The following is a 143163-nucleotide window of genomic DNA, read 5'->3' on the forward strand; positions in this document are numbered from 1 at the left end:
CACAGCTTTTGAACGCTCCTCAATTTTGACCAGCAGCCAGCGAACACCTGAAAAAGATAGGAAAACTAGGATCTCATCGCATCTTAAGCTTAACAGATTCCTATAAACTTTTCTTTGGCTCTAGGATGTCTAGTTCTAGACTTGGCTCCTTGGGGCTTGCCCGTTGTAGCTTCTTTGGTTCTCTGTTCTTTCATTTAAACCCTAAGAGTTCTCTTATGCCGACTCGTGTATGACTAGTGCCCTACAAGTAGCTACATCTACATGGCTCTTATGAGACTACCTGGTTTCTTAACCTAAGAAGTGAGCTGCAATCCTGTAAGTCCATTATAGTTCGCCTCATCAGGAGGGCAACCTCCCCTTAACCCACCAAGCTAAATGGTTTATACGACGTGGGCTCACGTTTCACATACTAAAACGATTAGGAGCAATCGAGTCCTGATCAGGAACCCCCTAGTCCCCCACGAAGCCATGACACCAATCACACAACCTACAGCCTAAGGGTATTCTTGAGGTGGTTCGTATGTCGTGTTGATCTGTTAGGAAAGAACAACATAGGGAAAGACATTTATGCTAAGAAGGCAAATATCTAGATATTTGTGTATAATAAAATATCAAACATGATATATATGGTAAACTATAATTTAGTACTAAATATCCTTAACACCCCTCAGCAAGCTGAGCGTCGGACTTGAACGAACGTGAAGCTTAGATCTAAAAAATTTAAAGAGATGTCGAAGAACACTTTTTGTGAAGATGTCAACAACCTGGTCTGGAGAAGGCATAGAGAAACACTTTCTTGTCCACCAAAAACTGTAGAGGGATCGCCGCTCAGTGGTGATGTTGCCTTGGCTTTGGTGAGAATGTCTAACCCACGAAGAGGGGTCGTTGCTCAGCAACGATGTTGCCTTGGCTCTGGTGAGAATATGTCTAACAAAAGAAGTAAAAGGGAAAACCTAGAGCAAGGGACAAAGACAATGTTGAAACGAGAAAAGTCGCCACAGTAGGCGAAGAAGCCAATTTTGGTGAGAAGGGAGGCGGCGACTTGGTTGGCGAAGAGGCCAGTGCGGCACCTAAATTTCAAAGGTAAATCTCTGCAAAAGGTCGATAGGTTTAGGTTAGGGTTTCTGTGAAGGATGAAGAGAAGATTGGATAGAAAATGAAACGACTATGTTGGTTGAGGAAAAAGCGATTGTGTTGGAAAAGGTGAGGTTGTATGTACATAGTATGGCGAAAGGTGATTTGGAGGTCAAAAGGGTGGAGCCAAAGAGTAATCAATCGGCTCCGTATGTGGTAGCCATGGAGATTGCTCCTGCGGCGTCAAAGCCAGCAGGAGTGGTGGAGAAGAAAATGTATAGGGGATTCAAAAGCCATTGAAAATAAGGGATCGAGGTTGCTAAACCGAAAGGGCTCTGATACTATGAGAATGTTTGCATAATCCATCACTTTGGTGTGAAAGTTATCTTATTCATAATCAAATAAATTACAAAGATATGGAAAGAGTAATAAATGGAAAGAACAACACAGGGAAAGACATCTATGCTAAGAAGGCAAATATGTAGATATTTGCTATAATATATATGGTAAACTATAATTTAGTACTAAATATCCTTAACAGTCCCCCTCATTAGGAGGGCAACCTCCCCTTAACCCACCAAACTAAATGGTTTGTACGACGTGGGCTTACGTTTCGCATACTAAAACGATTAGGAGCAATAGAGTCCTAATCAGGAACCCCCTGGTCCCCCACGAAGCCATGACACCAATCACACAACCTACATCCTAAGGGTATTCTTGAGGTGGTTCGTATGTCTTCTTGATATGTTAGGCTCCTAGGGGAAATGTTAGGTCCATACTGACTAACTTGTCACTCTAACCACAAATCCCTAGACTTATCATGAATGTAGGTCATGGAAATTAACTATGCAACTATTATCTAGCATCATCATACATAATTCATGCAAAGTAAATACACATCGTGCCCTAGTGCTGCCACGTGGCGCGGTCGGGATGGTCGGCTGCTGAAGAGTGCATGAGTTTGAGTCTGAATTTTGTTGCATTGATGCGTGGCATAGGATCGGGTCGGAGCATCTTCGAGTTTTTGGATCTGATGGTGTTAATAGTTCGGGTGGATCGCGGGTTGGTTGCAGTTCCTAACTAGGCCTTGGTATGGACCTTAACGTTCTTGGAAGAACTCTCGGATGCTTGGTTCCTTTTCTTTAGAATTTACCAATTTATTGGCACGACTAAATTTAGGGCATGACTCTGATACCATATTAGCCAAACACGACTCCCCAAAAGACCTCATACCAATGGAGAGAGTATTCTTTGTTTATAAACCCATGATCATTCCCTAAATTAGCCGATGTAGGACTTCCATCATCTAACACTAAGAACCTTACCTCGCGGGTTTTCTCAATTGACGGAAAATGAAGTTTCAATCACTCAAATCTCCTTCCTTCTTAGATGAAATTTTTGTAACCAATACTTGACTGGAAGCGACTTTCGTTGGTGGTCCGGTGAGTTTCTGGACGATCCTTTCTTTCTTCTCTCTTCAAATTCTCTCATCACACTCTCTCTCATCTTTTCTCTTTTGCAGGTCTTTCCCTAGGGCTCCCTTTGGGCCCATAATGACATGAGGGCTAAATGAACATCAAACTTCTCTGTTTATTTTGACTATGTGTATATATATTTTTCTTTTTATTTTTTTTCCTTGGGTGCTACACGTCGCTCTGTGTCTAGCACATTGGTCTTGTTTTGGTTGAATAAACATTAAAAGTTAATTTTTGGAGTGGGTTTTAAATTCAAAAGCTAGGCAAGAGTGAAAGGATAAGAGTCTCCTAGATGAAAGGCCAATAGTTGTTACAGAGATAATGACATTATTATGGTTATAATTAGTTTTTATTTCAATTTTAGAAGAGTGTGAATGCTTATAAATAGATTATTTTTTCTATTGTGAAAGAATAGAGAATAAGTCATAATAAATAGAAGTAATAGAAAAAGTTTTTTTTTTCTTTTGTAGAAAAAAAATATAATGTTTTGTCTCTCCACTCAAGTAAAAATAGTGTGACGGAGATTTTTTTGTTTTTTACAATTTGGTATCAAAGCCAATGGCGAATGTGATGGGTCAAATGCCGCTACCGCGACTAACGAAAACAAACTACGAGAATTGGAGCATTCAAATGAAAGCTCTTCTCGATTCTCATGATGCATGGGAGGTGGTCGAAGAAGGTTTCGAAGAACCAAAAGACATCACGGGTTATAGCCGAAGAAAATTTCTTGTCAAAGGAGTGTTTAAGGATTCCTTCCTATCTATGTCGAATGCGTCGGTTTCCACTATTAAACTAGCATTTGGGTTTATCAAAGATAAACGCGGAATTTAGTTGACAAGAGATTTGATTTTTTGGACTATATATATATATTTTTATTTTTTATTACCGTTTTTGGATTTTTTTTAGTCTTTCAAAGAGTGGTTCCCAAATGGTTTTGATATTTTGGAGGAATTTGGAATTTGGATCAGTAATAAACTACAAGGTTTTGGAATGGATTAGATATCCCATTTCAAATAAATCGGATTAGATGCAAAGAATTTCAAATTCAAAAATATTTTCAAAATTTGATATAAAGTCAGTATTTTTTGAAAATCGAGATTTCAGACAAATACAAATACAAATACAAAACAACTTTCAACCTCCCTTTTGGTCAATAAGAATGTAATGTTATGTCATTTGGACTAAAAAACGCTCCGTTTGAATTTCAAAAAATTATGAAGGACATTTTTAATCTGTTTCAAGATTTTTCAATAGTCTATATTGACAATGTTCTAATTTTTTCTCAAAACATCGACCAACATTTTAAACATCCTCAAAGATTTTTGTACAACAAAATAGTTTAGTTGTGTCTAAACCAAAAGTTAAACTTTTCAAACAAAAAACAGTTTTCTTTGATTTGAAATTTGTGTCTAATTAAACTCGATTCAGTTTGCCTCAAATTTTTCAGATCAAATCACGGATAAAACCCAACTCCAAAGATTTTTTGATGTCTCAATTATGAGACCCATTTGCAAACCACTTCTTGAAAGGATAAAAAAGAATCCTATGGAAGAACACACCAAAACCGTCCAAAAATCAAATCTCTTGTCAAATCAGAATACTGTGTTTATGTTTGATAAATCCAAAGGCTACTTTGATAGTGGAAACTAACCTAATATAGGATACAGAGAAATCTTGAAACAGTCATTTGACCAAAAGAATCTAGTGTCGGTTTTAATTCAGGAATATGGAATTCTACTCAGAAGAATTATTGAATAGTAAACAAAGAAATACTTTGAATAGTACTTTGTGTACAGAAATTTCAAGGCGATTTAATTAACAAAAGTTTTATTATAAAAACGAAGTCTAAAGCATTCAAATTTGTTTTAAAAGAGGATGTGAGGAATCTTGTACCTAAACAAAATTTTTGCTAGATGTTAGTTAATTTTATCTCTCAAGAGAGTTCCTACTCTAAAAAAACACTCTCTCGATCCACTCTTCTTCATCTCTCGATGACGAGAAGAAAGAACATTGAAAAAGGTAAGAAACCTACTACTTCTTCAAACTCTCCTACTTTAATGACTACAGATAGTTATGCTATGGACTCTGGTTTCACATTGGTGACCAGATCCCGAGCAAAAGCTGCTACTAAAAAAAACGGGAGGTTATTACTCCCAGAGGCCTTCTGCCTCTTCAACACGGCTATCTGCCGCCATTCCTTTGAGACCTACTGTCTCTCTCCCACTTCAAAGGGACCTTCTGTCCCCTCAACTTACTTGGACGCGGTTGACTCATTGATCTTTGGTATAGAGTTGCTTGCGCTTTCTTGCTGGGTATTAGATTTCTTCAAGATTTTTCCCTCGATACTCTCGAGCTGCGTAGCAATCGTGGATAAAATCTTATTTGAGTAATTGTCTTGATGCTGGATATTTTTTATATCCTTTAGAGTCGGATTACCGTTTTCTAGTCCTTCCAAAATATTTTTTGAAGGAACTGATTTTGACCTTTTCTCCATAGTAATTGTCAAATTCAACTTCTTCTAACCGAGGATGTTTGGAATATACCTTGCCTCTCCTGGTGGTCTTCAAGTTCTTCTGAGTCAAGGTGCATATTTGCAAAATATTTTCTTTAAACCATTTAAAGGAAGGTATGTTTTCTTCTATGACTTTCATATGAGAATACCACTAAGCTCTCAATTTATTTCGCTTAGCTTCTTTATAGGTTTGAAAAAAGGCGTTCCTTTTTGAAGAATTGACCGTTGACATGAATTCTGCTCTTAACACTTCTTTGTCTATTTGGAACTTAGCTCTAATAACATTTAGCTGACTTTCGTAGATAGATTGAGTATCCATATCAGTATGGATTGGAGATCTTGAGCCATCTTTGTAGTGGATTGATACTGTTCTTTGATCATAACTGACATCCTTTACCTTTAAGGGGTCATATATTAAGCTTGAACCTCCTGAAGTACTCGGTCTGGAACTCAAGAGTTCTTTTACTTTTGAATCTGACGAAGGTTCTTCGCTGAATTTTATTTCAACGCTTCCGTCATCATGTTCGATGATTTGGACCGAGTTTTGAGATTCTTTTCTTTTGGGAAGACTAGCATCTTCTATTTTCCAGAGAGAATTTCTCGTTATTTGGTCCCAAGAGAGAGTTTTTGGAACAGTCACGAAAGACTTTCCCAAATTTGCTTCTATGAGCATAGTTGATCCTTTTCGTGAGGATATTAATGCTCTTGGAGAAAATTGGTAGATAGTTTTAGGATCTACATTTGGAATAGTCCTTTGAAGGTGATCTTCAATTTTGGCAATTTGGTATTCTTGATTGACAATATTTGTGATGGTAAGATTTCCTGCTCATTTGAATTTTCCTCTTAGAGGATTTGAGACGGTTTGATTTTTTGAGCTTTTTCAGAAATTCGTTCATGAGATGAAGATATGGGAGATGGGTGGAGTAGAATAGTTTTCCTTTCTTAATATTCAATTGATTTTCGAGAGAGCTATCGGCTGATGCCCTCTTTACATTGATGAAGTCATTTTATAGAGTTCAGATTTGAAAGTAGATTTAAAAATCGTGAACTAAGAAATCATTAAATCTAGCCTGACAGGATCTTGCCAGATCTGCTTTTCTAACAAGTATTAAAGTAAGCAAACTAATTGAAACACCCAAAAATTAAGGAAAGCCACCTATGCAAGACCGAAAGGATCCAAGGAAGGAAATAAAGAGGATTATGGAAGGAAAATGGTCTTAGTAAGTCATTTCTATACCGTAAGAAGTAATCCTAAGGACTCAAGACTTTGGAGAAGGATTGGGAATGAAATCTTAAGCGAAAAGGACGAAAGGGTGACTTATCTAGAAGGAATCTACAACGGATGAAGATTTTTTAGGAAAATTATCGATTTTCTGCACAAAATTACCAAAATACCCCTAAAGTTAAGGATAATTACGGAGTTGCCATTCTGCTAAAAAATCAGAACCTTCACAGTACCTTCTGCACAAAATCCTTCGAATCTCGACTCTCAGCCATTGGATCTTCTCCAAACTTTGATATATTCTAGAACACGCACGAATCATCACATCCAATGGCTAGGATTCAAAACCAAAGTCGGTGAGGCTCTGATCGGATATTTCTGACAAATTTTCTAGAAAATTCAACCGCCAATTCACGACGATTCTGGAGCTCTCAATGTCGATTTAAGTTTTCCCTATAAATTCTGAAGTTGGTGAAATCGTTTGGAACAAGAATCGAGCAAGGTCGAGCTCCAGCCGATGGCAATAAGTGTTTAGATTTTGGGTCTCCTACTCTCGGTTTTCTTCCAAATCCAAGAGCAATTCTCCACCATTTCCTTTCAAACTTGTTCCTATAGCTTCTAAACAAGATTATCCACAAGTTTTATTATGAAGGAATAGAGTGCTGAAAGTGCTCAGAAACCATTCCCCCAATCTAATCCGCCATTAAAGAGCTTCAAGGAAAACTCGAAAGTTCAATCCTAGGATACACGAGAATTCGTCAAGCAGGGACGACCCCACGGTTTCTGTACCTCCAAGGAATGTTTTACATAGAAAACCACGAAGAGAAATAACCTCAGGAACGTTCCCAATTGAAGAAAATCTGTTTCGGGCTCAAATTGGGGGTAAGTGTCGAATTTCCTATCTACAGCCTCTTTTACTTTAAATTAAAGATTCCTTTAGCTTTAGAGGAAGAATTTGAGTAACTTTGCTGAAGGAATCGAGAGCTGAAACGTCGTAAAACAAGATACCCAAGAGATCGAAAATCGGAGGTGTCGTGCAACTTGCAGACTAAAAGTGATTTCTCAAAATTAAGGTCTCACACTCAAAGTCGTTCTTCCAAACTAATCCCGTGAGCTTGAGGGAAGAATAAGGAAGAATTTCCATGAAAAAATCGAGCCTTGAAAACCCCTAGAATCGGCTACCCAATAAGAAATCCTCTATTTTTACTCCGGCGAGAAATCATATTTTGGACGAACTTTGGAAGCAAATATCTTAGGCTACGATCCACGAAAAGGTATGAAATTAATCTCTAGATCTTTCTTGTAACATCCTCTTTAAGTTTTATGAAGCAATTGAGGGGAAAATAAGAAGTCTGTGAAAGGAAATTTGAGGTAATTCGAGTACCGGAACTCAAGAACGAAGGTCCTGAACGTTGACAACAAGGTAAGTAGCCACCTTTTACTTTTTATTAAGAAATACTTGTAGGAATCACTTGGATTTCCATATAAACCCTAAACAAAGTATGAACTAAGGATACATGAAAGAAAAACCCTAGGAACCGTGAGTAGGCCTTGAACCGAACAAATTGCTCAGGATTTAGGTAACATTAAAATAACCCACTAGATGAACTCCACTGCCTATAGAATTTTAATACTAATTATATTATAGAATGTTAAGGTTATAGATTAAATTTGGTGGTCATTGGATAAGGATAAGTAGGTAAACCAAGAAACGGTGCAAAATGACCATAATGCCCCTAAGGATATCTACCTACGGTTCATGACCTAGATGACCTCCAAATAATATGAAACTTCGAATTAGATCTTATTTTATGATGTTTGATGTATGGTGAAGTTTGAAAGTCATTGGAATACGTTAAGTAGCAAAACCAAGAATTAGGGGTACCCCTAGGACTACTTATGGAAATTCAAGGTCTATACGTGCTCCAAATGATTTGCTATTTATTATAAGGTCTATTATGAAGGACATGAAGTTATGTTTGAGGTTTCAAATTGATTGGAGCAAGTTTGGAACCTAAACCAATTTAGGACCCAAGAAACACCTAAAGAAAACACCACAATAATCTAGACTCTTCTAGAACCCTCTAAAGAACTCCTAGGAATCTATGACCTTCTAGAACAACTCACGCTAGGATGGGTTCATATGGTTACAAATGCAAGTTACAACTTATGCCTCAAGAAATTACAAACCTTAAAAACTTACAAGATTGAGAACAAAGAACAACACTACATAAGCTTTACAACTACCCAAGTAAGAAGAATGCTAGGTACTACTCAAGGATGAGAGACCAAGGTCCCCAAACACAAAAAACTCAAGAATGCTAGGTAATGCTCTAATCATGTCCAAAGTACCCATGACCTCCCACCAAGCGAGGCTTTCTGAGGCCCAAGAATTCCTCCTGTAGGTGGGATGCCTTGCACCATGTTTCCCTTGTAGGATGTCAAGTTTGGCCTCAAGTTTTCCTCACCTAAAAGAGATGCTCTGTACCAAGTTATGGGTACCCAAAAGATTTGCAGGATGCCATGTTTAAGTATGCACTGAGCAAGAAGAGAGTAAATTAACTTAGCCAAGAATCAAGAACCTCCTAAGACCTCCCACGGTACAACATGCTCATGACTTAGACTACGCTACTTGGAACTCATGAATCCTTGAGCGTAGGTTAAGCAGACTATAATGCAGTATTAGATTACATCGCTTGGAACGTAAGAAGCCTTGGATGTAGGTTTTCTGATTATGCCGCTTGGAATGCATGAAGCCTTGGACGTAGGTTAAGGCTGTGTCGCTTGGAACACATGAAGCCTTGGACATAGGATTGTCAGGTGCATGTCTAGTGTCATAAATCCGAGGGGGAGTGTCTTGGAGAAGGAATCTAGAACAAAACAAGAACCAAGAAAGTACCAAGAACAAGAGAACGATCAAGGACTAGAACATGGATCAAGATCCTAGTTCTAAGGACAAGAACCAGGAACAAAGAACCAAGAACCAAGAACCAAAAACCAAAAACCATAGTACTAAGGCCCTTAAAGGAAAACCAAGATTTTAGAATTCAAGGACCAAGGTCCTCAAGAAATATCAAGATAAGAACCCCAAGTCAAGAACAAGAATTAGAGGGCCTAAGTACTTACAACAAGAACATGAACAAGAACAAGACAAGAACAAGGAATGTGGTACCCTAGCATATCAAGCACACGATTAAGAGCCTACAAGTAGGCTACTTACTAAGGCTTGTACTCATTCCTTATTTTCCATTTTTTCCAGGTGATAAGGAGTTGGCCGAGGTCGGGAGAGGACTCTGGAGCAGGTGGTACAAGATAAGAAGTGGACAACTGCCATGAATGAGGAGATTAAAGCGATTGATCGCAACAATACATGGGAGTTGACAGAATTACCAGAAGGATGTCGACCCATTGGTGTGAAGTGGGTGTTCAAGAAAAAGATGAATGCTCCAGGCAAGATAGAGCGGTACAAGGTGCGACTTATTACAAAGGGATACAAGCAAAAGGCGGGAATCGACTATGATGAAGTGTTCGCTCCCATTGCAAGAATTGAGACAATCCGATTGCTCATTTCTCAAGTGGCTCAATTCAAATGGCAGATTTTTCAAATCAATATCAAGTCGGCATTCTTGAATGGTTTGCTTGAAGAAGAAGTCTACATCAAACAACCACCCGGGTACATGAAATTTGGAGAAGAGAAGAAGGTACTAAAATTGAAGAAGGCGCTTTACAGGTCGAAGCAAGCACCGCAAGCATGGAATACTCGTATCGATACATATTTCAAGGAGAACGGGTACAAGCAATATCCCTATGAGCATGCACTTTACACAGAGAAGAGTGAAGGTAATGCGATATTTGTTGCTCTTTATGTTGATGACTTCATTTTTTTGGGTAACAATGATGAGATGATAGAAGAGTTGAAGGGCACAATAATACGAGAATTTGAGATGACAGATTTAGGTTTGTTGAAGTTTTTCCTTGGTTTGGAGGTTAAACAAGGAGAGATGGGTATTTTTATGACACAGGAGACATATGAAAAAGAGATTTTGAAGAAGTACAAGATGAAAAATTGCAACCCGATATCAATACCAATGGAACCAGGTGCAAAACTCTCAAAGTACGATGAAGGAGAACGAGTAGGTGCAAATAGGTACCGGAGTTTGGTAGGAAGTCTTCGCTATCTTACATACACAAGGCTAGATCTTTCATTAAGTGTCGGCATTATAAGTTGGTTCATGGAGGAGCCGATTTATTCACATTGGAAGGCGTTGAAGCGAGTCCTACAGTACATCCAAGGAACGGTGTCACTTGGATTGTTCTATTCGAAAGCAGAAGATTACAAGTTGGTTGGTTACTCTGACAACGATTGGTGCGGAGACACAAACGATCGGAAATGTACATCGAGTTATGTATTCTTTATGGGCAACACATCATTTACTTGGCTTTCAAAGAAACAGTCGATCATGACGCTCTCGACATGTGAAGCTGAATATGTGGCAGCATCTTGGTGTGTATGTCACCCGATATGGCTTAGAAATTTGTTGAGCAATATGGAGCTAAAGCAACGAGGTGCAACCGTGATTCAAATTGACAACAAATATGCAATTGAGTTGGTAAAGAACCCAGTGAACCATGAAAGAAGCAAACACATTGACATTTGTTTTCACTTTATCCAAGATCATGTGAAGGAAGGAAGTGTGGAATTGCTACACATGGCAAGTCAGGATCAAGTTGTAGATATTTTTACAAAACCGCTATCGAAAGTACTTTTCGACAAATACAAGAAGATGATTGGCATGACGGATGGTAGAAGCATTTAAGTTTATGGGGGGAGTTTTGTTGAATATTATTTTCTTTAGTCGATTTTAAATTCAGAAGCTAGTGGAAAAGTTATTAGGTTATGGAGCCTGCTGCTTATTTATAGCTGAGTCAACGGTTATACATAGTAAAGCTATATTTGGTAAATCATATATAAAGTAAATTGTCATAAATAGTAAATAGCTATGTATAGTAAAAAATTATATCGGGTAAAGCTATATCTGGTAAATAGTTATATATAGTAGATAGTTATATCTGGTAAAGCTAAATATAGTAAGCTAAACCATATATATATCCCCTCGGGCAGAGCTTTGAAAAGATACTTTCTATATTCTCTGTATTCTCTCTTACTGTACATACTTGAAGTCATCAATATAAATTCTTTAGCCAGAGTTCTTGCATTTTCTCTATCCTGTTCTTTGTGTTCATCTAGATCGAGTGTGTGCATTGTTGTGTGATCCCAACAACTGGTATCAGAGCTAGCCAGAAGTCACCACGATATGTGAAGATGGAAAGTTCAAAGATTGGAATTGAGAAGTTCGATGGATCTCAACCTTAATTTCAACTTTCTCGCTTTCTTCAAGACTTGCTTCCTTTCACCAACTAGATCAATATTTAATCAATCTCTTCATTATATTGCCTTCTTAGTTAAAAAAAAAAAAAAAAAAAAAAAAAAAAAAAAAAAAATCCATACATTTATACCCTAAAAGGAGTTTTCGTCCTCGAATGTGTAAATCTTGCATCTTAAATCGGATTACTTTTCTCTTATATCTTCTCGTTCGCATGTGACTTTCTTTTGTATGCTGGTTTCATCTTAGTATTTTGGCGAAGACAATCTCTATCTTTTGAAGGCTTTCAACTTGCAGATTATTCTTAGGCTTTCCTTCGTAACTTAAGTTATCGTCATTTGACAGGGTTAATAGTCCATTTACGTGAATGAGGTCAGGTAGTACTAGTCTATATGCCACTGGAAATGTTGTTTCAAGTCTTGGTACATCTTAGTACCTCCTGGGTGCAAGGAAAATGACGAGTTGTGAACTTCCGTCAATATCTCTTTCCTAAACTCCTCTATTGTTGGGACACATAGGTGTCCCTGACACAATAATCCTTCATCTGAGGATTTTGAGAATCCGTCTACTGGACTCTCAGCTAGCTGGCTTAGGATTTTCTATAGGTTAGGGTCCTTTCATTGGGAGTCAATAATTCTCCACCTAAGTGTGGGTTGTATTGTGAGTCGAGCCAATTGTGCTATGACTTTTTCAATCACTACAACTATGTTGGCTCGCTCAAAGTTTTGTTATACCCTTACTTATCTCGTAATGAGTCCCAACGAGTGGGTCGGCTTTCTGCTTATGGCATCTGCGACCAATTTGCTTTTCCAAAGTGGTATTGGATATCTACGTCGTAATCCTTCACCAATTCTAACCACTTTCATGTTCAACTCTTTTTGAGTGAAGAAATATTTCAGACTCTTATGATCGGTGTAGATTTGGGTTTTCTCTCCATACAGGTAGTGTCACCAATTTTTTTTTTAGTGCGAACACTATGGCGGCCAACTATAGGTCATGGGTAGGGTAGTTCTCTGCAAATTCTTTTAGCTGATAGGATGCATATGCAACGACCTTGTCGTGTTGTATCAACACGCTTCCCAGTCTTTTCTTAGATGCATCATTATAGATCACATACTTTTTTGAGCTCTGGGGTACTGTGAGTACTGGGGTAGTTTCCAACCTCTGTTTTAGCTTATGGAAGCTTGTCTCACAAGTATCACTCCATGTACATATTACCCCCTTTCTCATTAAATGTGTTAAAGGTGAGGCTATCCTAGCGAAGTCTTGCACGAACCTTTGAAAGTGAAAGCCAAGCCTAGGAAACTTCGTACTTCTGTTCCCGTAGTCGGGCGTTCCACTTTGTAACGGCCTCAATGTTGGTGGGATCTATTGTTATTCCATCCTATGACACCACGTCTCTTAAGAACGAGACTTATAGCAACCAAAATTCACATTTGGAAAACTTGGTGTACAACTTGTTTTCTCTCAAAGCGGTAAGGACTTTTCAGAGGAGTTCCTCGTGTTCTAGGTATGTTTTTTAGTACGCTATGATGTCATCAATGAACGCGATCACAAAAATGTCTAGACAGTCCTTCAATACTCCGTTCATTAATTCCATAAAAACAGCTGAGGCATTGGTGAGGCCAAATGACATCACTACAAACTCATAGTGACCGCACCTTGTCCTAACCGCTATCTTTGGTACATTTTTTTCTTTAATCTTGATTTGGTGGTAACTGAACCGAAGGTCTATCTTAGAAAATACCATTGCCTCTCTAAGTTGATCAAATAGGTCTTCTATTCGAGGCAGAGGGTATTTATTCATTATGGTTCTCTTATTTAACTCTCTGTAATTGATGCATAGACGCATTGATCCGTCTTTCTTTTTTAACAAACAACACCGACGCACCTCAAGGGGATACGCTAGGTCGAATGAAACTTTTGTCTAGTAGGTCTTGTAATTGTGCCTTGAGTTCTTACAACTCTGCTGGCATCATACGGTAAGGTGTTTTGGAAATAGGCCCAGTTCTCGGTTCGAGTTTGATAGCAAAGTCGATCGCTCTAGAAGGGGGTACTCCTGGTAAGTCTTCTAGAAATACGTTTAGGAACTCATTTACTATTGGTACGTTGTCTAAGGTCTTTTCTTTTCCTCTTACATCTATGACACATGCTAATATAAACCAACTGCCTTGTTGAATTGGTTTCTTTGCTTTCATCATCGAGACTGTTGGAATAGCCCACGATGGAAATATGTCAAAACAAATAACTATAACAAAAATTTGATCTCTTGGTAATCTCAGAAGTAGTGAACTGTGGCACTATCTTCCGTGAGGCCGAGTTCATGGCAGCAATTGCGGCGTCGTGACAAGCATTGTGGCTGAGAAATTTGTTGAACGAAGTCTTAACATGTGTTGTACAACCGAAGACTCTTAGGTACTCGAAGTGAAGATGTAACCAAGGCACACAGGTTGTATGATCCGCAACATGAGAAAATTCATGTAAGTAGAGATGTCGTATTCGAAGAAGAGAAGAAGTGAGATTGGTGTAGCGTTGGCGATAACAAGCATACTGTTACAGAGTTCACTACTCTGGAAGAAGAGGGAGACGCAACAGACCTAGAAAGTTCCCCTACAACAACACCAACACCAACAAATCCACACATGTCATTACCGTGACACCGAAATGTGTGATGGATTCTCTAGAACAAGAGAGCTCAGGCGAAAGCACAGCAAGATCCACAATAGAGGATGGACTAAAGAAGTTTCGTTCTCTTGCTGAAATTTATTCGAATACACTTGAAGAACTGGATCCCGATGAGTTAGTGTTGCTTGCGGCCGAGGAGCCGACAACCTACCGTGAAGTAGCAACTGAGATGATGTGGCATTAGGCCATGTAAAAGGAACTTGAAGCCATTAAGAAGAACAAGATGTGGGAACTAACTAACTTACCGTCCGGACACAAGCCCATCAATTTGAAGTGGATATTAAAGTTGAAGAAGAATAGTGAAAGAAATGTCATCAAGCATAAAGCAAGACTCGTGGCAAAGGGATACATGCAATGACAAGGAGTTGATTTTGAGGAGGTTTTCGCGCCTGTGGCTAGACTAGACAGTGTAAGGTTGATTCTTTCCCTCGCAGCTCAACACGGTTGGGAGGTCCATCACTTGGACGTCAAATCAACATTTCTAAATGATGACCTCCAAGAAGAAGTGTTTGTTGCCCAACCTAAAGGGTTCATCATCAAAGCCCAAGAGCACAAAGTGCACAAGTTGTCAAAGGCCCTCTATGGTTTACGGCAAGCACTGAGGGTGTGGAACATACGTTTGGACAAGAGCTTAAAAAGTCTAAACTTCACGAAATGCTCACAAGAACAAGCAGTGTATACAAGAAACGATGGGGTTGAAACACTCATCGTTGGCATATATGTTGATGACCTGATCGTCATTGATACAAATGTGGAAGGCGTCAAAGAGTTCAAGCAGCAAATGATGAAAGAATTTGAGATGACTGATCTCGGGTTACTCACGTACTAAAAAGTTGTTGCAGCAATTTAAGATGGGAGAGTGCAACCTGACCTATCCCATGTAAGCAAAGTTACAACTCGAGAAAGATGCTGAAGAAAGCTTGGTAACTTCTGTTGGAAATAAATTTAAATGAGAGAGAGAGAGAAAAAAAAAAGGGAAAGTAGCGGTTATTAATTTTGGTTTTTAAATTGAGTCAAAAAGACGAATGTATTTTAGGAAAGGAGTGGGTGGAAAGGAGTGGGTTAAGGGGAGAGAAAACGTGAGAAGAAAACTGGGATAGTTATGGTGATTTTTAGCGTTAGGAAAACTTATAAATAGACCTTATTTCTATGGTAATAGCATAGTAGGAAGGACAAGTAGAATAGAGTCACAGAGCAAAAGAAGCAGAGTAGAAAATGTAATAGAAAAAGACTTTTGAGAATTCTTTGTCTCCTTGTCTCTCCCTTTCGACACCCCTTCAAAGTTTCGTGAGAGTTTCTTAGGCCTTATTTCTATGATAATAGCATAGTAAGAAGGACAAGTAGAACAGAGTCACGGAGCAAAAGAAGCAGAGAGTTACTTAGGCCTTATTTCTATGGTAATAGCATAGTAAGAAGGACAAGTAGAACAGAGTCACGGAGCAAAAGAAGCAGAGAGTTACTTAGGCCTTATTTCTATGGTAATAGCATAGTAAGAAGGACAAGTAGAACAGAGTCACGGAGCAAAAGAAGCAGAGCAGAAAGTGTAATAGAAAAAGACTTTTGAGAATTCTTTGTCTCCTTGTCTCTCCCCTTTCGACACCGCTTCAAAGTTTCGTGAGAGTTACTTAAACGAGTTAGTTTCAGAGCGAGCGTCTATTTTCTACAAGTTGGTATCGGAGGGGCTTTTAATTCAACAAATTGGTATCAGAGCAAATTTATTTTCTACAAATTGGTATCAGAGCGATTTTATTTCGACAACTTCTACTGAGTATAGGCGTGTCATCGGAAATCTAAGGTACTTGACTCATACTCATCCTTACCTTTCATATGTTGTTGGAATAATGAGTAGGTACATGGAAAAGCCCATTATGATGCATCATCAAGCGGTTAAGCACATTCTCTACTATGTGAAGGGAACCACAAGCTATATATTGAAGTATCAAAGAAGGCGAGGTCCTGAAGAACTAGTCAATTTTATCGATAGTGATTTAGCTGGAGACATTGATGATAGAAAAAGCACCACAGGAATGACATTTTATCTCAACGAAAACTTGATCTTGTGGCAATCTCAGAAGCAGCAAACTGTGGCGCTATTTCCTGTGAGGTCGAGTTCATGGCAGCAACTACGACATCGTGTCAAGTATTGTGGCTGAGAAATTTGTTGAGCAAAGTGACTAGAAGTGAACTAACGCTGGTAACTTTTGACGTCGACGACAAATCCACGATTGCATTGATGAAGAATCTAATATTTTACGAACACAGCAAACATGTTGACACTCGCTTCCACTTCATCCGTGAGTGTGTTGAGAAGAGACAAATCGGTGTGGAGTTTGTATGCACTAGAGAGCAACATGCGGATATTCTAACCAAGGCCCTAGCAAGGGTTAAGTTTGTATTGATGGGGAATTTCTGGGAGTGAAAAATCTCAAACAAAGTCAAGCGTACTGAGGAGAATGTGAGAATGTGAGTTATAAGCTTGACTTAGCAAAATAAGTTATTAACCTAGAGTAATTTTAGGATAATTGTTTAGAAGCTATTGGCTTGAATAGGTTTAGGGAAATTGTTAGTCTTTAATCATACGTAAGAATTGTTAGTAGTTGCTTAACTTGAGAAAGTTTAGGAGATCAGTTGCCCTCTCTCCACTATAAATACTCATGAGATGTATTTTATTTTCACAACAACAAAGAGAATTGAAAAGCATGAGTGCTTAAAGTTCCTCTCTTTAAAAGCTTCCTCTCCTCAAGTTGTTCTTCCACTTCAGTTATTTGTTTCGACATATCTCAATCATGGGCCATTTCCAATAGAGACTACCTTTGGAGTAGTCCCGATACTTGTCCCTTTAAACTTAAAGTTAGGTCCTGCCAGTGGTGAGAATATACTTCCTTTTTGCGATAGTCTATACTAGCACAATATTTAGCTAACCACTCCATGCCTAGTATTACATCAAAGTCGGTCATGTTCACTACTATCAGGTTTGCGCTTACGGTTTGGTTTGCTACGATTACATGACTATTCTTTACTCTATCTTTAGTTACTAGGTCTACCCTCACAGGGACGCTTACCGACAATACGTGCAGTAAAGGTTCTAATTTGAACCCTGTCTTTGACCTTGAGGGGGGCTCTCTTCAGCCTCAACTCGTCTTACTCTTCCACGTGATCTGGGCAACATGGTTCTAGAAACCAAGATTACATCTTTTAAGTCTAAGGCTCATTAAAATGCATATATATTATAAAATACATATACTGAAATCACATCATAGTGCAAAGAAATACACTCATCATGCAACAAACCACATCATACTCTATAATAAATACATGAAAAATCACAACAATTTTAGTTATATCAATAGAAAAATGCATGCGAATTCGAAAACGTTTCTCTTTTCTTATCTTTTGTAAGGCATAGACGGGCCATCGACGTTGGGACCATGGAATGTGTCAAGCGTACATCGTAGGCTAGTCTACAAAATCTAAAACCTAGAGCTTTGATACCAATTGTAACGACCCTAAATTTCTACTTACTTAGAGTTGTTACTAATGTCTCATGCTCTACTAAAACGTAGAATATAACTCTTAAAAGAAAATCTCATCTCTAGTATAAATGTCGAAAGCATTTAAAACATCTTCTATCTCTTGAAAACACAGTCATGGTCTTATGTGTTTAAATACAAAATACTAAAATTTAGAGAAAATAAAAACAAGTACAAAATGATATGCAAAATAACTTATTCTAACCCAAGACTAGGAATTTAAATATGAGGCTACACTATGCACGTGCCACAGTCTTTGCTCGTGATGCCGCCATCATCCGTACATGGACGCCTTGCCTTTACTTGAAAAATGATGTGGCACACGACCTAAGTATTTCGAAGAATACTCAGTAAGTGACCCTACTATAGGGGACATGCTAAATGCAATCACATGCAAATATGATCTAGGGGACTATCTTCTCAACTCATTCTAGGGGTGGCCTCCAGTCCGAAATACTATGGATGTGTAGTACTTCCCTACACACAACCCACACGTGTGAGTGTGGATCCCCAAGCAGCTTACACACCCCGTAGACCCTCTCTAGTCAAGCTAGTTGTCTGTAGTGACGTCTGGAAGTCAATGGAGCCCGTGGTGTCATGCTCCCAATGAACACCTTTATCATCATATTGTGTGCGTCCGCACTCATCATCTCTAGGAGAAGTATCCCTATGCTTATGTAAACACAACATGCATGAGGTCCCTCTAGTTCTCATCTTAACATCTCTTATGACACAACCCTAGTCTCATCTCTTTGTTCCGTTTAGTAACACATGCTCGTTAGATATTTATATTAATATCATTTTCATACTTTTAAGGTTGTGTCCTTGGTCGATCTACCGACCTGATGCAATATGACATTCATCATCATACAACATGCTTAATATGGAAAACATCATCATACTAAGGTAAATGTAAAGTCATCAAATGAATCGAGTACATCAAGTGTATCATACATCATCCTATTAGCATATACGTTATCGTACATCATCATAGCTCATACATCATCATATAACTAGCATACGACATCACACGAAACAACTCATACATCATAAATATCGCATGCATCATCCTACATCATCTCAAACAATCATAAATTGTAAGTCAAACAATTTCTAGCCTATCATATAGTAAAAATCTAGCTCCAAATTTCTAATTCAAACAATCATAAATTGGCCTTAGCCAAAGTTATATCTAGCCCCAAATTTGCTTGCTTTCGTCCTTTAAGCATTTATGTCAAAAGACAAATGGGTTATATCATTTTATGGTGGATCTGCGAATTATTAGGCCTAGCTGGATTTGAACTAGCATAGATATATTGCCAACAAATTTACGTCCCCAACTTACTTTCTGTAATTTAACTATATTAAAAAATTCTCTTGTTTTTTCTCTCCATCCTCTGATTTTTAATTATGTTAACAGATATGGGGATTTTTCAATTTTTTTAATTGATTTTTAGTCCCAAGTCTTCCTTTCTTTTTTAACCGTATTTCTTAATTTTTCCTGGAGATAATAGAATAAAAGGAAGGAAAGATATATATATGTTAACAAACTGATATGTTGCCTAAATTTGCTTCTCTTTCTTTTTTTGTCTTCTTCTTCTCCAATTCTGACTTTGTTGACTGGACTGGATTGCTCAGTCTATTAAAATCAAATTTCTTATACATGACAAATGAATTCAGTGAAAAAACCCCTTTCATATGCTAATTTAATCAAAATTTTAGAGTTAAACTACCAAGTCATTCCTATTTTTCCATTTTCATACCTGCGTGAGTCCTAATTGAATAATGATTCACATTAGATCGGAGAACATTCATACAATTATTCGTCTGAAACGCTCCTGGAATGCATCTAAAATGCACCAACTTAACGTTTAAGTTTTACCTGGAAACTCGGTATCTATGGCCACAATCGGAAACTTACTGCTTCATAATTTCTATCTCATCCAGTAAATTGTGAGACCAAACATCTCGCTTCGATTGACCTCCAACCATCACCCCTTCTCCAATCGTTTTCACCCTTTCTTCGAGCAACTGCTCGTTCTCAATTATTGATTGTTTGTCGAAAAATTTTTTAACTTCAAAATCAAAATATTGAATTGAGCATGTAAGAGGTAAGGATGAGAGTGAAACTATATATATTATAAAAAATAAAAATATTAAATTTAAAATTAAATAAGATTATCTAGAATGAAATTAGAAATACATTACATATTTTTAAATTTGGAAAGGAATGGGTAATACAATTTTTTAAAATTAATAATAAAATAACAACAAAAACTAAATCTTCCATGAAAATGAAGGATAAAAGTGTAATAAAAATTAAACTTTTAATTTTGTTTAACAAATCTCGTTATTTTTTAAAATGAAAAAGGTTTAAATTAAATAATTTTTTATAATTATTTTAAATTAAATAACTTTTAATTAAAAATAATATATATATTAGATAATACAAAAGTAAGGCTTAAATTGAAAAAAGAAAAAATTAATCGTTAAATAAATATAAATTTATAAACATTATATACCTATACATATTAATATTATGAGCTACAAGAGATCTATAGGTGCACCTAGACATTTAGCACGTATTTATCACCCTCATCATCTACCTTCTACACGAAAAAAAAATTACAAAAAAAGCAACACATTTTTAAATCTAATTTGTTGAGCGACGATTGTGGATTAATGTGGATGGATCTACCATTGCAACCGGTCGTCGAAAACTTTGAATTGGATAAGGCAATCCATACAAAAAGCCTTCATCTATTGGTTGAACATTGACAATAACTTTCATTGTGGCATAAACAGATGCCGTACAAACTATCTGGTGGCATAAATGGATGCCGTAAGTAAACTATCAGACCCAAGTGGGCAGTCAGTGCCCATGTGTTTGAGGTTGGTGACTGTGCCTAATCATCAATAGGCAAAAATTGGACTAAGTTGGTCAGTCTATTAAAATCAAATTCTTAGTCTCTAGAAAAGAATTAAGTGAAAAACACCTCCCATATGCTAATTTGATCAAAATCTATAGAGTTAAACTCACACGTCATTCATATTTTTCCATTTTCATCGCTGGGTGTGAGTCTTAAAACAAAACTCCAAAAATCACTAAATGACTTCTCCACCAACGTTTAACTTTTACCTGAAAACTCGGTATCCATGCTAACAATTGGGAACTCTGATAGATAAGTTCTATCTCATCCAGTTGTGAGACCAAATATCTCGCTTCCATTGACCTCCAATCATCGCCCCCTTCTTCTCCAATAATTTTTACCATTTTTTTTAGCAACTACTTGTTCTGATTATTGATGGTTTGTCGGAAAATTTCTTAACTTCACAATCAAAATATTGAATTGAGTATGAGAGTGAGAAGGGGTGAGACTAACCAAAAGTAAATAAGATTATTCAATACATTATATAAATATGTTTTCAAATTTAAAAAGAAAATCTATTACCAATCGACAGTACCGAGCCATGTATTTGAGGTTGGTGACTATGACTAATCATCAGATACGCGATATCATAAAATCCCTGGAATGTTATCTATCTTTGTATTCGACCACTTAGGATGGGGCTAAACTGACTGATCAGTCTGATAAAATCAAATCCTTTATTATTGACAAATGAATTCAGTGAAAAGACTTTAATAGACTAATTTTATCCAAATTTCTAAATTAAACTCACCAGTATTCTTATTTTTCCATTTTGATAGCTGAAGTTCTGATGGGTGGATACTTAGTCGATTCGCATTAAATCGAATGCATTCATAGAATTATTCATCTGAAACGCCTTTTGAGTGTATCTTACAAATCCTACCAAAAAAACATAGGCGAGTAAAACAAAACTAAAAAATCACTCAATGCTTATATCACCAACCTATAAATGGCTTATAACACCAACTCAACTTTTAAGTTTTACCTAGAACGTATCGATGGCCACAATCACAAACTCTAATAGATACCTTCTTCGTAACTTCTATCTGATCTAGTAAATTGTTCAAGGACGTTATTAGATATAAAGATTCTCAATCTCCATCCACGAACATACTTAAGTAATTTTAAAACATTTTTAAGAAGTTTTGATGATATCTTCGAGTGGTTTAGATAAAGTTATTGTTCAAGGACGTTATTAGATATGAATAGAATACTTATATACAACAAAGAATAATGATAAATATTTGTGATAGGAATCGGTAGATGCACCCGAATATCTCAACTAGGTTGACATATCCTTATAGCACCCTCATCATTTGTCCCATCCCAATACTTGGTTATTACAAACTAGAAACCATAGTTTATCTACCTTATCATAACCGTTACTACAAACTAAACAAAAAGCAATACTCTGTCATTTGAACCGGAACCTAAATCCTCTTGTTGGTGGTCATCTCGAGAACACAAGGCATGCCACTAGTACTTTGGTCGATGGTTGTCTGGGGCGCACAAAACATAGGATTTGAGCCTTCTTTTGTGGTCATATCCGACATAAAAAACTTAAAATTAAGCCCAAGCAAGTAAGGCACATTAGTGATACCCTTGTTGAGAATTATTGGAAGTGAGTCCCACTTTCCCTAATTTAGAGAATGATCATAGGTTTATAAATAAAGAAATACATCTCGATTGGTATGAGACCTTTTGGGGAAGTCCAAAGCAAAATCATGAGAGCCTATACTGAAAGTGGACAATATCATACCATTGTAGAGATCCATAATTTCTAACTTGTTCATGATCCATAATTTCTAACTTGTTCATCTCATGCATGGAAACAACATCACTACTGACTTGGTTAGTGGTTAGATCTGGTTCACCTGATGCATGCAAAGCACATTACTAGTGTCTTGGTTGCTGGTCATCTCAGGCTCACAAGGTGTCGATGGTGCTATGACCCTTTGCTCTTTAGTTGTGATTTGTGTAAGAGGCTGACAATGCTTCAATCTACTGCATGCCGTAGTACGCACATATCTTACACTTCTACTCATCTGCCAATCCGGACCCTCCATTTTTCGTCGGTCACTCCCAATCAGACGTCTCACGTTTCAGCACTCATATACAACGCCATAATAAATTGGTGATTGCTTATGGAGATAAAATATCATAATAATATTTCATTTGATTATTTAATTTTTGACCTCATAATTATTAAATTAAAAATAAATAAATAATTACATCTTTTAAAAATTTGTCAATCGAACAAAACACCTAACAGGGGAGAAAAATTGCAACTTAATTTCAATATATTTTGAAAATTACATTTAAAATAGTTAAAAAAAAGTACATACAAATTTTCATTTGTTTGTAAATTATACTAAATATATATAGATATATATATATATAGATATATATATATATATAGATACATATATATATATATATATATAACAAAAGCCACACAAAAACAGGGGAGTAAGAAAAGGAAGATTAAAAATGGAGGTGAATATAGGGGGAAAATTTCTCTTCAAAACTAGATAGGGTGTGACTTTTTACTTTCTCTTACCCAATATCTTTCACTCAAAAGTGTGAATAGATATAAAAATATTATTACTCAACTAAGAATACAGATTGTTAAGAAATATAATTGGGATCGAATGTTCAATCTTCATTGATATTCAGAACGTTTAAATAGGATATACCAACTAATATCTACAAATAAGGAAAATGTAAACTAACTAAATCTTGAAAATAAAATAAAATATACTACTATTCAAATTTAAATATCTAAGATATACTTTTTAACTAATATATTCTTCAAATATTAAATGATTACGAATATCATATATTCCATAACTAATTCAAATTCGAAATAAGTTGCACTAAATTCTGACAGCCTCCTTTAGTGCAAGCTTATTTCTCAATAACTCCGAGAGCTTTTACGAAAAACTTCAAACTTCACTTTGGCAAGTGCCTTAGTAAATATGTCTGCAACTTGCTCATTAGTATGTATTTCCTGCAATTCAACATCCTGCGTTAACACGTTCTCTCAAACAAAATAATCTACGAAGAATTTCTTCCAGCTAGGCTTGCGTATGGAATTCTCAGGCACGCCACCACCTGAATAAGACACTGACACATCATGTTCATTGATTTCCTTCTTAATAAGTTCCACATCACAGCGATTCAATCTGATAATCTTCTGAAAAGATCTAATTTTAAGAGCATTTGACACTTCCGGTCTCAAAACAGTCTTCTCTCCAATGGTCTTAAACTTTGAGGCTTCCACAACTATAAAAGCCCCTTCACCATTTGAGTCCATGTAAAGTCCACCCAAAATATACAAAGCATCTACATGGCCAAGCTTCAAGTCGATTTCCTTCTGAAACACCTCAATTGCTCTCTCATCTTCCCCCATTGCATGCAAAGCGGAGGCCAAATCACAGTGAGCATCAGCATAATCTGGTTTCATGAATATGGTCTCTTCTAAGGCCTTAACGGTAGGATCCAAATTACTGATATGACCCTCCAATGATTGAATCTGAGCCTTTGATTGCTCCAATTCTAATGACAAAGAGTAATAATTCATCTCAACGTGTGCAGACTCAGCATACTCCATGCACTGGTGAATTACATCTCTGGCAGACTGCAAAAGCTCTTGATCTTCTGATCCTTTTTTACCACTCAATATATGGTCAAGGTCCAAGTCATCCTTACTATGATCTAAGGGCATGCTTGAGCTTCTGAGCAAGGGACTCCTCTTCTTCAGTTACCCGACCATCATGCTCATCACAAGCACTGTCACCATTGTCACTAGATGCATAGTCCTGACTTAATAGGGTGTCAAATCGATCAACCAAAAGTCGTCAAGTTTGTGGCTTATCAACATCATCTTCCACATGGTCAACGTCTGCATCCTCAAAAATGTCGTCGCCAAAAGATTTGTTATTATCAATATTCTGGCTTCCTGTCGTCCTCTCAGAATCTTTAGCCACACTAAACTTATTATCCGTTGAACCATCCTCCCCTTCTTCACATAAATTTGCCTGAACCTCAACATCAAAACCAAATTGTGATAGATCAGCATCATCAAGCAGTGCCGCTATTTCTGGGTCAAGCTGGGGCGGAGCATCAGTAGCCGAATCCTGCGAATTGGTAGTTTGATCCAAATTCTCCAAGATGAGGAAATCGTCAGCCTCAGAGGGGAGGTAAAGACCGTCAAATCGTCAAAGGTTAGCTCGAAAACTTCATTTTCGTCGAATCCCAAATCCAAGGCCGTGGAAAAAATAGAAGGGTCATCAGGGGCGACAGAATTGGCATCGGAGAAAAAGAGAGAGTCCAGAGGCGAAATTTGGAGATAATCAAATTCAGAAGCTCAAGCAGTGGAATTAGAATTTTGATCACCTGTATTGATATCATCTTGATATACGGTTGAAGTCATGTTTGTTGGCTGATCAAGAACCTCAGTGGTTAAGCAGTATTCCCAAATTGGATATGAATAATTTTTACTTTCATGTACAACATTTGCTTCTGATTCCTGGATTTTGACTCGACAATTTGGCTTAATATGGCCTGGCTTTCCGCAACGATCACACACCACTTTCGCCTGACAATCTCGTTTAAAGTGGCCTGGTTTTCCATACCTATAACAAGCTTTAAATAGCTTCTTTGATGACTCCTCACTTCTGAATTGATTCTCATTGCTAGATGAAGGCTTTGAATGAAAATTCTGTCTCCTTTGATCTTTGACATACAACACATCTTCTGACTATCAGGAAAACTCGTTGCTGCTAGTCATTTGCTTAATCAAGGCTTCCTGATTGGAATGAAGATTCTCTAGTTCAATTAGAGTAGGCTGATTTGCCCACCCTTGTATTGAGGAAACAAATGGCATAAACTCTTTTCATAATCCACGAATAAGATAACGCCGTAATCGAGCCCCCTCACTGGCTCCTCAGCATCGAATTCTGAAATTTCAGAACACAGATTTTTCACTTTCAAAAAATATTCTTCAACAGAAAAATTACCTTGAGTTACCATAGCTAGTTCATTCTCTAGAAATTGCAGTTGAGCGGTATTTTTCTTAGTGAACAACTTTTGAAGTGTATCCCATACTTGCTTTGGTGACTTTAAATCACGAACATGATCAATATACTCCTTGCTAATCAAAGTTCGCAAGGTAAATAAGGCTTTTCCGCATTTGATCCTCCACTGTCGGCGTAATTCAGCATTCTTTGGAGTATCTGCTGGAATTTATGTGTCATCACCTTCAATTAAATCCCACAAATCTTGCCCTTGTAGATAAGCTTCCATGCATAACTTCCAATAACTATAGTTATTGCCAACAAGCTTTTCCATAGCTATACCCATAAAAGCAATTCCACCATTCATCTCGTTGAGTAATAATATCAAACTGTACCAACTTGGCTCTGATACCAACTAACGCAATATCTACCACTTAAAAGTGTGAATAGATATGAAAATATTATTACTCAACGAAGAATACAGATTTAAGAATGAGAAATATAATTGGGATCAAATGTTCAATCTTCATTAATATTCAGAATGTTTAAATAGGATACAGGATACCAACTATATTCTTCAAATATTAGATGATTACTAATATCATATATTCCATAACTAATTCAAATTCGAAATAAGTTGCACTAAATTCTGACATCCTCTACTTGAAGGATCCACTCTATTACATAATTGGATTCCTTCATTTTTGTTCTCTGCCCGGGCTCCTTCTAGAAATGCACGAGATATTTCAATATCCTTACGAATACTTGTGTACTCACCACGTCCTATATACTAAGAGAATTGATATTCTTAGAATGTCAATCTACTAGCTACAAAAGTTCAACAATTTCATTGGTACACTACTCTAGATTTTGAGTCAATAGATAGTTGGGAACAACACGAGAAAACATTGCTAAGTCACTTCTACTCCGCTCACTCAAATGACAAAAATCTGAACATATTGTGTCAAAATTTAGTGCGCAACTTATTGCTAGTTTAAATTAGTCAAGATATTCGTAGTTAATATTTAGAAAATATATTAGTTATAGAATATATTTTAAATATTAGTAATAGGTTAATATTAGTAATAGGTTAATATTTTTCTGTTTTTTATCTAAAATTGACCAAATATCATTGTCGATATGTCCGAGTGGTTGGGTCAAACCTGCGCAGGTTTGAACCCTACTATCGACGTTTTAATTCTTATTATTAGAAACAATCAAAGTAGAATTGAGTCCATATCTGTTTGGATTCACTTGCGCGTTCAATTGATTCGTTATTTTCAACTCGAGTTACTTTTATCTAAAATTGATCAAATATCATTGTTGATATGTTTGAGTGGTTAAGGAGACAAACTTGAAATTTATTAGGTTTCACCCGTTCAGGTTCAAACCTTGTTGTCGACGTTGTAATTTACTCTTATTATAAACTATCAAAGTAGAATTGAGTCGTTAATTTTCAACTCGAGTAACTTTTATCTAAAATTTTCCAAATATCATTATCGATATGTTCGAGTGGTTAAGGAGACAGACTTAAAATCTGTCTGGTTTCACTCACGCAAGTTCGAACCCTGTTGGCGACGTTTTAATTCTTATTATTCGTTATTTTCAACTTGAGTTACTTTTATCTAAAATTAATTAAATATCATTTTTGATATGTTCGAGTTGTTAAGGAGACAAACTTGATATTTGTTGGGTTTCACCTGTGCAGGTTCAAACCCTCTTGTCGACGCATTAATTTACTTTTATTAGAAACTATCAAAGCCGAATTGAGTCGTTAATTTTCAACTCGAGTAACTTTTATCTAAAATTGACCAAATATCATTGTCGATATAGGTTCTAACCATGTTGTTGACGTTTTTATTTATTGAGTCGTTATTTTTCAACTCGAGTAAGTTTTACGTAAAATTGACCAAATAATATTGTCGATATGTCAGAGTGGTTAAGGAGACAGATTCGAAATCTGTTGGGTTTCACTTGCGCATGTTCAATTGATTCGTTATTTTCTACTTGAGTTACTTTTATCTAAAATTGATCAAATATCATTCTTGATATGTTTGAGTGGTTAAGGAAACAAACTTAAAATTTGTTTGGGTTTTACCCGTTCAGGTTCAAACCATGCTATCGACATTTTAATTTACTCTTATTATAAACTATCAAAGTAGAATTGAGTCGTTAATTTTCAACTCGAGTAACTTTTATCTAAAATTGACCAAATATCATTGTCGATATGTCCGAGTGGTTAAGGAGACAGACTTGAAATCTGTTGGGTTCCACCCGCGCATGTTCAACCCAGATGTCAACGTTTTAATTCTTATTATTAGAAACTATCAAAGCAGCATTGAGTCGTTAATTTTCAACTCGAGTAACTTTTATCTAAAAATTGAGTCGTTAATTTTGACCTCGAGTAACTTTTACCTTCGTTATTTTCTACTTGAGTTACTTTTATCTAAAATTAATTAAATATTATTGTTGATATGTTTGAGTGGTTAAGGAAACAAACTTAAAATTTGTATAGGTTTAACCCGTTCAGGTTCAAACCTTGCCATCGACGTTTTAATGTACTCTTATTATAAACTATCAAAGTAGAATTGTGTCGTTAATTTTCAACTCGAGTAACTTTTATCTAAAATTGACAAAGCATCATTGTCGATATGTCCGAGTGGTTTAGGAGACAGAAATGAAATCTTTTGGGTTTCAGTCGCGCAGGTTCGAACCTTGCTATCGACGTTTTAATTCTTATTATTAGAAACTATCAAAGCAGAATTAAGTCGTTAATTTTCAACTCGAGTAACTTTTATCTAAAATTGACCAAATATCATTGTCAATATGTCCGAGTGGTTAAGGAGACAGACTTGAAATCTATTGGGTTTCACCCGCGCAGGTTCAACCCTTCTGTCGATGTTTTAATTCATATTATTAGAAACTATCAAAGAAGAATTGAGTCGTTAATTTTTAACTCGAGTAACTTTTATCTAAAATTGACCAAATATCATTGTCGATATGTCCGAGTGGTTAAGGAGACAGACTTGAAATCTGTTGGGTTTTACCCGCGAAGGTTTGAACCCTGCTATCGACGTTTTAATTCTTATTATTAGAAACTATCAAAGTAGAATTGAGTCGTTAATTTTCAACTCGAGTAACTTTTACCTAAAATTGACCAAATATCATTGTGTTCTAACCATGTTGTTGACGTTTTAATTTATTGAGTCGTTATTTTTCAACTGGAGTAACTCCAAATGTCATTGCCGATATGTCCGAGTTGTTAAGGAGACAGATTCGAAATCTGTTGGGATTCACTTGCGCGTTCAATTGATTCGTTATTTTCAACTCGAGTTACTTTTATATAAAATTGATCCAATATCATTGTTGATATGTTTGAGTGGTTTAGGAGACAAACTTGTAATTTATTGGGTTTCACCCGTTTAGGTTCAAACCTTGTTGTCGACGTTTTAATTTACTCTTATTATAAACTATAAAGTAGAATTGAGTCGTTAATTTTCAACTCGAGTAACTTTTATCTAAAATTGACCTAATATCATTGTCGATATGTCCGAGTGATTAAGGAGACAGACATGAAATCTGTTGGGTTCCACCCGCGCAGGTTCAACCCTACTGTCGACGTTTTAATTCTTACTATTAGAAACTATCAAAGCAGCATTGAGTCGTTAATTTTCAACTCGAGTAACTTTTATCTAAAGTTGACCAAATATGATTGTCGATATGTCCGAGTGGTTAATGAGACAGACTTGAAATCTGTTGGGTTTCACCCGTGCAGGTTCGAACCCTGCTGTCGACGGCGTTCAATTTTCTTTCGTTATTTTCAACTCGAGTTACTTTTATCTAAAATTGAACAAATATCATTGTTGATATGTTTGAGTGGTTGAGGAGACAAACTTGAAATTTATTGGGTTTCACTCAGTTCAGGTTCAAACCTTGTTGTCGATGTTTTAATTTACTCTTATTATAAACTATCAAAGTAGAATTGAGTCGTTAATTTTCAACTCGAGTAACTTTTACCTAAAATTGACCAAATATCATTGTCGATACAGGTTCTAACCATGTTGTTGACATTTTTATTTATTGAGTCGTTATTTTTCAACTGGAGTAACTCCAAATGTCATTGCCGATATGTCCGAGTTGTTAAGGAGACAGATTCGAAATCTGTTGGGATTCACTTGCGCGTTCAATTGATTCGTTATTTTCAACTCGAGTTACTTTTATCTAAAATTGATCCAATATCATTGTTGATATGTTTGAGTGGTTTAGGAGATAAAGTTGAAATTTATTGGGTTAACCTTTTTGTCGACGTTTTAATTCACTCTTATTATAAACTAAAAAAGTAGAATTGAATCGTTAGTTTTCAACTCGAGTAACTTTTATCTAAAATTGAAGAATATCATTGTCGATATGTCTGAGTGGTTAAGGAGACAGACTTGAAATCTGTTGGGTTCCACCTGCGCAGGTTCAACCCTACTGTCGACGTTTTAATTCTTACTATTAGAAACTATCAAAGCAGCATTGAGTCGTTAATTTTCAACTCGAGTAACTTTTATCTAAAGTTGACCAAATATCATTGTCGATATGTCCGAGTGGTTAATGAGACAAACTTGAAATCTGTTGGGTTTCACCCGCGCAGGTTCGAACCCTGCTGTCGACGGCGTTCAATTTTCTTTCGTTATTTTCAACTCGAGTTACTTTTATCTAAAATTGAACAAATATCATTGTTGATATGTTTGAGTGGTTGAGGAGACAAACTTGAAATTTATTGGGTTTCACTCGTTCAGGTTCAAAGCTTGTTGTCGAAGTTTTAATTTACTCTTATTATAAACTATCAAAGTAGAATTGAGTCGTTAATTTTCAACTCGAGTAACCTAAAGTTGACCAAATATCATTGTCGATATGTCCGAGTTGTTAATGAGACAGACTTGAAATCTGTTGGGTTTCACCCGCGCAGGTTCGAACCCGGCTGTTGACGGCGTTCAATTGATTCGTTATTTTCAACTCGAGTTACTTTTATCTAAAATTGAACAAATATCATTGTTGATATGTTTGAGTGGTTAAGGAGACAAACTTGAAATTTATTGGGTTTCACTCGTTCAGGTTCAAACCTTGTTGTCGAAGTTTAATTTACTCTTATTATAAACTATCAAAGTAGAATTGAGTTGTTAATTTTCAACTCGAGTAACTTTTATCTAAAAGTGACCAAATATCATTGTCGATATGTCCGAGTGGTTAAGGAGACAGACTTGAAATCTGTTGGGTTTCACCCGCGTAGGTTCGAACCCTACTGTCGACGTTTTAATTCTTATTATTAGAAACTATCTAAAGCAGAATTGAGTCGTTATTTTTCAACTCGAGTAACTTTTACCCAAATTTGACTAAATGTCATTGTCGATATTTCCGAGTGGTTCAAGAGACAGATTTGAAATCTGTTGGGTTTCACTTGCGCAGGTTCAATTGATTCTTTATTTTCTACTTGAGTTTCTTTTATCTAAAATTGATCAAATATCATTGTTGATATGTTAGAGTAGTTAAGGAGACAAACTTGAAGTTTGTTGGTTTTCACCCCTTCAAGTTCAAACCTTTTTGTCGGCGTTTTAATTTACCCTTATTATAAACTATCAAAGTAGAATTGAGTCGTTAGTTTTCAACTCGAGTAACTTTTATCTAAAATTGACCAAATATCATTGTCGATATGTTCGAGTGGTTAAGGAGACAGACTTGAAATCTGTTGGGTTCCACCCGCGTAGGTTCAACCCTGCTGTCGTCGTTTTAATTCTTATTATTAGAAACGATCAAAGCAGCATTGAGTCGTTAATTTTCAACTCGAGTAACTTTTATCTAAAATTGACCAAATATCATTGTCGATATGTGTGAGTGGTTAAGGAGACAGACTTGAAATCTGCTGGGTTTCACCCGCGCAGGTTTGAACCCTGCTGTCGACGTTTTAATTCTTATTGAGTCGTTAATTTTCAACTCTTGATTCGTTATTTTCAACTCGAGTTACTTTTATCAAAAATTGATTAAATATCATTGTTGATATGTTTGAGTGGTTAAGAAGACAAACTTGAAATTTATTGGGTTTTACTCGTTCAGGTTCAAACCTTGTTGTCGACGTTTTAATTTACTCTTATTATAAACTATCAAAGTAGAATTGAGTCGTGAATTTTCAACTCAATTCACTTTTATCTAAAATTTTCCAAGTGGTTAAGGAGAAAGACTTGAAATTTCACCCGCGCAGGTTCGAACCCTACTGTCGACGTTTTAAGTCGTTCATTTTCAACTCGAGTAACTTTTATCTAAAATTGACCAAATATCATTGTCGATACAGGTTCTAACCATGTTGTTGACGTTTTCATTTATTGAGTCGTTATTTTTCAATTGGAGTAACTTTTACCTAAAATTGACCAAATGTCATTGCCGATATGTCCGAGTGGTTAAGGAGACAAATTCGAAATCTGTTGGGATTCACTTGCGCGCTCAATTGATTCGTTATTTTCAACTCAAGTTACTTTTATCTAAAATTGATGAAATATCATTGTTGATATGTTTGAGTGGTTAAGGAGACAAACTTGAAATTTATTGGGTTTCACCTGTGCAGGTTCAAACCTTGTTGTCGATGTTTTAATTTACTCTTATTATAAACTATCAAAGTAGAATTGAGTCGTTAATTTTCAACTCGAGTAACTTTTATCTAAAATTTTCCAAATATCATTATCGATATGTTCGAGTGGTTAAGGAGACAGACTTTAAATCTGTCTGGTTTCACTCACGCAGGTTCGAACCCTGCTGTCGATGTTTTAATTCTTATTATTCGTTAATTTCAACTTGAGTTACTTTTATCTAAAATTAATTAAATATCATTTTTGATATGTTCGAGTGGTTAAGGAGACAAACTTGATATTTGTTGGGTTTCACCCGTGCAGGTTCAAACCTTGTTTCGATGCATTAATTTACTTTTATTAGAAACTATCAAAGCCGAATTGGGTCGTTAATTTTCAACTCGAGTAACTTTTATCTAAAATTGACCAAATATCATTGTCGATATAGGTTCTAACCATGTTGTTGACGTTTTCATTTATTGAGTCGTTATTTTTCAACTCGAGTAACTTTTACGTAAAATTGACCAAATGTTATTGTCGATATGTCAGAGTGGTTAAGGAGACAGATTCGAAATCTGTTGGGTTTCACTTGCACATGTTCAATTGATTCGTTATTTTCTCCTTGAGTTACTTTTATCTAAAATTGATCAAATATCATTGTTGATATGTTTGAGTGGTTAAGGAAATAACCTTAAAATTTCTTTGCGTTTTACCCATTCAGGTTCAAACCTTGCTATCGACATTTTAAGTTACTCTTATTATAAACTATCAAAGTAGAATTGAGTCGGTAATTTTCAACTCGAGTAACTTTTATCTAAAATTGACCAAGTATTATTGTCGATATGTCCACTCCAAGTATTATTGTCGATATGTCCGAGTGGTTAAGGAGACAGACTTGAAATCTGTTGGGTTCCACCCGCGCAGGTTCAAACCCTGCTGTCGACGTTTTAATTCTTATTATTAGAAACTATCAAAGCAGAATTGAGTCGTTAATTTTAACCTCGAGTAACTTTTACCTAAAATTGACCAAATGTAAATCTCAATTGATTCGTTATTTTCTACTTGAGTTACTTTTATCTAAAATTGATTAAATATCATTGTTGATATGTTTGAGTGGTTAAGGAAACAAACTTAAAATTTGTTTTGGTTTAACTCGTTCAGGTTCAAACATTGCCATCAACGTTTTAATGTACTCTTATTATAAACTATCAAAGTAGAATTGAGTCGTTAATTTTCAACTCGAGTAACTTTTATCTAAAATTGACAAAACATCATTGTCGATATGTCTGAGTGGTTTAGGAGACAGACTTAAAATCTTTTGGGTTTCAGTCGCGCAGGTTCGAACCTTGCTGTTGACGTTTTAATTCTTATTATTAGAAACTATCAAAGCAGAATTAAGTCGTTAATTTTCAACTCGAGTAACTTTTATCTAAAATTGACCAAATGTCATTGTCGATATGTCCGAGTGGTTAAGGAGACAGACTTGAAATCTGTTGGGTTTTTCACCCGCGCAGGTTCGAACCCTGCTGTCGACGTTTTAATTCTTATTGAGTCGTTAATTTTCAACTCGAGTAACTTTTATTCGAAATCTGCTGGGATTCACTTGCGCGTTCAATTGATTCGTAATTTTCAACTCGAGTTACTTTTATCTAAAATTGATCAAATATCATTGTTGATATGTTTGAGTGGTTAAGGAGACAAACTTGAAATTTATTGGTTTCACCCGTTCAGGTCCAAACCTTGTTGTCAACGCTTTAATTTACTCTTATTATAAACAATCAAAGTAGAATTGAGTCGTTAATTTTCAACTCGAGTAACTTTTATCTAAAATTGACCAAATATCATTATCGATATGTTCGAGTGGTTAAGGAGATAGACTTAAAATTTGTCTGGTTTCACTCACGCAGGTTCGAACCCTGCTGTCGATGTTTTAATTCTTATTATTCGTTAATTTCAACTTGAGTTACTTTTATCTAAAATTAATTAAATATCATTTTTGATATGTTCGAGTGGTTAAGGAGACAAACTTGATATTTGTTGGGTTTCACCCGTGTAGGTTCAAATCTTGTTTTGACGCATTAATTTACTTTTATTAGAAACTATCAAAGCCGAATTGGGTCGTTAATTTTCAACTCGAGTAACTTTTATCTAAAATTGACCAAATATCATTGTCGATATAGGTTCTAACCATGTTGTTGACGTTTTCATTTATTGAGTCGTTATTTTTCAACTCGAGTAACTTTTACGTAAAATTGACCAAATGTTATTGTCGATATGTCCGAGTGGTTAAGGAGATAGATTCGAAATCTGTTGGGTTTCACTTGCGCATGTTCAATTGATTCGTTATTTTCTACTTGAGTTACTTTTATCTAAAATTAATAGAATATCATTGTTGATATGTTTGAGTGGTTAAGGAAACAAACTTAAAATTTGTTGATATGTTCAAGTTCAAAACTTTTTGTCGACGTTTTAATTTACCCTTCTTATAAACTATCAAAGTAGAATTGAGTCGTTAGTTTTCAACTCGAGTAACTTTTATCTAAAATTGACCAAATATCATTGTCGATATGTTCGAGTGGTTAAGGAGACAGACTTGAAATCTGTTGGGTTCCACCCGCGCAGGTTCATCCCTGCTGTCGTCGTTTTAATTCTTATTATTAGAAACTATCAAAGCAGCATTGAGTCGTTAATTTTCAACTCGAGTAACTTTTATCTAAAATTGACCAAATATCATTGTCGATATGTTCGAGTGGTTAAGGAGAAAGACTTGAAATCTGTTGGGTTTCACTTGCGCAGGTTCAATTGATTCGTTATTTCCTACTTGAGTTACTTTTATCTAACATTGATTAAATATCATTGTTGATATGTTCGAGTGTTTAAGGAAACAACCTTAAAATTTGTTTGGGTTTAACCCGTTCAGGTTCAAACCTTGCCATCGACGTTTTAATGTACTCTTATTATAAACTATCAAAGTAGAATTGAGTCGTTAATTTTCAACTCGAGTAACTTTTATCTAAAATTGACCAAATATCATTGTCGATATGTCCGAGTGGTTAAGGAGACAGACTTGAAATCTGTTGGGTTCCACCCTCGCAGGTTCAACCCTGCTGTCGTCGTTTTAATTCTTATTATTAGAAACTATCAAAGCAGCATTGAGTCGTTAATTTTCTACTCGAGTAACTTTTATCTAAAATTGACCAAATATCATTGTCGATATGTCCGAGTGGTTAAGGAGATACACTCGAAAACCGTTGGGATTCACCCGCGCAGGTTGGAGCCCTACTTTCGATGTTTTAATTCTAATTATTAGAAACTATAAGAAAAGAAGAATTGAGTCGTTAATTTTCAACTCGAGTAACTTTTACCTAAAATTGACCATATGTCGAGTGGTTAAGGAGACAGATTCGAAGTTATTTTCAACTCGAGTTACTTTTATCTAAAATTGAACAAATATCATTGTTGATATGTTTGAGTGGTTAAGGAGATAAACTTGAAACTCATTGGGTTTCACTCGTTCAGGTTCAAACCTTGTTGTCGAAGTTTTAATTTACTCTTATTATAAACAATCAAAGTAGAATTGAGTCGTTAATTTTCAACGCGAGTAACTTTTATCTGTCCGAGTGGTTAAGGAGACAGACTTGAAATCTGTTGGGTTTCACCCGCGCAGGTTCGAACCCTACTGTCGACGTTTTAATTCTTATTATTAGAAACTATCTAAAGCAGAATTAAGTCGTTAATTTTCAACTCGAATAACTTTTATCTAAAATTGACCAAATATCATTGACGTTTTCATTTATTGAGTCGTTATTTTTCAACTTATTTTCTACTTGAGTTTCTTTTATCTAAAATTGATCAAATATCATTGCTGATATGTTCGAGTAGTTAAGGAGACAAACTTGAAGTTTGTTGGTTTTCACCCCTTCAAGTTCAAACCTTTTTGTCGACATTTTAATTTACCCTTCTTATAAACTATCAAAGTAGAATTGAGTCGTTAGTTTTCAACTCGAGTAACGTTTATCTAAAATTGACAAAATATCATTGTCGATATGTTCGAGTGGTTAAGGAGACAGAATTGAAATCTGTTGGGTTCCACCCGCGCAGGTTCAACCCTGCTGTCGTCGTTTTAATTCTTATTATTAGAAACTATCAAAGCAGCATTGAGTCGTTAATTTTCAACTCGAGTAACTTTTATCTAAAATTGACCAAATATCATTGTCGATATGTCCGAGTGGTTAAGGAGACAGACTTGAAATCTGTTGGGTTTCACCCGCGCAGGTTTGAACCCTGCTCTCGACGTTTTAATTCTTATTATTAGAAACTATCAAAGTAGAATTAAGTCGTTAATTTTCAACGCGAGTAACTTTTATCTAAAATTGACCAAATGTCATTGTCGATATGTCCGAGTGGTTAAAGAGACAGAATTTTCAACTCGAGTAACTTTTATCTAAAATTGACCAAATGTCATTGCCGATATGTCCGAGTGGTTAAGGAGACAGATTTGAAATCGGTTGGGATTCACTTGCGCGTTCAATTGATTCGTTATTTTCAACTCGAGTTACTTTTATCTAAAATTGAACAAATATCATTGTTGATATGTTTGATTGGTTAAGGAGACAAACTTGAAATTTATTGGGTTTCACTCGTTCAGGTTCAGACCTTGTTGTCGAAGTTTTAATTTACTCTTATTATAAACTATCAAAGTAGAATTGAGTCGTTAATTTTCAACTCGAGTAACTTTTATCTAAAATTTTCCAAATATCATTGTTGATATGTCCGGGTGGTTAAGGAGACAGACTTGAAATTTGTTGGGTTTCACCCGCGCAGGTTCGAACCCTGCTGTCGACGTTTTAATTCTTATTATTTGAAACTATCAAAGCAGAATTGAGTCGTTAATTTTCAAGATTTTCAACTCGAGTTACTTTTATCTAAAATTGAACAAATATCATTGTTGATATGTTTGAGTGGTTAAGGAGACAAACTTGAAACTCATTAGGTTTCACTCGTTCAGGTTCAAACCTTGTTGTCGAAGTTTTAATTTACTCTTATTATAAACAATCAAAGTAGAATTGAGTCGTTAATTTTCAACTCGAGTAACTTTTATCTAAAATTGAACAAATATCATTGTTGATATGTCCAAGTGGTTAAGGAAACAGACTTAAAATCTGTTGAGTTTCACCCGCGCAGGTTCGAACTCTGTTGTCGACGTTTTAATTCTTATTATTAGAAACTATCAAAGCAGAATTAAGTCGTTAATTTTCAACTCGAGTAACTTTTATCTAAAATGGACCAAATATCATTGTCGATACAGGTTCTAACCATGTTGTTGACGTTTTCATTTATTGAGTCGTTATTTTTCAACTCGAGTAACTTTTTCACAAAATTGACTAAATGTCATTGTCGATATGTCCCAGTGGTTAAAGAGACAGATTCGAAATCTGTTCGGTTTCACTTGCGCAGGTTCAATTGATTCGTTATTTTCTACTTGAGTTACTTTTATCTAAAATTGATCAAATATCATTGTTGATATGTTCGAGTAGTTAAGGAGACAAACTTGAAGTTTGTTGGTTTTCAGCCCTTCAAGTTCAAACCTTTTTGTCGACGTTTTAATTTACCCTTATTATAAACTATCAAATTAGAATTGAGTTGTTAGTTTTCAACTCGAGTAACTTTTATCTAAAATTGACCAAATATCATTGTCGATATGTTCGAGTGGTTAAGGAGAAAGACTTGAAATCTATTGGGTTCCACCCGCGCAGGGTTAACCCTGCTGTCGTCGTTTAATTCTTATTATTAGAAACTATCAAAGCAGCATTGAGTCGTTAATTTTCAACTCGAGTAACTTTTATCTAAAATTGACCAAATATCATTGTCGATATGTCTGAGTGGTTAAGGAGACAGACTTGAAATCTGTTGGGTTTCACCCGTTCAGGTTCAAACCTTGCCATCGACGTTTTAATGTACTCTTATTATAAACTATCAAAGTAGAATTGAGTCGTTAATTTTCAACTCGAGTAACTTTTATCTAAAATTGACCAAATATCATTGTCGATATTTCTGAGTGGTTAAGGAGACCAGATTCGAAATCTGTTGGGTTTCACTTGCGTAGGTTCAATTGATTCGTTATTTTCTACTTGAGTTACTTTTATCTAAAATTGATCAAATATCATTGTTGATATGTTCGAGTAGTTAAGGAGACAAACTTGAAATTTGTTGCTTTTCACCCCTTCAAGTTCAAACCTTTTTGTCGACGTTTTAATTTACTCTTATTATAAACTATCAAAGTAGAATTGAGTCGTTAGTTTTCAACTCGAGTAACTTTTATCTAAAATTGATCAAAGATCATTATCGATATGTCCGAGTGGTTAAGGAGATACACTTGAAAATTGTTAGGTTTCACCCGTGCAGGTTCTCGAGCCCTACTATCGACGTTTTAATTCTTATTATTAGAAACTATAATAAAAGTAGAATTGAGTCGTTCATTTTCAACTCGAGTAACTTTTATCTAAAATTGACCAAATATCATTGTCGATACAGGTTCTAACCATGTTGTTGACGTTTTCATTTATTGAGTCGTTATTTTTCAATTGGAGTAACTTTTACCTAAAATTGACCAAATGTCATTGCCGATATGTCCGAGTGGTTAAGAAGACAAATTCGAAATCTGTTGGGATTCACTTGCGCGTTCAATTGATTCGTTATTTTCAACTCAAGTTACTTTTATCTAAAATTGATCAAATATCATTGTTGATATGTTTGAGTGGTTGAGGAGACAAACTTGAAATTTATTGGGTTTCACCTGTTCAGGTTCAAACCTTGTTGTCGATGTTTTAATTTACTCTTATTATAAACTATCAAAGTAGAATTGAGTCGTTAATTTTCAACTCGAGTAACTTTTATCTAAAATTTTCCAAATATGATTATCGATATGTTCGAGTGGTTAAGGAGACAGACTTAAAATCTATCTGATTTCACTCACGCAGGTTCGAACCCTGCTGTCGACGTTTTAATTCTTATTATTCGTTATTTTCAACTTGAGTTACTTTTATCTAAAATTAATTAAATATCATTTTTGATATGTTCGACTTGTTAAGGAGACAAACTTGATATTTGTTGGGCTTCACCCGTGCAGGTTCAAACCCTATTGTCGATATGTCAGATTGGTTAAGGAGACAGATTCGAAATCTGTTGGGTTTCACTTGCGCATGTTCAATTGATTCGTTATTTTCTCCTTGAGTTACTTTTATCTAAAATTGATCAAATATCATTGTTGATATGTTTGAGTGGTTAAGGAAATAAACTTAAAATTTGTTTGGGTTTTACCCGTTCAGGTTCAAACCTTGCTATCGACATTTTAACTTACTCTTATTATAAACTATCAAAGTAGAATTGAGTCGTTAATTTTCAACTCGAGTAACTTTTATCTAAAATTGACCAAGTATTATTGTCGATATGTCCGAGTGGTTAAGGAGACAGACTTGAAATCTGTTGGGTTCCACCCGCGCAGGTTCGAACCCTGCTGTCGACGTTTTAAATCTTATTATTAGAAACTATCAAAGCAGAATTGAGTCGTTAATTTTGACCTCGAGTAACTTTTACCTAAAATTGACCAAATGTCAGAATCGAAATCTCAATTGATTCGTTATTTTCTACTTGAGTTACTTTTATCTAAAATTGATTAAATATCATTATTGATATGTTTGAGTGGTTAAGGAAACAAACTTAAAATTTGTTTTGGTTTATTTCTACTTGAGTTACTTTTATCTAAAATTGATTAAATATCATTATTGATATGTTTGAGTGGTTAAGGAAACAAACTTAAAATTTGTTTGGGTTTAACTCGTTCAGGTTCAAACCTTGCCATCAACGTTTTAATGTACTCTTATTATAAACTATCAAAGTAGAATTGAGTCGTTAATTTTCAACTCGAGTAACTTTTATCTAAAATTGACAAAACATCATTGTCGATATGTCCGAGTGGTTTAGGAGACAGACTTAAAATCTTTTGGGTTTCAGTCGCGCAGGTTCGAACCTTGCTGTCGACGTTTTAATTCTTATTATTAGAAACTATCAAAGCAGAATTAAGTCGTTAATTTTCAACTCGAGTAACTTTTATCTAAAATTGATCAAATGTCATTGTCGATATGTCCGAGTGGTTAAGGAGACAGACTTGAAATCTGTTGGGTTTCACCCGCGCAGGTTCGAACCCTGCTGTCGACGTTTTAATTCTTATTGAGTCGTTAATTTTCAACTCGAGTAACTTTTATTCGAAATCTGCTGGGATTCACTTGCGCGTTCAATTGATTCGTTATTTTCAACTCGAGTTACTTTTATCTAAAATTGATCAAATATCATTGTTGATATGTTTGAGTGGTTAAGGAGACAAACTTGAAATTTATTGGTTTCACTCGTTCAGGTTCAAACCTTGTTGTCGACGTTTTAATTTACTCTTATTATAAACTATCAAAGTAGAATTGAGTCGTTAATTTTCAACTCGAGTAACTTTTATCTAAAATTTTTCAAATATCATTATCGATATGTTCGAGTGGTTAAGGAGACAGACTTAAAATCTGTCTGGTTTCACTCACGCAAGTTCGAACCCTGCTGTCGACATTTTAATTCTTATTATTCATTATTTTCAACTTGAGTTACTTTTATCTAAAATTAATTAAATATCATTTTTGATATGTTCGAGTTGTTAAGGAGACAAACTTGATATTTGTTGGGTTTCACCTGTGCAGGTTCAAACCCTATTGTCGACGCATTAATTTACTTTTATTAGAAACTATCAAAGCCGAATTGAGTCGTTAATTTTCAACTCGAGTAACTTTTATCTAAAATTGACCAAATATCATTGTCAATATAGGTTCTAACCATGTTGTTCACGTTTTCATTTATGGAGTTGTTATTTTTCAACTCGAGTAAGTTTTACGTAAAATTGACCAAATAATATTGTCGATATGTCCGAGTGGTTAAGGAGACAGATTCGAAATCTGTTGGGTTTCACTTGCGCATGTTCAATTGATTCGTTATTTTCTACTTGAGTTACTTTTATCTAAAATTGATTAAATATCATTCTTGATATGTTTTAGTGGTTAAGGAAACAAACTTAAATTTTGTTTGGGTTTTACCCGTTCAGGTTCAAACCATGCTATCGACATTTTAAGTTACTCTTATTATAAACTATCAAAGTAGAATTGAGTCGTTAATTTTCAACTCGAGTAACTTTTATCTAAAATTGACCAAATATCATTGTCGATATGTCCGAGTGGTTAAGGAGAAAGACTTGAAATCTGTTGGGTTCCACCCGCGCATGTTCAACCCAGATGTCAACGTTCATGAAATTTATTGGTTTCACTCGTTCAGGTTCAAACCTTGTTGTCGACGTGTTAATTTACTCTTATTATAAACTATCAAAGTAGAATTGAGTCGTTAATTTTCAACTCGATTAACTTTTATCTAAAATTTTCCAAATATCATTGTTGATATGTCCGAGTGGTTAAGGAGACAGACTTGAAATCTGTTGGATTTCACCCGCGCAGGTTCGAACCTTGCTGTCGACGTTTTCAACTCAAGTTACTTTTATCTAAAATTGATCAAATATCATTGTTGATATGTTTAAGTGGTTAAGGAGACAAACTTGAAATTTATTGGGTTTCACTCGTTCAGGTTCAAACCTTGTTGTCGAAGTTTTAATTTACTCTTATTATAAACTATCAAAGTAGAATTGAGTCGTTAATTTTCAACTTGAAATCTGTTGGGTTCCACCCGCAGGTTCTAATGCTGTCCACATTTTAATTCTTATTATTAGATACTATCAAAGCAGCATTAAGTCGTTAATTTCCAAGTCGAGTAACTTTTATCTAAAATTGACCAAATATCATTGTCGATATGTCCGAGTGGTTAAAGAGACAGACTTGAAATCTGTTGGGTATCACCCGCGCAGGTTCGAACCCTGCTGTTGACGTTTTAATTCTTATTATTAGAAACTATCAAAGCAGAATTGAGTCATTAATTTTCACCTCGAGTAACTTTTACCTAAAATTGACTAAATGTCATTGTCGATATGTCCGAGTGGTTAAAGAGACAGATTCGAAATCTGTTGGGTTTCACTTGCGCAAGTTCAATTGATTCGTTATTTTCTACTTGAGTTACTTTTATCTAAAATTGATTAAATATCATTGTTGATATGTTTGAGTGGTTAAGGACACAAACTTGAAATTTATTGGGTTTCACTCGTTCAGATTCAAACCTTGTTGTCGACGTTTTAATTTACTCTTATTAATAACTATCAAAGTAGAATTGAGTCGTTATTTTTCAACTCGAGTAACTTTTACCTAAAATTGACCAAATGTCATTATGTCCGAGTGGTTAAGGAGATAGACTTGAAATCTGTTGGGTTTCACCCGCGCAGGTTTGAACCCTGGTGTCGACGGTTTAATTCTTATTGAGTCGTTAACTTTCAACTCGAGTAACTTTTATCCAAAATTGACCAAATGTCATTGTTGATATGTCCGAGTGGTTAAGGAGACAGACTTGAAATTTGTTGGGTTTCACCCGTGCAGGTTCGAACCCTGCTGTCGACGTTTTAATTCTTATTGAGTCGTTAATTTTCAACTCGAGTAACTTTTATCCAAAATTGACCAAATGTCATTGCCGATATGTCCGAGTGGTTAAGGAGAAAGATTCGAAATCTGTTGGGATTCACTTGCGCGTTCAATTGATTCGTTATTTTCAACTCGAGTTACTTTTATCTAAAATTGATCAAATATCATTGCTGATATGTTCGAGTAGTTAAGGAGACAAACTTGAAGTTTGTTGGTTTTCACCCCTTCAAGTTCAAACCTTTTTGTCGACATTTTAATTTACCCTTCTTATAAACTATCAAAGTAGAATTGAGTCGTTAGTTTTCAACTCGAGTAACGTTTATCTAAAATTGACCAAATATCATTGTCGATATGTTCGAGTGGTTAAGGAGATAGAATTGAAATCTGTTGGGTTCCACCCGCGCAGGTTCAACCCTGCTGTCGTCGTTTTAATTCTTATTATTAGAAACTATCAAAGCAGCATTGAGTCGTTAATTTTCAACTCGAGTAACTTTTATCTAAAATTGACCAAATATCATTGTCGATATGTCCGAGTGGTTAAGGAGACAGACTTGAAATCTGTTGGGTTTCACCCGCGCAGGTTCGAACCCTGCTGTCGACGGCGTTCAATTTTCTTTCGTTATTTTCAACTCGAGTTACTTTTATCTAAAATTGAACAAATATCATTGTTGATATGTTTGAGTGGTTGAGGAGACAAACTTGAAATTTATTGGGTTTCACTCGTTCAGGTTCAAAGCTTGTTGTCGAAGTTTTAATTTACTCTTATTATAAACTATCAAAGTAGAATTGAGTCGTTAATTTTCAACTCGAGTAACCTAAAGTTGACCAAATATCATTGTCGATATGTCCGAGTTGTTAATGAGACAGACTTGAAATCTGTTGGGTTTCACCCGCGCAGGTTCGAACCCTGCTGTCGACGGCGTTCAATTGATTCGTTATTTTCAACTCGAGTTACTTTTATCTAAAATTGAACAAATATAATTGTTGATATGTTTGAGTGGTTAAGGAGACAAACTTGAAATTTATTGGGTTTCACTCGTTCAGGTTCAAACCTTGTTGTCGAAGTTTAATTTACTCTTATTATAAACTATCAAAGTAGAATTGAGTTGTTAATTTTCAACTCGAGTAACTTTTATCTAAAATTGACCAAATATCATTGTCGATATGTCCGAGTGGTTAAGGAGATAGACTTGAAATCTGTTGGGCTTCACCCGCGTAGGTTCATCCGAGTGGTTAAGGAGATAGACTTGAAATCTGTTGGGCTTCACCCGCGTAGGTTTGAACCCTGCTGTCGACGTTTTAATTCTTATTATTAGAAACTATCTAAAGCACAATTGAGTCGTTATTTTTCAACTCGAGTAACTTTTACCCAAATTTGACTAAATGTCATTGTCGATATTTCCGAGTGGTTCAAGAGACAGATTCGAAATCTGTTGGGTTTCACTTGCGCAGGTTCAATTGATTCTTTATTTTCTACTTGAGTTTCTTTTATCTAAAATTGATCAAATATCATTGTTGATATGTTAGAGTAGTTAAGGAGACAAACTTGAAGTTTGTTGGTTTTCACCCCTTCAAGTTCAAACCTTTTTGTCGGCGTTTTAATTTACCCTTATTATAAACTATCAAAGTAGAATTGAGTCGTTAGTTTTAAACTCGAGTAACTTTTATCTAAAATTGACCAAATATCATTGTCGATATGTTCGAGTGGTTAAGGAGACAGACTTGAAATCTGTTGGGTTCCACCCGCGTAGGTTCAACCCTGCTGTCGTCGTTTTAATTCTTATTATTAGAAACGATCAAAGCAGCATTGAGTCGTTAATTTTCAACTCGAGTAACTTTCATCTAAAATTGACCAAATATCATTGTCGATATGTGTGAGTGGTTAAGGAGACAGACTTGAAATCTGTTGGGTTTCACCCGTGCAGGTTTGAACCCTGCTGTCGACGTTTTAATTCTTATTGAGTCGTTAATTTTCAACTCTTGATTCGTTATTTTCAACTCGAGTTACTTTTATCAAAAATTGATTAAATATCATTGTTGATATGTTTGAGTGGTTAAGGAGACAAACTTGAAATTTATTGGGTTTCACTCGTTCAGGTTCAAACCTTGTTGTCGACGTTTTAATTTACTCTTATTATAAACTATCAAAGTAGAATTGAGTCGTGAATTTTCAACTCAATTCACTTTTATCTAAAATTTTCCAAGTGGTTAAGGAGAAAGACTTGAAATTTCACCCGCGCAGGTTCGAACCCTACTGTCGACGTTTTAAGTCGTTCATTTTCAACTCGAGTAACTTTTATCTAAAATTGACCAAATATCATTGTCGATACAGGTTCTAACCATGTTGTTGACGTTTTCATTTATTGAGTCGTTATTTTTCAATTGGAGTAACTTTTACCTAAAATTGACCAAATGTCATTGCCGATATGTCCGAGTGGTTAAGGAGACAAATTCGAAATCTGTTGGGATTCACTTGCGCGCTCAATTGATTCGTTATTTTCAACTCAAGTTACTTTTATCTAAAATTGATCAAATATCATTGTTGATATGTTTGAGTGGTTAAGGAGACAAACTTGAAATTTATTGGGTTTCACCTGTTCAGGTTCAAACCTTGTTGTCGATGTTTTAATTTACTCTTATTATAAACTATCAAAGTAGAATTGAGTCGTTAATTTTCAACTCGAGTAACTTTTATCTAAAATTTTCCAAATATCATTATCGATATGTTCGAGTGGTTAAGGAGATAGACTTAAAATCTGTCTGTTTTCACTCACGCAGGTTCGAACCCTGCTGTCGACGTTTTAATTCTTATTATTCGTTATTTTCAACTTGAGTTACTTTTATCTAAAATTAATTAAATATCATTTTTGATATGTTCGAGTTGTTAAGGAGACAAACTTGATATTTGTTGGGCTTCACCCGTGCAGGTTCAAACCCTATTGTCGATATAGGTTCTAACCATGTTGCTGACGTTTTCATTTATTGAGTCGTTAGTTTTCAACTCGAGTAAATTTTACGTAAAATTGACCAAATGTTATTGTCGATATGTCAGAGTGGTTAAGGAGATAGATTCGAAATCGGTTGGGTTTCACTTGCACATGTTCAATTGATTCGTTATTTTCTCCTTGAGTTACTTTTATCTAAAATTGATCAAATATCATTGTTGATATGTTTGAGTGGTTAAGGAAATAACCTTAAAATTTGTTTGGGTTTTACTCATTCAGGTTCAAACCTTGCTATCGACATTTTAAGTTACTCTTATTATAAACTATCAAAGTAGAATTGAGTCGGTAATTTTCAACTCGAGTAACTTTTATCTAAAATTGACCAAGTATTATTGTCGATATGTCCGAGTGGTTAAGGAGACAGACTTGAAATCTGTTGGGTTCCACCCGCGCAGGTTCGAACCCTGCTGTCGACGTTTTAATTCTTATTATTAGAAACTATCAAAGCAGAATTGAGTCGTTAATTTTGACCTCGAGTAACTTTTATCTAAAATTGATTAAATATTATTGTTGATATGTTTGAGTGGTTAAGGAAACAAACTTAAAATTTGTATAGGTTTAACCCGTTCAGGTTCAAACCTTGCCATCGACGTTTTAATGTACTCTTATTATAAACTATCAAAGTAGAATTGTGTCGTTAATTTTCAACTCGAGTAACTTTTATCTAAAATTGACAAAGCATCATTGTCGAATATGTCCGAGTGGTTTAGGAGACAGAAATGAAATCTTTTGGGTTTCAGTCGCGCAGGTTCGAACCTTGCTGTCGACGTTTTAATTCTTATTATTAGAAACTATCAAAGCAGAATTAAGTCGTTAATTTTCAACTCGAGTAACTTTTATCTAAAATTGACCAAATGTCATTGTCGATATGTCCGAGTGGTTAAGGAGACAGACTTGAAATCTGTTGGGTTTCTCACCTGCGCAGGTTCGAACCCTGCTATCGACGTTTTAATTCTTATTGAGTCGTTAATTTTCAACTCGAGTAACTTTTATTCGAAATCTGCTGGGATTCACTTGCGCGTTCAATTGATTCGTTATTTTCAACTCGAGTTACTTTTATCTAAAATTGATCAAATATCATTGTTGATATGTTTGAGTGGTTAAGGAGACAAACTTGAAATTTATTGGTTTCACCCGTTCAGGTTCAAACCTTGTTGTCGACGTTTTAATTTACTCTTATTATAAACAATCAAAGTAGAATTGAGTCGTTAATTTTCAACTCGAGTAACTTTTATCTAAAATTGACCAAATATCATTATCGATATGTTCGAGTGGTTAAGGAGATAGACTTAAAATCTGTCTGGTTTCACTCACGCAGGTTCGAACCTTGCTGTCGATGTTTTAATTCTTATTATTCGTTAATTTCAACTTGAGTTACTTTTATCTAAAATTAATTAAAAATCATTTTTGATATGTTCGAGTGGTTAAGGAGACAAACTTGATATTTATTGGGTTTCACCCGTGCAGGTTCAAACCTTGTTTCGACGCATTAATTTACTTTTATTAGAAACTATCAAAGCCGAATTGGGTCGTTAATTTTCAACTCGAGTAACTTTTATCTAAAATTGACCAAATATCATTGTCGATATAGGTTCTAACCATGTTGTTGACGTTTTCATTTATTGAGTCGTTATTTTTCAACTCGAGTAACTTTTACGTAAAATTGACCAAATGTTATTGTCGATATGTCCGAGTGGTTAAGGAGATAGATTCGAAATTTGTTGGGTTTCACTTGCGCATGTTCAATTGATTCGTTATTTTCTACTTGAGTTACTTTTATCTAAAATTAATAGAATATCATTGTTGATATGTTTGAGTGGTTAAAGAAACAAACTTAAAATTTGTTTGGGTTTTACCCGTTTAGGTTCAAACCTTGCTATCGACATTTTAATTTACTCTTATTATAAACTATCAAAGCAGCATTGAGTCGTTAATTTTCAACTCGAGTAACTTTTATCTAAAATTGACCAAATATCATTGTCGATATCTCCGAGTGGTTAAGGAGACAGACTTGAAATCTGTTGGGTTTCACCCGCGCAGGTTCGAACCCAGCTGTCGACGTTTTAATTCTTATTATTAGAAACTAACGTTTTAATTCTTATTATTAGAAACTATCAAAGCAGAATTCGTTATTTTCTACTTGAGTTACTTTTATCTAAAATTGATTAAATATCATTGTTGATATGTTCGAGTAGTTAAGGAAACAAACATAAAATTTGTTTGGGTTCAACCCGTTCAGGTTCAAACCTTGCCATCGACGTTTTAATGTACTCTTATTATAAGCTATCAAAGTAGAATTGAGTCGTTATTTTTATACTCGAGTAACTTTTACCTAAAATTGACCAAATGTCATTGTCGATATGTCCGAGTGGTTAAGGAGACAAACTTGAAATCTGTTGTGTTTCACCCGCGCAGGTTCGAATTTGTTTGGGTTCAACCCGTTCAGGTTCAAACCTTGCCATCGACGTTTTAATGTACTCTTATTATAAGCTATCAAAGTAGAATTGAGTCGTTATTTTTATACTCGAGTAACTTTTACCTAAAATTGACCAAATGTCATTGTCGATATGTCCGAGTGGTTAAGGAGACAAACTTGAAATCTGTTGTGTTTCACCCGCGCAGGTTCGAACCCTTTTAATTCTTATTGAGTCGTTAATTTTCAACTCGAGTAACTTTTAGTTACTTTTATCTAAAATTAATCAAATATCATTGTTGATATGTTTGAGTGGTTAAGGAGACAAACTTGAAATTTATTGGGTTTCACTCGTTCTGGTTCAAACCTTGTTGTCGACGTTTTAATTTACTCTTATTATAAACTATCAAAGTAGAATTGAGTCGTTAATTTTCAACTCGAGTAACTTTTATCTAAAATTTTCCGAATATCATTGTTGATATGTCCGGGTGGTTAAGGAGACAGACTTGATATCTGTTGGGTTTCAACCGCGCGTTCAATTGATTCGTTATTTTTAACTCGAGTTACTTTTATCTAAAATTGATCAAATATCATTGTTGATACGTTCGAGTGGTTAAGGACACAGACTTGAAATCTGTTGGGTTTTACCCGTGCAGGTTCGAACCCTGGTGTCGACTTTTTAAGTCGTTAATTTTCAACTCGAGTAACTTTTATCTAAAATTGACCAAATATCATTGTCGATACAGGTTCTAACCATGTTGTTGACGTTTTCATTTATTGAGTCGTTATTTTTCAACTCGAGTAACTTTTACCCAAAATTGACTAAATGTCATTGTCGATATGTCCGAGTGGTTAAAGAGACAGATTCGAAATCTGTTGGGTTTCACTTGCGCAGGTTCAATTGATTCGTTATTTTTAACTCGAGTTACTTTTATCTAAAATTGATCAAATATCATTGTTGATACGTTCGAGTGGTTAAGGACACAGACTTGAAATCTGTTGGGTTTTACCCGTGCAGGTTCGAACCCTGCTGTCGACTTTTTAAGTCGTTAATTTTCAACTCGAGTAACTTTTATCTAAAATTGATCAAATATCATTGTTGATACGTTCGAGTGGTTAAGGACACAGACTTGAAATCTGTTGGGTTTTACCCGTGCAGGTTCGAACCCTGGTGTCGACTTTTTAAGTCGTTAATTTTCAACTCGAGTAACTTTTATCTAAAATTGACCAAATATCATTGTCGATACAGGTTCTAACCATGTTGTTGACGTTTTCATTTATTGAGTCGTTATTTTTCAACTCGAGTAACTTTTACCCAAAATTGACTAAATGTCATTGTCGATATGTCCGAGTGGTTAAAGAGACAGATTCGAAATCTGTTGGGTTTCACTTGCGCAGGTTCAATTGATTCGTTATTTTCTACTTGAGTTACTTTTATCTAAAATTGATCAAATATCATTGTTGATATGTTCGAGTAGTTAAGGAGACAAACTTGAAGTTTGTTGGTTTTCACCCCTTCAAATTCAAACCTTTTTGTCGTAGTTTTAATTTACCCTTATTATAAACTATTAAAGTAGAATTGAGTCGTTAATTTTCAACTCGAGTAACTTTTATCTAAAATTGACCAAATATCATTGTTGATATGTTCGAGTGGTTAAGGAGACAGACTTGAAATCTGTTGGGTTCCACCCGCGCAGGTTCAACCCTGCTGTCGTCGTTTTAATTCTTATTATTAGAAACTATCAAAGCAGCATTGAGTCGTTAATTTTCAACTCGAGTAACTTTTATCTAAAATTGACCAAATATCATTGTCGATATGTCCGAGTGGTTAAGGAGATACACTCGAAAACCGTTGGATTTCACCCGCGCAGTTTCGAGCCCTACTGTCGACGTTTTAATTCTTATTATAAGAAACTATAAGAAAAGCAGAATTGAGTCGTTAATTTTACACTCGAGTAACATTTACCTAAAATTAACCATATGTCGAGTGGTTAAGGAGACAGATTCGAAATCTGTTAGGATTCACTTGCGCGTTCAATTGATTCGTTATTTTCAACTCGAGTTACTTTTATCTAAAATTGAACAAATATTATTGTTGATATGTTTGAGTGGTTAAGGAGACAAATTTGAAACTCAATGGGTTTCACTCGTTCAGGTTCAAACCTTGTTGTCGAAGTTTTAATTTACTCTTATTATAAACAATCAAAGTAGAATTGAGTCGTTAATTTTCAACTCGAGTAACTTTTATCTAAAATTGACCAAATATCATTGTCGATATGTCCGAGTTGTTAAGGAGACAGACTTGAAATCTGTTTGGTTTCTTCCGCGCAGGTTCGAACCCTGCTGTCGACGTTTTAATTCTTATTATTAGAAACTATCTAAAGCAGAATTAAGTCGTTAATTTTCAACTCGAGTAATTTTTATCTAAAATTGACCAAATATCATTGTCGATACAGGTTCTAACCATGTTGTTGACGTTTTCATTTATTGAGTCGTTATTTTTCAACTCGAGTAACTTTTACCCAAATTTGACTAAATGTCATTGTCGATATTTCCGAGTGGTTAAAGAGACAGATTCGAAATCTGTTGGGTTTCACTTGCGCAGGTTCAATTGATTCGTTATTTTCTACTTGAGTTTCTTTTATCTAAAATTGATCAAATATCATTGCTGATATGTTCGAGTAGTTAAGGAGACAAACTTGAAGTTTGTTGGTTTTCACCCCTTCAAATTCAAACCTTTTTGTCGTAGTTTTAATTTACCCTTATTATAAACTATTAAAGTAGAATTGAGTCGTTAGTTTTCAACTCGAGTAACTTTTATCTAAAATTGACCAAATATCATTGTTGATATGTTCGAGTGGTTGAGGAGACAGACTTGAAATCTGTTGGGTTCCACCCGCGCAGGTTCAACCCTGCTGTCGTCGTTTTAATTCTTATTATTAGAAACTATCAAAGCAGCATTGAGTCGTTAATTTTCAACTCGAGTAACTTTTATCTAAAATTGACCAAATATCATTGTCGATATGTCCGAGTGGTTAAGGAGATACACTCGAAAACCGTTGGATTTCACCCGCGCAGTTTCTAGCCCTACTGTCGACGTTTTAATTCTTATTATAAGAAACTATAAGAAAATCTGTTAGGATTCACTTGCGCGTTCAATTGATTCGTTATTTTCAACTCGAGTTACTTTTATCTAAAATTGAACAAATATTATTGTTGATATGTTTGAGTGGTTAAGGAGACAAATTTGAAACTCATTGGGTTTCACTCGTTCAGGTTCAAACCTTGTTGTCGAAGTTTTAATTGACTCTTATTATAAACAATCAAAGTAGAATTGAGTCGTTAATTTTCAACTCGAGTAACTTTTATCTAAAATTGACCAAATATCATTGTCGATATGTCCGAGTTGTTAAGGAGGCAGACTTGAAATCTGTTTGGTTTCTTCCGCGCAGGTTCGAACCCTGCTGTCGACGTTTTAATTCTTATTATTTGAAACTATCAAAGCAGAATTGAGTCGTTAACTTTCAAGATGTTCAACTCGAGTAACTTTTATCTAAAATTGACCAAATATCATTGTCGATATGTCCGAGTGGTTAAGGAGACAGACTTGAAATCTGTTGGGTTTCACCCGCGCAGGTTCGAACCCTGCTGTCGACGTTTTAATTCTTATTATTAGAAACTATCAAAGTAGAATTAAGTCGTTAATTTTCAACTCGAGTAACTTTTATCTAAAATTGACCAAACATCATTGTCGATACAGGTTCTAACCATGCTGTTGACGTTTTCATTTATTGAGTCGTTATTTTTCAACTCGAGTAACTTTTACCCAAAATTGACTAAATGTCATTGTCGATATGTCCGAGTGGTTAAAGAGACAGATTCGAAATCTGTTGGGTTTCACTTGCGCAGGTTCAATTGATTCGTTATTTTCTACTTGAGTTACTTTTATCTAAAATTGATCAAATATCATTGTTGATATGTTCGAGTAGTTAAGGAGACAAACTTGAAGTTTGTTGGTTTTCAGCCCTTCAAGTTCAAACCTTTTTGTCGACGTTTTATTTTACCCTTATTATAAACTATCAAATTAGAATTGAGTTGTTAGTTTTCAACTCGAGTAACTTTTATCTAAAATTGACCAAATATCATTGTCGATATGTCTGAGTGGTTAAGGAGATAAACTTGAAACTCATTGGGTTTCACTCGTTCAGGTTCAAACCTTGTTGTCGAAGTTTTAATTTACTCTTATTATAAACAATCAAAGTAGAATTGAGTCGTTAATTTTCAACTCGAGTAACTTTTATCTATAATTGACCAAATGTCATTGTCGATATGTCCGAGTGGTTAAGGAGACAGACTTGAAATCTGTTAGGTTTCACCCGCGCAGGTTCGAACCCTGCTGTCGACGTTTTAATTCTTATTATTAGAAACTATCTAAAGCAGAATTAAGTCGTTAATTTTCAACTCGAGTAACTTTTATCTAAAATTGACCAAATATCATTGTCGATACAGGTTCTAACCATGTTGTTGACGTTTTCATTTATTGAGTCGTTATTTTTCAACTCGAGTAACTTTTACCCAAATTTGACTAAATGTCATTGTCGATATTTCCGAGTGGTTAAAGAGACAGATTCGAAATCTGTTGGGTTTCACTTGCGCAGGTTCAATTGATTCGTTATTTTCTACTTGAGTTTCTTTTATCTAAAATTGATCAAATATCATTGCTGATATGTTCGAGTAGTTAAGGAGACAAACTTGAAGTTTGTTGGTTTTCACCCCTCGAAGTTCAAACCTTTTTGTCGACCTTTTAATTTACCCTTCTTATAAACTATCAAAGTAGAATTGAGTCGTTAGTTTTCAACTCGAGTAACTTTTATCTAAAATTGACCAAATATCATTGTCGATATGTTCGAGTGGTTAAGGAGACAGAATTGAAATCTGTTGGGTTCCACCCGCGCAGGTTCAACCCTGCTGTCGTCGTTTTAATTCTTATTATTAGAAACTATCAAAGCAGCATTGAGTCGTTAATTTTCAACTCGAGTAACTTTTATCTAAAATTGACCAAATATCATTGTCGATATATCCGAGTGGTTAAGGAGATACACTCGAAAACCGTTGGATTTCACCCGCGCAGTTTCGAGCCCTACTGTCGACGTTTTAATTCTTATTATAAGAAACTATAAGAAAAGCAGAATTGAGTCGTCGTTAATTTTACACTCGAGTAACATTTACCTAAAATTGACCATATGTCGAGTGGTTAAGGAGACAGATTCGAAATCTGTTAGGATTCACTTGCGCGTTCAATTGATTCGTTATTTTCAACTCGAGTTACTTTTATCTAAAATTGAACAAATATTATTGTTGATATGTTTGAGTGGTTAAGGAGACAAATTTGAAACTCATTGGGTTTCACTCGTTCAGGTTCAAACCTTGTTGTCGAAGTTTTAATTTGCTCTTATTATAAACAATCAAAGTAGAATTGAGTCGTTAATTTTCAACTCGAGTAACTTTTATCTAAAATTGACCAAATATCATTGTCGATATGTCCGAGTTGTTAAGGAGACAGACTTGAAATCTGTTTGGTTTCTTCCGCGCAGGTTCGAACCCTGCTGTCGACGTTTTAATTCTTATTATTTGAAACTATCAAAGCAGAATTGAGTCGTTAACTTTCAAGATTTTCAACTCGAGTAACTTTTATCTAAAATTGACTAAATATCATTGTCGATATGTCCGAGTGGTTAAGGAGACAGACTTGAAATCTGTTGGGTTTCACCCGCACAGGTTCGAACCCTGCTGTCGACGTTTTAATTCTTATTATTAGAAACTATCAAAGCAGAATTAAGTCGTTAATTTTCAACTCGAGTAACTTTTATCTAAAATTGACCAAACATCATTGTCGATACAGGTTCTAACCATGTTGTTGACGTTTTCATTTATTGAGTCGTTATTTTTCAACTCGAGTAACTTTTACCCAAAATTGACTAAATGTCATTGTCGATATGTCCGAGTGGTTAAAGAGACAGATTCGAAATCTGTTGGGTTTCACTTGCGCAGGTTCAATTGATTCGTTATTTTCTACTTGAGTTACTTTTATCTAAAATTGATCAAATATCATTGTTGATATGTTCGAGTAGTTAAGGAGACAAACTTGAAGTTTGTTGGTTTTCAGCCCTTCAAGTTCAAACCTTTTTGTCGACGTTTTATTTTACCCTTATTATAAACTATCAAATTAGAATTGAGTTGTTAGTTTTCAACTCGAGTAACTTTTATCTAAAATTGACCAAATATCATTGTCGATATGTCTGAGTGGTTAAGGAGATAAACTTGAAACTCATTGGGTTTCACTCGTTCAGGTTCAAACCTTGTTGTCGAAGTTTTAATTTACTCTTATTATAAACAATCAAAGTAGAATTGAGTCGTTAATTTTCAACTCGAGTAACTTTTATCTATAATTGACCAAATGTCATTGTCGATATGTCCGAGTGGTTAAGGAGACAGACTTGAAATCTGTTGGGTTTCACCCGCGCAGGTTCGAACCCTGCTGTCGACGTTTTAATTCTTATTATTAGAAACTATCTAAAGCAGAATTAAGTCGTTAATTTTCAACTCGAGTAACTTTTATCTAAAATTGACCAAATATCATTGTCGATACAGGTTCTAACCATGTTGTTGACGTTTTCATTTATTGAGTCGTTATTTTTCAACTCGAGTAACTTTTACCCAAATTTGACTAAATGTCATTGTCGATATTTCCGAGTGGTTAAAGAGACAGATTCGAAATCTGTTGGGTTTCACTTGCGCAGGTTCAATTGATTCGTTATTTTCTACTTGAGTTTCTTTTATCTAAAATTGATCAAATATCATTGCTGATATGTTCGAGTAGTTAAGGAGACAAACTTGAAGTTTGTTGGTTTTCACCCCTCGAAGTTCAAACCTTTTTGTCGACCTTTTAATTTACCCTTCTTATAAACTATCAAAGTAGAATTGAGTCGTTAGTTTTCAACTCGAGTAACTTTTATCTAAAATTGACCAAATATCATTGTCGATATGTTCGAGTGGTTAAGGAGACAGAATTGAAATCTGTTGGGTTCCACCCGCGCAGGTTCAACCCTGCTGTCGTCGTTTTAATTCTTATTATTAGAAACTATCAAAGCAGCATTGAGTCGTTAATTTTCAACTCGAGTAACTTTTATCTAAAATTGACCAAATATCATTGTCGATATATCCGAGTGGTTAAGGAGATACACTCGAAAACCGTTGGATTTCACCCGCGCAGTTTCGAGCCCTACTGTCGACGTTTTAATTCTTATTATAAGAAACTATAAGAAAAGCAGAATTAAGTCGTTAATTTTCAACTCGAGTAACTTTTATCTAAAATTGACCAAACATCATTGTCGATACAGGTTCTAACCATGTTGTTGACGTTTTCATTTATTGAGTCGTTATTTTTCAACTCGAGTAACTTTTACCCAAAATTGACTAAATGTCATTGTCGATATGTCCGAGTGGTTAAAGAGACAGATTCGAAATCTGTTGGGTTTCACTTGCGCAGGTTCAATTGATTCGTTATTTTCTACTTGAGTTACTTTTATCTAAAATTGATCAAATATCATTGTTGATATGTTCGAGTAGTTAAGGAGACAAACTTGAAGTTTGTTGGTTTTCAGCCCTTCAAGTTCAAACCTTTTTGTCGACGTTTTATTTTACCCTTATTATAAACTATCAAATTAGAATTGAGTTGTTAGTTTTCAACTCGAGTAACTTTTATCTAAAATTGACCAAATATCATTGTCGATATGTCTGAGTGGTTAAGGAGATAAACTTGAAACTCATTGGGTTTCACTCGTTCAGGTTCAAACCTTGTTGTCGAAGTTTTAATTTACTCTTATTATAAACAATCAAAGTAGAATTGAGTCGTTAATTTTCAACTCGAGTAACTTTTATCTATAATTGACCAAATGTCATTGTCGATATGTCCGAGTGGTTAAGGAGACAGACTTGAAATCTGTTGGGTTTCACCCGCGCAGGTTCGAACCCTGCTGTCGACGTTTTAATTCTTATTATTAGAAACTATCTAAAGCAGAATTAAGTCGTTAATTTTCAACTCGAGTAACTTTTATCTAAAATTGACCAAATATCATTGTCGATACAGGTTCTAACCATGTTGTTGACGTTTTCATTTATTGAGTCGTTATTTTTCAACTCGAGTAACTTTTACCCAAATTTGACTAAATGTCATTGTCGATATTTCCGAGTGGTTAAAGAGACAGATTCGAAATCTGTTGGGTTTCACTTGCGCAGGTTCAATTGATTCGTTATTTTCTACTTGAGTTTCTTTTATCTAAAATTGATCAAATATCATTGCTGATATGTTCGAGTAGTTAAGGAGACAAACTTGAAGTTTGTTGGTTTTCACCCCTCGAAGTTCAAACCTTTTTGTCGACCTTTTAATTTACCCTTCTTATAAACTATCAAAGTAGAATTGAGTCGTTAGTTTTCAACTCGAGTAACTTTTATCTAAAATTGACCAAATATCATTGTCGATATGTTCGAGTGGTTAAGGAGACAGAATTGAAATCTGTTGGGTTCCACCCGCGCAGGTTCAACCCTGCTGTCGTCGTTTTAATTCTTATTATTAGAAACTATCAAAGCAGCATTGAGTCGTTAATTTTCAACTCGAGTAACTTTTATCTAAAATTGACCAAATATCATTGTCGATATATCCGAGTGGTTAAGGAGATACACTCGAAAACCGTTGGATTTCACCCGCGCAGTTTCGAGCCCTACTGTCGACGTTTTAATTCTTATTATAAGAAACTATAAGAAAAGCAGAATTGAGTCGTTAATTTTACACTCGAGTAACATTTACCTAAAATTGACCATATGTCGAGTGGTTAAGGAGACAGATTCGAAATCTGTTAGGATTCACTTGCGCGTTCAATTGATTCGTTATTTTCAACTCGAGTTACTTTTATCTAAAATTGAACAAATATTATTGTTGATATGTTTGAGTGGTTAAGGAGACAAATTTGAAACTCATTGGGTTTCACTCGTTCAGGTTCAAACCTTGTTGTCGAAGTTTTAATTTGCTCTTATTATAAACAATCAAAGTAGAATTGAGTCGTTAATTTTCAACTCGAGTAACTTTTATCTAAAATTGACCAAATATCATTGTCGATATGTCCGAGTTGTTAAGGAGACAGACTTGAAATCTGTTTGGTTTCTTCCGCGCAGGTTCGAACCCTGCTGTCGACGTTTTAATTCTTATTATTTGAAACTATCAAAGCAGAATTGAGTCGTTAACTTTCAAGATTTTCAACTCGAGTAACTTTTATCTAAAATTGACCAAATATCATTGTCGATATGTCCGAGTGGTTAAGGAGACAGACTTGAAATCTGTTGGGTTTCACCCGCGCAGGTTCGAACCCTGCTGTCGACGTTTTAATTCTTATTATTAGAAACTATCAAAGCAGAATTAAGTCGTTAATTTTCAACTCGAGTAACTTTTATCTAAAATTGACCAAACATCATTGTCGATACAGGTTCTAACCATGTTGTTGACGTTTTCATTTATTGAGTCGTTATTTTTCAACTCGAGTAACTTTTACCCAAAATTGACTAAATGTCATTGTCGATATGTCCGAGTGGTTAAAGAGACAGATTCGAAATCTGTTGGGTTTCACTTGCGCAGGTTCAATTGATTCGTTATTTTCTACTTGAGTTACTTTTATCTAAAATTGATCAAATATCATTGTTGATATGTTCGAGTAGTTAAGGAGACAAACTTGAAGTTTGTTGGTTTTCAGCCCTTCAAGTTCAAACCTTTTTGTCGACGTTTTATTTTACCCTTATTATAAACTATCAAATTAGAATTGAGTTGTTAGTTTTCAACTCGAGTAACTTTTATCTAAAATTGACCAAATATCATTGTCGATATGTCTGAGTGGTTAAGGAGATAAACTTGAAACTCATTGGGTTTCACTCGTTCAGGTTCAAACCTTGTTGTCGAAGTTTTAATTTACTCTTATTATAAACAATCAAAGTAGAATTGAGTCGTTAATTTTCAACTCGAGTAACTTTTATCTATAATTGACCAAATGTCATTGTCGATATGTCCGAGTGGTTAAGGAGACAGACTTGAAATCTGTTGGGTTTCACCCGCGCAGGTTCGAACCCTGCTGTCGACGTTTTAATTCTTATTATTAGAAACTATCTAAAGCAGAATTAAGTCGTTAATTTTCAACTCGAGTAACTTTTATCTAAAATTGACCAAATATCATTGTCGATACAGGTTCTAACCATGTTGTTGACGTTTTCATTTATTGAGTCGTTATTTTTCAACTCGAGTAACTTTTACCCAAATTTGACTAAATGTCATTGTCGATATTTCCGAGTGGTTAAAGAGACAGATTCGAAATCTGTTGGGTTTCACTTGCGCAGGTTCAATTGATTCGTTATTTTCTACTTGAGTTTCTTTTATCTAAAATTGATCAAATATCATTGCTGATATGTTCGAGTAGTTAAGGAGACAAACTTGAAGTTTGTTGGTTTTCACCCCTCGAAGTTCAAACCTTTTTGTCGACGTTTTAATTTACCCTTCTTATAAACTATCAAAGTAGAATTGAGTCGTTAGTTTTCAACTCGAGTAACTTTTATCTAAAATTGACCAAATATCATTGTCGATATGTTCGAGTGGTTAAGGAGACAGAATTGAAATCTGTTGGGTTCCACCCGCGCAGGTTCAACCCTGCTGTCGTCGTTTTAATTCTTATTATTAGAAACTATCAAAGCAGCATTGAGTCGTTAATTTTCAACGCGAGTAACTTTTATCTAAAATTGACCAAATATCATTGTCGATATGTCCGAGTGGTTAAGGAGACAGACTTGAAATCTGTTGGGTTTCACCCGCGCAGGTTCGAACCCTGCTCTCGACGTTTTAATTCTTATTATTAGAAACTATCAAAGTAGAATTAAGTCGTTAATTTTCAACTCGAGTAACTTTTATCTAAAATTGACCAAATGTCATTGTCGATATGTCTGAGTGGTTAAAGAGACAGAATTTTCAACTCGAGTAACTTTTATCTAAAATTGACCAAATGTCATTGTCGATATGTCTGAGTGGTTAAAGAGACAGAATTTTCAACTCGAGTAACTTTTATCTAAAATTGACCAAATGTCATTGTCGATATGTCCGAGTGGTTAAAGAGACAGATTCGAAATCTGTTGGGTTTCACTTGTGCAGGTTCAATTGATTCGTTATTTTCTACTTGAGTTACTTTTATCTAACATTAATTAAATATCATTGTTGATATGTTCGAGTGTTTAAGGAAACAACCTTAAAATTTGTTTGGGTTTAACCCGTTCAGGTTCAAACCTTGCCATCGACGTTTTAATGTACTCTTATTATAAACTATCAAAGTAGAATTGAGTCGTTAATTTTCAACTCGAGTAACTTTTACCTAAAATTGACCAAATGTCATTGCCGATATGTCCGAGTGGTTAAGGAGACATATTCGAAATCGGTTGGGATTCACTTGCGCGTTCAATTGATTCGTTATTTTCAACTCGAGTTACTTTTATCTAAAATTGAACAAATATCATTGTTGATATGTTTGATTGGTTAAGGAGACAAACTTGAAATTTATTGGGTTTCAATCGTTCAGGTTCAGACCTTGTTGTCGAAGTTTTAATTTACTCTTATTATAAACAATCAAAGTAGAATTGAGTCGTTAATTTTCAACTCGAGTAACTTTTATCTAAAATTGACCAAATATCATTGTCGATATTTCCGAGTGGTTAAGGAGACCAGATTCGAAATCTGTTGGGTTTCACTTGCGTAGGTTCAATTGATTCGTTATTTTCTACTTGAGTTACTTTTATCTAAAATTGATCAAATATCATTGTTGATATGTTCGAGTAGTTAAGGAGACAAACTTGAAATTTGTTGGTTTTCACCCCTTCAAGTTCAAACCTTTTTGTCGACGTTTTAATTTACTCTTATTATAAACTATCAAAGTAGAATTGAGTCGTTAGTTTTCAACTCGAGTAACTTTTATCTAAAATTGATCAAAGATCATTATCGATATGTCCGAGTGGTTAAGGAGATACACTTGAAAATTGTTAGGTTTCACCCGTGCAGGTTCTCGAGCCCTACTATCGACGTTTTAATTCTTATTATTAGAAACTATAATAAAAGCAGAATTGAGTCGTTAATTTTCAACTCGAATAACTTTTACCTAAAATTGGATATGTCGAGTGGTTAAGGAGACAGATTCGAAATCGGTTGGGATTCACTTGCGCGTTCAATTGATTCGTTATTTTCAACTCGAGTTACTTTTATCTAAAATTTAACAAATATCATTGTTGATATGTTTGAGTGGTTAAGGAGACAAACTTGAAATTTATTTGGTTTCACCCGTTCAAGTTCAAACCTTGTTATCGACGTTTTAATTTACTCTTATTATAAACTATACAAGTAGAATTCAGTCGTTAATTTTCAACTTGAGGTACTTTTATCTAAAATTAATTAAATATCATTGTTGATATGTTCGAGTGGTTAAGGAGACAAACTTTAAATTTGTTGGGTTTCACCCGCACAGGTATAAACCCTGTTGTCGACTCTTTAATTTACTTTTATTTGAAACTATCAAAGCCGAATTGAGTCGTTAATTTTCAACTAGAGTAACTTTTACCTAGAATTGACCAAATGTCATTGTCGATATGTCCGATTGGTTAAGGAGACAGATTCGAAATCTGTTGGGTTTCACTTGCGCAGGTTCAATTGATTCGTTATTTTCTACTTGAGTTACTTTTATCTAAAATTGATCAAATGTCATTGTTGATATGTTTGAGTGGTTAAGGAAACAAACTTAAAATTTGTTTGGGTTCCACCCGTTCAGGTTCAAACCTTGCTATTGACGTTTTAATTTACTCTTATTATAAACTATCAAGTAGAATTGAGTCGTTAATTTTCAACTCGAGTAACTTTTATCTAAAATTGACCAAATATCATTGTCGATATGTCCGAGTGGTTAAGGAGACAGACTTGAAATCTGTTAGGTTTCAACCGCGCAGGTTCGAACCCTACTGTCGAAGTTCTAATTCTTATTATTAAAAACTATCAAAGCAGAATTGAGTCGTTAATTTTCAACTCGACTAACTTTCACCTAAAATTGACTAAATGTCATTGTCGATATGTCCAATTTAATTGATTCGTTATTTTCAACTTGAGTTACTTTTATCTAAAATTGATCAAATATCATTGTTGATATGTTTGAGTGGTTAAGGAGACAAATTTGAAATTTATTGGGTTTCACCCGTTCAGGTTCAAACCTTGTTATCGACGTTTTAATTTATTCTTATTATAAACTATCAAAGAAGAATTGAGACGTTAATTTTCAACTTGAGGTACTTTTATCTAAAATTAATTAAATATCATTGTTGATATGTTCAAGTGGTTAAGGAGACGAACTTTAAATTTGTTGGGTTTCACCCGCACAGGTATAAACCCTATTGTCGACTCTTTAATTTACTTTTATTTGAAACTATCAAAGCCGAATTGAGTCGTTAATTTTCAACTCGAGTAACTTTTACCTAGAATTGACCAAATTTCATTGTCGATATGTACGAGTGGTTAAGGAGACAGATTCGAAATCTGTTGGGTTTCACTTGCGCAGGTTCAATTGATTCGTTATTTTCTACTTGAGTTACTTTTATCTAAAATTGATCAAATATCATTGTTGATATGTTTGAGTGGTTAATGAAACAAACTTAAAATGTGTTTGGGTTTCACCCGTTCAGGTTCAAACCTTGCTATTGACAGAGTTTTAATTTACTCTTATTATAAACTATCAAAGTAGAATTGAGTCGTTAATTTTCAACTCGAGTAACTTTTATCTAAAATTGACCAAATATCATTGTCGATATGTCCGAATGGTTAAGGAGACAGACTTGAAATCTGTTGGGTTTCACCCGCGCAGGTTCTCGAACCCTACTGGCGAAGTTTTAATTCTTATTATTAGAAACTATCAAAGTAGAATTGAGTCGTTAATTTTCAACTCGAGTAACTTTTATCTAAAATTGACCAAATATCATTGTCGATACACGTTCTAACCATGTTGTTGACGTTTTAATTTATTGAGTCGTTATTTTTAAACTCGACTAACTTTCACCTAAAATTGACTAAATGTCATTGTCGATATGTCCAATTTAATTGATTTGTTATTTTCAACTTGAGTTACTTTTATCTAAAATTGATCAAATATCATTTTTGATATGTTCGAGTGGTTAAGGAGACAAACTTGAAATTTGTTGGTTTTCACCCCTTCAAGTTCAAACCTTGTTGTCGACGTTTTAATTTACTCTTATTATAAACTATCAAAGTAGAATTGAGTCGTTAATTTTCAACTCGAGTAACTTTTATCTAAAATTGACCAAATATCATTGTCGATATGTCCGAGTGGTTAAGGAGACAGACTTGAAATCTGTTGGGTTCCACCCGTGCAAGTTCAACCCTGCTGTCGACGTTTTAATTCTTATTATTAGAAACTATCAAAGCAGAATTGAGTCGTTAATTTTCAACTCGAGTAACTTTTACCTAAAATTGACCAAATGTCATTGTCGATATGTCCAAGTGGTTAGAGAGACAGATTCGAAATCTGTTGGGTTTCACTTGCGCAGGTTCAATTGATTCGTTATTTTCTACTTGAGTTACTTTTATCTAAAATTGATCAAATATCATTGTTGATATGTTCGAGTAGTTAAGGAGACAAACTTGAAATTTGTTGGTTTTCACCCCTTCAAGTTCAAACCTTTTTGTCGACGTTTTAATTTACTCTTATTATAAACTATCAAAGTAGAATTGAGTCGTTAGTTTTCAACTCGAGTAACTTTTATCTAAAATTGATCAAATATCATTGTTGATATGTTCGAGTGGTTAAGGAGACAAACTTGAAATTTGTTGGTTTTCACCCCTTCAAGTTCAAACCTTGTTGTCGACGTTTTAATTTACTCTTATTAAAAACTATCAAAGTAGAATTGAGTCGTTAATTTTCAACTCGAGTAACTTTTATCTAAAATTGTAATACCCGAAGAAAGAAGAAAAAGAAAAAAAAAATATAGGAAAATTTGAGAGGGGCAAATAGGTAAATTTGCCCCTCCAACCACCTAAGGGGTCCAAACGAAACCCCATCCATAATCCTGCAAAAGAGAGATAGTGAGAGAAAGGGGTAGAGAGAACCTAGAGAGAGGAGAAAGGATGAACCGCCGGAAGACTCACCGACTCACCGAAAACTACCGTCGGAGTCTATTCCGGTGAAGATCATGATGCAAGGAGGTGAAGATCATGCAAAGAGACTTTCTTGGAAGGGAAAAGAGAATGTGGGTGGCCGGAGTCCCATTTTTCATCAAGAAGTCGGAAAACCCGCAAGGTAAGGATCTTGAACGTTTTCTCAGATCTACGGTTTTCCTTTGTGAATCAAGATCTGAAATCTTGATATATTCATCTAGGAACAACTCTACGCATGATCTGTGAAGAAGTTTGGCCGAGACCTCAACCCGAAGGCGGAGATCCGAGAGTCGTCCGAGAACGGTGAGCGAAATTTCGACCTTCTTAACTCGTCCGGTAGTTAATCGAAAATTACGAAAAAAAATACGAGGACGTAGCCAGTAACACGATCTAAAACTTTATTGAAGGAATCATGTCGATCCGATCTACGGATCGAAAGATATGAAAATCGGAAAAGAAGGTTGTGTTTCGGTTTTCAGAGGGCAGAGAAGAAAGAAGAAAAAAAAAAGAAAAAAAAAAAAAGAAGGGAGTCGGCCGGCGAGCGGCGGACGGTGGCGACAGGCGCCGGACACGCGTCGACCATCGGCTGGAGCAACGCAGCTCCAGCGAGGCGTCGACACGTGTCGCCTGCAAGCCGGGCCGAACCGCGACGCGAGCCAAGCCGACTGGACCGGCCGACCCGCGACTACGCGGAGGCAGGCGCGCGTGGCAGGTGCGCGTGCAGCCTACGAATGGCGCCTTCCCGCGCGTGGCCACACACTCCCAGCGTGCTGCTGGCGCGTGAGCGCGCGTGGAATGGCCAATTTGGCCCGGTTGTTTTCTGTTTTCCTGATTTTTGTCCCCGTTCCAGTTCTAATACTGTTTTTACGTGAATAGGGACTTAATTTAGAGAAATCAGTATTTTTGGACACCTCACGGGCAAAGAAACGCTAGCGAAAGGGCACGCATCAACCAGGTAAGTCACCACCCGGTATTTAGGAAGAAATACTTGTAGGGTTCGCTTGGATTGTATGTATGCATGTTAGTAATTTTGCCTTAAATTAGCTCTCCATGAATGAGATTAATTAAATGGATTGTTATGATGTGGTGGGTGAATTATCTGAGTGTTGCTTGTATGCCTTAAGATTCCGTTGTACGTATGCATGCGTTTAATTTATGTTAGAATTGTGTATGTCGGGTTTCGGGTGCTTGATGGACGAATTCGCCCCATTGAGCGCGAACTTCGTGCTCTGGGTTGCTTGATGGAGGTCATCGCCCCGTTGAGCCGGTATGCCTAGTTTGCATGAATTACATACTATGATGTTAGAAGAAGATTGCATGCACCCTCTGTTAATTGCTAGGGCCCATTTCTATGATAGGATTAGGGAATTTCTGTTAGGAGCGATATGCCGCTCTAGACAGACTTAATTTTCCCCTAGAAACTTAGCGGTTTACCACGGCAAGAAAGTACCTAGGAGGGTTCATAGATTGCTAGCGTGAGAACGGTATCTATAGCTTCGTGGGAGGACCAAGGGTCCCTGATCTGTCCTTACTGCTCTTAGCCATTTCGCATGGGAAATGTGTCCCCACATCGTACAGCCCATTAGCTGCATGGGAACGGGTTGGGTCGCGCCCCCCATAGGAGGACTATATGGGCGTAGGGGTATTCAGCACACCCCTAGGCTAGATACCATGTAGTCCTAGATAGCCATGTAGAGGTAGCGCCTCATAGAGAGATACCGACCATATCAGCTTGGCATAAGGAACCTCTAGGTGACTAATGAAAGGACGATGAACCGGTGAAACCCAAGGGGCAAGCCCCAAGAGACTAAGGTTAGAACCTGATGTTCTAGAACCGAATTAGGAAACCACGGGAGTTCTGTTAAATTAAGATGCGAAGAGAGCCTACAAGTAGGTGGCTTACTGAGTATAATTTTTATACTCATCCCGTTCTCCTTCATTTTTCTCAGGTGTTCACTGGCTGCTGGTCGAGGTAGAGGAACGTTTGAGAGCTGTACAGTCACAGAGGGGGTCGTTCCGGAGCGTCAGTCCCTTTTCGGTCTTTTAGAGTCTTTTGTATTTCATTTTATATTTGCAATTTCTTTTGTAATAATTAACAAACAAAATTTCTCTCTTTTGTTTTAATTCAAAGTATTTTTTTTTTATCTTTTTACTTTGGTTTTCTTTTCTTTTATTTTCCTTTTGTTTGTTTTCGATTTCGTCTTTTTGGTCACGATTTGAATTTTCGAAGCCTCGAAAATCGGGTCGTGACAAAAATTGACCTAATATCATTGTCGATATGTCCGAGTGGTTAAGGAGACAGACTTGAAATCTGTTGGGTTCCACCCACGCAAGTTCAACCCTGCTGTCGACGTTTAAATTCTTATTATTAGAAACTATCAAAGCAGAATTGAGTCGTTAATTTTGAACTCGAGTAACTTTTATCTAAAATTGACCAAATATCATTGTCGATATGTCCGAGTGGTTGAGGAGACAGACTTGAAATCTGTTGGGTTTCACCCGTGCAGGTTCGAACCCTGCTGTCAATGTTTTAATTCTTATTATTAGAAACTATCAAAGCAGAATTGAGTCGTTAATTTTCAACTCGAGTAACTTTTACCTAAAATTGACCAAATGTCATTGTCGATATGTCCGAGTGGTTAAGGAGACAGATTCGAAATCTGTTGGGTTTCACTTGCGCATGTTCAATTGATTTGTTATTTTCTACTTGATTTACTTTTATCTAAAATTGATCAAATATCATTGTTGATATGTTTGAGTGGTTAAGGAAACAAACTTAAAATTTGTTTGGGTTTCACCCGTTCAGGTTCAAACCTTGCTATCGACGTTTTAATTTATTCTTATTATAAACTATCAAAGTAGAATTGAGTCGTTAATTTTCAACTCGAGTAACTTTTATCTAAAATTGACCAAATATCATTGTCAATATGTCCGAGTGGTTAAGGAGACAGACTTGAAATCTGTTGGGTTTCACCCGCGCAGGTTCAACCCTTCTGTCGACGTTTTAATTCATATTATTAGAAACTATCAAAGAAGAATTGAGTCGTTAATTTTTAACTCGAGTAACTTTTATCTAAAATTGACCAAATATCATTGTTGATATGTCCGAGTGGTTAAGGAGACAAACTTGAAATCTGTTGGGTTTTACCCGCGAAGGTTCGAACCCTGCTGTCGACGTTTTAATTCTTATTATTAGAAACTATCAAAGTAGAATTGAGACGTTAATTTTCAACTCGAGTAACTTTTACCTAAAATTGACCAAATATCATTGTGTTCTAACCATGTTGTTGACGTTTTAATTTATTGAGTCGTTATTTTTCAACTGGAGTAACTCCAAATGTCATTGCCGATATGTCCGAGTTGTTAAGGAGACAGATTCGAAATCTGTTGGGATTCACTTGCGCGTTCAATTGATTCGTTATTTTCAACTCGAGTTACTTTTATATAAAATTGATCCAATATCATTGTTGATATGTTTGAGTTGTTTAGGAGACAAACTTGTAATTTATTGGGTTTCACCCGTTTAGGTTCAAACCTTGTTGTCGACGTTTTAATTTACTCTTATTATAAACTATAAAGTAGAATTGAGTCGTTAATTTTCAACTCGAGTAACTTTTATCTAAAATTGACCTAATATCATTGTCGATATGTCCGAGTGATTAAGGAGACAGACATGAAATCTGTTGGGTTCCACCCGCGCAAGTTCAACCCTGTCGACGTTTTAATTCTTATTATTAGAAACTATCAAATCTGAATTGAGTCGTTAATTTTAAACTCGAGTAACTTTTATCTAAAATTGACCAAATATCATTGTCGATATGTCCGAGTGGTTAAGGAGACAGACTTGAAATCTGTTGGGTTCCACCCGCGCAAGTTCAACCCTGTCGACGTTTTAAGACTTGAAATCTGATGGAATAGGGGTATCCCCTAAATTCATGAGCACACATAATGCATGAGGTCTCAAACATTTCTATTTTTATCATTACTGAATATAACCCGCTATCATCTTTCATGCTTAACATGTCATTTCTCATTTTTCAATTTACGTATCATACATAATCCTAACGGGGTTACATTTCATTTTCATTTATCATGATATCATGTCATTCATAACATGACGTATACATACAATTTAGAAAACATAACATAACGCTCCATGCTTTTAACATGTCGTTTCATAACGTGCAATTCATACAACAATTATCTCAATGATCACACGAAACAATCGAAAAATAACATATCACATCACAATATATCGTATCATAAACATGTCATATCGTTCCCTAACTTATCATAGCTTTAACTTTCTTATACCTATCACATTCATATTGTTACGTGAACGTACCTTAGTCATATAATCACAGGAACGTATCCTAATGCTATTGTTCTATCAAGCTATCACAAACCTATCCCTTTCTACCCCTATCCTAACCATATTCTTTCATCAATCTCCCCTATCCATAACACTCCAATATGTAACCTAACCTTAACGTTTCATGAACGTATCTTACTCCTATCGTTACATTTTGTTTTGTGCATCCTTCTCGTATCCTATCTCAAACATATCCTTGAACACATCGTGTCATAATTATTATCATACATTCAACATATTATAACATAACATAAACATAATATAAGTATACCGATTCACAAATAATTCACATATATCAGTATATATGACACGTACAGAACCACAGACACGTGTCAACATCAAATATAACCATACCGATAGTAAGACCACTGACCTGGCTAGCTTAAGTCGTTGTCACAAATATATCTTTAATGAAAGTTCGATTCCGTCCTTTGAAATCCGAGTCAACCTATGTGAGCCCATGACATCAATTTCAAGTTTGAACTCTATAACATTATCTCTAATCTACCTCGGTCTATTGTTAAAAGTCTTGAAATATATATATATAATACTATTTTCACTAAATATCTTGTTTTCTATTATTACTGGACAATTTAATGGAGTTTCTTGTCCTCCAATATTTACGATTTTATTTTTAAATTCTATTCACCAAATCTTTCCTCAATCTTCCCTCCTCACTTCTAAACAGACATTTCTCCCACTCAGTATTTATTTTTCTAAACAAATATTATTGGCCAATTTAATCAATTGTTTGCCTAATCTTACATATTTATATTTATAGAACTGTCAACAAAAATCTAATTAATTGGATACATGAAAATGAGATTTGATTATTACATGATCTCATAAAATATTGGATAAATGAAATAATTCCGATCTTAAATTAATTTCTTATAACCATAACTATAAAGGAAAAAGAGATTTGAGATAGGATTTTACTGTAATAACAGACCAAAATCTCTAACCTCCGTTGAAAGCATTTTACTTTTTTCTCAAATCTCACCTTTTTTTCTGCTTATTTTTGCAGTAATCATTACTTTGTGGCGTAAGGATGGGTTGAGGAGAGATAATTGTGGGAAAGGATGTTAGTGGAGAGAGGTAGCGAAAGGTTGTTTTTGTTTGTTTATTTATTTATTTATTATTATTATTTTAATTTTTTTTATAATTATTTTTATTTGTTTATTTATTTCATTATTTATGATTTTATTTATTTATTTATTATTATTATTATTATTATTATTTGACTATTACATATGCAATATATGATATAAAAAATTATTGAAATGCCCCTACTATGAAGATTTAAAATATATGTTGTTTTCAATACTTCTCGCAGTGGTAGAAAGGACGACAAGATTTTATGTTCTGTGCTCCGTATGATTGATGAATATTATCTCTCCATTAAACTTGCATGAATCTTTAGTTAATGTATTATATGCTTTACATTATTGATATTGTTTTCTCCTCAACAAAACATGCATGAACATATCAAGTTAAAATTAGGGTGCTAGAGCTAAACGGTATCACTATGACCTAGGCTAATACATTTGCATTAGAGTGATCACCCTAGAATCATGAGCGGTTGAGACCATAGTGCTCCCACAAAATAAATTAGCTTTGATGTGAGTTCGAGATTTAAATTGTCTAGATGCCCTAAGAGTCTAGTAAACCTCCGTAACACCCAAAGGAACATAAGAAAACTTAGAAGGTCTCTAGCATCGTGAATAATATCATAAGAACTTGACCACCTCCAACTTACTAGTGTTGCCTTCATTTCCCTTCTCAGCCTTACTAGTGTTGCCTACATATCAATTTTAAATCAAATTTCCAGATTTTATGGCAGTTTTTATGTTTTTCGATTTTCTTTTTATTTTCATATTTTTTTACAATGTAACTCGACTTAACTGGATTCCTCTACAAATGTTTAAGAGTTTTAATTCAGCTTTCTAACAAAATTAATTTCATTAAGTTCATTAACTACCGGGAGAAATAAATGCGTTCAAAGCTAGCCAAAAAACTTTTAACGTATTATTATTGAGGCTTTGTCGGGCCATCTTTCGGTGAGTTTTGCCTCCAAAATTCTTAATGAAATTTGAGTAAAAAATACTTTTGATTTTGATTCAGGATCGAAATATATCAAAACAAATAAATGAAGCAGAAAGAACAACTTCAGCTGACATTTTTTTAGGAAGAAGAATCTTAAGCACTATACTTTTAAATTCTTTTTATTGTTGTAAATAAAGCATACATCTATACTATTTATACTATTTATACAGTTGAAAACACTAATACATTTTGTATACTTTCTACCAAAGTTAACAACTACTAACAATTTACCTAAACAAAACACTAACCCTTTTCCTCAAATTGTTTAAGTTAATAAATACTAACAATTATCCTAAATTTTCTCCTATGTTACTAACTTCTTTCAGTAAGTCAAGGTTATTGACTTACATTTTCCATGGTAAGCTTAATTTTGCTCTCTATTTTCACTTTAAGCGGCTTCCACATATATGCAAATTTAATTTGGTAGGGTCTCTTAGAATGTTTGTACGTTGCTCTCTAGTGTTAACTTTGCTTTGTGCCGGTCAACTATATCATCTTTGGAAGAAATTCAAATTCTAGAGCATGCAATTTCTTCCACTCTTCTCTCTTGTGGAGAAAAATTATCATTAGGCTTAAGGTAAAACTTCTTGTAGTGTACTCTTTTGCAACCTTCTTTTTACGTCTACCTCTACGCTTCTTTGGTTGTAATAGTAAATGTGATGTCCTATTTCTCTTACATCCAGATGGTCTTCCTCTAGGCCTCCTTGGTTGAGATGATGAGTCTGATGAAACACACCGACTTATAGTTTGCTCTATGCTGATTGAAGTAGCTTATGATTTCTTCTTGGCTCTGTTCTTCATTTCCTTTTTTTCCCAACCCTTTGGTTTGTTCTTCACTTTTTTGTCGCCAATGCTAATGGATACTTTCAGAAGAAGTTGGTGGTCTTTCGTTAGTATCTCATACAAGTTGCTTTGTGACCGTTTTACCTTCATCAACAGTGCTCTGTTTTTATCGAATATCTTGAGGAACGAGTCGATTAACTCCTTTCTACTTTCTTCTTCTGTCATTGACCATGACAAATGATATTGATCTTCAAACTCAAGATATAATATATCTTGGTCAATAGATGTTGATCACCGTTCTTACACTGGAACAAGATGGATCCTTCGCCTTGGATTGGTACAATTGATCTCTTGCAAAACTTCACATTTCTAATGAACTTTTCAAGAAGCTCCTTGAAATTTGCTAGATCTTCGATCATGTGGTTGCTCGCTTTGTTGTCTAGGTACCACATGTTGGTCTCCATTTGGTCTTCTCCATTTGCGAGGAGGTTCGCCATAACCTTCTCTTCATAGAGCATCAACAATTTTCACAACCAACATCAATATAGGCTCTTCGTCATCGTGGATGTGAGGTTTACTTCCTCCATCACACTCTTTGTTGCGACACTCAACCGCATAATGCCGTATTATCTACAAACATAAAACTTCACTGTAAAACTATTTTGAAAACGGGTGAGATACCGTATTTTCTACAACATAATGCTTGTATGAGTTTACATAATGCCCGTAGTGCCTACATAATGTGAGGTTTACTTCCTCATCACACTCTTTGTCTCATCATGAGTTACGACCTGACCAAGGTCAATATAAATAAAATAAAAGTAAATTAAAATAAACTATGAAAATGTGGAAAAAAAATTAAACCAAATGAAAGATAAACAACACCAATATTAAATATAAATAAAATTCAATTTCAAGACAACTCTATTTAAATTTACTACAAATGGGAAATGAGTTTAGGATACCATTACAGGAGAATCAAAATACAAAGCCAGATTGATGGTCTAGAATGACTCCCTTTATGACTGTGTAGCTCTCGAACGCTCCTCCCTCTCGACTGAAAACCTGCGAACAATAGAAAAAATAGAACGAAAAAGTTGCTTGTAGGCTCTCATCCTTTCCTTAACCCAAAAGGTATCTGCAACTTTTCTTTAGGCTCAAGGAAGTTTGGGCTCAATCTTGACTGTTATATGAGTAACTAGGGTGCCTTGAAGTTCCAAGGAGGCCTATGATCTAAATCTTACCCCGAGAGGTCTGTAAAGGTTTTTCAAACTTTTTGTTCTTGAATGAGTACAAAAACTTAGTAAGTAGTCAACTTGTAGGCTTTTAATTGTGTAGTTGCTATGCTAGAGTACGACACTCTTTCATAACTTGTTCTGGTTCTCGTTATCAGTACTTACTCCCTTAGGTTCTATTCTTGAGTTATGAGTTTTTGTCGTGATCTAGCCCGAGGGCCTTGAACCTTGGAGGTCTCAGCCTTGGTTCTGATCTAAGGGCCTTAGTATTAAGGTTTTGGTTGTAACGACCCGAAAAAAAAAAAAAAAGAAAAAAAGAGATAATAAGAAGAATAAGTAAATAATAATTATATATAAAAAGAAAAGTAAATTATCTCTCTCTCCACCTTCCCCAAATATCTCCCCGACACCTCCTACAACTGCAAAATCATCTTAAAAAACAGAAACAGAAAATGGCAGATTTTGAGAAGGGAAAAATCAGAGAAAGAAACAGAGGAAAGATCACAGATTTTAGGAGAGAAGAATTGGAGATGACCTTCACTTCAAGCAGATTTAATAGGAATGGAAAAATTTTAGGAGAGAAGAATTGGAGATGACCTTCACTTCAAGCAGATTTAATAGGAATGGAAAAAGATGGAAAAGTAATGGGTAAGTTAGATCTCATTTTCTTTTAGAGATAGAAAAGTTATCTTAGATCTCCTCTTCAATTATTTAGATTTTTTAATATGAAAATCAAAATGGATTGAAAATGGCTTTGTGAATTAAATCTAAATTCAATCATCATTTCTAGGAAAGAGAAGAAAATCATAATTGATGGATGCATAGGCATTTTTACGGATGAAAATTAAAATAGATTGAAAATGATTCTCCAATTGGATAGTCATTGGGAGAGAGGAGAAAACAGAATAGATTGAAAAAGGAAAGAAAAGAAAATAGAATAGTAAATGGCTTCGGTTAATGAGAGTAGTTTTTAGGAAAGAGAAGAAAAAAAAAGATTGAAAATGTCTTCTATTAATTGGAGAGAAGAAAACAGAAAATATTATTTTATAATTACATAGTCATTCACATGAAAGAAAAAGAAGACAGAGAGGGGAGAAACAAAAAGAAGTCATTCATATGAATGAAGCGAACTCTAGCAACCTTTGGAGCAGCTCTCGAGGAACGGGAGCTTACATTAATTAAATTAGGGAATACTTCGGCTAAGGCCAACCAGGTAAATGGCCTTACTATAGGATAGGCTAAAAATTGTATGAGTTACGATGATGTATGAACTATGTCGTACAATGCGGTATATGAGTTATGATGATGTATGATGTATGACTTTGATGATGTATGAGTTATGATAATGTGTGAGTTATGATACCTGATGATGTGCTCAGTATATATATATTTTGATGAATGTCGTACTTGATATGTTTGATGCACTCTGTGGCAATACGATGAGTATGATGATTGTGTGACGTTTACCTTATTATGATGATGTTTTCCATATTGAGCATGCTATATGATGATGAGTGCCTTATTGCATCATGTCGTTAGATCGACATAGGACACAACCCTAAGAGCGTGAAAATGATATTAATATAAATGTCCACGAGTATGTGTTACCTAGAGTAACAAAGAGATGAGACTAGAGGGTTGTGTCAGAAGAGACATTATGATGGATTTAGAGAGACCTCATGCATATTGTATGTTCATAAGCATAGGGCTACTTCCCTTAGAGATGATGAGTGCGGACGCGCACCGTGCGATGAGCGCGAATGCGCACAGGTGCAAAAGCACACAAATGAGGGTGTTCATGAGGTGCATGACACTATGGGGTTCCGCTGACCTCCGGACGTCGCAACAAATTAGCTTGACCAAAGGGTCCAGGGTGTGTGCGAGTGCCCTGGGATTCACACTCGCACGTGTGAGTCGTGTGTAGGGAAGTACTACACATCCAATTTGTCCGAGACTGGAGGCCACCCCTAAGATGATTAGAGATAGGTCCCTAAATCATGATTGCATGTGTTTGCATTTGCATGGCCCCTATAGTGGGGCCACTTACTGAGTATTCTTTGAAATACTTAGGCCGTGTGCCACATCATTTTTCAGGTAAACGCAAGGCGCACTTGTACGGGGGACGGTGGCATCGCGAGCAGAGACTGTGGCACGTGCATAGGGTAGACTCATATTTAAATTTCTAGTCTTAAGTTAGAATAGGTTGTTTTGCATTTCATTGTTTTAAATTATTTTGTATTTATTTTTGTTTTCTCTAAATTTCAGTATTTCATATTTAAACACATAAGACCATGTCTGTGTTTTCCAGAGAAGAAGTTGTTTTAAACGTTTTTTTGAAGTTTACGTTATCAATTATGTTCATGTAAGAGTTATATTTCCGCATTATAGATGAGCATGAGATGTTAGTAGCCTCCGAGTATGTGGAAATTTAGGGTCGTTACATGGGTTCTCGTCTTCAGAACTTGTATTTTGATCTATGTTCTAGTTCTTATTCCTATTCTTACTTTGGTTATGTTTTATGTTATCATTTTTTCTCCAATACACTCTCCCTAGGATTTACGGTACAATTCAAAAACTTGACACCCTATGTCTGAGGTTTCATACGTTCCAAGCTGTTGGGTTTTATGTCCTAAAACTCATAGTTTGTAAACAAAGATATATTCTATTTTCAATAAAGTTATTATTGATGTTCATTCAGTAAAAATTGTTATCGAATAAAGTGAACTTTACGATCATTAATCTAAATCCAATAAACTAAGAACACTCTGGCTATAGTATGATTACTTGAACTATATGTAGAGACATAAGAGTGGATCAAGTTCAAGTATATAGTCAAAATGATCTATAGTATAAGGATAAGGCTGAGTACCTTATTCTAGGGACACTATGGATGCGGCCCACTTTTGTATATGATATAAACAATGTGATCACTAAATTGTGCATGTGGAGACATGTGAGTGGGGGCGTCCTATGCAATGAGTATTGCATAAGATCGGACCATGAAGAAACCCACTCTCACTTTATAAAGTTGTTTACTGTTGAGACTGATTTTCTTTTCATTCGATGACCTAGGTAACTCGGTTTTAATCCTGAGCTAACCATGAACTCCTGTTTATTCGAAATTATCCTTAGATTTGCATGGGTGAGAGTGGCTCTAGTTCGCTGACTCAACAGGCCTCCCATTTCAGGGGTAAGACTGGGTGAATGGCTGGGGGCATGGGGTGCAAGACGGAATTCACTCCTACCCACTTTTAGGGAAAGAAGAAAGGTAGTTCCCTTAAGCACTGACTCCAGGTCTTGAACAAGGGGCCCCACCCTCTCATTGGCCTGAGAGGGATTCGGTTTACTGGTTGGACCACAAACCAATTGTTCATTAGAGGATCAGTGAGACATAAGGAACAAGAAGTAACTTCAGGGGTAAAACGGTAAATTGATCCAGCTCTAGTTACGAACAACATGTGAAGGATCGACTTACTAATCATGGTTATATCAAATGGACAGAAATATATCTATAGTGAGGGGAGTGCAACTACTAGGCTATAGTGGAGTGTCCTAGTAGTTAACGAATGTTGGTTAACCAGGTTAATGAGTTTAATCGGTTAATCTTGGATCGTTGGAGCCCATGATCTATAGGTCCATTAGGTCCCTCTGCTAGCTCATATCGGACTAAACCATAGAACAGCGTGACGAGTGAGTTCGAAGTGTTCGAATTCAAATTAGGGAATATGCGTTACATATATACGATATATTTAACCCCAATTTTGTTTTATTTACGAATTAAACGAAAAGAGAGAATCTGAGATATTTAAATAAGATTTAAATATCTTAATCAATTATGTGTCGAAATTGATTGGGATTGGCATTTGAATTAATATTAAATATTAATTAAATAGTTTAATTAATCATTTAATGTTACTTTAATTTGAAATTCATTATTCAAATTAATTGTTAAATTAAAATGAAAAAAGTCAAAATGTTGACTTTCATCTAATGGAAAAATCCATGTTAGTGGAATTTTGAGGTGTCAAAATTTGGTTTAACTAAACTTGCATGTTTGCCAAATAAACCCCACAAGTTTGAGTGGAATTTTGAGTGTCAAAATTTGGTTAACTCAAACATGCATGCTTGCCACATAATCCCAAACATTTGAGTGGAATTTTAAGTGTCAAAATTTGGTGATCTCAAGTTTGCATGAACATGAAAACTTGACTCTTTAAGTAGAGTGATCATGATACTTGGAAGGGATTCTTCTTCTTGATGAAAAACCTTGAGAAAAACCTCTCACAAACACTCTCTTTCACATATACAAAATCCCTCCCAAGTTTAGTCACTCACCGGATTCCACAATCCCGTTCTAAGGCCGGAGGATAGTGGAGAAGACACTAGTGGTGGTTCGAAACCGGTTCGTGAGGCAAAAGGAGTTTGAACTACAAAAAGTTAGTATTTAAACTCATTAAGTTTTAATACTTATGAACATGCTAGTTATTTACAATAATTGATGTTCTAAAAGTGCCTAAGATCCAAATTGCTTCCGCATGTGTTATATTAACACCATCACAAGCAACATAATCTTAACCTACATCTAAGGCTTCATGCGTTCCAAGCGACGTAGTTTGAACCCGCATCTATGGCTTCATGCGCTCCCTTGTGGTATGGTCTGAAAAACCTATGCTCAAGGCTTCATACATTCTAAGCGACATAGTCTAAATACCTACACTCAAGTCTTCTTATGTTCCAAGCACAATAGTCTAAAAACCTACATCCAAGGCTTCATGTGTTTCGAATGTCGTAACCTAAACCCACATTTAGGCTTCATACGGTATGACCTATGTTCAAGGCTTCATACGTTCCAAGCGGCATAGTCTAAATACCTATGTTAAAGGCTTCGTATGTTCCAAGTTGCGTAGTCTAAAAACCTACATCCAAGTCTTCTTACATTCCAAGCAATGTAGTTTGAGCCAGCAGCATGTTGTACCATGGGAGGTCTAGGAGTTTCTTGAGTTTTTTAGTCTAAAAACCTTGCTCCATTATCCTTGAATGGTACCTAACATTCTTCTTATCTCAATAGATGTAGGGCTTCTGTTGGTATTTCTGTTTGAGAATATTTGTTGAAACTACCAGACCTAAATGGTAGTGAAGTTCTCTGTTTATAATCATTTATAAAATAAAATAAATTACAAAGAAAATGAAAAGACTAATAAATGGATACAAGATATTTGTCTAAGTTAACTTACTCACTTCTTGTTCCATCTTGCCAGATAGACCATAAAGGTCACGTGATCAGTGCATACATGAACATAGCATCGTGCAAATCTTTGGGTACCCATTGTTGTTTTTTCGACAATCCGCAAGGATAATCGGCAAGTGAAATCCTTCTCGGTGAGAGGAAATCGTTTGACCGAAAGTTGTTAGAAGAAAATAAAAATGCGAAAAATAACAGAGAGAGATTTGCTTAAGACTTTTTTTGCTTAAACTGAGGTGCTGATTTATTTCTGAACAATGGCCATCTAAATGTTGGTAATTCATTTGACGTGTTTGTCAAATGGTCAAATAAAAATATTCAATCAACTAATGCAAACGTGTAAAGCTAAATAAGAAACCTCAGGTTTTATCTAACAATCTCCTCCTAAAACCTGTGTATATCCTCCATACTCCACCTCTTCTTCGGCCACCTCTTCTTCGAGCTGGCGCGCCGCCAGTCCAGGTGGTTCACCTCTTTCTAATAGGTCTTCCATCCTCCGGTACCTGGCCGAGAGGCTGACTGGTTGCTCTATCTCCAACTCTAGGATGTAAAGGCGGTTTGCCGTGCACCAAACTTGCGTGAGCAACCGTCATCGATCATCGCGGATCCTAACTAGCCCGCGCTTGATGGAAATGTGGCAGCCGACCTCATCGAGTTGACCCAGGCTCACAATATTAGCCTTGAGCCTCGGGATGAAGTAGATGCCGGTCAGCTTGTGGTGCTTGTCTCCCTTGCCGACGAACAGGATGGTGCCGCGCCCTTCGATCTCGACGACGGAGCCGTCGCCGAATTTCACCGTCTCGCGAATCCTCGAGTCAAGCTTAGAGAACACAGACTTGGCCCCATAATGGAAGATATAAATTTTAATATCTCCCCGAATTTGATTAACAAAGAATCAAATTACATATGTAACATATTATGTATTTCTTTTCACCTCATTTTTTCGGATTTTGTGTTTGTCTTTAATGGATAATTGTAAATCCAAGTAACAATTGAGACGAGGTTATTTATATATCTCTTTTACTTTATTTTAGGGAAAGATTATTGAATTGAGTCTCTTAACTTAAATAAACTAGACAGAAAATGGTGAGATGTATGTCTTGTTATTATGTATTTTTATCGTTTTATTTATTTTTTTTGTGATTTTTTTTTTTGTGATTTTTTTTTTTTTTTTGATCTATCTATTTGTTTCAAATTATGGATGGGTTAATCCCAATATACATTTATTTATGATAATAAAATGTAATAAATCCTTTTTTTTTTTTTTTTTTACAACAAAACCTTGTTCAAATAATAATATTGCAAATTTTCAATCAATTAAATCTTTTTAAGGATTTCTTATGAGTCTTTGGTACTCGAAGAAGTATGAAACTCGTGAATCCATTCTATGAAGAAATTGAAAAATGGAGATTCTTAATTATTCATAATTAATGATTTCTTAATTGATTTTATAGAAATTCAAAAATCTCTCTCTCTCTCTCGATCTCGATATAGATATTATATAGAGTAATATTTATATATAGAGAAATAAATATTGCACTCATAGAAAAAAAAATGTTATATGATCCAATATATACAATAAAATATGGGTTTAAATAAATAGAAGTATTCCCAAGACTTTTTCAAAAACTATCCATGTCATAAGAGTATAGATTACTATGGACCAACTAAAACAATGACTATACATGATTCCATAAATGAATCAATTACATACCAGTTGCACGAAATTAGAGGTTATGGTAAAACTTCGTTTAAAACGATGTGGTAGAAAGCAACGTGCGACTTGAAGGACATGATCTACTGTGGATTCTTATACCCACCATTTTATATTATATAGGAATGAAGATGCTCTTGACTCGACATCGTTTGTTCTGTTCCACTAGAGCTCTAATTTTTTGAGGGTTTTGATGTAAATAGTACATGATGGAGCTCGAGTAGAAAGTATTGATTCATTTATCAAGGGCAGAGATCTAGGGTTAGTGTCAATCAATAAGTTAAAACTACTTCGTAAGTATATGTTCGGTATAGAAATCGAAAGGATCCAATTCGACCAAGTTTCAAATTCAAACGTCAAATTTGATCAAAAGTGTATCACATGAGAATCCATTATTTATATATTTATATGATTCTTTGATAAAAAATCAATAAGAAAAATGGTATGTTGCTGCCATTTTGAAACGATTAAAGATCACCGAAGTAATGTCTAAACCCAATGATTAAAGGCAAGGATAAAGGATCCCCTCAACAAGTAAAAATCTTTTTCAATTATCTCAATAACTAAACTAGATCAGAATGAAGAATTGAAATAGATTCTAACCACTTGAGCTATTCAACTTGACTGTTGATAAGGTTGGCTCCTCCGCAATGATATACCACCGATTGCTTCAACCAAGCTCTGATACCACTTGTTGTTTTTCGACAATCGGCAAGTGAAATTCTTCTCAGTGAGAGGAAATCGTTTGACAGGAAGTTGTTGGAAGAAAATAAAAATGCGAAAAATAACATAGAGAGAGATTTGCTGAAGACTTTTTGCTTAAAATGAGGTGCTGATTTATTTTTGAACAGATTCACGGTTTAAATATTTAACTTATCCTAAAAATGGCACGATAGTGGCCAACTAAATCTGTGTCACTTCCTACAAAATGGCCATCTAAAAAGTTGGTAATCCATTCGACGTGTTTGTCAAATGGTCAAAGAAAGATATTCAATCAACTAATACAAACGTGTAAAGCTAAATAAGGAAACCTCAGGTTTTATCTAACACCCATAACATGGTGCAGGGCATCTCATCTAGGTGAGGAAAACGTGAGGCCCAAACATGACATCCTGCAAAGAAAACATGGTGCAGGGCATCCCACCTAGAAGAGGAAAACTTGGGTCTCAGAAACCACCGCGTGGTGGGAGGTCATGGGTCACTTTGAACATGATTAGAGTATTACCTAGCATTGTTGAGTTTCTGTGTCTAAGGACCTTTATCCCTTATTCTTGAGTGGTACCTAGCATTCTTCTTACTTGGTAATTGTAGAGCTTGTGTGGTATTGTTATTAATTCTCAATCTGGTAAGTTTCTAAGATTTTAGATTACTTGAGACATAACTTGTAACATGCGTTCGTAATCATGTGAATCCATCATAGTAACTAGCATGAGTTACTCTAGAAATTCATAGATTCATAATGGATTCTTGAGAGAGTTCTGGAAGGGTCTTGAATCTTGAGGTGTTTCCTTTAGGCATTTCTTAGGTTTTATCTTGGTTTTGGTTCTAAACATGCCCTAATCAATTTGAAATCTCAAATATATCTTCATTTCCTTGAGAATAGACCTTATAAGAAGTTGCAAATCATTTGGAGCACATATAGGTCTTGAATTATCATAAGTAGTCTTAGGGGCATTTTGGTCATTTTACCCCTAATTCTTGGTTTTACTATTTAAGAGTTCAAATGGCTTTCAAACTTTACCCATCATTAAACATCATAAACTAAAATCTACTAAAGATTTTCATAGCATTTGGAGGTCAACTAGGTCATGAACCATAGATAAATATCCTTAGGGGCATTATGGTCATTTTGTACCATTTCTTGGTTTCCCTACTTATCCTTATCCAATGACCACTATAATATGCTCATCATTAAAATTTCATAGGGAGCAACATTCACTTAGTGGGTTATTTAATGTTACTTAAATATCGAGGAATTTGATTAGTTTAAAGCCTTAACTCATGGTTGTTTGGGTAGTTCTTCCATATATCCTTAATTCATACTTTTTTTAGGGTTCAAGTGATTCCTACAAGTATTTCTTAAGAAAAAATCAAGGTGACTACTTACCTCGTCGTCGACATTCGGGACCTCCATTCTTGAGCGTCCAATATCCAAATTATCTCAAATTTCCTTTATTAGATTCTTCTTTGAGTCTAGTTTCAGAAACCATAAAGAAATTCATGAGAACCGATCTAGATGGGGTCCAAATTAATCGAAAAATGTAGAAAGGTCAAGATATGACTACCTTTTACTTTAGACTTCATCTTCTTCCTTAGTTGCTGGAAAAATCACTATTTTTCCTTATCATATATCTCTAGTTTGGGTTCCATTCTTCTAATTAGGTTTGAGTTTTATTTATTTATTTATTTATTTTGTTGTTGTAGGCCGTTGTGCATCCTTCTCTCACTAAAAGCTTTAGTCCTTTCTTGCAATGCTACTTCAGACCATGCTATCATATGGATCGAGAGAGAGCCTTAGAAGGTTGTTGATGTAAGTCATCTTTTGCCTCTTGCTTCAGCAGTAAAGTTTCATGAGATTGCCCATCTCTTTCAATAAGTTAATAAAACAAAATTCTATTTACTACATTTTTATGATATATTCGTGATCATGAAATTCACTTACGTATCGGTTAATATTTTTGAGTCGTTAGTGCCAAAGTAATCTATGAATAATTACTTGTCCGTCCACGGCTGAACGTCTGCATGTGTCTGATTTGACATCACATGAACGAGCTACATGTTGCACAACTTTGTCCATCCTTTTTGCACACAAATATTTCTGATGCTAAGGAAACCTTTAGATGAAGTACAGTTCTAATATAGACCTCTAATCGACTCGATTTCTTCACGAAATCTTTAGATGAAGTTTCAAGGAAAAAGTAGAGACTAAGTTCATACCTTTTCGTGGTCTGTACTGTTGTGCGCCGAAAGCGGAACAAATGTACTCACAACACCAATGAACGGAATTACACAAAGAGACACCAAGATATTTACGTGGTTCGGAGAGAAGAAGTTCCCCTACATCCGCGGGTAGCAACCAATCACTAATAAACAAAGTGTTAGAAGTGAATACCTCATTATCACACTACAAAGACTCTCACCAATATGCCACTCAATCTCAAGTGCACTTTTATTAATTCTAAGCATGGCATTATATAGCCTTTACCACCATGGTTGAACCTAAATATATCGGGAGAAAGAAACTTAAAGTCCCAAAGAATAGGACTAATCAGTCCTACAAAATAGAACCTTATGACAATTTACAACAATCTCCACCTTGTCATAAGATCTTCAAGTTGATAACCTATTTGGTTGTTAACACGTCAACACACTACTCCTTTCTTCCGATGTTGATGAAATCCAAACAATGCCAGAACTTTTCACGACCGATCACCTTTGTCAACATATTAGCAGGGTTATAGTAGTTCCAATTTTTAATAAACGAATGTCTCCTTCACAAATAATTTCTCGAATAAAGTGAAAACGAACATCAATATGTTTAGTACGAGCATGATGGACTTGATTTTTTGACAAACAAATAGCACTCTGGCTATCACAAAACACATCTATATGTTCCTGCAAAATACCCAAGTCATTGATCAAACCATGCATCCAAATAGCTTCTTTAAAAGCTTCCGTTACTGCCATATACTCTGCTTCGGTGGTAGACAATGCAACAGTAGACTACAATGTTGAACGCCAACAAACAGGTCCACCAGCCATAGTCAATAAATAACCTGTAGTAGATCGTCGCTTATCCAAATAACCAACTACAAGGTTGTCAAGATTAAACATTTCTTGTTTTTGAAACTTAATACCAACATCAATAGTACCAAGAATGGACCTAAGAATCCATTTGACAGCCTGCCAATGCTCTTTACCAGGATTATGCATATAACGACTCACCATGCTTACTGCGTGTGAAAGATCAGGTCGAGTACATACCATAGCATACATCAGAGCACCAACCGCATTTGTATAAGGAATATTCTCCATATACCTTTTGTCATCGTTAGAACTTGGACACATGGAAACACTAAGTTTGAAATGAGGAGCAAGTGGAGTACCAATGGGTTTGGTAGAATTATTCAAAATAAATCTTGTCAATACCTTGCGTAGATATTGAGACTGAGTCAACCAGACTGTACCTTTTTTTCAATCTCGTTCTATCTCCATTCCAAGTATTTTCTTTGCATTGCTTAAGTCTTTCATTTCAAATGTTTTAGAAAACTGATCTTTGAGCCTATCAATCTCCACCTGTCTCTTTGAAGCAATTAACATATCATCAACATATACGAGCAAATAGATAAACGATCCATCATCAAGACACCGATATTACACACAATGATCAAATTGACTATGAGTATACATATGCTCTACCATGAAATGATCAAACTTTTTATACCATTGGCGAGGAGATTGCTTCAGCCCATACAAAGATTTCTTCAATTTGCATACCAAATGTTGCTGTCCAACTACTCGAAAACCAACCGGTTGTGCCATATATATTTCTTCTTCCAAATCTCCATGCAAAAAAGCAGTTTTTACATCACAAGTCGAGCCTTATAACGTATACCAGAAGAATCTTCTTTTGTTTTGCAAAAACCCATTTACAACCAATTTCCTTCTTACCTTTTTGAAGTTGTACCAAATCCCATGTTTGATTTATCTCCAATGATGCTATCTCCTGATTCACAGCCTCTTGCCAGTGCAATCTATCCGGGCTCTGGATAGCATCTTTGTAGTTGTTGGGAACTCAATCAATCAAAGGGAAAGCATATGCTATCGTATCATCAAACCTTGCAGGTTTTCGAATTTTCCTTCATGGTCTATTCCTGGCGATGGACTCAGGTTCCTCCACTCTTTCATTTACAAGGCTTTGCTCCTCTTGTTCTAAGACATCAGAGTTATTATCTACCTGATCAATAGGTTCTTCAGTAGGAGCAACCATATCAGGAGAGAACACCACCTTCTCCACCTACTTCAATGCCTCGTCATTATTTTCAATTTTCTGCAAAAACATTCCAGACTCATCGAATGTCACATCTCGACTATTAACAATCTTACTTGTTTCTGGACACCATAACCTATAGCCCTTTACGCCTTTGCTAAATCCCATAAACTTGGCTTTTTCTGCTCTAGGATCCAGCTTTGAGTCTTTCACAGGATAATAAGCAGGACACCCAAACACATGCAATTTATGATAATCACTAATAGGAGTACCCGACCATACCTCAAGCGGAGTTTTCCTACCATTTCCAGAAACAGGTAAACGATTCACCAAGTGAACTGCATAACTGAGAGCCTCAGCCCAAAATGCCTTACTCAATTCTGCTTGAGACAATATGCATTGAACCTTCTCTATTAATGTCTGGTTCATTCTCTCAGTAACTCCATTTTGTTGTGGCTTACCAGGAACAGTGAAGTGTCGAACGATCTCTTCATCTCGGCATACTTTAAGGAATAGATCATAAGTATATTCTCCACCATTGTCTGATCTCAGCCTTTTGATTTTCCTGTCCATCTGATTCTCTACCATTTTCTTCCACTCTAGGAAGATTTGGAGAACCTCGTTTTTGTTTCTCATGGGATACATCCAAACTCTCCTCGAGTAGTCATCAATAAAGGTGACAAACCACCTCTTTCCTCCCAATGAGACATTCTTCATGGGACCCCATACATCAATGTGAACATAATCCAAAATGCCCTTTGTTTGGTGTCTAGCTGTATCAAACTTCACATTTTTTTGTTTACCAAATATACAATGTTCATAGAAATCAATTTTACCAGTTGTGGCACCTTTAAGGACTCCTTGGTTCACCAATGTCTGAAGCGCCTTCTCACTAGCATGCCCAAATCTCATGTGCCATAATTTTGATATGTCTTGTTCTTTCGAACTTGCCACAGCAGCATGCCCAATTATTGTGGTTTCGTTGAGGTAGTATATGCTACCTCTTCTAGTTCCTTTAATTGCCACCAAAGCTCCACGAGCTACTTTCAAATTTCCTCCTTCCAAAATGATGCGATAACCACTCGCATCCAAAACGCCAAGGGAAATCAAATTCTTCTTCAAGTCAGGGACATACCTCACGTCATTGAGTTTTCGTATAACCCCATCAAACATCTTGATTTGTACTGAGTCGATTCCCATCATCTTGCAAGTACTATCATTGCCCATATAGACAACTCCACCATTGAACTCTTTGAAATCCAAAAACATCTCTCTGTTGGGACACATATGATAAGAGCACCCAGATTCAAGAATCCATTCACTGGTTTGGCTGACTGATAAAGAGATCGTCAAGGCATTATTTGTATCAGTGTCGTCATCTCTAACCACATTGGACTTCGACCCCTTCTCTTTTAAGATCGGGCAATCTTTCTTCCAATGGCCTTTCTGTCGAAAATATGCACACTCATTTTTATCAAGTTTTCTTCAATTATCATATCTACCTCTCGACTTTGATCGGGACTTTCCACGTTCGCTCTTTTTTCAAGTAGAAGTCCTTCCACGAGCAATGAGAACATTTGTGCTAGAGTCTTGATCTGCCTCCTTTTCCTTCTTTCGCACCTCATTATTCATTAAGGCATTTGAAACATCTTCAAAAACAAGATCAGTGAGTCCATGTAGTGGGGTGGTTACTAAAAACTCGTAGGATTCCAGCAAAGAATTTAACAGCAACATCTAGATTGAGCAAATCAGTGGTGATTGTGTTAAAATCATCCAAATGCTCAGCCATTGAGCTACCTTTCTTGTAGTCAAAACGGAAGAGTTTCTTCCTCAAATAGAGTTTATTTTCCACACTCTTCTTCATATATTTCACCTCAAGCTTGTCCCATAGTTCTTTCGCTATCGTAACCTTCATAAATGGATATTTCTGATCCTTGCCAAGACAGGATCGAATAATTCCACAAGCTTGTCGATTTAATTTCGTCCATTCGGGCATCTCCTCTTGAAAAGAAGCATCAAGATCTTGCATGACCAGCAAATCGCTAACTTCGCCTCGCCAAACACCAAAATTATTGGTTCCATCAAATTTCTCTACTTCAAGATTGGAACTCAACAATCTCAATCCGCGCCGTGATTTAGTTCCAGATGATTCTGCCATTTGCAATAATTAATCTGGATATAACTAAAAAAACACAATTCTTGAAAATTGAAAATAAGCACGATTGTAAGCACGTCTAGTGTTCGATGAGATCAAAACTAATTATAAGCATGAAATTATATAGCCTTTACAATCATGGTGGAACCTAGAATGAAACTTAAAGTCCCAAAGAATAGGACTAATCAGTTCTAAAGTGTAACGACCCTAAATTTCCACATATCTAGAGTCGCCACTAACTTCTCATGCTCATCTCTAATGGAGAATAAAAATCTAAGCATGCTCATCTTTATTAGCGGAAAAATTTAAAATTTCAGAATACATTAAAACATTGGAAAACACTGCCGGACTTATGTGTTTCAAACATCGTGCTGGAGTTCAAAAAGATAAATAAAACGATTACAAATTAATTAATATAAATGAATGAAATGCAAACGCCCTATCCTAACCAAGACTAGGAATTAAATATGCAACTATCCTATGCACGCGCCACAGTCTCTGATCACGATGCCACCGTCAACCGTACATGGGAGCCTTGCCTTTACTTGAAAAACAATATGGCACACGGCCTGAGTATTTCAAAGAAATACTCAGTAAGTGACCCCATTATAGGGGCCATGCTAATGCAAACACATGCAATCATGAATAGGGACCTATCTCTAATCATCTTAGGGATGACCTCCAATCTCGGACAAATTGGATGTGTAGTACTTCCCTACACACGACTCACACGTGCGAGTGTGAGTCCCCAGGGCGCTCGCACACCCCCTAGACCCTCTGGTCAAGCTAATCTGTAGCGACGTCCGGAGGTCAGCGGAACCCCATAGTGTCATGCGCCTCATGAACACCCTCATCTGTGTGCTTTCGCACCTGTGCGAATTCGCGCTCATCATAAGGTGCGCGTCCGCACTCATCATCTCTAGGGGAAGTAGCCCTATGCTTATGAACATACAAAATGCATGAGGTCCCTCTAAATCCATCGTAATGTCTCTTCTGACACAACCCTCTAGTCTCATCTCTTTGTTACTCTAGGTAACGCATACTCGTGAATATTTATATTAATATCATTTTCATGCTCTTAGGGTTGTGTCCTACGTCGATCTAACGACATGATGCAATATGGCACTCATCATCATCTAGTATGCTCAATATGGAAAACATCATCATATTAAGGTAAAAATCATGCAATCATCATGCTCATCATAATGCCACAACGTGCGTCAAACATATTAAGCGTCACTCAACAAAATATGTATATACTGGCACATATCATCAAGCATCATACAATTTATTTAGCCTATCCTATAGTAAGGCCACTTACTTGGTTGGCCTTGGCCGAAGTACTCCCTAAATAGCTAAACGTAAGCTCCCGTTCCGTGAGAGCTGCTTCCTACGTCGCCGGGGTTTGTTTCCTATCACACCGTTCACCACTTTCCGTTAGTATTTCACAATTAATTTACCTATAATTTAATAAATTTGAAATACGGCTCTAAAACGGCCTCGGATACCTTAATCGGAGCTGAAAATAGATCCGAGAGGGTCGAAACAGTGGAAACCGGGCTGAAAATAGGTGAGCCGAGCCGAACAGCCGCTGGAGCCGCCGGAGGAGTCGCCAGAGTGTCACCGGAGGGAGCCCGAGCCGTTTGCGTCGAGCGGAGCCGAGGGACTGCCTGCGCTGCTGTGTGACACGTGGCAGCAGCAGAGAAAGCCACGTCGGGCGGTAGTGTCGGGTCAAAGCGCGGGTCGTAGTCCGGTTCGGGTCGTGGTTCGGGCCGCGGGCTGTGGAAGGCTACTGGGCCAAGACTAATCGTTGGGCCTCGGCTTACTGGGCTGGGCCGCAAGTGTTTGGTTTGCAGGCCGGCTCAATTGGACCGTGGGTCTAGTCTGGGTTGGTTCAACTGAACCGTAGCTTCTGGGACGGTTTGAGGTTTGGGCCGCTGTAGTTGGGCTGGGCCGAAGGCAGAGGCCAAGGGAGGAACGGGCTAGCTCTCCCGGGTTCTGGGTTCGGGTTGACCCGAATCCGTGGATCTCGTCTTCCTTACCCGACTTCGGCCGATTTTCCAGCGAGCTTTCTCTCTCCTTCCCGCAGCGTTTCCGTTGCCGATTTCGGTCCTCTTCCTTCCCTTTTCCTCTTTGTTCGTCGTCCTTCTTTCCTTTTTGGGAGTTTTGCGGCCTAAAAGCTCCTAAAAGCCACAGATCTAAGAATCGATTAAGAAACCTAATTTTCTGACCTCGGTTACCGACGACGACGCTTACGAAATAACACAAAACGCACCCTAAGTTATTGTGCTTTCGTTAGGGATCCCTCTTATGGTGGTAACAGGTCGTTTGGTGTCGGTTTGAGGGTGGTTTGAGGGCTCGTCGGAGAAACTGGACACTCGCCGACGTTTGTCCGAAATCTCTCTCTCTCTCTCGAAATTTCTCTCTTTTCTCCCTTTGCAGATGTTCTGAAGATGCTGGGCTGAGGGTGGGCGTGCTGTGGCCGTCGTTTTGCGTGGGTTCCGCGAAACTCGGCGGTCGCCGGAAAACTCGAGTTTTCCGGCGACAGTTTTTTTTTTTTTTTTTCTCGTTTTCCTTTATTTATTTATTAATTATATATATATATTTTTCTTTCTTTCCCGGGTTGTTACATAAAGAATAGGACCTTATGACAATTTACAACATGTACTTCATGTTATAACCTTCCAAAGTTCGCCGGAAAACATGTTTCTCGCCAGACAGCTGATTCTAGAGCTTTTTAGAGCTCAATTCCTTCACGAAACATGCTAGAAATCCCAAATCTTGAGACGTTTCAATTGTGCCATCAATGAATCCAATTTTCTTTTTGGTCCAAGATCGATAGTTTGTTCCATTTAATTTGATTAGAACAAGTGAATATTCTGGCGGATGAGAGTGAGGAATATAACTGAATCCATTTAATTTGATTGGATCAAGTGAATATTCTGGCTGATGGGAGTGATGAATATAACAAGGATGTGTTAAATCAACATCCAAAATTTTGAAGCTAGCTGACTCCGCCATAAAGGAACAATTTTTATATTTAAGAAATCCTAAATGGAATGTGTTAGAAAATGATTAACCACAGCCCTCGGATTTAAAAGAATCCGAGGAAGAAAAACCCATAATCTAAAAAGCTATAAACTTGAGTTTTGTGTCGTGACTCACCCTCTATGGATGAACCTTGTGGAGGAACCCTTACGTTTTTAGGGCATTGGATTCTCACCAATGTTTGGGTTACTCAAGCCGACATTCTCGCTTCCACTTCGTCCACCACTGCTCGCGCGGGTGCTTCCCTCTAAGGTGGAATGCTCCTCTACCGATGCATTTTTACATCCCACAGCTTCGGCAGATCGCTTAACACCGTTCATCTTCGGCGCAAGAGTGCTCGATCAATGAGCTATTACGTACTCTTTCAAGGGTGGCTGCTTCTAGGCAAACCTCCTGGCTGTCTCTGCACCCCTACCTCCTTTATCACTGAGCCGGTCATTTAGGGTCCTTAGCTAGTGATCCAGGCTATTTCCCTCTCGACGATGAAGCTTATTCCCCATCGTCTCACGGCCGACCTTTATTTTAAGATCATATCTAGTATTCATAATTATCTAGTATTCAAAGTTTGTTAAAACATTGTCCAGAGCATCCTATTTATTTTAAGCTTGCACCTACCGCCGTGATTGTTCTATGATGAGGGTGCTAACGATATTTAGCTTAAATATCAACAGTTGGATCTAAAGAATATCTACTATGATGAGGGTGCTAGCGATATTGAACTTAAGTATCAACCGTTTGATCTGGAAACAACGGTTATTTTCTTCTACTGGTTGGTTGTGGAAACAATACCCGTCAAAGATTTGTTTTTAATGGCAGTTATGTAATTAATCCTCTTAATTCTTTCATTGGATCCTTTGGATCTTAGGTAGCTTATTACTATGACTTATTTTGTTCTAGAAAAAACGTAAGCCATTATTAGTTGTCATGGTTTCTAAATTGTATGTGTTTGACGTAAATCTTAAATTAAAAATATTCTAAATATTGTTTATGTTGGTGCAACGAGTGGTTTATTTTCATTAAGGAATGTAATAATCACAATCTTATTTTCATTAATATATCCTATAAATAGACAACATAAGTATAGTCGAAAACTATATTAAAAAGAAACTCGTTTGGATATGAGATATATATTTGCACACAATGAATTTATAAAAACGGCTTGTAAAAAGTACGAACTATACACAATTAAGGATACAAAAATAATGATATCAACCAATAAGAAGAGGATAGCATAGAATTGACCTAAGCTAAATTGATACCATATTCTTTTCCTAGAAATGCCATTTGTAAAATATAGTAATTAAATGTATTTATATGTTACCTAACCCTAATATATTTATCTATTAGAACCATGAATGGAATATAAAAAATTAAATAATTTTGTGAATATAAACCATATATCTCTTGAATTTTTGTAGGTTAATATCAAAGAAATACTTTATAACAAAATAAATAAATTACATTACAAAAAATGAAAGAGGATAAAAGAATTTAAGAATTTCTCTCACAAACTTTATTTAAATAAATTATATTTGATCTTCCTACGTCAAATTGATCTTCGAAGCTCATTATTCATCCCGTTCTCAATTTGGCATTTTGATATTAAATTTATCTGCAAAAATAAGTAAGAAAAAAAATATATTAAAAAAGAAAATTTTTGAAAGCATGGTAAGAATTTCATTGGGCATGAAATTAACTTTTTTATCTTTAAAAAATGAATGAGGAAAGAGATCGAAAAATGTACCAGCAACTTCCTTTTTGCCACAATTTGTTTCACAATCAGAATGACATTTGTTATTGCCTTTGCATCCCTTTTTGCAGGTTTCAATACACGTCTTTAATTTTTCCTTCACAGTCCCAAAGTCGCTAAATAATGACTTCATTTTTGCCTCCATTGCAGCTGTATTGTCGGCCGTGGAGAATTGTAGTACATTTACCAACAGAACACACATTAAGAACATTGTCATCATCTTCTTAGCCATATTGTCGTGAAGTTCTTTCCTCTACCTTACCAAACAAGTTTCAACCTTGTTAGAAATTTATAGGGATATTATTGGTTAAATTTAGACAATTTTAAAATTTAAAATAAGTTCCTACTTTTTATAGGTGGAATAACTAGAAATAGACTTAGTTTGTTTTCTATTTGGGTTGACCAACAAAAAGCTTTTCCATTGTTTTATTCATTATTTTATTTTCATGGTTCCTTTATTTATTTTTTAACTGTATTTATTAATGAATATTGTAACCATCACTAATTTCCTTTGCACCATAAAGAGTCACGTTTCCTTGTCTTCATTATCTTATAATAACCATGTTATGTGGGAGGAAGTAGAGCAACATGATTCCCAACCATCCATGTTGTCTTATGAATAAAATGATTCATAAGAAGTCCACTATGAGATAGTAAGGATCAGAACGGAAATGGCCAGGTCAAGTTTACCTTCAATTGAGGATGAGGGAGAAGGACAAACCTAGGATTGCTTTTGTAAGAGATTTTCATTACGTTCTTTGGTAGGACTAATGTCCTACAAAGTTTAAAGATTAGACTAACTTTGTGTTCATAAGACTACTCTCATCGTTGCATCTTTGACGATATACCAGCGTATGCCAAAATAGAGTTAGTTCACAGAAAACACCTGAGGGCACCAATTGTACGTCAAGTTCTCGAAGCAATGAGTTTTGGTTGTTGGTAGTGGTATTCCCAATCACGTGATATTGAGTTAAGGGATAAGAGGCGCAACAAAAATGTAGTTGAGGACCATAGAGACAACCTTGCAATGTTTAAATTGCCCTTTATGGCATCAAGTACATTGTGCCATGTACATGTTCGCATGACACACTTTTAGTAGAAGAATGCCCTGAATTTACTCGATATTGAGAAAGTACTAGTGACGTAGTCCTAGTTCAAAGATGTCTACCAAATGAAGTACTTCTTAGAAGTAGCCAGGCTCAAGTATAGTAGGTAGTCTTCCTTGAATGGGAATAGAATGAGAAGACGGTCGGTAATTATGACCTAGTGCCCAATAGACAGGTGTATATTAAAATTGGTTAGTACATAGGAGGTGAAAATATATCACTTCATCGTGGGATCTAAGGATGAGATTTAGGTATTGAGAAAGCCTAAATTTCCTTAGATTATGTAGAGGCATTACATAATGCTAGAAATACGGATATGCTCACTTAGATTATAACCTATAGGACCTATGTCATTATCATCATGCCCGGATGGATGGCCCTACTTTGGTAGTTACTTTTAAACACATGCTAGGGTGAGATGTCACAAACAAGAGGTGCAGTAGTTCTAGGAGCACCCCAAGAGTTACAAATATTTGTTGGACACGGAATTCGTGGAAGTGTTCCCAAGAAGATGGTAAGCTTTTGTACTTTTTCATTATCCATAGGAACACGTGATGTGAGAAGTTTTCGTAGTCACAATTCAATATAGTTATCATCGAGACAATTTAGCAACTTGGGTAAGGAAAGTGAACAAGCGGATGTCTTACTTTGCTAATTGGGAATAAGCAACTTTCAGGGACAAAAATTTTGAAGGAAAGGAGAATTTGTAATACCCAAATCCTAGGAATTTTAAAAAAAAATTATTTTTCCTTCTAATGTCTAACTTTTAAGATCTTATTGGGCCTTTGAGGCCAAATTTCTAGTTTATGTAGGCCAAAAATGATTAAACAAATCTGAGGAACTCAAGAAAAGTAAAAAGAAAATAGTGAGAGTTTGGGTAAATTGATTGAAGGCAACTCCGATGGGTAAATCGGTAATTTTGACCCTTTGTCTAATTACGAGCATGGACTACTTATTAAAAAAATGATTGTTGGATGTGTTGAAACTAATTGGGATAAGTCTTGTCTGGTGAATTCGTCTGTAGCCTCAGATTTGATTCGAGCTCACCTTCGAACCTTCTTCAATGATAGACAAGATTGGGGGAATAGGATAGGGATGTTTTTTTATGCTTCTTTTCTACACTAAACTTATGGGATATCTTGTTTGGAAGGTGTAGAATCTAGTTGGGAGAGGAATGGTGGACTCAGCACTCGAATTTGAAATAAACCCTTGAACACGATACTCAGAAATGAACAACTTATAACTCTCGAGTAGGGGCTCGATTATGCTTGGTTTTTGCTCCTGTTAGTTGCACCTGGTTCATAATTTATAGAGGGATGATCATGGCCATTAAAACGTCTAGAATTGTCATAATTTCACTCTTTGATTTTTTTGGATCTTCCACCACAAAGCCCTTCTTCAATTAAAGCCTTGTTGTTCTGATACCATAAGAAGACTCGAAAGGGTTTCTTGTCTCAAAGATTAAGCCATGCTCAATTTGATGAAACTCACTTTCCTGCTATCCCTAGCTCCAAGCCCAACCTCTTTCCTCTAATCCTATTTCAAATTTCTTGGAACCACATCTTTATCATATTGATTCATCCCCCCTACCACTTCATCACCGCACATTCCTCGATCTAGTTCATCCCCGTGTGATATTTGTTCTGACCTTGTGGATGAGTCTGTGCAGGTTGACACTTCTTTTGCAGGTTCCACTTTGCCACCCTCGACTTCTAATTCGACCTCTATTGAACCTACTGTTGATTCCTCTTCTTTGGGCACTCATCCTCTGATCACACGAGCCAAAGCTGGTATATTCAAAACTCGCATCCAGCAAATCTTGGTATTTTGGGCTCATCTGGACTTCTTTCTGCTCTTCTTGCATCCACTGAGCCAAAAGGATTCAAATCTGCGGCTAAGAATTTTGCTTGGGTGGCTGCCATGGATGAACTTCGAGCGTTACAACAAAATGATACTTGGACTTTGATTCCTCGCCCTGCCAACACCAACATCGTGGGCTCTAAATGGGTGTTTAGTATTAAATATTTGCCTGATGGATCCATCGAGCGTTTCAAGGCTAGTCTTGTTGCCAAAGGTTATACTCAAGTTCCTGGTCTTGACTACACTGACACTTTTAGTCCGATTGTCAAAGCTACCACTGTCCGTGTTGTGCTTTCCATTGCAGTCACAAATAAATGGCCTCTTCGACAACTTGATGTCAAGAATGCTTTTCTCAATGGAACTCTTATTGAATGAGTTCATATGGAACAACCTCCTGGGTATATTGATCCTCGATTTTCCACTGATGTTTGTCTATTAAAGAAAGCCCTCTATGGCTTAAAACAAGCTCCTCGTGCCTGGTTTCAGCGTTTTAGCTCATTTCTTCTCACACTTGGGTTTTCTTGCAGTCGCGCTGACACGTCCCTTTTTGTCTTTCATCAGCAATCTAACCTTATCTATTTGCTTCTTTATGTTGATGACATTATTGTTACTGGCAAAAACTCATCTCTTATTGACAGCTTTACTCGCAAGCTTCATTCTTTGGGTTACGCATCTTTTGCATGACTTCAAGGTCCCTATTTCACAGCAACCCTTACTCTTATGTGACAACAAAAGTGCTATTTTTTTTTAGCTCTAACCCCATTTCTCACAAGCGGGCCAAACATGTTGAACTAGATTATCATTTCCTTCGCAAACTTGTTATCGCTGGCAAACTTCGCACACAATATGTACCCTCTCATCTCCAAGTTGCTGACATCTTCACAAAAAGTATTTCTCGACCTCTCTTTGAATTTTTCAGATCCAAGCTTCACGTTCGTTCAAATCCGACGCTCAGCTTGTGGGGGGTGTTAAGGATAGTTACCGTTCATTAATATTTGCCTTACATTACGGCTTACCATATTTGCCCTTTTATTAAAGGCAAATATATTGTATTCCTTTATTATTCTTTCCATATTATTTGTAATTTATCATATTTGTAAATGATTATAAATAAGAGAACTCTCACCACCATTTAGGTGGGGTGGATTAATCAGACATTCTTACTTGTCAACCTTAGTTTTGATTTCTAGCCCGTATGAGATCATCTATGAACTTTCTAGATTGTGTACAATTTTAGAGGAGATCCAACAACCAAATTTTGAGATTTCAGAGTACGAAAACTTACTAATGCCTTGATAACAATATTATAAGATCATGTAAATAGGTCGTAAAATGGGGTAAATAAGGGAAAAGGGTATTATGGTCATTTTACACCGTTACTTAGATTAGCTATATAATCATATCCAATGACCTTTAACATACAATAATGACCACCAACTTATAAATTGATTTTATTTTATATTTATTTTTTGCTTTCGTCTTTTCCATCCTAATGTGAGTTTTGAAGCCTCAAAATTCGTGCTGCCACAAAAATAAAGGTTTTAAATGAAATATTAAGAGAGTGATCTAAATGGGCTATAAACTAAGCAAATGTTATGGCAGTCTTCATGATTGGAATAACATGCTCATAAATTGAAACTAGTGGAACGGTCATGGTAGGCAAGTAAGCCATGGAGTGGAGGGTAATAGTAACCGGGTCAAGTATTGGCCCACTCTTTCATCGCCTAAAGGAAAGATCATGCACCATGATGATGAAAACCTACCCTTGTTTAGATTATCTAGATTAAGACAAGTTGAACTCCATTTTCATGCACACAATTGCGTATAAGATACATATGAGGCATGCTCATATTGAGGAAGAGCCTATGAATAACTTGTGGTAGTTTTAGTGACTCGTAAATAGGTTAAGATTAGCAAGTGTCATAATATGTCGTAGGGGATACCGGGAATTGTTGGGCTATTAGGTGTTGAATTCGAATTTTGAATTCTAATCTAAAATATGGACATAAAATGTTACACACCTACAGAGGATGTGTTGAAGACCTTAGGGACAAACTAGCCACGACACTAGAGCTTGTAGAGACTTTCCTAGGATATCATACAGAAACCCGAGAGGTTGGTGGGCTCAAATGAGCCAATGATGAGATATCACTACCAGCAGAACCAGCCTAAGTGAAGAGTAGGAGACAAAATAAAGGATTATCTACTTTTAAATAGCTAGTATAGAACTCAAATGAATATCAATGCTCTAGCGAAAAACATCGACCCGGGAAAGAAAGGAAAAAAAAAAAAATATATATATATATATATATATATATATATATATATATATATATATATATATATATATATATATATATATATATAGAATAATAAATAAATAAATAAATAAAGGAAAACGAGAAAACAAAAAAAAAAAAAAAAACTCAGTCGCTGGAAAACCTGTGAGTTTTCCGGTGACCGCCGAGTTCCGCGGAACCCACGCGAAACGACGGTCACAGCACGCCCACCCTCAGCCCATGACACCCAGCATCTTCAGAAGACCTGCAAAGGGAGAAAAGAGAGAAAATTTTGAGAGAGAGAAAGATTTCGGACAAACGTCGGCGAGTGTCCAGTTTCTCGGACGAGCCCTCAAACCACCCTCAAACCGACACCAAAGGACCTGTTACCACCATAAGAGGGATCCATAACGAAAGCACAATGATTCAGGGTGCGTTTTGTGTTATTTCATAAGCGTCGTCGTCGGTAACCGAGGTCGGAAAATTAGGTTTCTTAATCGATTCTTAGATCTGTGGCTTTTAGGAGCTTTTAGGCCACAAAACTCCCAGAAAGGAAAGAAGGACGGCGAACAAAGAGGAAAAGGGAAGGAAGAGGACCGAAATCGGCAACGGAAACGCCGCGGGAAGGAGAGAGAAAGCTCGCCGGAAAATCGGCCGAAGTCGGGTAAGGAAGACGAGATCCACGGATCCGGGTCAACCCGAACCCAGAACCCGGGAGAGACAGCCCGTTCCTCCCTTGGCCTCTGCCTTCGGCCCAGCCCAACTACAGCGGCCCAAACCTCAAACCGGCCCAGAAGCTACGGTTCAGTTGAACCAACCCAGACTAGACCCACGGTCCAATTGAGCCGGCCTGCAAACCAAACACTTGCGGCCCAGCCCAGTAAGCCGAGGCCCGATTAGTCTTGGCCCAGTAGCCTTCCACAGCCCGCGACCCGAACCACGACCCGAACCGGACTACGACCCGCGCTTCGACCCGACACTACCGCCCGACGTGGCTTTCTCTGCTGCTGCCACGTGTCACACAGCGGCGCGGCAGTCCCTCGGCTCGGCTCGGCGCAAACGGCTCGGGCTCCCTCCGATGACGCTCCGGCGGCTCCTCCAGCGGCTCCAGCGGCTGTTTGGCTCGGCTCACCTGTTTTCAGCCCGGTTTCCACTGTTTCGACCCTCCCGGACCTGTTTTCGGCCCCGATAAAGGTATCCGAGGCCGTTTTAGAGCCGTATTTCACATTTATTAAATTATAGGTAAATTAATTGTGAAATACTAACGGAAAGTGGTGAACGGTGTGATAGGAAACAAACCCCGGCGACGTAGGAAGCAGCTCTCATGGAACGGGAGCTTACGTTTAGCTATTTAGGGAGTACTTCGGCCAAGGCCAACCAAGTAAGTGGCCTTACTATAGGATAGGCTAAATAATTGTATGAGTTATGATGATGTGTGGATTATGATGCTTGATGATATGTGCGGTATATACATATTTTGTTGAGTGATGCTTGATATGTTTGACGCACGTTGTGGCATTATGATGAGCATGATGATTGCATGATTTTTACCTTAATATGATGATGTTTTCCATATTGAGCATGTTAGATGATGATGAGTGTCATATTGCATCATGTCGTTAGATCGACGTAGGACACAACCCTAAGAGCATGAAAATGATATTAATATAAATATCCACGAGTATGCGTTACCTAGAGTAACAAAGAGGTGATACTAGAGGGTTGTGTCAGAAGAGACATTATGATGGATTTAGAGGGACCTCATGCATTTTGTATGTTCATAAGCATAGGGCTACTTCCCTTAGAGACGATGAGTGCGGACGCGCACCTTATGATGAGCGCGAATGCGCACAGGTGCGAAAGCACACAGATGAGGGTGTTCATGAGGCGCATGACACTATGGGGTTCCGCTGACCTCCGGACGTCGCTACAGATTAGCTTGACCAGAGGGTCCAGGGGGTGTGCGAGCGCCCTGGGGACTCACATTCGCACGTGTGAGTCGTGTGTAGGGAAGTACTACACATCCAATTTGTCCGAGACTGGAGGCCACCCCTAAGATGATTAGAGATAGGTCCCTAAATCATGATTGCATGTGTTTGCATTTGCATGGCCCCTATAGTGGGGCCACTTACTGAGTATTCTTTAAAATACTCAGGCCGTGTGCCACATCATTTTTCAGGTAAAGGCAAGGCGCACTTGTACGGAGGACGGCGGCATCGCGAGCAGAGACTGTGGCACGTGCATAGGGTAGATTCATATTTAAATTTCTAGTCTTAAGTTAGAATAGGTTGTTTTCCATTTCATTGTTTTAAATTATTTTGTATTTGTTTTTGTTTTCTCTAAATTTCAGTATTTCATATTTAAATACGTAAGACCATGGCTGTGTTTTCCAGAGAAGAAGTTGTTTTAAACGTTTTTTTTTTAAAGTTTACGTTATCAACTATGTTCATGTAAGAGTTATATTTCCGCATTATAGATGAGCATGAGACATTAGTAGCGACTCTGAGTATGTGGAAATTTAGGGTCGTTACATCCAGGGTGTTAAGTTATGAGGAGGTCTCGAGTTAGACACATTAGAAGGAACTATGAGGCTATCTTTGGGGGAGACAGTAAGGACCACAAGGATCATGTTAAGGTCGGGTTACCTTTAAAAGAGGATTAAAGCAAAGGCAAAGGACATACGGAAGATTTCTTTTAGAGGATGTTATGATAATTAAGAAACTACCTTTATGTCCTTCCGCTTGAATAAAGCCCTATAAAGTTAAGGAAATGACAAACAAAGTGTTCACATGACTTTCTTGGTACGGTCATCACTATCATCACTGACAACATACATACAAATTCTAAGATGGGGTGGATCACAAGGATCTCCTAATGTAGGTTCTGATGGTGTTATGAGCACACCAGTTGTACCCCCAAGTTCTTGAAGTGTATCGAGAAGGGTTGCAAGGTCTAGGAAAGACGTTGGGTACACCACTCAGGTTTTGTATGAACTTCATCCACAAATGGATGTGCATTAAACTAAAGAACCATAAGGACAACATGGAAATTTATGAAACTAAAGAAGACATGAGAATATTCTCCCGAAGAATTTGCGAATAAAACAACTTTTGAAGACGAAAGTTTGGAGGGAAAAATTTGTAAAAAAAACATACATCTACGAGACTCAACACACACCCATGAGTTAATTTTACCAATCCAAGAGTGACACGTGTTGCATTGTTGGCACAAGTACCGCTACTGTAGTCCATGCCCTACTCAAGCATGAAGCCTCGTGAAAGTTGTTTTTTTTTTTTTTTTTTTTTTGTTTTTGCCCATTTAGCCTCTTTTTTACTATTTTTTATTCTAGATTTCGATACTAACCTAATTTTACTTGCACTCGAACTTATCAAAAAGATTTTAGAAAATTTAAAGCTCCTAGCAAGTGGAAAAGTAAGTTCGAGAAGGCATGCATCACCCAAGTAAGCAGCCATCTCAATTTTCTTCAAAAAGTACATGTAGGGATTGTTAGGACATGTCATTATGCAATCATATCTTGTCTTAGGTGGTTGGAATATGCATGATTACGACTTTGAAAAGGAACATTTGGATAACAATCGATGTATGATATAAAAAATTATCGACATGCCCCTACGATGGAGATTTAAAATCATGTTGTTTTCAGTACTTCCTGCGGTGATAGAAAGGACGACAAGATTTTATGGTCGGTGCTCCATGTGATTGATGGATGTTATCTCTCCATTAAACTTACATGAATCTTTAGTTAATGTACTATAAACTTTAGGTTATTGATATTGTTTTCTCCCTAACAAAGCGTGCATGAACACATCAAGTTAAAATTAGGGTGTTAGAGCTAATGCGGTATCAATATGACCTAGGTCAATACATTTGGAGTAGACTGATCATCCTAGATCGTGAGCGGTGATTAGTGGTTGAGACCACGCTGCACCCACAAAATAGATTAGCCTTGATAAACTAGTCCCAAATGCATTTGAGATTTAAATTACCTATATGCCTCAAGAATCTAGTAAACCTCCATATTAACACCCATGGGAATATAAGAAAACGTAGAAGGTCTCTAGTATCGTAAATAATCTCATAAGAGCTTGACCGCCTCCAACTTCTAGTGTTGCCGACATTTCCCATCGCAGCTTTACTAGTGTTGCCTACATTTCAATTTATGATCAAATTTCCATATTTGATCTTTTCCAATTTTCTTTATATTTTCATATTTTTTTCAATGTTATTTACAAAAGTTTAAGAGCTTTAATCCAAATTTCTAAAAAAATTAATTTCATTAACGATTGAGAGAAATATATACGATTAAAGTTAGCAAAGAAATTTATAACTTACTGTTATTGAGGCGTTGTCGGATCGCTATCTTTCGGTGAGTTTTGCCTCAAGAATTCTTGGAAAAATTTGAGCAAAAAATAATGTTGTTTTGGACTTGTGATCGAAATATATCAGAACAAATAAATGAAGTAGAAAGAACAAATCGAGGGAATAGTTTCTTGAAAAAAGAAGAAACTTAAGCACTATGCTTTTAAAATTCTCTGTGTTGTTGTAAATAAAACATAGAATGTCTGTACGTTAATCTCTAGTGTCAACTTTGCTTTGTGTCTGATCAACTATGTCATCTTTCGAAGTAATTCGAATTCTAGAACCTGCAATTTCTTCCACCTTTCTCTTTTATGCAGAAAATTCATCACTAGGCTTACTTGTAGAAACTTTTTGTAATGTACTCATTTTCAACTATTTTTTAGGCCAAACTCGAGGCTTCTTTGATTGAGATGAAAAATTTGATGTCCCATTTCTCGGCCAGGTGGTCTTCCTCTAGGCCTCTTTAGTTGAGATGATGAGTATGATGAAACACATTGACTTGTAGGTTGCTCTACGCAGATTGATGTAGTTTATGATTTTTTCTTGGCTCTATTCTTCGGTTCCTTTTCTCCAAACCCATTGGTTGGTCCTTCACTTTTTTTTGTCACTAATGTTAATGAATACTTAAGAAGTTGGTGATCTTTCATTAGTATCTCATACAACAAATCTCTGTTTCTATCGAATATTTTGAGGAACGAGTTGACTAACTCCTTTCTACTACCTTCTTCTGCCATTTGACCATGAAAAATAATATTACTCTTCAAACTCAGGATGTAATACACCTTTGTCAATAAACGTTGATCTTCGTTCTTACATTAGAACAAGATGTATCCTTTGCCTTGGATTAGTACAATTAATCTCTCACAAAACTTCACATTTCTATTGAACTTTTCATGAAGCTCCTTGAAATTTGCTAGATCTCCTATCATGTTGGTTGTCGTTCTGTTGTCTAGGTACCACATGTTGATCTCCATTTGGTCTTCTTCATCTGCTAGAGGTTCGTCATAACCTTCTCTTCATTGAGCATCAACAATTTTCACAGCCAACACCAATATATGCTCTTTGTCATCCGTGAATGTGAGTTTACCTCCTTATCACACTTCTTGTTGCGACACTCTACTGCATAATACTCGTACTTTTACAAACGTAAAACTTATTCACACTATTATCCTTTTAGGGGTTGACATTGTCATAGATTTATAAGGTATTATGACAACCTCCTCTGCCACTACATCCATGGGCACGATCGTGAGTATTTTCATGTACGTTGTTTACTGAGTATTTTCATACTTTCCCCCATTCTACAATTCATGTTTGGGTGTTCAATGATATCGATCAACGTGGGGGGGGCATATTCGAAAGTTGTGCGGTCACAGAGAGGTCGTCTTAGGACATTAGTCCCGTCTATGTGTTTTGGGATTTTTTATATTTTTATTTGAATTTGTTTTTCGAACTCATTTCTTATTTGTAAACAAACTTGAACAACTTCGGCTCCTATTGGATTTCAATTTTTTTTTTGTAATGTAGTGTTGTTTGTTTCAAATTTTGTAAAATTTAACCATATTACATTTTTATTTACTTTTATTTATTTTCTTTCTTTCTTCTTCGGTCTTTTTTGCCACGATATGAGATTCAAAGTCTCAAATTTTTTATCGTGACATAAAGACTCAATAGTGTCCTTGCTAAGCTATATTCATCTCTCGAACCCGTACAATTGAACCTGACCAAGGTCAAATAGGATGACACATCGTGACTACTTGAGGAGTTACTATTCCATAGAAATGGGTAGAGAACCAAGGCCAAGATTATGTAAACGGATATTGAGAGAATATGAGGGACTACATGAGTAGTGTAACTCATGAGGAGTGCCACCCTCATGTGTAGAAATGGGCAAGGGCTCCTTCAACAGGATAACATCGCTACGAAACTTTTTGGAAAACTGGTGAGATACCCAACTAGTAGACTTAGTCGCTGCAGCACGCAAGGTTGCTCCCCAAGACGTTGACTCTATGGTGGTTCATATGGAACAGTCTAGTTAACCTGGCACGATCCAATATTCGACGCTTCGAAACTTAGACAATGACTAAAAGACAAATACCAATATAACTAAAATAAAAGTAAATCAAAATAAAGTTTTATAACATTCGGAGGTCATTTGAGTCATGAATCGAAGGTATTTTTTCTAAGAGCATTATGATCATTTTGTATTGTTACATAGCTTAACTAATAAACCTTATCCAATGACAATAAAAGTTCATAAAATAAGTTCACTTAATAGGTTATTTTTACGTTACTTAATTTTAATGAAAGACGCTCGGTTTAGGTCCTTAACTTATCGTTCTTCACTTAATTCATCCATAATCCTTTGAATATTACTTTACATTAGGTACATATTGAGTTCTAAGGTCTAAACACCCTCCAAATGACTTACTACTTTTTATAAGGCTTATTCTGAAGAACATACAAATATGTTTAAGATTTCAAGTTAATCCGAGCAAGTTTGAGACCAATGCCTACCAAGTTAGGGCCTAAGAAAACACTTGAAAGGAAAATACCTAGAGTAACTCTTACCTAATATTCAAGACTCTCCTATAATTTTTTTTTATTGAACAGATATGACCTCATGACATCTTAAATGTCTCATGCTTGTTATTGTGATAAGTTCATGAGTTATTTATAACATAAAGAATGTCTATTATGACTTATGCCTCGAGAAATTAAGAGCCCTAGAAATTATAGAATGAAAATCAAGAACAATACCACACAACTCTACACTTGTTAAGATAAGATGAATGCAAGGTACCACGCAAGGATAAAGGACCAAGGTCCTCAGAATCAGAAAACTCAAGAAATTTCTAGCCTCCTACGATACAGCATGTTCATGACTCGAACTACATCGCTTGAAACATAAGAAGCCTTGGATGTATGTTTTCAGACTATGCTGCTTGAAACGTCAGAGAGAAGCCTTGAGCGTAGGTAGACTATGCCACTTGGAACGCATGAAGCCCTTGGCATAGGTTTTCAAATTGTATCGTAGGGAATGCATGAAAGCCTGGATGCGGGTTTAGACTATGTCATTTGGAACGCATGAAGCATTGAACGTAGATTCAGACTATGTCGCTTGAAATGTATGAAGCCTAGGACACAGGTTGTCAGGTTCATGTCTTGTACCATAAATCCTAGCTTCGAGAACGAAACACGAACAGAAAAAGAACAAAACAAAAACAGAACAAGAACATAGAAAGTAACAAAGAACAAGGTAACGATCAAGAACTAGGACATGAATCAAGATCCATGTTCTAAAGACAAGAACTTAGAAGCACAGTAGTAAAGTCCTTAGATTAGCACCAAGGCTAAAACCTCATAATCCAAAGACCACTAGGCCGAAGTACTTGCAACAAGAATCATAACAAGTCAAGAACAGAGTGTGGTGCCCTACCATACCAAGGACACATTAATAGCCTACAAGTAGGCTACTTACTAAGTTTTTGTACTTACTCCATGTTTTTCAAGTAAATAAGTATCTGGCTGAGGTCGGGAGCTAACTCTAGAGTAGGATGTTTTAAAACAAAAATCAAAAGTTACATGAAAAAACATGCCTTAAAATTCTTTTCTTTTACATATTTATATCTATCCTTTACATATTTATATATGTATCCTCTTTTATCTTTACTTGTGTATTTCACACATCTATAAATAGAGTAAAAAATATATATAGTTTAGTTAAAGGGTACATTTCCAGACATCATGATGTATCGGTATTTTTCATAATCTATTTTATTAATGAATCTGTAGAATAGATACGCATACAAATTCATGATGTGCCAAGAACCAGATTTGAACTGTCGGGTTATTGGTTCTGTAGACACATTTAGTTAGAGAGTCGTGTATCCTCTGTGACTTAGCCCACCGACATGCCCTACCACGATAAGGTAAATCCATGAGACTAAACTCTGTGGAAATTGTGAGAATTAAACTTTCTTCTTGCCTAGTTGTGATTTATTGACAACCTTATGACCTTGTCTCAAAGAAGAAAAAAAAAGAAAAAAAAAAAATTATGTCATTCTATCCACTGACATGTGGACCTTTTCTCATTCTTCCTGATCTATGTTAGAAAATGCCACCCAAAGAACAAGAGACCAAAGCCACACGTGGACGGGGTAGGGGTAGACCCCGTAGGGATGCTGTTGTTTCGCTACCTGAGGTCGAACAAGTCCCACCTCCAATACAACATCCACCCCGAGATGTGGATGATGATATGCCTCCTGTTGGGGAAGCAGAAGAGCCACCACCGCCGCCTCCCAGGCCAAGGTAAAGAAGGACTGAGGTTAGGGACCCTCCTGAGGAAATTCCTCAGGAAACTGTACCGGGTGTGGAGCAGACGAGGGCTTACTCTAGGGATTTCCTAGAATCCTTTATGAGGTCTACTATGGAAACTCAAGCACAAACCATTCTAATCCTATAGACTCTGATGGCAAATCAGAATCAACAGAATCGGACTCGTAGCCCCAAACGTGATGAGAGTGTGACAATTGAGTCCCGTTATCTGAGGATTTCCAGAAACATAACCCACCATCTTTCGAGGGTGGTAAGATAGACCTCGTAGCAGCGGAGGCTTGGTTGGAAGCAATAGAGACAGTCTTTCCGTATATGTGTTAAATAAAAGCTATTTTCCTTATTTAGTTAGGTTGTTTTGACGTCTCAAAATTCTGAATTCACGCCGAGCGTAATTCTAGCTGCCATTTTTGGCCAACTAAGTCTTCGCCCACTTTTCTATTTTTTTTGTATTAGTTTTCCTATTTTTGTAATTAGATTTGTTATTTAAGGAATTAAACTAAATGGAAATAAAACATCGAGTCTTCAGCAAATCTCTCCCTCTCTCCTTTTACTTCTGCTATTTTTTCTTTCGAAGAAACCTTCTTCGGCCCGTTTTTCGTCGACGTTTTCTTCCGAATTCCCAGAGTTAATTGTCAGAGTCAACAATATGAATTGCCTCGCTGAATATCAGGTGCACTGTGCCACATTTATGCTGAATGGAGAGGCACATTTCTGGTGGAAGAACACCAACAAGACGCTCAGTCCTGGTGAAGGTCTTGTTTTATGGGAGCCATTCAAAGAGGCTTTCCTTCTGAAATATTATCCGGTCATTTTCGCTAACGTTTTGATCATCGTATATGGACCGCAGATTAGAATAAAGCACCGTGCCCCAGATGCAACAGGTTTCATGAGGGAGAATGTTATGCCCTGCGTGGATGTTGTGGGTGTGGCCAGCCAGGCCACCGAGTTGCTGATTGTCCCCACAGAAATCCACCTGAGGTGAACCGACCTATCGCTCAGTATCAAGGTGGTCGACAACAGCAATAGGGGTGAGCAGTAGCCCATGCCACCGCAGCCAGAATGGCTGAGAAACCCGCCAATGTGGTAACAGGTACGCTACCCATTTATGGGCATTTCGCATTCACTCTATTTGATTCTAGCTCTACAAACTCTTTTATTTCTGCTGCATTTGCTAGGCAAGCTTCGTTAGAATTAGAGCCTTTAGAGAATACCCTTTTGATATCCATACCATCAGAGAAATTACTTGAGGTCACTCACAGAGTTAGGGCTAGAAAGGTAATAGTATCTGACATGGAGTTTGAGGCTGACTTAATTGTGTTAGTCATGGTGGATTTTGATATTATTTTGAGTATGGATTGGTTAGGTGCAAACTGAGCCGTTATTGATTGTGAGTCTCGAATGGTAACCTTAAGACATCCTTTAGGGGAGGGCCTAGTTTTCAGGAGGTCGTCGACTAGGGAGACCCCGGGGGTGATCTCGGCACTGAGGGCTAGGAAAATGATCCATAATGGGGCGTGGACATTTCTAGCTAGTGTAACTGTTGATGGGGGAATCAAGCCCACAATCTCATCAATTTCAGTGGTCAGGGAGTTCGAAGATGTTTTTCCTGAAGACCTTCCTGGGTTGCCTCCTAATAGAGAGGTTGATTTTGGAATTGACCTGGAACCTGGAACAACACCAATATCTAAGGCACCGTACAGAATGGCTCCCGCTTAACTTAAGGACCTAAAAGAGCAAATACAAGAGCTTTTGGACAAGGGGTTCATTCGCCCTAGCGTTTTGCCCTGGGGAGCCCCTGTACTTTTCGTAAAAAAGAAAGATGGGACTCTACGCTTGTGCATACACTATCGAGAGCTGAACAAGGTCACTACCAAAAACAAGTATCCCCTTCCGAGGATACATGACTTGTTCGATCAGCTGCAAGGGGCGTCTGTGTTCTCTAAGATATATCTGAGATCGGGGTACCGTCAATTGAGGATTAGAGAAGAGGACATCCCTAAGACAGCCATCCGAAGTCGCTATGAACATTACAAGTTTACAGTTATGTCTTTTGGCCTCACTAATGCCCCCGCGGTTTTCATGGAGCTTATGAATAGAGTGTTTAAAGATTACCTCGATTCCTTTGTAATAGTATTCATCGATGATATATTGGTATACTCTAAGACCGAAGTAGAGCATGAAGATCACTTGCGTATGGTCTTGATCGTGTTGAGAACGCAACGATTGTATGCCAAGTTTTCTAATTGTGAGTTCTGGCTATGGGAAGTAGCATTTTCGGGACATGTGGTCTCAAGAGGGGGAATTACCATGGATCTAGCTAAGGTTGAAGCTGTCATGAGGTGCCCAAGACCGACAACTGTGATCGAGGTAAGAAGTTTTTTGGGCTTGGCTGGCTACTATAGGAGATTTGTCCAAGACTTCTCGAAAATATCTGCTGCAATGACGCAGTTGACCAAAAAGGGAAAACCGTTTTTGTGGACTTCAGCTTGTGAGGAGAGTTTCCAAGAGTTGAAAAGGAGGTTGGTGACTACACAAGTTCTCATAGTGCCTAATGGTACAGGCAACCTCGTGGTGTATAGTGACGCCCCAGCAAAGGGCTTAGGTTGTGTGCTTATGCAGAATGGTAAAGTAATTGCGTACGCTTCTAAACAGTTAAAGGATTATGAGCGGAATTATCCTACCCATGACTTAGAGCTAGCTGCCGTAGTGTTCGCACTGAAGACATGCCAGCATTATCTTTACGGTGAGAGAATCCAAGTGTACACAAACCACAAGAGTCTTAAATATTTGTTCACCCAGAAGGAGTTGAATATGAGACAAAGGAGGTGGCTCGAGCTAGTGAAAGACTACGATGTAGAGATCTTATATCATCCTGGCGGCTAACGTGGTAGCTGATGCCTTGAGTAGAAAAATAGCTCACACTTCAGCGTTGGTAACTCAGCAGAGCAAACTTCAAGATGAGATCCAAGGAGCTGGGATTGATATAGTAGTCGAGGGCATCACTGCACAACTAGCTCAGTTGATGGTACAGTCGACACTTCGTAAACGCATCATTGATGCACAGTCTGTAGACAAGCAACTCCGCAAAATTTGCGACACCCAAGAGGCTGAGAGAGCTGATGGGTACTCGATTTCATCTGAAGGCGGGCTCTTGTGGCAGGGACGCTTGTGTGTACCCAGGGATAAGGAAATCCTTAAGGAGATTATGTCTGAAGCACATGACACATCCTACACATTTCACCCTGGTAGTACGAAAATGTATCAGGACCTGAGGAAAAGTTATTTGTGGCCAGGAATGAAAAAGGACATTGCTGACATTGTGGGACGTTGCTTAACATGTCAGCAGGTGAAAGCCCCAAAACAACGCCCAGTAGGGTTGCTGCAACCTTTAAACATACCCCAGTGGAAGTGGGAGGAAGTGAGTATGGATTTCATATCAAGATTGCCTAAGACTCGACAAGGTAGTAATGTGATCTGGGTCATTGTTGATAGACTCACAAAAATAGCTCACTTCATCCTGGGTAAAAGCACGTTTCGAGTGGATCGATGGGCTCAGTTATACGTTCGAGAAATAGTTCGTTTGCATGGGGTGCCCACTTCCATTGTGTCTGATCGCGATGCTAGGTTTACCTCTCATTTTTTGAAGGGTTTTCAGAAAGCCTTAGGCACCCAACTTCGTTTCAGTACGGCTTTCCATCCTCAAACAGATGGACAAATGGAGAGGTTGAATCAAGTATTAGAGGACATGCTCAGGGCGTGTGTAATGGATTTCGCGGGTTGTTGGGATGAACACATACCCCTCATGGAGTTTGCCTATAACAACAGTTATCAAGCAACGATTCAGATGGTCCCGTTTGAGGCCTTGTATGGGAGGAGGTGCCGGACACCAGTATTTTGGAAAGAGGTTGGAACCAAACAACTTATGGGACCAGAATTGGTTCAGGTCACCAACGCGGCAGTCCAGAAAATCAGATCGAGGATACTTACTGCACAAAGCCGGCAAAAGAGTTACGCTGATACTCGAAGAAAGGACATCGAGTTTACGATGGGCGAACATGTTTACCTAAAGGTAGCACCCATGAGAGGGGTGTTAAGATTCGGGAAAAGGGGTAAACTTAGCCCCAAGTTCATAGGTCCCTTCGAAATCCTCGAGAGGATTGGTGCTGTAGCGTACAGGTTGGCGTTGCCACCCACTCTTGCCACTGTGCATGACGTATTTCATGTATCCATGTTGAGAAAGTACACGCCAGACCCCATGCACATCATTAAGCACGAAGCACTTCCGCTTCGTGAAGATCTATCTTACGAGGAGGCCCCAATCAAAATTATATCTAGAGATGTCAAACGATTGCGAAACAAGGAGATTCCCCTTGTCAAAGTCTTGTAGGGTAATCATCTAGATAGCGAGGCTACCGGGGAGCGGGAGAATGACGTTAGGAAGTCTTACCCGGAACTCTTTCAGGAACAACCAACTTTCGGGGACGAAAGTTCCTAAGGAGGGGAGAATTTGTAACACCCCGAGCCCAACAGGTACAATTCACTCCATCCTTGTGACTAACACCTTCCTAACCATTGTGAGTTTCTAGATTTTATTGGAGGATTTACAGTGTGATTTTTAAATTGGTGCAGAAGAAAGAAATGCTCGGGATGCATCAAGAAACTTAAAAAAAAATGGTGATGGAATCGAAATTTGGGTCAAAGTTGACTGGGGCAAAAAGGTAATTTTGCCCCACACCTACCACCATGAGGGAGGTCTAGATAGACCTGGAATGAAGGAAAAGAAAAAAGAAGAAAAAAAAAAGAAAAAGAAAAAAAGAAGAGAAAGAAATGAACCGTTAGGGTTTTTTTTAAGAAGAGGAAGAAGGAGGGTGAAACGCCCCAAAACCCGAACTGAAATACCCTCAAACTTAGGTCTCCTACTAGAGCTACTCAGAGTATTAAGAGGACTGATCTGAGCGTTGGATCGTTCGTTTCCAGCAAGAAACGGGCAAGAACGCGAGGTAAATCTACGACCTTTCTTGTTTCAAAATTTCACCATAGATCTGGGGGGTTTTAGATGATTTAGACCTTAATAATCTAGTTGCAACACTTTAGGTGACGAGTCTTGGAAGTTTTCGGAAGAAACGCGGCCAAAAATTGCGTGAGTATAAAAAAAACAATAAAAATATATCTGGATAGGTGAACTTGAGATCTTGAATTCTTGTGAAGGAATCGATTTAATTCGAGTTACGATTTGGAAGATAGAAAAATCCAAAATAAATAGGTTGATATAGAATTTAACCAAAATCTGGAAATTGGATGAACTCAGGCAATCGGCGACGGACACACGGCCGCCGGAAAGGGAGGACACGCGTCGAGCAATTGGTGGAGAGACGCATCTGACTTCTCCGCTGACACGCGTCCGACGGTTGACCCAACCCGACCTGCGCTCGGTGAAGCAACCCGACGACCCGCGGTCCAACCCGAAAACCTTCCGCCAATCCCTGTACGACACGTGTCAAGCCCAAAAAATTCGAGAGTAAGTCTACGTCGGCTGGGGTTCGAAACGCGCCTCTGCCCGTGCGTTGCCCACATTGACCACGCGTATGCCCTGCGCGTGGAACCCACGCGTAGGGAAGTGTGTTGGCGCATGGGAGTCCCCTGTGAGCGCGTGCAAGCACGTGATGCCCTGTTTTCACCCATTTTTCGTCCCAATTCCAGTGTTAATCCTATTTTACTGTGAACTAGGTCTCTGTATAGATAAATCGTAATTTTTGGACTCCGATACGACTGTAATCAAGCTCGAGAAGGCACGCGACATACTGTAAGTAACCATACAGATTTAGGAAGTAATACTTGTAGGGTGAACTTGGTTTTGCATGCATGCTAGAGCAGATTACCCGTAGGTGGCTACATCTAATGATCCTCTGTACTTAGGAAGTTGAATATATATATGTTGGACTTGCTGCCTTTATGAGACTTCGTGCTCAATATTTGTTTGCTTGTTGGACTATCTATCTACTGCGTTTATCTATTCCTTCTATGTTAGTGGACAGGAGGATTTGTGTATCTGCGCTCCGGGTGTTGATAGATGATGTCGCCCCATTGAGCTTGTATGGCTGTATTTGTTGTTATTCATACATAAACTCCTCTCGAATGATTGTGTGAATTTATGATATGGTTGATAAGTTGTAGTGTTGTGTTTTGCCTATGGTGAACTCTGGTAGGAATCGAGTGGGGTTTAGATAGGGGACCCTCCTGACGATACAGTCCATGTTGTCGTGAGCGACGCTTAGAGGGAGAGACCCTTTAACCCTGGACTGTTATGGATTTGTAAGCCTTGATTGAGTGATTCTGGAATCTAGGGCCCCTAACTCAATAATCTACCTACCCTTGAGACAAAGAGAACCACGTTAGGACCCTGTGGTGTAGAGAGAGAACCTCTTAGCCTACCGTAGCTGGTATAGCGTTTGAGTATACTCCACTTCCCTTCCTACTCCGGTGTGGTACTATTGAGCTAGGTGAGACGCCAGTTAGGGAGGTGCTACTCTTCCCTTCCTACTCCGGTGTGGTACTGTTGAGCTTGGCGAGACGCCTGTTAGGGAAGTGTTACTCAGTGGTAGATCGACTACTCTGCATGGGGATCCGTCTTATGGTTAGATGTTGATCATGCGGGTAGGTCAAGGTCACCTGCATGATGAGTTCCGTCCTATGGAAGAACGTTGACCATGCAGTGACTAATTCTAGCTGGGTTGTACGAGGGGTACATGTAGTTATGAGGGAGCACCTCATCTTCAAACGTTGAATACTGCTACAAAGGTTAAGTCCTTCTACCCCGATCTGCGAACTGAGAGCATTGAGACTTTAGAGTCCAGAGTATAGTTTGTGGTTCTCTCTTAAACTTGGATGCGATAAAGAGCCTACAAGTAGGTTGCTTACTGAGTATATTTTTATACTCACCCCGTTTCCCTCTTTTTTTTTCTCAGGTCCGTGAATTTACACTTCGTGGCAAAGGAGGTGTTTGGGAGCTTGAAAGTCACAGAAGTATTGTCATTCCAGGGCGTCTGTCTAGTGTATTCTTGATGCCTTGTAGTTATGTGCATAAAAGAAGAGAAGCCAGGAAGACTTTTTTCAATTGCTTCAGCTCATCTCAAAGTTGTGAGGGTTCTCTCTGGGTGAATGGGAGTTCAAATAATCATTCAAATTTCATCTATTATATCGAACAACAACTATTACATGGAACAACAAACGACAGCTTTAAAACTACCCCCTTGAAGTACACCCCAGTCGAAAAATGATTTGATAACTAAACACGAAAGTGATGGGGCGCCCGTGGGCTGGGCTGTTTGGGCACGGCGGCCGAGTGTCGGGCCACTTCATCTGTTGTCAAGACCCTTCTTCAAAACCCTTCTTCTCAAGAACGATGAATAGCTTACCAAGGTTGCTGGCTTTGCTGTTGGTGTCGGCGTGGTATCCTCGGTTGTAAATGGCTCTATGTACACCGTCCCCATGGGTGAACGAGCAGTCATCTTCCATCCATTTGGAGGTCGTACAGACAACATAGGATCGTCAAGAGGTGAGTTTGACGGTGCGTGTTCTCTTTCATCCTGTTATCCCTTACCTCCCAGATAATCATCAAACTCTCCCTTCTATTAACTATAAGGATCTGGATGCTGTGGTCTCCAAATTCACCTCTCATCAGCTTGTCTTAGATTACGTATCCTTTGTTAGACGAACACGACTCTCCACAATGGTATCTACTTTGAGCGTAAGCTCTCATGGCTTTGCTTTGGGCTCCCCCAAAAGACCTCATATCAATGGAGAGCGTATTCTTTGATTATAAACCCATGATCATTCCCTAAATTAACCAATGTGGGACACTTTCATCCAACGCCATGTTAGACGAACACGACTCTCCACAATGGTATGATATTGTCCACTTTGAGCAAATCCCTTTGCTCAAAGTGGACAATATCATACCATTGTGGAGAGTCGTGTTCGTCTAACATAGTATCAGAGCCATGCCCTAAACTTAACCATGTCAATAGATTGGCAAATCCTCGAATGTCGAACAAAGGACTCCAGAAAGAAAAAAGGAGTCAAGCCTCCTCAAAGGCAGTAAAAAATGACTAAGACTCCAAAGGAGTCGAGCCTCGATTAAGGGGAGGCGCACTTTGTTCGAGAGGAGGTGTTGGATGATGGAAGTCCCACGTCGACTAATTTAAGGAATGATCATGGGTTTATAAGGAGGAATACTAACTCTATTTGGTATGAGGCCTTTAGTCGTGTTCAATGAGGATTTTGTATCGACCTGATGTCTTTGTTGTGGTAAAGATGACGAGAAGATTAGTATTCGATTACGGTGAGTTAAATTTAATCAGTTTTTATCCTTGAATTCAATAAATGTTTGCAATGCATACTTTGAACTTGGGCATTATCTAATTTCATGGAATCATATTGGTATGCATAAGCTCTCATGGTTTTGGTTTGGTCTTCCTCAAAAGGCCTCATACCAATGGAGTTAGTATTCATCACTTATAAACCCATGATCATTCCTTAAATTAGCCGATGTGGGACTTTCATCATCCAACACCTCTCCTCGAACAAAGTGCGCTTCCCCTTAATCGAGACTCGACTCCTTTGGAGTCTCAGTCATTTTTTACTGCCTTCGAGGAGGCTTGACTCCTTTTCTTTTGGAGTTTTTTTGTTTGATATTTGATGACGAAGAACATGAAAAACGATGAACTTTTGATGGAAAATGTGGTGGGTTGGGTTTGGTTGTTGCAGGTTGAGTGTGGACTTGGGAGCAGAGAAGGAGATTTTGAGGTAGATAATGAGGTTCTTGGATGCCAAAAAAGCAGGCCTTTAGACGCACCTTTTGGGGGATGGAGGTGCTGTCAACATAGCCTACCAGAACTATAACTGGACCATGAATTCTTGTTGACCACCATCATTCTTGAGCCCTGGCACAGTATCAAGAAGCAGAGAACCAGATGAATTGGTAGCTTGGCTAATAACAGGATGATTGTTATTGTTGACAACGTTCGAATTCCCCGAAAACATTATGTCCAACGCGTTATTGACCCCAAAGTAGTTCTCCATTGTCATCATCTCTGAGCTTCTGGTTGTTGCAGAAGATTGAAAAGATATAGCGTGGCGATTCAAAGCAGAACTTAACGTTTGGTGAAAACCCCTGTAAATAGGAGGATTACTCACGGCGCTTAATAAATGGGGTCGAAAATCGAGAAAAATTCAGTTTCTTATCGAAGTAGGACGGTCTCTCGATTTTATTTTCCGACATGATTTTTGGCCGCGTTTCCTCTGAAAACTTGCAAAACTCGTCACCTAAAGTGTTGCAACTAGATATTAAGGTCTAAATCATCTAAAACCCCCGGATCTATGGTGAAATCTTGAAACAAGAGAGGTCGCAGACTTACATCGCGTTCTTGTCCGTTTCTTGCCGGAAACGAATGATCCAACGCTCAGACCGCTCCTCTTGATACTCTGAGTAGCTCTAGTAGGAGGCCTAAGATTGAGGGTGCTTCAGTTCGGGTTTTGGGCGTTTCACCCTCCTTCTTCCTCTTCTTAAAAACCCTAACGGTTCATTTCTTTCTCTCTTTTTTTTTTTTTTATTATTTTTCTTTTCTTTTTTCTTTCCTTCCTTCCAGGTCAAGGTGGGAGGTGTGAGGGCAAAATTACCTTTTTGCCCCAGTTGACTTTGACCTAAATTTCGATTACATCACAATTTTTTTTCTAAGTTCCTTGATGCATCCCGAGCGTTTCTTTCTTCTGCACCGATTTGAAATCACACTCTAAATCCTCCAATAAAATTAGAAACTCACAATAGTTAAGAAGGTGCTAGTCACAAGGATGGAACGAATTGTACCTGTTGGACTCGGGGTGTTACAAATTCTCTCCTCCTTAGGAACTTTCGTCCCCGAAAGTTGGTTGTTCCCGAAAAAGTTCAGGGTAAGACTTCCTAACGTCATCCTCACGGTAAGTAACCACACGGATTTAGGAAATAATACTTGTAGGGTGCGCTTGGTTTTGCATGCATTCTAGAGCAAATTATCCCTGGGTGGCTAGATCTAATGATCCTCTGTACTTAGGGAATTAAAAATATGTCTGTTGGACTTGCTGCCTTGATGAGATTTCGTACTCGATGTTGGTATGCTTGCTAGTCTATCTTACTACTGTTTTTATCTGTTCATACTATGTGACAGGTCTTATAGAGTCTTTTGTATTTCATTTTATACTTGTAATTCCTCTTTTTTTATTTGAAACAAAACTTTTCTCTATTTTGTTTTAATTAAATGGTATTTTTACCTTTTACTTTTCTTTTCTTTTCTTTTTGCTTGTTTTCGATTTCGTCTTTTTAGTCACAGTTTGGTTTTCGAAGCCTCGAAAAGCGGGTCGTGGCAGATTGGTATCAGAGCAGTCGGGTTTTTGATTTTGTAGACTTTTTTCTAGGATAGAGAGTCGTACACCTCTGTGACTCAGCTCGACGACATGCCTCACCGCGACCAGGTACGCAGTCTAACCTTGTTTAGTAGGTTATGTGTAACGACCAGTCTTCAGGAAATACCGAATCACGGGTCGCCACGTGGACTCAGGAGAAAAAAAAACTTTTCAACACTTCACATAGTTTTAAACAGGGGACTGAAAGTTCAAAGTTGCCTGATATACATTTCAAAAAATATAAAACTCAACGAAGATCTGTGGGGTCACTTAAAAAGCTACTATTACAAAATATAGCAGGTTTTCAAAAACGTCAAAAATCGTAACCAAAACGACATGGGAGAAGAGGACTCAATCTAAGGGCCCCCTTCTGCAGCTGCACGACTCCACACGTCCCTGCCACCGACCCGGACCTACTTTTCTCTTAAAAAATAGCAAACAACACAGAGTGAGTATATAAACAATACCCAGTAAGCAACTTGCTCGTAAGCTCTTGTCAAACTTAGCCCTATTCACGGGATTCTAAGTTTTGAGCTCGAATAGTCACTAGTCAAAGACCTAGGGGTGCCTGGCAACATCCAACTGTTCTTAAGATCAGTAACTACCTGCCACGGTGCCTCACAAGGCCGGGTCAGTCACTACCTGTCTTACGCCCTTGTCGGCTCAGATCAGTAAAACTACCTGTCTTAGGAACAGTAACTACCTGTCTTATGCCGCTCGGCTGGATCAGTAAAAGGTCATGGCTCATCCCACTAAGCACCTCTTATCACAATAATATATTATGATTACCCTCAACCCCTTGTGGGTGACATTATGTGCTTCCTAACTTATAATTACTAGCACCTAATCTTCATTCAACACTCAAAGAGTAGCAATGGGCTACCCAAGCCCCACGCCCAATTCCTAACAAAGAACCACGGTGACAATACGTCGTTATGCTAAGTCACATAACAACCATAACAATCATCTAGCTCAACATAAAAACATTACCATTTCATACGCCTATACGAAATTTCACATTCAGCCAACAAAACTACATAACCATAACGACAACCAAAGTACAACCACACCCATTATTGAAGTACCACCTCCATGAACTAACTATAACCATTCCTACATACATTACCAAACTGTTTGGCCACAAGTTCAAACCGGCTCCTACAAGCCATTAATTAAAAACTTGCACTAGATGGTTACTTACCTGATCGTAGACTTCCCAAAACTTTATCGAGTCTTCAAGTGTCCCTTGACTAAGCTTGGAATTTTCCTATAATAAAACATTAATGGAACGTGTGAGTCAAGTACCTAGATCTAGATAAAGACGAATCTGTTGGTGTGAAATGAGAAACAACTCGAGTTTCGGTTCTGTACAGGTGGGTCGGGTTGGGTCAGATCGGGCCCCCTTAGGTTTCAGCCTCTTCTTCCCACCTCCTTCTTTATCTTTCTTTCCTCTCAACACCCCATGTCTTCTTCTTCACAAGGACTCACCAACTTCCCTCGACAATAACCTAGGTACATCGATCCCGTGAAAAGTATTAGGGTTTGGAAAAACAACAATAAAAATCACACCACTAGAACTTACCGTCGGTGTACTCCCTTCCTCAACCGTTCGGCCCACCGTCGCTAACGAGTGCCTCAAGCCCCGTCGCCTCCACCGCTTCACCCTCTCCTCTGTCTTCTTCTTCGTTCTTTTTCTTTTTCTTTTTCTTCCTTCCTTCTTCTTTTCTTTTCTTTTTCTTCTTTCTTTCCTTCTCCCCGGCGGCCTTTCTTTTTTTTTTTTCTTTTCTTTTTCTCTTTTTTTTTTTTAACCGTAAAAGAGTAGTACAACTGGCATTTCTCTCTCCTCACTTATTGCCAGCTGTACGGTTCTTACATTATGATATGATGTAATGCCAGAAGAACTTGATGTATGTTTTGGGTTAACGCTTTAGGGTGTTAAAAGTGAACATTCCCTCTATATGATGATGCTAGATTCGAGTTATTGTGAGGAGGCCGAGAGGGGTCATGTTTCAGTTTACTGGCTTTAGAAAGATAGAAAGGTGACTCCGCAGAATGCGTGACGTCCAATCCATAGAAATGTACATGAGACTTTTTAAGGCCCAGTATGAGATGATATACCTATGACCCAGCCTCCCATGACCATAATTCTAGATGTCAAGCATGCCTCCGTGGAGACCACGTAGTAGGTGTAGACAATATAGAGTTGCCTTGGTGCAAACCACATAGTTGACCCAAACAATATCGTTCTTACAAGTAAGGCCGGCCACTGTAGGAATTAAGCACCCCTCAAGCAAACCATTTTCACGAGTGAGTTTGGTTAAGTTGGAAGTCGAGAGATAAGATTCACCAACACAGAGAGTGAAGCTATGGAGGCCATGGCTTCAAGGTTGGTTGGAGTCTTCATGATATAAGTTCAGGTTTATGGACTTCCATAAGTGAGATGTGCGCTTTATGCCACTAATGAGTCATGGGGTGTAGGATATTCCTACTAAAGGATCACCTAATGGATGACAAGTCGCTTTGAACCTTGGTGGAGAGGATCAAGTTCAAAAGCAGCACGTGGTTATCAGAACCATAAAATTGGGTTATAACCTATCCTTTGGTCAGGGCATGTATGCTCACAAGGTGAAGGACGTGGAACTGTCAAGGTAGTCCAGCGAACCTCAGGGTTGAGAACAGCAAGAAAAGAGGTCAAGCTATGGTCATGCCTTCGCCATCTGAAGGAAGAAAGTCCAGATGGGCGTTAATAAGAACCAACCATTGTGTAGGTGATCCGGACTACAAAGAGTAGAACTCCAGTTTCATACACGAGTGTAATGCCAAACTTGTGAAGCATTCTCAGGTAGAGGTAGAACCTCCAAACAACGTGATTTTGGAAATTACCTGAAGGATAGTGAGATGGTGACTTGTAAACAGGTAAGACTAGCAGAGACATGATATGTCTTAGAGAAGACACTAGACATAGCACCCTTGAAGTTCAAAGGAGGCTAGCTACCAAACAAGAGTTTTCAGAAAGTTCCCTAGGATCCTGTACAAGAACTTGAAAGGTTCACGTGCTCGAAAAGAGCCAATGATGAGATATCACTATGAGGGAAAATGTGACTAGCTTAGTCATAAAAGATACTATAGGGGCTAGCCTAGGTGAACATAGAGAACTTATGCGCGGATCCTTTACTCCCAAAGAGCCTGTACTTGGCCCAGATGAGTATTAGTACTCAAGCGAGTTATGTAACAGGACGTCTCGCTAGAAGAAAGTTGGGCAAATGATAGGAAACAACGAGGCTATTTTGGAGAAGTAGTAAAGACCGTCTTGATAAGGTAAGGATATCACCAGACGAGAATTAAAGAGAAATACATACCTAAAGCAATCTTTAGAAGCCGCTATGAACATTATGAGTTCATAGTCATGTCTTTGGGTTTAACTAACGCTCTCGTAGTATTCATGAAATTGATGAACAAATGTGTAATTTTGGATTATGTTCATTAACGACATCCTGGAGTGTTCTAAGTCTGAAGTGGGGCACGAGGAACACCTGAGGAAAGTTTTAATTCTACTGAGAACCTACCTGCTATGTGCTAGATTCACGAAGTGCGAATTATGACTGCAAGAGGTGGCCTTCCTTGGACATGTGGTATCCAGTCAAGGAATAACTGTGAACCCTGCTAAGACCAAGGCAGAGCATGAAGATCGCCTACAAATGGTTTGAACCGTGTTGAGAATGCCCCTGTTGTATCTAAGTTTTCTAAGTGTGAATTCTGGCCGTGAGAAGTAGCATTTTTATGACATGTGGTCTCAAGAGGGAAAATTGTTGTGGATCCAGCTAAGGTTGAAGTTGTCATGTGGTGGCCAAGGCTGACAGCTATGATAGAGGTTAGAGGCCTTTTGTGATTGGCTAGCTACTACAAGAGATTTGTCCAAGACTTCCCAAAAATATCAAAAGCGATGACTCAGTCTACCAAAAAGGGAAGCCCCTTGTGTGGACTCTAACTTGTGGACTCTAACTTGTGAAGAGAGCTTCCAAGAGTTGAATAGGAGGTTGGTGACTGCATGAGTCCTCACAGTGCCCTATGGAATAGGCAACCTCGTTGTGTTCAGTGACGCCTCAGCTTAGGGTTTGAGTTGTGTGCTTATGCAGAATGAGAAAATTAATTGCGTTCGTTTCTCTAGCCAGTTAAAGGAATATGAGTGGAATTATCCTACCGATGACTTGAGGCTAGCTGTCGTGGTGTTTGCACCGAAGACATGGCGGCATTATCGGTATGGTGAGAGAATCTAAGTGTACACTGACCACAAGAACCTTAAATATTTTCTTTTCACCCAGAAGGAGTTGAATATGAGACAAAGGAGGTGGCTCGAGCTAGTGAAAGACTACGATGTTAAGATTCTATATCATCCTGGCAAGGAAAATGTGGTAGCTGATACGTTGAGTAGGAAGACAGGCACACCTCTGTGTTGGTCACTCAACAGAGCAAGCTAAGATGAGATTCGAAGAGCTGGGATTGATATAGTAGTTGAGAACATCACTGCACAACTAGCTCAGTTGACAGTACAATCCACACTTCGTAAATGCATCATTGATCCAAAGTCTATTGATGCCCAGCTTCATCTGAAGGCAGGCTTTTGTGGCAGGGACGCTTGTGTGTACCTAGGGATAAGGAAATCCTTAAGGAGATTATGTCTGAAGCACATGACACATCCTACACATTTCACCCTGGTAGTACGAAAATGTATCAGGACCTAAGGAAAAGTTATTCGTGGCCAGGAATGAAAAAGGACATTGCCGACTTTGTGGGACGTTGCCTAACATGTCAGCAGGTGAAAACCCCAGGACAACGCCCAGCAGGGTTGCTGCAACCTTTAAACATACCCCAGTGGAAGTGGGAGGAAGTGAGTATGGATTTCATATCAGGACTGCCTAAGACTCGACGAGGTATTAATGTGATCTGGGTCATTATTGATAGACTCACAAAAATAGCTCACTTCATCCCGGGTAAAAGCAAGTTTCGAGTGGATCGATGGGCTCAGTTATACGTTTGAGAAATAGTTCGTTTGCATCGGGTGCCCACTTCCATTGTGTCTGATCGCGATGCTAGGTTTACCTCTCATTTTTGGAAGGGTTTTCAAAAAGCCTTAGGCACCCAACTTCGTTTCAGTACAGCCTTCCATCATCATACAGATGGACAGATGGAAAGGTTGAATCAGGTATTATAGGGCATGCTCAAGGCGTGTGTGATGGATTTCGCTGGTTGTTGGGATGGCCACCTATCCCTCATGCAGGTTGCTTATAGCAACAGTTATCAAGCAAAAATTCATATGGCTCCGATGAGGTTCTATATGGGAAGAGGTGTCGGGACACTAGTATTTTGGGAAGAGGTGTCGGACGCCAGTATTTTGGGAAGAGGATGGAACCCAACAACTTATGGGACCGAAATTAGTTCAAGTCACCAACGCGGCAGTCCAGAAAATCGGATCATGAATACTTACTGCACATATCCGGCAAAAGTGATTACGTTGACACTCGAAGAAAGGATCTCGAGTTTGCGTTGGGCAAACATGTTTTCCTGTAGGTAATGCCCATGAGAGAGGTGTTAAGGTTCGGGAAAAAAGGGGTAAGATTAGCCCCAGGTTCATAGGTACCTTTCAAATCCTAGAGAGAATTGGTGTCGTGGCGTACAGGTTGGTGTTGCCACCCACTCTCGCTGCTGTAGACAATATTTTTCATGTATCCATGTTGAGAATATACACATTGTACCCCCCCCCCCCCCACACACACACACACACAGCATTGAACACGAAGCACTTGCGCTTCGAGAGGACCTATCATACGAAGAAGCCCCAGTATGAATTATAGCCTGAGATGTCAAGCGATTGCGAAACAAGGAGTTTCCCCTCGACAAAGTCTTGTAGGATAATCACTTGGATAGCGAGGCTACCTGGGAACATGAGGATGACATTAGGAAGTCTTATCCTAAACTTTTTCAGGAACAACCAACTTTCAGGGACGAAAGTTCCTAAGGAGGGGAGAATTTGTAACACCCCGAGCCCAATAGGTACAATTCGCTCTATCCTTGTGACTAGCACCTTCATATCTATTGTGAGTTTCTAGATTTTATTAGAGGACTTAGAGTGTGATTTTCATATCGGTCCAGAAGAAAGAAATGCTCGGAATACATCAAGGAACTTAGGAAAAAAATTTTAAAAAAAAAGGTAATGTAATCGAAATTTGGGTCAAAGTTAATCGGGGGCAAAAAGGTAATTTTGCCCTACACATACCACCCTTGGGGGGGTCTAAACAGACCTGGAAGAAGGGAAAAGAAAAGGGAAAGAAAAGAAAAGAAAATAATAATAAATAATAGAGAGAGAAAGAGAAAGGAAGAGTTAGGGTTTTTTTTAAGAAGAGGAAGAAGGAGGTAGAAATGCCCAAACCCGAATTGAAACACCATCAATCTTAGGTCTCCTACTAGACCTAATCAGTGTATCAAGAGGAGTGGTCTGAGCGTTGGATCGTTCGTTTCCGGCAAGAAACGGACAAAAACGCGAGGTAAGTCTGCAACCTCTCTTGTTTCAAGATTTCACCATAGATTCCACTGTATTTTTTAAAATAAAGGTTTAAATGTCCCTCAAAAGTAAGTAAGTAGATACGAAATAAAATGCTGTTAATTGGAATACCACACAGAGAAAGGGTACCTAATAAAAAAAGCATTTTTTGTAATTGGCACATGCTTTGTTAAACCCCATAAGAACCATATTCTGACTTTTATCTGGAGAATATCCTACAACCGATTCCATTGAGTGAATAATTGACCCGGATCCTAAAAACAACAAAGCTTTTGAATAAGCATGAGTAATCAAATGAAATAAAGCAGCTCGATAAGACCTACCCAAAGCTAACATCATATAACTCAATTGAGACATTGTAGAATAGGCTAAACTTCTCTTAATATCTTTTTTAGCAAGAGAGTTTTAGATGATTTAGACCTTAATAATCTAGTTGCAATACTTTGAGGAGTCTTGCAAGTTTTAAGAGGAAACGCGGCCAAAAATCGCGTCGGAAAACAAAATTGAGAAACTGTCCTACTTCGGTAAGAAACTGAATTTTTCTCGATTTTCGACTCCATTTATTAAGTGTCGTGAGTATAAAAAAATACAATAAAAATATATTGGATAGGTGGACTTGATATCTTGAATTCTTGTGAAGGAATCGATTTAATTCGAGTTACTGTTTGGAAGATAGAAAAATCCAAAATAAACAGGTTGATATAGAATTTACGGAATCTGAAAATTGGATTGAAAATTGGATGAACTCAAGCAATCGGCTACGGACACGCGTTCTGGTGAAGAGACAGATCTGACGCCTCCCCTAACACGCGTTCGACGGTTGACCCAACCCGACCTGCGCTCGATGAAGCAACTCGACGACCCGCGGTCCAACTCGAAAACCTTCTGCCAATCCTTGTACGACACGTGTCAAGCCCAAAAAATTCGAGAGTAAGTCTACGTCCACTGGGGTTCGAAACACACCTCTGCTCGTGCGTTGCCCGCGTTGACCGCGCGTACGTCCTGCGCGTGGAACCCGCACGTTGGGAAATGTGCAGGTGCGTGGGAGTCCCCTGTGAGCGCATGTAGGCGCGTGAGTGCCCTATTTTCACCCGTTTTTTGTCCCGATTCCAGTGCTAATCCTATTTTACTGCGAACTAGGTCGAACTAGGTCTCTGTATAGATAAATCGTAATTTTTGAACTCCATACGACTGTAATCAAGCTCGGGAAGGCACGCGACATTCGGTAAGTAACCACACAAATTTAGGAAGTAATACTTGTAGGTGCACTAGGTTTTGCATGAATGCTAGAGCAAATTATCCCTGGGTGGCTAGATCTAATGATCCTCACTTAGGGAATTAAAAATATGTCTGTTGGACTTGCTGCCTTGATGAGATTTCGTACTCAATGTTGGTATGCTTGCTGGTCTATCTTACTACTGCTTTTATCTGTTCATACTATGTTGTCGGACGGGAGAGTTTGTGTATCTGCGCTCCGGGTGTTGATGGATGTTACCGCCCCGCTGAGCTTGTACGATTGTATGCATTGTTAATCATACATAAATTCCTGTCGAATAATTTGTGTATCTGCACTCCGAGTGTTGATGGATGTTATCGCCCCGTTGAGCTTGTATGATTGAATGCATTGTTAATCATACATAAACTCCTATTGAATGATTGTGTGAACTTAGACTTATTGTCAATAGGAGATTTCTATATAACATATTTAGAAATTTGTACATCCAAAAAGTTTCAAATAAAGAAATGCACAAACGAAAACGTTCCCAAAATTGCGTCATAAAAAGTATCACTATATGCATCGTACTTTAAACCATATATAACCCCACATGTTAAGATCATCGGAAAAATAAAAGTTGCATGAGAGAGTATAAAAATATTTGGTAAGCGGTGAGATTACATTTAACATTAATGTATGTATGTACTATCATGCATCGTTACATATAACTTAATGGAGGTCAAACCGATAAAGAAATCTCACCCACAAAAGCGAGTAAGTGATGGGCAACCATCCGTCTATATGTTGCTTGTGAGCCGCCAAGTACCTGTCTCACAACAATACTGGCGCAAAAGGATCAGTCCTTCACTTTCTGATCATTCGCGAGTCAAACTCGCTCTCTTCCCTCGTTCGGATTTGATTGTGTCATAGCTCGCGCTAAAGGATCAGTCCTTCACTTGTTGATCATTCGCGAGTCAAACTCGCTCTCTTGCCTCATTCGGATTTCATTGTGTCATAGTTCTATAATTCGGATGATTGTGTCATAGTTCTATAATTCGGATGATTGTGTCATAGTTCTATAATTCGGATGATTGTGTCATAGTTCTATAATTCGGATGATTGTGTCATAGTTCTATAATTCGGATGATTGTGTCATAGTTCTATAATTCGGATGATTGTGTCATAGTTCTATAATTCGGATGATTGTGTCATAGTTCTATAATTCGGATGATTGTGTCATAGTTCTATAATTCGGATTAGGTTTATTGTTGGATGAACTGTATTGCTGATAGACCCTAAAAAAGAAACGGTAGGTACAGCTAATCCGTGAACAACCAACCATCGCACTGTAAAAATAGGATAAGTTTTATCGATAGTCATTTGTTCCTCCTAAAAAGATCTACTAAATTCATCGAAAAAAGAAACGGTAGGTACAGCTAGTCCATGAACAGCCAACCATCGCACTGTAAAAATAGGATAAGTTTTATCGATAGTTATTTGTTCCTCCTAAAAAGATCTACTAAATTCATCGATTTGTTCCAAAGAATCAAAACAGCCAGTTATTAATAGAATTCCTTGTCGGTTCTTTGTAAAATACTCACTTGGACGAGGGCTTCCAAAAACATCGTAAGCTAAACCCGTGCTAACAAATAACCAACCTGCAATGAATAGAGAAGGTATAGTAATGCTATGAATGACCCAGTATCGAATTACTCGCTTGAGTCGAACGAAATCACTCTTTTTGTTTGGAGGATCGATTGCTATTACCCGCAAGGAGCACAACAACCAACCAAGGTGCATATTATCATATAGAATAGAAACAAGCAAAGCATAGCGATTCATACTACCGAAAAAGTTCGGTAACCGACAGGCAATAGAGTCAATCCACCAATAGCTGCAAGCAAACGTAGCGAATCACATAGATAAGTCCCTACCTGCCGATATCAATGAACTTCTATAAAATGGTTTCATCAGATTTAGTCAATTCTTAAATAATTTTATGAATATAAACCATATAGCTATTGAATATTGGAGGGTTGTCGGTCGACAAAAACACAACAACGTTATTTAAATAAATTATTCATTCTATCCTCAATAATCAACGTGCCGGCACATTGATGTGAAGCTTATCTGCAAAAGAAGTACAAAAATAAAATGAATACAAACTTATTGGAAATAATTTTTTAAACTATTGAAAGAGATCGAAAAACGTACCAGCAACTTCTTTTTTGCCACAATTTGTCTCACACTCGGTATGACACGAAGCTTGGTTATTACATCCCTTGCTGCACGTTTCAACACACGACTTGAATTTTTCTTTCACACCGTCCAAGTTACCAAAAAACGACTTGAAATTTGCTTCCATTTCGGCTGTATTGTCAGCCGTGGAGAATTGTAGTACGGATACCACCACAACACATACTAAAAACACCACGATCATCTTCTTAGCCATTATATTCTTAATTTTTTCTCGACTTACCGAGCAATTTTCAACCTTTTTGTACCTTTTATAATTTTTTTTTGGATGATTGTTTGAAAAAAAGAAGGAATTTATAGGGATATTATTTGTTAAATTTAGAGCGTAAAATAAGTTCCTACTTTTTCTCTGTGGAATAAGGAGAAATAGTCTTACTATCTTAAAATGTTCGCAAGGTCATAATGGTAAAATCACTGTGACTTCGTAAATATTTCAAAAGATAAATATATCGTGGATAACGAAATGAAACCAAAATTAATTTTTTATTTTCACAAAGAAGATTTTAATTACATTTAAAAAGTCGAAAGGTAGAGATTCAAGTCATCGATTCATATTCAGCGCACCATGTACACGTCACGATGGTAGGATGTCACGACCTTAGTTTCGAGTTTGCACAAAATTAACTCGATGGTGTAAAAAGACATTTTCATAACTAGTTCAAATACAAAATAAGAAACATACACAAAATATTTAAAACAAAACAGGGCTGGAATGATAGGTAAGGCTTGTCATGGCATCTGCTCGAGAGTCCGCTCCTTTACCTCCACTAATTCCTAGTTACCTAAAAAACATGAAAAATATGTAGTGAGTAGAAAGACTCGATAAATAGCCTACTTGTAGGCTCTTAATCGTGTCCTTAAGGTATGGTCGGGATCGTGTCCTTAAGGTATGGTCGGGTACCTTAGGCATGGGTACTTTGTGGCATGAGTGACATGACTTGATTCCTGAATCCTCTGAAGCACAAACCATGACTCGTAGAAAAATATGGAGGCTACGTGGTTGATCTAGGGCTCTCGCTCCAAAGTTTGCTTTCATCCTCGACCAGCTCCTAGTTACCTGAAAAAATATGAAAAACATGGAATGAGTATAAAAACTCAGTAAATAACCTACTTGTAGGCTCTTAACCGTGTTCTTATGTTAAGGTACTACAACTTCTTGAGTAACTAGGGACCTGACACACATAGCTTAGCTTGGTTCATGACATGTGTTCGACTTTGAAGCTACCCCTTAAAGTGGCTCTTAGATCACTCCACGTGCAAGACCAACATAGTCACATGATTGGTGCAAAATATGATCATGACATCCTACTAGATACATGATGTAGGGCATCTCAACTAGGTGAGGAAAACATGAGGCCCATCATAATATCCCGCTCGTTATGGTGTAGGATGTCATGGTCGTACATTTTCAACCGTGGGTGTCGTGATCGTGACACGCTCACGACAAGCCTTTAGGAAGACCCAAGCTCCATATAAATTTTGTGCGCATCTTTGTGGCTTTGCAAACCTTAGGCGAGGTTCGTTTTCGAACATGACTTGTGCCGGATCTAAGCTTGTTTGGCCACACATGCTACTTGCGCGTGCATGTTCACTAGTCTGCGACTTATCCAACTTGCCTCTGTACAAGGTAAAGTCATTCAGCTCGACCTCTCTTCTACTAGGTGCCAAGGTCACACAACATCCTAACACATCTTCTTGGTTTCTAATTAACATGGCCCACATGTTTTGATGTCATCCTAAGTCATAAGGTGTCGTCAACCATTATAGCTCACACGGTTATGCCCATCAAGAATGGGTTCATGTATCATTTATAGTACTAGGACATTTGGAACATCCATCAATCTAGATTCTATCGAGACATTGGACCTTCCGCGTCAATGTCATATCATTTATGGACTTCGTACTGGATAGCGGGTGTATGATCCTCTAACATTTCATTTAAACAAATAAAAAAAGGAAAAGAGCCCAAGAATTCTGGTGAGGTGCCAAAGTTCTTGGGCAACACTCTAGAGAAACGCACGCACACCCCACGAACACCTACAATAGAGAACAGAGAGGGAAAACACTATGTAGAGAGAGATTTCAAAAACATTTTTCGTCGAGACTAAACCACGAACCCGACACTTGGAATGACCAATCCACACCACGAAAGAGATCGTCGACGACTGTACGTACTTCTAATGTACGTTTCATGCTTTAACAATGCCCATTCTACGTTGAACATGAAATTTGAGCCTCGGGTTTTTAGGAGTCTCATGAATCAGTCGATGTAGGTGTTTACAAGTCCAACCCGTGACGCCTGCAGCCCGAGGATCATTCCAACCCAGCTACCCATTCGGCCCACACCTGCAACAGCTCGGCCCATTAACCGCATTGGACCAATCCACCTTCAATAGTCCAATGTCGTTCCAGTCCACTTCTATAGCAACCGCGACCCATGCGCCCGCTTCCTCTAACCCGAACTCGTGCCTCGACTCGAGAAGCAAACGCGACGTGTCACTCTCTCATGGTGACACGGTCATCCCTACAACAATCAGCCCCTCGACTCCAGCAGCTTGAATCGTCTTGACTCGGTGGCTCGAAAACTCGTTATTCAGCTCGGTTTGTTAATTCTAACATCGACCCAGATGTTTTTTACCCTCTACAGTTGATTTTGACCCTAATTAAGGTAATTAAAGTTACTACAATGCTTCACAATTTTATGTTAAATTTATACTAGAATGGTAAATACTAACACTGGGAAGTAAACAACCTAATAGGAAATGAATCCCGACAAACTTGAAATTAGAGAAACAGATTCTTTATTGTTTTTGGGTTCTTGGATAATTTAGATCTAAAAATCTTGTTCTTTAACAAGGTTGTTAGATCGAATTCCAAGAGTTTCATATTCAAAGGCTTATTATAACTAGGAGTAAGCGCACATTGTTACTTAATTCTTGTCCTAAAGCCAATACTTCAAACTTTATAGAAGAAGCTTAAAGTGACATTCCTCCATTATCTAATTGGAGATTTAATTTTCTAGATTCTTACTGAAAATATTCTCTCTGATCACGGACTCGCCGACCTCAAAGTTGAAACCTTGCTTATAACCATCCTAGATTTCTGCTAACCTAAAGTCGCTACTATCATCGTAATATGTTCTCTTATGCGAAAAGTCATGCAACATTGTTATGGACTTGCATGTTTTTAAAGAAAGGTCTTGAAATAGTGCAATCTAAATATTAAATAAAACAAAATAAATACTAAAAATGAACCTGGTCTATACTAACCTACCATCTAATGATTTAAAAGTCACTATGTCATGGTTTTTACTTGCGATACAGTCGTCCGGTGCAAGGATACTTGAACAAATAGAAGTAACACATGACTTAAGTATCTTATGATATACTTAGTAAGTGATCTCACTATTGGAGTGAGAAAATGCAAACACATGCAACTCATGATTACGACCTATTGTTAATGCAACTCATGATTACGACCTATCGTCAAAACTATCATAGAAGTAGCCTCCAATCGGGACAAAATTGGATGTATAGTACTTCCCCACACGACCCACACATGCAAACATGAATCCCCAGGCAGTTCGCACCCCCCTCGACCCATCATAGTCAAGCTAGTCGTCCCTAACTAGACATCCAGAGGTCAGCAAACCATCGAATGCCTTGCATCATCACATAGTATACTCGACTGTACTCATCATCATAAATAAAAAAGTAACCGATATATATATGAACACATGACATCTATCACACAACCAGATATTTAACAACCAAAACTAAATAACACGGTTAGGGAACAAATATATACATTTAAGGTCGCAACTAAATAATACCATTTCAGGAATTAAAGGTCAAGAAAGCAGAAAAAGGTGCGACAATGTACTTGAAATGCTCAACAACATATGAGCAATTGACAAACGGCTTGAAGATGAAGAGCGCTGTTTGGCCCAGAGGTCCAACACATTGTTAACATTCTGGCACAGCTACTCAATTTCAATGAGGAAAAGCTGCAGACACCAATACATCCATTCAACATCCTTCATATTCATATGAATCACTTTCATTTCAATTTCTAAGCATAATCAATTCCAGAAAACCAGAGAAGTGGTAGCAAACAAAAAAATGAAGGACGAGAATGATAACTGGAGAGGTAGATGCAAGAGTATCTATCAATTATAGGCCTAGCACCTTGCTTCTTCATAGACTCCAGCCCGCCACCACTCGAAGAGGCGAAATATTTTAGAAAGCATCAGCAAGTTAGGAAGTAAGAATAGAGTGGCTACTCTAAACCTGCAAATTAGTCATCTAAAATGGTGAACAGATAATTATTAAGTCACCGAAAATAAGGATTCTCATTTCATCAATGCAAGCAAGCTTCCACCGTTTGTACAGTCTTGACAGATAATATCAACGCATCTACTAGTGTACTTGAAATTGGTACAAATCGAGAAGGCGATACCGACTATTCAACTGCACGTACATGTCAATGCCGCCCACCATAGAAGATCGATCTGATTCCATGTCGTCAATGATGCCTATGGCGATCTTTATCACGTGAAGAATAAGATGAGCCATGGTAATCCCGATCTGAAAAGGAGCAAAAGGTTGCCGTCATATTCATATTAAAGACCACAGAGACTAGAGGAACCAAGTATCTTTTCTTTTCTTTCACTCTTACTCACAGCAGTAAATTTAGCTTAAACGTGGAAAGAAGAGAAGTAGGAGGAAGCTCCCTAACTATGTGTCAGGGAAAAACAAAACACAGACCAATACCTCGCGATGAGTGACGTCTCGATTTTTCCAAGTGTCCTGCGATTATTATTGCAAATATTATTATTCAAAGTCAACTTCGTGCATTCTATTGTCTCAAAGTGCAGGAAATAATCATATTCAGAAGTTAACCTAATTCCTTGCTCCTATCATTTGAGCGATGAGCTCGATCCTTGACTTTGTCTCTGTCTGCATCCTCCCTCTCACGTTCCCTGTCAGAATCTCGACCTCTATCCCGATCTCGAGACTTGGTTCTGTCTCTCTCCCTCGCTCTTTCCCTATCCCTGTCCCTTTCTCTCTCCTTGTTCCTTTCACCAGTCTCAGCCCTGCGATCGGATTTTGATTTTGGCAAAACTTCCTCCCTAGTAGTCGCTTCAAGCGGAATGCTCTTGGATTCGTCATCACTCTTCTTAGATTCCTTGAGCTTGTTTAAGGCTAATTTAAGCAACTCATCTTTGGACCCACCTGATTCATGATTATTTCCTGAGGTGGCTTTTACAGCGTCATCGTTGGCTGTTGGGCTGCCTTGTGGAACTTCCTAAAAAATGAAGGATGTGAAATTCAACTTATGCAGCTACTAAAAGATCAGGCAAAACTAGGCAGAACAGTTTTTTTTTTTTTTTTTTTTTTTTTTTTTTTGGGGAGAAGAAACAATAAAAAAGTATAAATATATATATATAATAAGCATAGCAAAAAAATTAAAACACCTTGGTCACGGGAAGAGATTGTGAATCCCATGACTTGTTAGAAAATGTAAATGAGTCTCCATCCTTGCAGACTGGAATATATTGTGCCTTAGGAAGGGTATACAAGTGTGCCAAAACTCGACAGACTTCATCAATTCCCGACTTGTCTGCATCAAATGCCTTCCACCAAGGTGGATTTTCAGGAAGGGGTACTTGAAATCTACGAGCAGCAGCATATACAACCCCACAAGCCACAACCTCGCTCTTGAATCGAACGCACAAGGTTGTACGCAAACTGTTCCATATAATAAAAAATTAAATTAACAAATTTTCTCAAAGGATATATAAGAATATCTACATAAATTCTAAACATTTTATTGCCAGTTTTATCCTGGTTAACACCGTCAAGGTACACGTATGCCATATTCCCAAAGCTAGGTTATTTCCATTAACGCTTAAATGGACCATATAAACACACAAAAAACGGATAGAAGCAAGCCAAATAAAACTAAATTAGGTGTCACACCTCGCTTCACAGCTAGGATAAGAATATTTTAACTTTTTTTCTCAGTTGACTCAGATGAAACTCAAGCTTCTTTCACACAAATGCAAGCACAAGAGAGACTTTAAGGGAGCCCAAAGGTTCGTTGACACAAATATACAAATGCCAAGTCTAATTCAGTCCAATCTCTTAAGTCTTACTATTCTAAAAGGCTCCCACACAAATGACCAAACTCCAGCCAAGTAGCTCATAGTCTATCAAACGCCCTATTTTCCATCTTGATGGTGTTTTTAAAGCCTTGCCTTGATTATTAGAAACTGAAAGGGTTTTTTGTAATATTTCTTTCTGGGAAGGGGTTTCACTATGCCTTGCTCTTAGGTTTCCTTTTGTGGGTATGAATATATGTTTCTCTGTTTTATATTTAAAAAACAAAATAATACTCAATGAAAACAAGTTTAACTATTGAGGTTAAAAGCAAAGTTGGCCAGTAGATTAGAAGTAAATTCAAACACCATGACCACACGCAAGACCTCCTAAGAATTTCGGCAACAAGGTCCTTGAACTTTTTTTTTATGCCTAACAGATCCCTAAACTTTAATAATATCTAAAAGTCCCTACACTTTTTTTTGGGTTAAGTTTCTAATACACTTTTTTTTGTTAAGTTTCTAATAGGTCCGTAACATATTCAAAAAAAAAAAATTAAAAAAAAAATTAAAAAAAATTAAAAAAAAATTAATTGATGTATTAGATATAAAATTGAATTTTATGATTATAGTTCGTTGTGGGTCTCATTTTTCTCCCTTGGCATCATCACATTGTCGGCGAAGCACCCATGCCAAATGACGCACTGAATGATTGCTCGTGCTCGCATGACAAGATCCCTCCATGATGCGATTTAAGCGCAGACCAAACTTTACAAATGAAGTCCTCTCCTTCGACTGCGACACTCTGCCAACATGCAAAAACCTCTGACATTAACCTTTGTGTGACGACGATGGGCCCTTTGTGAGTTGTTGCTCAGTGAAATCGCATTGTTCCGGCGTGTGGCTCAGTTCCCCCTCTCTCACATTATTCAAGGGTAAAAGTTTCTCGGGATAAAGCACTAACTTCTAAAAAATAGTGATTATGGTCATTAATTTAGTAGATACAGTTGTAAAAAGGGTGAATGGTTGAATATGTACCTAAGATTGCCCTTAAATGGGAACCACGAGTCCTTCTAGAAGACCATTATTGGAAAAATAGAAAGAAGGTTGTCAACTTGGTCATCATGTTACACTTCTAAATTACACTTCTAAAGGCAAAAGGCTTGTCCTAATACAAGCCAAATTGTCCAACCTACCCACTTACAACATGTCTCTATTTGAAATGTCACAAAAAGTAGCTACAAAAATAGAAAGGTTATTCTATTCCTAAACTATTTGTGGAAAGATGGACAACATCTCGTCAAATGAAATACCATAAGCCTCCTGGTAGAAAAGGGAGGACTTGGTCTACATTCAATAAAGGAGAAGAACAAAGCTTGTCTCGCCAAATGGATATGGAGATATTATCACAAAGACAACGCCTTGTGGAGAAATCTTATGAAGGCTAAAGACCCCTCCACCTTCTGCAAAGTGCCAAGGAAGTATATAAAAAAGCACCAAAACCTCATCACCAACCACATTTGCCATAGGGTGGGTGATCGAGGAAGCGCATCTTTCAGGACTAACCCTTTGATTGGCAATACCAATCTAGCCTTGCAATGTCCTCTTTTGTATAGACTCTCACATAGCAAAATGATCACGATCAAAGAAACGTGGAAAGATGCTAACAAATTCTAGACCCTGAAGCTTGCTAGGAACCTAAAGAATAATGAAGCTGCATAATGGGCTGAATTAAAGCCTTGATCTTGCCCGAATTGTATTGTCTAAAGAAGCAAACTCATTGAAATGGCTTCCTAACATTAACCGGGTCTTCCCTACAAAAAATTTTATGATTGACATAGGAGAAAAGGTAGAAGCAATAAACCTCACACCAGCCAAGAGAAATCACCCCAAAAAGGTGAAATTTTTCCAATGGGAAATAGTGCATAAAGCCATTAGCACAAGTAAAAATCTACAAAAACAAAATGCTCTACATAACTCTATTTCCAAGTTGGTGCTCAATATGCAAGAAAGACAATGAATCACAAAACTACTTATTTATGAAGGGAACACGCTCATAATTTGCGGATAAGAATTCTTAATGTCTTTGGATGGCATCTCACTTTTCCTAGGGAGGTAAAAGAGTTATTGGACGTAGCCTTCAACATACCACCCCTTCAAGAGTGCAAATGCCCAGCTATGGAAAAACCTCATTATAGCTTTTTATAAAAAAAAAATATATGGAAAGAAAGAAATCAAGGAGCATTCAAACCCTATATCTTGGTATAAAGTGTCTGATACTTTTGCTTCCTATAGTCGTACCTCCCCCATTGTAAATTGGGAAGGTACTTTGAATCGTCATGGATACCACGTCCTTTACGTAAATTTCAAACCTCTATGGAAGTGTCTCTTATAAAAAATGAATTTTATGCCTAAACTTTCTATTTTGTTGACTAGGAGGTCTGTGAAATTTAAGAAATGATGAATAAGTCAATGACCTATTAGACACAAAATTAGAATTGTTAAACACAAAATTAAAAGTTTAAAAACTTATTAGACATTTTTGAAGTTAAGGACCTAAATAGAAACAACTAAAAAGTTGAAGAACTAAACTTGTAACTTATATTTCAATTCACCAAATAACAATCTCCCAATATAATGTATCCATGTAGAGATGCAATGCATACATGCACACAACACATGCAAAATAAACAAGGCAGCCATTACGACATAATCTAAATTTCCAATCAATTTCGATGATTTAGCTCTATGTTCTCAAAAATAACCATTTTAACATGGGCTACTTTTATTTCCTTGTCAATTACTGATCCTAGTTATAAAGAGAATTTTTTAAAACAGAAAACCTGAATTGAAGTGACTTCAAATATTGACAAACTCTACAATAGGATTAATTGTGTTAACTAACTCGAAAGCAATTGAATGAAAATTAACATGGAAATGAAACTTTTGATTAACTTCTGACTATTATTATACCTGTCGTTGGCTAGATTCCAAGCTTCTTGCCTCAGTTCTGGAGGTGTTCCAAGGGTTGCAAGGTAGTTAGATATGAATTTATGCGGATGTTCAACGTGACAAATGAAACCCATCTCTTTCAATATATGCCTCTCAGTTCTGCTCAACTCCATCTTCAAGTCTGCGTATTTCTGTATGAAACAAAACAAAATAATTAAAATGTTGAATAACATTATAAAATAAAATAAAAAAACTAGGAGGTTAGTTAAGTGAAAATTTTAAAAAGTACTAGCCAAGAAGAGGACAGAATCAATAATATGTGAATATAATAGCAAAGCTAGATTCCAGATGATTTTATAGGACAAAAAAAAAACAATGATTTCAAACCTTTTTTTTTTACTTTTTTGTGCAATGAACGACAAACACTTTGATTAAAAAAGAAGAAAATACTGATCCTAAGATTCAAAAATGGAAACTGAGGATAAAAAGATCAAATTGAGACCTTGAGAGTAGGGTCCAAGAACTCTATCGATAAGTTCTCTCTCCTACATTCCATTCTGTGAAAAACAATAATTACTTGTCTGGCTTTCCTAGGGTTTTCCTCCAACTTTGAAGCAAGCCACACACAACTAGAAGCAACTTTCTGCAAGAAAGTATCATAAAACAATAAAGCATCACATCAGAATTTTTTTTTATATGAAACATATCATAAGAATTAAAAATAACTTTAAAAGAAAAAGGAATCAAAATGTACAACCTTGACTTCCTTTTTTCTTTTTTTCTTTTTTTCTTTTTTCTTTTTTTTTTTTTTTTTTTTTTTTTTTTTTTTTTTTTTTTTTTGGTAATGGAACAACTGAAATCCTTAGCCCTTTAATGAGCTCAATACAACAACTTAAGTGTAAGCAGATGTGAAGTCTTCTGAAAAATGGAAGACCATAAACAAGCACAAAAAAAATTATTTGTTTTGGATGATCAACCAATTCTTAAAAGAATGGACGGTTTAGAGAGAGGGGAAGAGAGATCTAAGAAGGCAGGAGTCAAACGAATATAGAAAGACATCTAGCAGGTCATAATAGACAAATGGAGCAAAACAAATAATTAGAAGAGACTAGTCCAAGTAGAATTTAAATAGTATTTTCTTTTCATTCCATTAAATAAGTTTTCTTCTTTGGGGCGTTGAATTCAATTAAGAAAGTAGAACTTAACTAGTCCAATTTTTTTTATATATATACAAACACATAAAAATTAATAATTGAAACAAAATAACCTTGACATGGAAGCGGGCAAATGATTTCTTGCAATAGAATCGATGGAACAGAACTTGTCCAGTAGCCATGACTGCCTGAGGCCTGAAAGAAGCAATGTTTTAAAAAATGTAATACTACTCAAGTAGTATATACACACACTTGTTCCCATGCCATAAAGAAAAACCATGAAATAGTTTAATGCATGACATTACAATTTAAGCAATATGCCAGCTTCCTGGATGAGATCACAACCGTAGATTCTCAGGGTGGTTTCAGTGACTTCATCAATCCCATCCTTTCTCGAAGGTGAGTCCTTCAACTGCTCATCACTTAGATAAAATGTGTCGATGGCTGTGTAAATCATCGAACCTGTGGATTAAGGAAAAAACTAGCTGACATCACGACAACCTCTCAAATAGAAATCACCAGGTACAATTGATGGAAACCAATTTGTTTCTAGTTTAGTTTTCATAATTAAGCCTTTAATCTCGAGTCCTCCCGAATCCTCTCAAATATGAAATAACAATAATAATAATAAGCAATAACCAGCTTTCCAAAATAAACAAGAAAAAAAATGGAACAACCATGAGAGATTGAGGTGCGAAATTCAAGAAACAAGCTAATATTCAGATCTATCCAAATTAAAAGTCCCAAAGATGCATATACAAGAATCAATCCAATTAACATTTTCAAATGTAAAAACTTAAATTCCATAAGTGCGCAGCAAACACAATGAACATTGTTCAGAGATAGATGACAATGTAAGTAAACAGAAACTAAAATTAAAAACAGCAAAAAAAAAAAAAAAAAAAAAAAAAAAAAAAAAAGAAAACTACATAATACTGATTACCAAAAGGTGGCGAAAAAACCATCGGATCTCAGTCACCTAATTCCTTGCTGCATAACTACAAGAGAGAAAGAGATGGCTTCGTGTTTTCACTTACTTCATACATAGTGAGAATGATTGAGGGGAGATGAACTTATAGGGTATACAGTGTTAAGGCTTGCCTAAAGTGTTGTTGACCCAAGGACTCAATTCCCAAAGAAAGAATTTAATCTATTTTGGGTATTGGTCTTTCCATATAGAATCATATAATGAGTGTGTTGAATCACATCTAGAGCCCATATCAAGGAGTAAAAGATGTGGTAGGAAAAAACCTTGGTCCTTTTAGCTTCAAGCACCGACGATTATCTGAATGAGAGAGAAGAGTGTTTGAAAGTAAGTGTGTGAGGACAGCCCATTCCAAAATATCAACCTCTTTAAGGTTTCTTCACAGAAACAAATCCCAATAGCCATCCTCTGCCTGCCGTAGACAAAAATTCGAGGCATGTTTATTCAGAGAAGGGGAAAACAGGAAGACGGGAACTTCTAGCAGCAACCAATCAGCAAAAAAGATGTAAAATGTCCATTTCCCACTCGCAGCTCATGTGATCATATATTAGGTCTTGATGGTTTAAAATATTTCTCCAAGAGTCCTGGACACTGGCTAGGGATCTCCTTCCAAGTTTCAAATTCCATCAGAGAGGCTCGCAGTTGGCATCAATTATCTTCCTGCAAACAGCATCTTTTATCTTCTGATAACGTTATTCCATATGGCTAAAAGGACCTCTTTCTCTTCATGCTGCAAGTATCAAGGCCACCTTACTTATGAGGGAGGAGAACATTTTCCCATTTGGCAAGGTGAAAACTATCGCTATTTAAATTTCCTTTCAAAAGATATGTTCTTCCAAGTTCCGCATTATCTTATATGGAAGTATCTTCCCTAGGCAATGAAGAATGTGTTCAGTTGAGCCCAAGATGAATGAGGCGCAATCACAGTCAAGGCTGTGTCTTTTGACTCTTCATATGAGTAGAAGATGAATGTGGGGAAATCGCACTAAAGTTTTATAAGAGTTAGATGGGTCTTCAAGACTATGGGCAGGGTGGTTGGGAGGGTTCTTTATATCAGAATAGCTTCGGCAGTAGGTGGTTGAGTATTAGGCTATAAAAAGAACTCCAGCCCTTACTTTCATCACCAGTTGGTATCAAAAGCTTGCTGGATCCCCACTGCTGTCAAGCTTGGATCTCTTCCTTATCCATAAGGTCTAGTCATCAAACATTAATTCTTTAAAGAAATTTTCGTTGAAGGGAGAAGAGAAAGTTATAGATGACATCTGCAATCCATTTTAACAATGACCAATGGATTGAAATGAAAGAAGGACTGGTCTTTAGTGGTATCTCTATCAATAATTTTCGCGTTGTCTCCTTGCATTGATACTTTTCACCGTATATAACTACGTCCTGGATACTAAGCAACTCACAATGTGGAGTATTGGCCCTTACTATTTATACCTTAGGCCCTCATACTTAACTCCTCAAAATGCAAAATGCTTCTTCCCTTTCTCAGTTAAGACATCAAGTTTTTGACATAATCAATAACTCAAACTCAGATACATATTTCCCAAACAAATTTTCAGCATGCTTTCTGGACAAGAGTAAACAACACTCAGCATTCATTTAGCTAAGAAATCCAGCATACATCACATTAATCTCTAAAATCAACAATAGCAAACATAACTAACTATTTCAGAACATTCAAACAATCAAAGGCATCAAATAAGCAGAGAACAAAATCGTACAGTGTATGACCCACTCACCTTAATCCTTCCACGAACTAAGATTCTACTGATCCAAAGTTCTGCCGCAGCCTAATTCAATTCAAGAGCATGATTTCCAAGAATTAACAACTAAATAAACAAATTTCTAAAGTAGACCAACCCAGTCAACCCTAATAAGTGAATAATAAAGATTTTACCGCTAAAACCGAGTGAGTCTTGGCTAGTTTGTGCACAAACCTGACGAGGTTGGAAGCTGCGTTAGCTCTAAGTGCAGGTCACCAGAAGGACAGATTCGCAAGAGAGAGAGATTGCCAAGGGGAGTTTGCACGCGTCAGAGAAATTGCGCAAGAGGTGGTCGTGCCGCCACTTTGCACACCAGGTTTTGCTGCCGTATCGTGGATCTTGCCGGAAGAGCCGCGCCGCTAAACTGCTACCAACGGCGGGGAGAGGGGCACGCCGGTGTCGGAGAGGATGAATGCGGGATTAAAGGTGGGATAGACGCGTTCAAGGGAAGAGGAAATCGGTTTTTTGAGTAAATGACCGACAATTCGGCGTATTACCTAAAATACCCTTATTCTTTAGCAAATTTACAAAACTAACATGTTTTCTTTAATTTATTTATTTTTTTTATTGACCTCCAAAACTAACAATATATCAATTTTTGTATAATAAAATTTAAAAAGTATTTAGAATATTTTTATGTTTATTAATTTAAAATTTTCTATTTAATAAAAGTTTATTAGACTGAGTTGAATGGAGAGAGTATTATTTGATTATAAATCGACGATCATTCCCTAAATTAGCCGATGTGGGACTTTCATCTTTCATCCAACACTTCCCCTCGAACAAAATGCGTCTCCCCTTAATCGAGGCTCGACTTCTTTTTGTTTTGGAGTCTTAGTCATTTTTTACTATGTCTTCGAGGCGGGAGGCTCGACTCCTTTTTCTTTTGGAGTCCTTTGTTCAACATTTGAGGATTTTCTATTGACATGGCTAAGTTTAGGGTATGACTCTAATACCATGTTAGATGAACACGACTCTCCACAATAGTATAATATTGGTACTAGCAGTATAGAATGACACCATACGACCAACGAGATCCAACACATCCATTTTTTCATATAGAAGCATGTAATTGCGCATTTGTTCCATATAGGTCATGTTAATTTATCCTTAGGGTCGGTTTTTCTAGCATGCATGCAAATCCGAGTGATTCCTACAAGTATTACTTCCTCGAACTCCATGTTTACAAGTTTGACACGTGCCTTCCCGAGCTTCGATTACTAGCCATACGAGAGTCCAAAAATTTCAAATTCTCCTTGGAGATACCTAATTCACATTACAATTAATGTCGAAATCGAGACAAAAAACTAACAAATGGACATCGAGCGGGCGTGAAATAAGGGTCTCATGCACATGCATCAGATACGTGCGGTCAGGCCCGCCTTTAAGCCCTAGCAGACATAACCTTTACCTTCAAATTTTTATGGTTACAACACATGTCAAACGCGACTTGGATAGGCAGTATCTTGGGTCGATGTGCGGGTCTTAAGGTTAGACCGCAGGTTGATGGTTGTTCAAGTCGGGTATCAATTTGGTTTGCGCGCGGATTCTTGAATTAGATTCGGATCAGGTCGACCCTAGATTTGTCCCCACCTGCAACTTGATACGTTGCTCCACTACTCAGTCGACACGTGTCCCAACGACATCCAAACGCGCTCCGTCTTTCGTCTTCCAACGCCTGACCAAATCAATTTATTTTCATTTTCATAACTCATGATCCTTAATCTGAAACGAAATATTTTCCTCACGAGAAATATAGCCCTCTAATCCAGCTATCTAAACATGATTTTTAAGGAATTTTTAGCCAAACAAAAAAATTTAATAATTGCAATTGGGTTTCTGGAAAAATAAGCGTTCTTACGGGATTCGAGACCTCCAATAACTCCAATTATGACACGATTCCTAACCACGTTCCATCTCCAAACTCATGAAGTTCTACTCTTGGAACTACAAACTCAAGAATCAGTACTTGAACACCTCCAAAACACATGAACTTCGACGACAACCCGAGGCCAAAGATCTGTAGACTTACCTTTTGTTCTTGGACGATTCTTGACGAAACCGATCAATCCAAACGCCTTGAGTACTTGTCCTTAGTCCAACGAACGATTTGGTGAAGGTTTCACGACCAATCGCGCTCTCTAGTCACCAACCTTCCTCTTACACGTCTAACCAAGAGGAAGGGCCAAACCCCTCATATGGATCGTGGGATTTTCCCCGTTGACTTTGACTCTTTTTTTTTTCTAATGTTTTAGTTTTATTTATTTATTTATTTTAGGTTCCTCGAGGCGTTCTCAACACTTTTTCCTTCCGTGGGGGTTGGAGATTCAATCTCTATGTCCCTTAATAAAATCCCGGACGCTTGAAGTCAAAAGGCGACTAAAAGAAAAAATTTGTACTTATTGGGCTCGGGTGTTATAACTGGAGAATGCAACTAGAAATAAACTCTCTTTTGTTACCGTTCTAGAGTCTATTAGTATTCTCTAATTCATTTTTGCATATATGAGATAGGTTAAATGAATAATCAAAACCCTTATATGGAAAAAAAAACATCCCGAGTAAATGTTAATTTTGTCTCCGACATCTTGTATCAATAAAATTGTTGTTACATATTTGATGCAAAACTTCAAAGAATGATAATGTATATGATTAATTACCTTCCCTCGGTGGGAAACAATTAATGTAACGGCCCAAATCTACCGCTAGCCGATATTGTCCTCTTTAGACTTTATATAGTTAGTTAGATTAGATTAGATCGGTTATGTAACGACCCAGATCTACCGCTACCAGATATTATCTTCTTTGGGCTTTATACAGTTAGTTAGATTAGATCGATTATCGGTTATGTAACGGCCCAGATCTACCGCTAGCAGATATTGTCCTCTTTGGGCTTTATACAGTTAGTTAGATTAGATCGGTTATGTAACGGCCCAGATCTACCGCTAGCAGATGATTAATAGGATATCTCTTTGATAAGCTTGCACAAGTTTCTAGATTATGTAAATCATCCTCTACGTCATCAGTAGGATAATCTCCCTAGCAAAGCGTGCACAAGAGAACTAGTTTAAGACTAGGGCGCTAGCGCTAGAGCAGTTGTGAGTTGACATAGGTCAGTATGTTTCTAATAGATTGAGCACCGCTAGGATTGTGAGCGGTTATTAGAGGTCTAGACCTGTGTGCACTCTGAAGGGAATGAACTCTTCATCCACATAGCGGAAGCATTGGGAATCGTTTTAAAATTTATTAAGAATTAAAACAAAAGCAATAAATTTGAGTATAAGAACTCTCCCTTTATAAAAACCCTAACTTGCAAGACTTCCTGAGGTAATTCAACCATGCAAACGTTCTTCCACATTTCACAAGATCTTCTTTGCTATGACTCGAACACAAGGTCAAGACTTATGGGAGCCTCTTGAAAGAAAATCCCAAAGGGATTGGAGAAGAAGAAAGAGTTTCGAGAATTCTCTAGAGATGTAATTTCATTCTCAAGAGTAAGTGAGAGAGATTGATATATCTTTGGCTCAACCAAGGGTCCTATTTATAAGAACTCTGGTAGAATATTTGCCAAATAATATATTTGCATATTTAATATATTTTTTCTATTTATTTAATATATTTAATATATTAAATATTAATTTTACATTTCAAATTAAATTTATTTTCTCATTTATAATTAATATATCTAATATATTAATTATTAAAGGTGAATTTGACATTTCAAATTAAATTTATTTTCTCATTTATAATTAATATATCTAATATATTAATTATTAAAGGTGAATTTGACATTTCAAATTAAATTTATTTTCTCATTTATATTTAATATATCTAATATATTAAATATCAATTTGAACATTTTAGATTTTCAGCAATGAGACTTTATAGACCTACACAGCTGCACAGCTGCAATGATACAAAATTAATTAATTAAATTTTTTAATTAATCAATTTCCATTAATTAATTATAGATTACTCTGAGTTGTACTCTTATGCACGGTAGAACAAGTTATGTCAATTAATATAATCATTAGAAGCAAGTCGATCCTTCACGAGTTGTTCATAATTACAGCTGGGTTAAAAGTCCGTTTTACCCCTGTAATTACATCTTTCACCTCAAGTACCACTGATTCTCTAATGAACAATTTGTTTATGATCCAATCATAAACCAAGTCCCTCTCGACCCAATGAGAGGGTGGGGCCCATTGTTCAAGTCCCGAAATCAGTGCTTACGAGAACAACTCATCTACTTTCCTTATATGGAGATGAGTGAATTCCATATCATGATATTATGTTCACAACTCCCTATTTGGTCAAGTCTCCAAAATGGTAGGCATATTAAATCGGCTAAATGAGTCATTCTCACCCATGTAAATTAAAGGACAAGGCCTCACAGGCAGGAGTTCATAACTCATTCAGGATTAAGATCGAGTCGCTTATGATCATCATATGAAATATTAATCTTCTTAATTAACGGATTTATAAAGAGAGATTAAATATTTCTTGGTCCAGTCTTATACAAACTCATTATATAGGATACCCCCACTTACATGTCTCTCAACGATTTGGATCAAATCATTTGTAACGATTACAAAGTGGGCCGTATCAATTGTGTTACCAGGATAAGGCACCCAACCTTATCC

The 143163-nt window shown here is 37.1% G+C and overlaps 1 protein-coding gene, 4 long non-coding RNA genes and 36 other non-coding genes across 49 annotated transcripts; 37 read left to right on the forward strand and 4 right to left on the reverse strand.

Annotated features, from left to right (window-relative positions):
* Positions 1-28824: 28824 nt before the first annotated feature.
* Positions 28825-28906, forward strand: TRNAS-UGA (transfer RNA serine (anticodon UGA)). Its single transcript has one exon. It is a non-coding gene; the product is annotated as a tRNA-Ser (tRNA).
* Positions 28907-29544: 638 nt separating this feature from the next.
* TRNAS-UGA (transfer RNA serine (anticodon UGA)) lies at positions 29545-29626 on the forward strand. Its single transcript has one exon. It is a non-coding gene; the product is annotated as a tRNA-Ser (tRNA).
* Positions 29627-30405: 779 nt separating this feature from the next.
* Positions 30406-30487, forward strand: TRNAS-UGA (transfer RNA serine (anticodon UGA)). Its single transcript has one exon. It is a non-coding gene; the product is annotated as a tRNA-Ser (tRNA).
* Positions 30488-31044: 557 nt separating this feature from the next.
* On the forward strand, positions 31045-31126 carry TRNAS-CGA (transfer RNA serine (anticodon CGA)). The gene has a single exon. It is a non-coding gene; the product is annotated as a tRNA-Ser (tRNA).
* A 2169-nt stretch (positions 31127-33295) lies between these two features.
* Positions 33296-33377, forward strand: TRNAS-UGA (transfer RNA serine (anticodon UGA)). The gene has a single exon. It is a non-coding gene; the product is annotated as a tRNA-Ser (tRNA).
* A 506-nt stretch (positions 33378-33883) lies between these two features.
* Positions 33884-33967, forward strand: TRNAS-UGA (transfer RNA serine (anticodon UGA)). Its single transcript has one exon. It is a non-coding gene; the product is annotated as a tRNA-Ser (tRNA).
* Positions 33968-36646: 2679 nt separating this feature from the next.
* TRNAS-UGA (transfer RNA serine (anticodon UGA)) lies at positions 36647-36728 on the forward strand. The gene has a single exon. It is a non-coding gene; the product is annotated as a tRNA-Ser (tRNA).
* A 467-nt stretch (positions 36729-37195) lies between these two features.
* Positions 37196-37277, forward strand: TRNAS-UGA (transfer RNA serine (anticodon UGA)). The gene has a single exon. It is a non-coding gene; the product is annotated as a tRNA-Ser (tRNA).
* Positions 37278-39875: 2598 nt separating this feature from the next.
* TRNAS-UGA (transfer RNA serine (anticodon UGA)) lies at positions 39876-39957 on the forward strand. The gene has a single exon. It is a non-coding gene; the product is annotated as a tRNA-Ser (tRNA).
* A 435-nt stretch (positions 39958-40392) lies between these two features.
* Positions 40393-40474, forward strand: TRNAL-UAA (transfer RNA leucine (anticodon UAA)). The gene has a single exon. It is a non-coding gene; the product is annotated as a tRNA-Leu (tRNA).
* A 93-nt stretch (positions 40475-40567) lies between these two features.
* TRNAS-UGA (transfer RNA serine (anticodon UGA)) lies at positions 40568-40649 on the forward strand. Its single transcript has one exon. It is a non-coding gene; the product is annotated as a tRNA-Ser (tRNA).
* Positions 40650-41910: 1261 nt separating this feature from the next.
* Positions 41911-41992, forward strand: TRNAS-UGA (transfer RNA serine (anticodon UGA)). Its single transcript has one exon. It is a non-coding gene; the product is annotated as a tRNA-Ser (tRNA).
* Positions 41993-42314: 322 nt separating this feature from the next.
* TRNAS-UGA (transfer RNA serine (anticodon UGA)) lies at positions 42315-42396 on the forward strand. The gene has a single exon. It is a non-coding gene; the product is annotated as a tRNA-Ser (tRNA).
* Positions 42397-42933: 537 nt separating this feature from the next.
* Positions 42934-43015, forward strand: TRNAS-UGA (transfer RNA serine (anticodon UGA)). The gene has a single exon. It is a non-coding gene; the product is annotated as a tRNA-Ser (tRNA).
* Positions 43016-43555: 540 nt separating this feature from the next.
* On the forward strand, positions 43556-43637 carry TRNAS-UGA (transfer RNA serine (anticodon UGA)). Its single transcript has one exon. It is a non-coding gene; the product is annotated as a tRNA-Ser (tRNA).
* Positions 43638-43873: 236 nt separating this feature from the next.
* TRNAS-UGA (transfer RNA serine (anticodon UGA)) lies at positions 43874-43955 on the forward strand. Its single transcript has one exon. It is a non-coding gene; the product is annotated as a tRNA-Ser (tRNA).
* Positions 43956-44194: 239 nt separating this feature from the next.
* Positions 44195-44333, forward strand: TRNAS-UGA (transfer RNA serine (anticodon UGA)). The gene is made up of 2 exons: positions 44195-44231; positions 44289-44333. It is a non-coding gene; the product is annotated as a tRNA-Ser (tRNA).
* A 567-nt stretch (positions 44334-44900) lies between these two features.
* Positions 44901-44982, forward strand: TRNAS-UGA (transfer RNA serine (anticodon UGA)). The gene has a single exon. It is a non-coding gene; the product is annotated as a tRNA-Ser (tRNA).
* A 1393-nt stretch (positions 44983-46375) lies between these two features.
* On the forward strand, positions 46376-46457 carry TRNAS-UGA (transfer RNA serine (anticodon UGA)). The gene has a single exon. It is a non-coding gene; the product is annotated as a tRNA-Ser (tRNA).
* A 446-nt stretch (positions 46458-46903) lies between these two features.
* TRNAS-UGA (transfer RNA serine (anticodon UGA)) lies at positions 46904-46987 on the forward strand. Its single transcript has one exon. It is a non-coding gene; the product is annotated as a tRNA-Ser (tRNA).
* A 1033-nt stretch (positions 46988-48020) lies between these two features.
* On the forward strand, positions 48021-48102 carry TRNAS-UGA (transfer RNA serine (anticodon UGA)). The gene has a single exon. It is a non-coding gene; the product is annotated as a tRNA-Ser (tRNA).
* A 2622-nt stretch (positions 48103-50724) lies between these two features.
* On the forward strand, positions 50725-50806 carry TRNAS-UGA (transfer RNA serine (anticodon UGA)). The gene has a single exon. It is a non-coding gene; the product is annotated as a tRNA-Ser (tRNA).
* Positions 50807-51845: 1039 nt separating this feature from the next.
* Positions 51846-51927, forward strand: TRNAS-UGA (transfer RNA serine (anticodon UGA)). The gene has a single exon. It is a non-coding gene; the product is annotated as a tRNA-Ser (tRNA).
* A 102-nt stretch (positions 51928-52029) lies between these two features.
* On the forward strand, positions 52030-52111 carry TRNAS-UGA (transfer RNA serine (anticodon UGA)). The gene has a single exon. It is a non-coding gene; the product is annotated as a tRNA-Ser (tRNA).
* A 666-nt stretch (positions 52112-52777) lies between these two features.
* Positions 52778-52859, forward strand: TRNAS-UGA (transfer RNA serine (anticodon UGA)). Its single transcript has one exon. It is a non-coding gene; the product is annotated as a tRNA-Ser (tRNA).
* Positions 52860-53987: 1128 nt separating this feature from the next.
* Positions 53988-54069, forward strand: TRNAS-UGA (transfer RNA serine (anticodon UGA)). Its single transcript has one exon. It is a non-coding gene; the product is annotated as a tRNA-Ser (tRNA).
* Positions 54070-54171: 102 nt separating this feature from the next.
* TRNAS-UGA (transfer RNA serine (anticodon UGA)) lies at positions 54172-54253 on the forward strand. Its single transcript has one exon. It is a non-coding gene; the product is annotated as a tRNA-Ser (tRNA).
* Positions 54254-54919: 666 nt separating this feature from the next.
* Positions 54920-55001, forward strand: TRNAS-UGA (transfer RNA serine (anticodon UGA)). The gene has a single exon. It is a non-coding gene; the product is annotated as a tRNA-Ser (tRNA).
* A 1416-nt stretch (positions 55002-56417) lies between these two features.
* On the forward strand, positions 56418-56499 carry TRNAS-UGA (transfer RNA serine (anticodon UGA)). The gene has a single exon. It is a non-coding gene; the product is annotated as a tRNA-Ser (tRNA).
* Positions 56500-57624: 1125 nt separating this feature from the next.
* Positions 57625-57706, forward strand: TRNAS-UGA (transfer RNA serine (anticodon UGA)). Its single transcript has one exon. It is a non-coding gene; the product is annotated as a tRNA-Ser (tRNA).
* Positions 57707-57808: 102 nt separating this feature from the next.
* Positions 57809-57890, forward strand: TRNAS-UGA (transfer RNA serine (anticodon UGA)). The gene has a single exon. It is a non-coding gene; the product is annotated as a tRNA-Ser (tRNA).
* A 666-nt stretch (positions 57891-58556) lies between these two features.
* Positions 58557-58638, forward strand: TRNAS-UGA (transfer RNA serine (anticodon UGA)). Its single transcript has one exon. It is a non-coding gene; the product is annotated as a tRNA-Ser (tRNA).
* Positions 58639-59303: 665 nt separating this feature from the next.
* Positions 59304-59385, forward strand: TRNAS-UGA (transfer RNA serine (anticodon UGA)). The gene has a single exon. It is a non-coding gene; the product is annotated as a tRNA-Ser (tRNA).
* Positions 59386-61464: 2079 nt separating this feature from the next.
* Positions 61465-61546, forward strand: TRNAS-UGA (transfer RNA serine (anticodon UGA)). Its single transcript has one exon. It is a non-coding gene; the product is annotated as a tRNA-Ser (tRNA).
* Positions 61547-63535: 1989 nt separating this feature from the next.
* On the forward strand, positions 63536-65881 carry LOC147786942 (uncharacterized). Of its 2 annotated transcripts, XR_015413627.1 has the most exons (4): positions 63536-63879; positions 63959-64040; positions 64614-64692; positions 65687-65881. It is a non-coding gene; the product is annotated as an uncharacterized LOC147786942 (long non-coding RNA). The 2 variants fall into 2 exon arrangements; XR_015413626.1 differs by having other exon boundaries at positions 63540-63879; positions 64614-65881.
* A 302-nt stretch (positions 65882-66183) lies between these two features.
* TRNAS-UGA (transfer RNA serine (anticodon UGA)) lies at positions 66184-66265 on the forward strand. The gene has a single exon. It is a non-coding gene; the product is annotated as a tRNA-Ser (tRNA).
* Positions 66266-66832: 567 nt separating this feature from the next.
* TRNAS-UGA (transfer RNA serine (anticodon UGA)) lies at positions 66833-66914 on the forward strand. The gene has a single exon. It is a non-coding gene; the product is annotated as a tRNA-Ser (tRNA).
* Positions 66915-90738: 23824 nt separating this feature from the next.
* LOC111779548 (uncharacterized) lies at positions 90739-91413 on the reverse strand. The gene is made up of 2 exons (XR_002812703.2): positions 91127-91413; positions 90739-90994 (listed from the first exon to the last, which is right to left on the reverse strand). It is a non-coding gene; the product is annotated as an uncharacterized LOC111779548 (long non-coding RNA).
* Positions 91414-115690: 24277 nt separating this feature from the next.
* LOC147786945 (uncharacterized) lies at positions 115691-117235 on the reverse strand. Of its 2 annotated transcripts, none has more exons than XR_015413865.1 (2): positions 116904-117235; positions 115691-116799 (listed from the first exon to the last, which is right to left on the reverse strand). It is a non-coding gene; the product is annotated as an uncharacterized LOC147786945 (long non-coding RNA). The 2 variants fall into 2 exon arrangements; XR_015413864.1 differs by having other exon boundaries at positions 116885-117235.
* An 8849-nt stretch (positions 117236-126084) lies between these two features.
* On the reverse strand, positions 126085-126927 carry LOC147786946 (uncharacterized). The gene is made up of 2 exons (XR_015413839.1): positions 126465-126927; positions 126085-126345 (listed from the first exon to the last, which is right to left on the reverse strand). It is a non-coding gene; the product is annotated as an uncharacterized LOC147786946 (long non-coding RNA).
* Positions 126928-129307: 2380 nt separating this feature from the next.
* On the reverse strand, positions 129308-138975 carry RCY1 (arginine-rich cyclin 1). 7 transcript variants are annotated; one of them, XR_015413766.1, is made up of 12 exons: positions 138698-138975; positions 138500-138550; positions 136075-136231; positions 135883-135964; positions 135118-135258; positions 134637-134806; positions 131040-131313; positions 130464-130870; positions 130336-130373; positions 130043-130149; positions 129756-129852; positions 129308-129569 (listed from the first exon to the last, which is right to left on the reverse strand). XR_015413766.1 is itself a non-coding variant. In XM_087119678.1 (11 exons), the coding sequence occupies exons 3-10, from the start codon at positions 136224-136226 to the stop codon at positions 130088-130090; spliced, it is 1326 nt and encodes a 441-aa protein (XP_086975804.1). In that variant the 5' UTR covers positions 136227-136231; positions 138500-138550; positions 138698-138975; the 3' UTR covers positions 129308-129569; positions 130043-130087. The 7 variants fall into 7 exon arrangements, 4 of the variants coding, with proteins under 4 accessions (XP_086975804.1, XP_086975801.1, XP_086975802.1 ...); XR_015413764.1 differs by having other exon boundaries at positions 129751-129852; XR_015413765.1 differs by having other exon boundaries at positions 129706-129852.
* Positions 138976-143163: the final 4188 nt, after the last annotated feature.

The sequence above is a fragment of the Cucurbita pepo genome, chromosome 18 (genome assembly GCF_057944985.1).
Source record: "Cucurbita pepo subsp. pepo isolate OVF chromosome 18, ASM5794498v1, whole genome shotgun sequence".
Classification (NCBI taxonomy): Eukaryota; Viridiplantae; Streptophyta; class Magnoliopsida; order Cucurbitales; family Cucurbitaceae; genus Cucurbita; species Cucurbita pepo.

What these genes read in the sequence shown, in the direction of transcription:
- RCY1 (XM_087119678.1), bottom strand. Translation starts at nt 136,226, where the DNA reads ATGATTTACACAGCCATCGACACATTTTATCTAAGTGATGAGCAGTTG. An exon ending in GCTGGCATATTGCTTAAATT is followed by an intron (nt 135,965 to 136,074) that starts GTAATGTCATGC and finishes TGCTTCTTTCAG; the next exon opens with GCCTCAGGCAGTCATGGCTA. An exon ending in GATAGGAGCAAGGAATTAGG is followed by an intron (nt 130,374 to 130,463) that starts TTAACTTCTGAA and finishes AATAATAATCGC; the next exon opens with AGGACACTTGGAAAAATCGA.